Here is a 144,179-nt window from a genome sequence, read left to right on the forward strand (position 1 = left end):
CGGTTTCCTCTCTCCCCACCAGTCCCCAATTTTAGTCTAAATATAATATTTTCTTTTTTTCTATTATGAATCGCTCATATTCACAAGTATATAACCTTGGATTCAGAATTATAATTAAATGTGTAATAAATGTAATGTTTGTATACATCTGTTTGATTTATCTTATGTGTTTTCCTATAGTGCTTTGTTCCTCTGATTCACTGATCGGATTGAGATGTGTGTGGTCCTTTTCTGTCCGATCGGTGGCCTCTTTGGTTTCCCTTTGCCAGGTCTCTCCCAGTTCTCCTCCCCCGCCGGTGTCAGGGTGGCCTATTGCAACCATACGGACGCCCGGGGCACATCCTAGAGATGTGCCCACACTGCGCCGCGCTCCCTGGGAGATCAGATCCATCAGTGGGTCACCTCGGTGCCCCGCTTCCCATCCCTGCAGTCCTGGCAGGGCGGGGCGGCACACCAGGCTGTCGTGCGTAGCTACTGCGCATGTCGGCTCGGGTTGTGGTCGCTGTGCCCTGTGGGACTTGTAGTAAGATGGGAAACTTGGTTCCCCGGGCATGCGCAATGGCGCCTTTACATCCGCATTGAGCTGATGATGTCACACGCCAGCTCGATGGGGGACAGCACATAAGCCGGCTCCTCTGAAAGTCCTATCTGTCAGCGCCGGATGTTGGAGCTCATTTCTCAGCAGTGTGAGTGACTGGTAAGTTTACCACACACTGCTCCACAAACACCAATCTGCGTTTATCTCCTATTCATTATCTATCATCTCTGTGTCTCTCATATTTCTGTCATTGACCCATTTAAAGAGTGTATTTTCCTTCTCTAACATACTAATAATGAGACAATGTGTCCATTACCTTCTAGTTAGGTTTGACTGGATGATATATACTCAAATTTCGGCCATTAATCTCATCTTTACTATATTTCACTTGCTCACACTCCCTAGTCTTTCAAATTAACTCATTACTCCCAGCACAGTCCCTTCTCTTATGATTGTGTTTTTGCTTTTTTTTTTTCACAGAATCACTTCCTGTAACTACAACTTTACAGACACTGATGACTGCCTCCACCTCACAGGTGCTGCTCTGATCAATCATTTGAGTAAGTGTTAAAGAGTCCTTTTACCCTTAAGCTAAGTAACCCCTTCCCATCTCCCGTGACTATTGATCAAAAAAATTTGATCAAAAATCTCATTAGGCTAATAAATACTTCACTATATTGACAGTCTCAAAATTTAGTTATAGAACCACTCATCAACTAGTTCCCCTCGTGACACATTGAACTTTATAATCCGTATACAGCTCCACCTTTCTGTTCCCTGTGGTTGCACATTTTGGCCTCATCCCGGTCCTGGTCCAGGTTGGTGCACGCTGGTAGCGACAAAGGTTTCTGGGTCATTGAGGGGGTAAGCATTTTTTCAATGCTGTTTCAGAGACGACATTGCACTAGTTTATGGCTGATATGTGTGTTATTTTTATTTTCAATAAATTTTTATTGGTAGTATCAAGGAAAATTTGTTACATAACCTTTGAAAAGACATTTCATGGTACAAGGGTATGAGGATTCAGTAGGAGACATATAATACAGTGAAAGATCTCTCATTGCAAGACATAAAATGAAAGGTCTAATCAGCAGAAATCTTAGTTACAGTTGAACTTAAATTCAAATTATAAACTGAAATAGACAAAACTCTGGCGTAGGGACCAGGAAGGATGAGTAAGCTGTTAGAGCAAAAACCTAGATGCGTCAGGTGAACTCATTAACTGGAGTAAGTGAGGAGAGGTTAAATGTAATACGGAAGACTTTATTATATTATTTTCAAGGGATCTGAGATCAGGGGAGAAGTCCACCACCCGCCCCTATGGGAGCACACTGCGGGCTTAGGTCCAGCCCCTTCTCCCGGATTCCTTACCTCAGTCGAGTCTAATCTACATGAGGTAGCCCATTATCAGTGTCAAAATGTGGTTATTAGACCTGTCCTGTTCCATAGAAGTTTATCTACAGAAGATCAGATAAACCTAGGGCCATAGATGTCTTCATAGAGAAAGATAAGTAAACAAACAGAGTAGCCCTGGAACTTTGGGGCCAGAGTGTGTTAGGGTTTTATTGTGACCCATTGGAAGGGGTGAAAGAGAAGAAGGTATACTAAAAAAAATGAATTTAAATTAGTCTCAGGGTTGAATATTTTACATAAAGAATAATCAGAGAGTCTAAGGTACTAAGGGGTGAGGTTATTCGGGGAGTTTGGTGGAGTGGAAGGTATAAGGGGGAATTACCATCGCTTTTGATGAGGATTGGGATCGGAGTCTCTCAGAGAGCTTGTTGCCCTGGAGGGCTCATGCCAGGACGCAAGGAGATATGGCAGCAGTTGGCCCAGGGTTCCCAGATAAGCTCAAACTTACTAACTTTATCCTGGATAATGCTCACTATCTTTTCTTGCGCCATAATCCAGGATATTTTATGCTTCACCGCTGTGAATGGGACTCTGTGTTTTTTCCAGCAAGAGGCTATTGTTATTTTGGTGCCCAGTAAGACAAAAAAGATCAGTTGTTGGGTATATTTATCAACCCTTTCCACTTTCAGATTCAATAAGGCTATCTCCGGAGTTTGAGGGATCTGGGCGGAGGATATTTTGTGGATCACTGAAAATACTTTGTTCCATAATCCCCTTATCCGTGGACATGTCCACCATACATGGAGCAGAGTCCCAATGTGGTTACAACCACGAAAGCACAGCGGGGAAGCATCAGGGTAGATCTTAGCCAAAAGACAGGGTACCCTGTACCATCTCATGATCACCTTAATGCTGCCCTCCATGAGGGAAACATTAAGGATTCCCTTAAATGAGCGATGAAAGCAACAGAACCATTGATCACTTTCCCATGAGAAATCAAGGTCTTTTTCCCAGGATAAGGCGTACGAGGGCTTGGACACAGCAGAGGCAAGTGAGGCATATATGATGGAGATTCCCCCTCTCTGATCCACTGCACTCGCACACCATGATTCATAGTTAGTTATTGAAGGGGGCTCTGGTTTGTTTGGCCAGATAGAATGGAGGAAATGTTGGATCTGCATAAAACAAAAGCGTTCAGCGGGGGGCATTTCGAGCTTACTTGTACAGAGGGCTAAAGAGAGAGGGCCTGTGGAGGAGAAGTAGTTCCCTATTCTGAGTAGTCCTTTATTCAACCACCAACTAAATGCTAAAATGTTCATTCCCGGCGGGAAGTCAGGATTATGAAAGATATGTGTTAGTGGTTTAAGGGGAGAAATCAAGGAGGGATTTTTATAGAGTCGGTCGCATAAAGCAAAAGAGTGTGATAGTGTGGGGGCTAGAATAGGTGGTCTCAATTTAGGGGGAGACCAAAGTAAGAAGTCAACCGTGTGGTGGGGGACTGCATGGCGTTCCATTGATACCCAATCAGGTTTCTGGCCCTTTGAATAAACTATAGATATCTGGGCTAGCTGGGCAGCCTGATAGTACCACCAAATGTTGGGGAGAGCTAGACCCCCTTGTGATTTGGAGCGGAATAGAATGTGTTGTGCACAACGACTTCCCCTTGATCCCCATATGAATTTTATGATTTTGGATTGAAGTGGTTGAACTTGAGATTTTTGGATAGGGATGGGCAAGGATCTGAATAGGTAAAGAATACGGGGTAGAAGGGTCATTTTGACTGCATTGATACGGCCAAGCCAAGATAAGTTATGATTGTCCCATATGGATAAGTCCAGAATCAATTTACGAAAGGTGGTAGGGAAGTTAGATGGGTAGAGAGAGGCTATATTTGCTGTGAGGTTGACCCCTAGGTATGGCAGTGCGACCTCGTTCCAGGTAAACGGGAAGTGGTTTTGAAGGCTATTTAGAACATTAGGAGGGACCGAAATTTTCAGGGCGGAAGATTTGGCAACGTTAACTCGTAGGCCAGAAACCTCCCCAAATCTATCTAGTAAAGCAAAGATATTAGGAGTAGAGACTAGGGGGGAAGTTACAAAAAGTAACAAATCATCGGCAAAGAGGGCGCATTTGTGCTCGCCTTTACCACACATCACTCCTTTAATGTCAGGGTGAGTTCTGATCGCGATAGCCAGGGATTCCATGGCTATGGCGAACAAAAGGGGGGAGAGCGGGCAGCCCTGTCTGGTACCTCTTTCTATTGTAAAAGGATCAGAATAGTAGCCTTGCAATCTGACCTGTGCTGTAGGGCCGAAGTACAGGGCCCTAAGGATGTTCATGAAACGTTGACCAAAACCCCAGCGTTCTAATATATGGAATAAGTAGGGCCAGGTGACTGTGTCAAAAGCCTTTTGCAAATCGATGGATAGCAAATAGCCTTGTTGCGGGGGGCCTCCGTCCCATTGGGATTTAAGAAGAGAGATAATGTTAATTGCTCTTCTCCCCGGGATAAAGCCCACTTGGTCTTTGTTGATATAATCTGCTATGCAGGAAGCTAGCCGGTTGGAAAGAACTTTAGTTAATATTTTGAGATCATTGTTGATTAAGGAAATAGGACGATAATTGGAGACCATAGTTGTGTCTTTGCCAGGTTTTGGAATGACCGAGATGAAGGCCAGATTGAGGGCTTTATCCAGGGGAGAACCAGACCTGAGAGAATTAAAGAATTTGGCCAAATACGGAGCTAAGGTCGGACCGAATTTTTTGTAGTAGCCTGCGGAAAAGCCATCAGGTCCCGGGGCCGAGTTTAGTTTCAGATGTTTAATTACCCCAAGCACTTCTGCGTCCGATATGGGATCGTCCATAAGATCAGAGTGCTCAGGCGATAATTTGGGAAGGGATAAGCTAGTCAGGAAATCTGAGGTAACAGGGTCAGTTGTTGTTTGTTCCTGTTTATATAAAGATGTATAGAACTTGTGGAATGTTTGCATTATACTTTTGGGGTTTTGGGAAAGTTCACCGGAAAGGGTGCGAATTTTGGGTAAAGCCGCCGATCGGGGTTTTGGGGATAATTTAGTGGCTAATTTAGTTCCTATTTTGTCTGTCTGGTGGTAAAAGCGTGCGCCTGACCACCGGAGCTGTTTCTCAGCCTCAGAGGTGATTGGCTAGGTTCAAAGAAGTACGTGCATTTTCCAACGCCTCTAGAGAAACCTTAGTGGGATTCTTCTTATGGGCTCTAGACAGGGATTGGTATCTTAGTTTAAGGTTATTAGTGTCAGCCGTGCGTTCCTTTTTAAGGTTGGAGGATATCTGGATAATCTTCCCTCTGAGAACTGCCTTATGGGCCGCCCACAGCGTAGCCGGAGAGACTTCGCCCGTGTCGTTAAGACGAAAGTATTCTTGAATCTCTTTAGTTATAATTGAGCATTGTACTGGGTCGCTAAGGAGTCCTTCATTAAGTCGCCATATGAATTTATTTCCCGGGTTAGGTGATTGTTGCAGATATAGGAGAACCAGGGAGTGGTCCGAAATGGGGGAGTCTCTAATAACTGCTTTGTGAGCACTGGGGATGTTATGTGATTGTATGAAAATATGGTCTATTCTAGCATAGATGTGATGTGGGGCCGAGTAATGGGTAAAGTCTTTGGACCTAGGGTTCATTTCTCTCCATATGTCCACTAGGCCCAGAGAGTGTAGAGTGGATGCTATATTAGTACTTTGTTTTGGGGGTTTTCTGGGGCGGGAAGGCCCGACCCCGATTTGTCTAGAGAAGTATCGAAGAGGAGGTTTGTGTCTCCTCCCAATATTATTTTTCCTTCGAGTTTTGGGCCTAGAGTGGACAACATTGTGGAGAAAAAGGAAGCCTGGCCTTTATTTGGGGCGTAGTAAGAGATAAATGAATATATTATACCCTCAATCATCCCTTTTACCAATAGAAACCTGCCTGCCTGGTCTCTAACAACTTCGGAAGGGGAAAATTTCAGGTGTTTTGAAAAACAGATGGCAACCCCTTTAGACTTATTTTCGGCATTGGAAAGAAAAAACTGGGTGTAGTTACCATTTAAAAAAGAGGGGTTGTATGAGGCTGGGAAGTGAGTTTCTTGCAATAGGAGAACTGCGATTTTTTGTGATTTGTAGTGGTTAAATAGTTTGCGCCGTTTGACAGGGGAGTTCATGCCTTGTACATTATGCGTGGCTATACAAATTTGGGGAGGGGGAACGTGCGAGTCAGGTAGCATGGATCAGAGGAGGGGATGTGCTCATCACACTACTAGAGCCTACCTGAGACATCAAAATTTGTGCTCGTGTCCAAGTCCCCGCCGCCCGAAGGTCCTGGAGTCCGGAATGTAGCGACATGGAGAGGCCCCTGAGAGACTCCGATGGTAGATGAGGTGGGGAGGGGAGAACGTGAGGAAGGATCGACCCTGAGAGAGAAAAATAGGCCATGTCAAAAACAATGTAAAACCAATGATATAAACGATTTGTCATATTAAGTGTAACTAAATAAATATCTAAGACCCCTATCAGGGGGGAGGGCATACAGCCACCCTCTGAAAAGGTTTTCCCAAAAAACGGGTACCCCGTAACAGGGGTTGTGAAGGTGTTTCTGAGTGGGGGAAAATTCTACTCAGGAACTCGTGGAGGCGAAGTGCAGCCACTCCGGCCAATCCGCCATGTAAAAAACCTAAAGTAGAACCGAACCGTAAGAGCCAAAAATGAAGGAGACCTGAGATAAGTGAAGTAACAACAAATATTAAAAAAAAAAAAAAAAAAACAAGGAAAAATAAAGCAAACGTCTCAGTGTCCCAACAGGGTCTGGCTAAAACCCCGGCAAAAGAGAACGTGGGCTTGGGGAGTCAGCGTCCCATAGCCTAAAGGGTGCTCCAGGGAGATCTGGAGAGGAGAAGGCACTGTTGATAGCAGATTTTCCGTTAAGGAGGGCGTCCATCTTTGGATCTCTTGGCTTGTTGTTTATGCCATAAGGGTTGGATGGGGCTCGAGGGTGGTGGTCTCTTCGCAGACTGGGGTGTTCTGGAATCCATGGCAGCAGGTGATGTTGGTGAGTGAGATATTAGGCCCAGTTGCAGCAGCAGGCGTTCCCCATCTCCGAAATTTGTGAAGCTGTAAGACTTGTTTAGGTAGGCAAAGTTAAGGCGAAAGGGGAACGACCATCTGTAGGTGATTGATTTTTGCGAGAGGATGCTCAGTAGAGGCTTTAATGATCTCCGTCTCTGAATTGTGAAGGGGGAAAGGTCCGCGAAAATTTGAATCGAGTGACCCTGGAAGGAAAGATTTTCAGATTCTCTCGCTCTGTGCATGACTTCTTCTTTGACTCTGAAAAAATGGGGTTTAACCACAATATCTCTGGGTAGGCCATCTTGGCGTGGTGGTTGCAATGCCCTGTGTGCCCGGTCTAGTTCCGGCCTGTAGTCTGGTATATCCGGAATTAGATGTTTGATGAAAGAACGAACGATTTTCTCCGTGTCCTTAAAGGTTTCTGGAAGGCCTCTTAGTCTGAAGTTGTATCTTCGAGACCTGTTCTCGAGGTCATCGAGTTTAGAGTATGCCATATCCAGTTGGTCATGCAATTCTTGAATCCTATCAGTGTTCTGGTTGGCAACTGCAGCAATTTGGTCAGTCTTTGATTCGATTGCTTCAATGCGTGCACCCAGCTGTTGCAGATCCGCCTGTATAGTTGTGGTGATTTGTGAGGCATTGTGTGCCAAACCCCTTGTAAGCATATTGGAGAAAGTGTTCATTAGGGCAGCAAAGTCAGTGGGGATGGGGGCAGAGAGATCATCCTGGGGGCTGGGTGGGGGGCAGCTCTCCTCCATCTGGGATAGGGGGGGAGATTCCATAGGGTTACAGTCCAAGGAGATCATTTGAGATCCAGTAAATAGCCCATCCTGGGGATTACTCACAGTTTGCTGTTTCATCATGGAGCTGGGGGAGGGCAGGGGAGGAAAGTCTTCCATGGATGCCTCCAGATTCCCTGAGGGGCCTCGTGTGGTGCCGGTCGCCGCCATTTTTGTGGAGGCCGCAGTCAGCGGGCCGGAGTACAGAAATCGGGATAGGTCCCCTCTTGCCGAGCCCCTGGTCATGCGAGGGGGTCCCTCCGGACTTCAGGGAGTGATGAGGGGGTTCGATGGTCCGGTTCCGCCGCTATTTGTTGCTGTAGCAGGGCTAGTAGGCCGGAGTGGAGCGGAGCTCTCAGAACGAGCGACCGTTCATGGGGCTGCCGCGCATGCGCCTTTTATGTGTGTTATTTTGATTTTTTTTTCTGTAAATTATAATGTCAATCTTTGCAAACTTTATTTTTATTTTTTCTAGAACCAATAGGAGTGTTAAATGATGTCATCTTCAGTTTGCATATCCCTTGATAAAGCGACAATGCGAAACATGTCGGGCTAGTATGCAACTATAACATCTTCTATATTATTTGTACACTCTAACCCCCACTAGACCACTGTGCTTTTATTTAAACTGAAATTTCATAAATTTTGTACAAAACTGTATGTTTTTTAATGATTGATGTAATAAATTGTACTTTTTTAGGAAAAAAACTTTTCTATGTCTAGTTCACCTGCACCGTCAAAATCCCGTTATTCTCTTTATAATTTATAATGGTATTTGTATATTGAAATCATATCCCCTCTCAAGCGTCTCTTCTCCAGAGAGAATATGTTTAGTGCTCGCAACCTTCCCTCATAACTAATATCCTCCAGACCCTTTATTAGCTTTGTTGCCCTTAGTATTCGCTCCATTTCCAGTACATCCTTCCTGTGGACTGGTGCCCAGAACTGGACAGCATACTCTAGGTACGGTCCTGGACCAGAGCCTTGTAGAACGTGAGAATTATCATTTTATCTCAAGAATTAATCCTCTTTTTAATGCATGCCAATATTCTGTTTGCCTTGTTAGCAGCCACTTGGCATTGCATGCCACTGCTGAGCCTATCATCTACTAGGACCCCTAGGTCCTTTTCTATCCTAGATTCCCCCAGAGCTTCACCCCCCAGTGTAAAGATTGCATTTATATTTTTGCCACCCAAATGCATTATTTTACATTTTTCTACATTGAACCTCATTTGCCATGTAGTTGCCCACCCATTAATTTGTTCAGATCTTTTTGCAAGGTTTCCACATCCTGCGGAGAAGTTATTGCCCTGCTTAGCTTAGTATCGTCCGCAAATACAGAGATTGAACTGTTTACCCCATCCTCCAGGTCATTTATGAACAAATTAAACAGGATTGGTCCCAGCACAGAACCCTGCTAGAACCCAGCACAGAGTCCCCACTACCCACCCCTGACCATTCTGAGTACTCCCCATTTATCACCACCCTCTGAACTCGCCCTTGTAGCCAGTTTTCAATCCATGTACTCATCCTATGGTCCATGCCAATGAACCTTATTTTGTACAGTAAACGTTTATGGGGAACTGTGTCAAATGCTTTTGCAAAATCCAGATACACAACATCTACGGGCCTTCCTTTATCTAGATGGCAACTCACCTCCTCATAGAAGGTTAATAGATTGGTTTGGCAAGAATGATTCTTCATGAATCCATGCTGATTACTGCTAATGATACTGTTCTCATTACTAAAATCTTGTATATAGTCCCTTATCATCCCCTCCAAGAGTTTACATACTATTGATGTTAGGCTTACTGGTCTGTAATTTCCAGGGATGTACTTTGGGCCCTTTTTAAATATTGGTGCTACATCGGATTTTCTACAATCAGCTGACCATTCTAGTCAGTAGACTGTCAGTAAAAATTAGGAACAATGGTCTGGCAATTACTTGACTGAGTTCCCCAAGTACCCACGGGTGCAAGCCATCTGATCCCGGTAATTTAATAATGTTAAGTTTCCCAAGTCCAATTTTAATTCTGTCCTCTGTTAACCATTGAGGTGCTTCCTGTGATGTGTCATGAGGATAAACACTGCAATTTTGGTTACTGAAGCCCCCCGATTCCCTCGTGAAGACTGAGGAGAAGAATGAATTCAATAACTTCGCCATCTCCCCATCCTTTGTAACCAGATGTCCTTCCTCATTCTTTATGGGGCCAATATGGTCTTTTGTTTTTTTTTTGTTTTTCACAGAATCACTTCCTGTAACTACAACTTTACAGACACTGATGACTGCCTCCACCTCACAGGTGCTGCTCTGATCAATCATTTGAGTAAGTGTTAAAGAGTCCTTTTACCCTTAAGCTAAGTAACCCCTTCCCATCTCCCGTGACTATTGATCAAAAAAATTTGATCAAAAATCTCATTAGGCTAATAAATACTTCACTATATTGACAGTCTCAAAATTTAGTTATAGAACCACTCATCAACTAGTTCCCCTCGTGACACATTGAATTTTATAATCCGTATACAGCTCCACCTTTCTGTTCCCTGTGGTTGCACATTTTGGCCTCATCCCGGTCCTGGTCCAGGTTGGTGCACGCTGGTAGCGACAAAGGTTTCTGGGTCATTGAGGGGGTAAGCATTTTTTCAATGCTGTTTCAGAGACGACATTGCACTAGTTTATGGCTGATATGTGTGTTATTTTGATTTTTTTTTGTGTAAATTATAATGTCAATCTTTGCAATCTTTATTTTTATTTTTTCTAGAACCAATAGGAGTGTTAAATGATGTCATCTTCAGTTTGAATATCCCTTGATAAAGCGACAATGCGAAACATGTCGGGCTAGTATGCAACTATAACATCTTCTATATTATTTGTACACTCTAACCCCCACTAGACCACTGTGCTTTTATTTAAACTGAAATTTCATAAATTTTGTACAAAACTGTATGTTTTTTAATGATTGATGTAATAAATTGTACTTTTTTACAAAAAAACTTTTCTATGTCTAGTTCACCTGCACCGTCAAAATCTCGTTATTCTCTTTATAATTTATAATGGTATTTGTATATTGAAATCATATCCCCTCTCAAGCGTCTCTTCTCCAGAGAGAATATGTTTAGTGCTCGCAACCTTCCCTCATAACTAATATCCTCCAGACCAGGGCCGGTCCCAGGCGGGTGCACGGGGTGCAGTGCACCCAGGCGCCAGAGAGGTGGGGGCGCTGAAGCGCCAGAGTGCTCCCCTCCCTCCTCCTCCTCCCCTCCGTGTGCAGAAATAGCTCTGTCCGCAGCAGCTCACCGCCGCAGAGCGGCCGCGCCGGCGCCGCTGTGCTTTACATTGCTAGAGCGAGCCTGTCCCCCCTCCCTCCTCCTCCTGTCAGAGGAGAGCAGCCGCCGGAGATCGGAGCGGCTGGTCTCTGTGTTGAGAGAGACCAGCCGCGCAGTGACTTCGCTGGGGGGAGGGAGGGCGGCCCGTGCCTGCAGCCTGACACAGGTTCTCTCTCTCCTCCGCTGTCTCTCACTCCCGCTCGATCTGTTCTTCACCCGGGCGGCGCGGCTGCACACTGTCCTCTCTAGCTGCTGCCCGGGTGTTAATATGTTTGTCTGTACTGATAGAGGGAGGTTTGTCCCTGGGGCGGTCTGTACTAATGGGGGGGTTGTCCTGGGGGGGCGGTCTGTACTAATGGGGGGTTGTCCTGGGGGGTCTGTACTAATGGGGGGGTTGTCCTGGGGGGTCTGTACTAATGGGGGGGGTTGTCCTGGGGGGTCTGTACTAATGGGGGGGTTGTCCTGGGGGGTCTGTACTAATGGGGGGGTTGTCCTGGGGGTCTGTACTAATGGGGGGGTTGTCCTGGGGGGTCTGTACTAATGGGGGGGTTGTCCTGGGGGGTCTGTACTAATGGGGGGGTTGTCCTGGGGGTCTGTACTAATGGGGGGGATTTGTCTTGGGGGGGTCTGTACTAATGGAGGGGGGATTTGTCCTGAGGGGTCTGTACTAATGGAGGGATTTGTCCTGGGGGTCTGTACTAATGGAGGGGGATTGTTCTGGGGGTCTGTACTAATGGAGGGGGGTTGTTCTGGGGGGTCTGTACTAATGGAGGGGGGGTGTTTGTCCGGGGGGTCTGTACTAATGGAGGGGGGGTCCTGGGGGGGTCTGTACTAATGGAGGGGGGTTGGTCCTGGGGGGGTCTGTACTAATGGAGGGGGGTTTGTCCTGGTGGGGGGTCTGTACTAATGAAGGGGGGATTTGTCCTGTGGGGGTCTGTACTAGTGGAGGGGGGGTTCTCCTGGGGGGTCTGTAGTAATGGAGGGGGTTTGTCCTGGGGGGTCTGTACTAATGGAGGGGGGTTTGTCCTGGGGGGGTCTGTACTAATGGAGGGGGGGTTTGTCCTGGGGGTCTGTACTAATGATGGGGGGATTTGTCCTGTGGGGGTCTGTACTAGTGGAGGGGGGTTCTCCTAGGGGGTCTGTACTAATGGAGGGGGTTTGTCCTGGGGGTCTGTACTAATAGAGGGGGGTTTGTCCTGGGGGTCTGTACTAATGGAGGGGGGTTGTCCTGGGGGGGTCTGTACTAATGAAGGGGGGCTTTGTCCTGGGGGGGATCTGTACTAATGGAGGGGGGGTTGTCCTGGTGGGGGTCTACTAATGGAGGGGGGGTGGTTTGTCCTGGGGGGGTCTATACTGATGAAGGGGGGTCTGTACTGAGAGAGGGGTTTATACTTAGTGGGGGTCTATACTTAGTGGAGGGAGATCTGTACTGAGGGGCGACTAAAGTTGGTGGAAGGAGGGTGACACCATGTTATACCGCACCTGGTGACACCAACCCTAGTGATGTCACTGCAGCTGCAGGCTCTTCTTTCGCCCCTTCCCCTCCCTCTACCTCTCCTCCGCACGTGCACTGCTATACTAGTGAGCGGCGCTGGCCAGCACAGCCTCCCACTATGTTTCTTCCCCCGCCTTCATATCAGCCAGGGAAAAATAGAATAGAAAAAGGAGAAGAGGATTGTGGGACATGTAGTCCCGAGGACTGGCAGCCCCACTGTAACACGGAAACTGCAGTCCACACAGCATGCTCAGCTAAATGGGAGAGAGAGAGATACAGGAGCCTGGGAAAGCTTTCAGGGAAGTGCACCCAGGACTCCAGAGGGAGAGGGCAGTGCTCAGGGAACACCTTCAGAGAGGAAACCCCGCTGCCCTGCGCCACCAGAGGGAAAGCCACACAGCCTGGTGCCATCCCTGGCGGAGAAAGGAATGGAGTCATTGCCAGAATACAGATCTGGGTGCTACCCAGAGGAGTCACCACGGGCAATTCAGAGTGAGCTTACTCCTGATCAGAGGAACCATCGCTGGGTCAGGTGAGAGGGCCAATCGGCCATTATCTACTAATGTCCATAGGAACTGCAGTCTCTGATCATCTCCTGTATTATATCTGCAGTCTCTGACCTTCTCTTGTGTCATGTCTGCAGTCTCTGACCATCTCCTGTATCATGTCTGCAGTCTCTGATCATCTCCTGTACTATGTCTGCAGTCTCTGATCATCTCCTGTACTATGTCTGCAGTCTCTGATCATCTCCTGTACTATGTCTGCAGTCTCTGACCATCTCCTGTATTATATCTGCAGTCTCTGACCTTCTCTTGTACCATGTCTGCAGTCTCTGACCTTCTCTTGTATCATATCTGCAGTCTCTGATCATCTCCTGTACCATGTCTGCAGTCTCTGACTGTCTCTTGTATCATGTCTACAGTCTCTGACCATGTCCTCTACTATGTCTGCAGTCTCTGACCATGTCCTCTACTATGTCTGCAGTCTCTGATCATCTCCTGTACCATGTCTGCAGTCTCTGATCATCTCCTGTACTATGTCTACAGTCTCTGATCATCTCCTGTACCATGTCTGCAGTCTCTGATCATCTCCTGTACTATGTCTGCAGTCTCTGATCATCTCCTGTACTATGTCTGCAGTCTCTGACTGTCTCTTGTATCATGTCTACAGTCTCTGATCATCTCCTGTACTATGTCTGCAGTCTCTGACCATCTCCTGTACTATGTCTGCAGTCTCTGACCATCTCCTGTACTATGTCTGCAGTCTCTGATCATCTCCTGTACTATGTCTGCAGTCTCTGATCATCTCCTGTACCATGTCTGCAGTCTCTGATCATCTCCTGTACCATGTCTGCAGTCTCTGACTGTCTCTTGTATCATGTCTACAGTCTCTGACCATGTCCTCTACTATGTCTGCAGTCTCTGATCATCTCCTGTACCATGTCTGCAGTCTCTGATCATCTCCTGTACTATGTCTACAGTCTCTGATCATCTCCTGTACCATGTCTGTAGTCTCTGATCATCTCCTGTACTATGTCTGCAGTCTCTGATCATCTCCTGTACCATGTCTGCAGTCTCTGATCATCTCCTGTACCATGTCTGCAGTCTCTGATCATCTCCTGTACCATGTCTGCAGTCTCTGATCATCTCCTGTACTATGTCTACAGTCTCTGATCATCTCCTGTACCATGTCTGCAGTCTCTGACCATCTCCTGTACTATGTCTGCAGTCTCTGATCATCTCCTGTACCATGTCTGCAGTCTATGATCATCTCCTGTACTATGTCTGCAGTCTCTGACTGTCTCTTGTATCATGTCTACAGTCTCTGATCATCTCCTGTACTATGTTTGCAGTCTCTGACCATCTCCTGTACTATGTCTGCAGTCTCTGATCATCTCCTGTACTATGTCTGCAGTCTCTGATCATCTCCTGTACCATGTCTGCAGTCTCTGATCGTCTCCTGTACTATGTCTGCAGTCTCTGATCATCTCCTGTACCATGTCTGCAGTCTCTGATCGTCTCCTGTACTATGTCTACAGTCTCTGATCATCTCCCGTACCATGTCTGCAGTCTCTGATCATCTCCTTTATTATGTCTGAAGTCTCTGATCATCTCCTGTATTATGTCTGCAGTCTCTGATCATCTCCTGTACCATGTCTGCAGTCTCTGATCATCTCCTGTACCATGTCTGCAGTCTGATCATCTCCTGTACCATGTCTGCAGTCTCTGATCATCTCCTGTACCATGTCTGCAGTCTCTGATCATCTCCTGTACTATGTCTGCAGTCTCTGATCATCTCCTGTACTATGTCTGCAGTCTCTGATCATCTCCTGTACTATGTCTGCAGTCTCTGTCCAGCTCTTGTACCATGTCTGCAGTCTCTGTCCAGCTCTTGTACCATGTCTGCAGTCTTTGACCGTATCCTGTATTATGTCTGGGGACTCTTTCTAACAGAAGCCCTCTCTGTGTGCATCAGAGAGGTTCCCCTCCAGGTCTCATTAGTGTTCTCTCTTCCTGTATTTTCTTTATTGTTAAGAGATCATGGGAGGATTTCAGGGTAACAAAGACTTCTTAGGGGAGCAGCTCTGTATTTGAGTCGTTGCCATAGAATCATTTGTAAAGGGGTGGAGTTGGTAAGATGACCACGCCCATGTGGGGGCGCCAGAAATATTTCTGCACCCAGGCGCCGGTGACCCTAGGATCGGCCCTGCTCCAGACCCTTTATTAGCTTTGTTGCCCTTAGTATTCGCTCCATTTCCAGTACATCCTTCCTGAGGACTGGTGCCCAGAACTGGACAGCATACTCTAGGTACGGTCCCGGACCAGAGCCTTGTAGAACGTGAGAATTATCATTTTATCTCAAGAATTAATCCTCTTTTTAATGCATTTATTTGTACACTCTAACACCCACTAGACCACTGTGCTTTTATTTAAACTGAAATTTCATACATTTTGTACAAAACTGTATGTTTTTTAATGATTGATGTAATAAATTGTACTTTTTTACGAAAAAAACTTTTCTATGTTTAGTTCACCTGCACCGTCAAAATCCCATCATTCCCTTTATAATTTATAATCATGTTCAGGGATGTGGTGCCTATGCTTTAGGGTGTTTTACCCGTATTCGGAACCAAAACCCTAGTATACAAATACCATACTGGTGACCCCACAATATGACCTGCTTTTTAATTAAAGGGGTCACCATTCTCTGTTAGTAGAATACATATTAGGAGCACATTGGGTGTATTTTTATCAGTCGGTGAAGGAATATTCACTATTTTTTGGAAGAATTTGAACACCGAAGATCATTTGGATTTCTTTGTGATTCTGAGACTTTTCTTTTCCTTCTACAGCCTTTTTGGCCCATATATTGTATATACCACTTGTGTTCATCACCTGTGTTTATATAAGTATTTATGGCACATTGCACTTTATTTGTTTATCCAATGATAGTTGCTTGAGTTCTTTTAACCATTCAACTTTTGCCCAGTTAATTATTATTTGTTCTAGAGCACCCTCTACATTTTATTATATTAGTTCCATGAGTAGTATACCTACCTAATTAGGGGAGCAGCTTTTTTAATTATACACAATAATGTTTTTTTCACTATTTAAGCTAGTTTTAGTGCGGAGTACACTTTTCTTTTTCACATTGAACATGTAACAACATAATTTATCATCTTTAACAAATTTTGACAGATTTTTGAATTCTAATTTACTCTCACTAGATATCTCATCAATAAAATTCATTACTTACCAATTTAGGACAGACTTCCTTCATGTAACATGCATTCCCTCTCTTGGAGGGAAATTATGTCATCAAGAAACAGAGTTTTCTTGCACGTGCGCAAATGTCTCACCAATTTTGATGATTTGATGATTCCAGGTTCATTCGATGATGCCGATAGTTCATCCGCTGTTTTTTTCTCCTGGAAGCTTGACTGCATAATCAATGCTTGTCTTGCTTATCTTGCCTCTCTTTAAGCGGAAAAAAATGTTCGAAATTCAAACAAAATGAAACTGGCTACGGCTCACCACTGTTAAAATACTGTTATTTCAGTATTAATATCAATATTCTGGAAATTATATTGATGAGGAAAGTTCCAAGAAAATCCATTCAGTTCTCGTGTAAAAACTCAAAAATTGATTTAATTTAATAGCAAAATATTACAAGAACAATATCAAAATGTAAAATGTAAAAATAACATCAATAATGTACAAAAAACAAAAAAATGCAGAGCTGTATGATACTGAACCTTAGAAATGCATTGATAGTGCCATAAACAATGAAAATCAATATTGCTAAAAAATGTAAAAAATATAATATAACAAACATGCACATCAATAATAGGAACGAGTAAACTATAGTGGCTAAGTGGTTAGCACTTCTGCCTTACTGCTAGTTGGTCATGGGTTCAAGTCCCACCAATGACACTACGTGCATTATTTAGAAGGATTATTACATGGGGGTTATTGATGCGTTTAATTTAATTTATATTTGTTATTAGGGCACTTGAGATCAAGTGGTTAGCCCTTCCGCCTTGCAGCCAGTGGGTCATGGGTTGAAGTCCCACCCATGATGCTTCGTGCATCGTTTAGAGGGATTATTACATGGGGTTATTGATGCATTTAATTTATATTTGTTATTACAAGAATTATAAACGGGCTCTTATTGTAATTACTAGTTGTTGAATGGGGAATATATTATATGTATTGTATTAATTTATTTCTCCCCAAGTGGCCTCCTTATCATGTGTCCCCCCCATCCTGTATTTAGTGAAGTTCTCCATATTATTTGTAATTAGCTTTGTTACTGGCGGTTTTTATTTATATGGCCACGGATGTGTTTTATCTTTCAGGTAGATCCACAATAAAATGGTGCCTATGGTGGTGACTTGCGGCTTCATTAATATGGTGGTTATCATTGGAATACACCTACAACAAAATGGTGCATACCTTCTCGCCTCGACTATTGCAATTCCCTTTTCATTGGCTTACCTTTTCATAGGCTATCCCCCATTCAGTCCATTATGAATGCTGCTGCTAGGCTTATCCACCTTACCAACCACTCCATGTCTGCTACTCCTCTCTGTCATTCCCTTCACTGGCTTCCGCTCACCCAACAAATAAATTCAAAATACTAACAACAACTTAAAAAGCCATCCACAACTCAGCCCCAGCTACATCACTACCCTAGTCTCAAAATACCAACCTAAATGTCTCTTTGTTCCTCCCAAGACCTCCTGCTCTCTAGCTCCCTCGTCACTTATCCTGAGCCTCTCCCATCTTTTGGAACTCCCTACCCCAAGCTGTCTGATTATTTCCTAATCTGTTTTCTTTTAGACAATCCCTGAAAACCCTCCCTTTCAGAGAAACCTATTAAGCCCACACCTAACAACTGTACTTTTATACTTTTGTATTACTTGGCCCTCCCTACTTGATTGTAAGCTCTAACGAGCAGGGCCATCTGATTCCTCCTGTATTGAATTGTATTGTAACTGTACTGTCTGCCCTCATGTTGTAAAGTGATGTGCGAACTGTTGGCGCTATATAAATCCCATATAATAATAATAATACCACGTAGTGCTTTAACCACTAGCCTACCGCCCGCTGTCATATGACGGCGGGACGGTAAGGCTTTAGTTCTGGGTGGACGTCATATGACGTGAGCCCATTTAAACAGGGCATGCTCGCGATCATGTGTGCGCACAGCCCTGTACTGTCGGTGGCGACGTGTCACTGAGACACCGTTCGTCACTGACAGGGGTGAACAGCCACTGGGCATGGCTGTCTACCACGTGATCAGCCGTGATGAAGTCACAGCCGATCACGAATGGTAACTCCCCGCAGTGCACGCCGCATGCGCGTGATTGTGAACGTCGGTGGCGGCGTGTTCCCAGGAACACTGCTCGTCACCGACGATGGTAAACAGCCATCAGCCAGGGCTGTGTACCACATGATCGGCTGTGGTCCATTCACAGCCAATCACTAAATGTAAACATAGAGCTGTCACTAGCTGTTACCAGCTCTTCTCTCCTCACACACCGTTTCCAGTGTGAGGAGAGAAGAGCTAGGAGCAGTGAGTTACAGATCTATGTTTAGTAGTGTCTGCACCAACACCACACCTGTCCCATCGCCCCCCAATTTTCATCTGTCACCCAACAGTCACCTTATAAAAGTGCACCTGTCACATAAGGGACTGCCATCAGTGACCTTCAACGGTGCAACCGTCACCCATCAGTGACCGTGACCTGTCACCCGTCACTCATCAGTGACCGTGCCCTGTCACCCATCAGTGACCGTGCACTGTCACCCGTCACCCATCAGTGACCATCAGCGGTGCACCCGTCACCCATCAGTGACCTGCCCTGTCACCCATCACTCGTCACCCATCAGTGACTGTCACCTGTCAACCATCTGTGACCATCACCAGTCACCGTCCATGGCCTTTCCCCCATCAGTGACCATCGCCTGTCACCCATCAGTGACCGTGCCCTGTCACCCATCACCCATCAGTGACCATGCCCTGTCACCCGTCACCCATCAGTGACCATCAGTGGTGCACCCGTCACCCATCGGTGACTGTGCCCTGTCACCCATCACTAGGGATGAGCTTCGAGTTCCAGCCGAACAGCGAACAATTTGGGGTGTTCGCGGCAAATTCAAAAGCCGCGGAATGCCCTTTAAAAGTCTGTGGGAGAAATCAAAAGTGCTAATTTTAAAGGCTTATATGCATGGTATTGTCATAAAAAGTGTTTGGGGACCTGGGTCCTGCCCCAGGGGACATGATCAATGCAAAAAAAAGTTTTAAAAACGGCCGTTGTTTCGGGAACAGTGATTTTAATAATGCTTATAGTGAAACAATAAAAGTGTAATATTCCTTTAAATTTCGTACCTGGGGGGTGTCTATAGTATGACTGTAAAGGGGCGTATGTTTCCCGTGTTTAGAGCCGTCTGACAGCAAAATGACATTTCAAAGGAAAAAAAGTTATTTAAAACTACTTGCGGCTATTAATGAATTGCCGGTCCGACAATACACATAAAAGTTCATTGATAAAAACGGCATGGGAATTCCCCACAGGGGAACCCCAAACCAAAATTTAAAAAAAAAAATGGCATGGGGGTCCCACTAAATTCCATACCAGGACCCCCAGATCCCACCCCCCCTGTGTGAAATGGTAAGGGGGTACTACCATTTCACAAAAAAAGTGTCAAAAATGTTAAAAATGACAAGAGACAGTTTTTGACAATTCCTTTATTTAAATGCTTCTTCTTTCTTCTATCTTCTATCTTCCTTCAGTTTCTTCCTCCATCTTCTTCTTCTTCTGGTTCTTCTGGTTCTTCCTCTGGTGTTCTTCCTCCGCGGCGTCTTCTTCCCTTCTTCTTCTCGGGCCGCTCCGCATCCATGATAGGAGGCTCCTGCTGTGTGACGCTTCTCGTCTTCTGACGGTTCTTAAATAATAGAGGGCGGGGCCACCTGGTGACCACGCCCCCTCTGACGCATAGGGACTTGACGGGGACTTCCCTGTGGCATTCCCCGTGACGTCAGAGGGGGGAGGGGTCACCGGGTGGCCCCGCCTTCAATTATTTAAGAACCATCAGAGGACGAGAAGTGTCACACAGCAGGAGCCTCCCATCGTGGATGCGGAGCAGCCAGAGAAGGAGAAGGGAAGAAGACGCGGCGGAGGAAGATGCCGGACGAGAACACCAGAGGAAGAACCAGAAGAACCACAAGAAGAAGAAGATGGAGGAAGAAACCGAAGGAAGATAGAAGATAGAAGAAAGAAGAAGTATTTAAATAAAGGAATTGTCAAAAACTGTCTCTTGTCATTTTAACATTTTTGACACTTTCTTTGTGAAATGGTAGGGGTACTTTTGTACCCCCTTACCATTTCAGTCAGGCGGGGCGGGATCTGGGGGTACCCTTGTTAAAGGGGGCTTCCAGATTCCGATAAGCCCCCCGCCCGCAGACCCCCACAACCACCAGGCAAGGGTTGTGGGGATGAGGCCCTTGTCCCCATCAACATGGGGACAAGGTGCTTTGGGGGCTACCCCAAAGCACCCTCCCAATGTTGAGGGCATGTAGCCTGGTACGGTTTGGGGGGGATGCTGTCTCATCCCCCCCTGTTTTCCTGTGGCCTGCCAGGTTGCGTGCTCGGATAAGGGTCTGGTGTGGATTTTTGGGGGGGGACCCCCACGCCATTTTTTTTTAAAAATTTTGGCGCGGGGTTTCCCTTAAAATCTATACCAGACCTGAAGGGTCTGGCATAGATTTTGAGGGGGACCCCCACGCCATTTTTTTTTTAAATTTTGGCTGGGGTTCCCCTTAATATCCATACCAGACCTGAAGGGTCTGGTATGGAATTTAAGGGGTCCCCCACGCTTTTTTTTTTTTTTTTTTAAATTTTGGTTCGGGGTTCCCCTGTGGGGAATTCCCATGCCGTTTTTATCAATAAACTTAATGTCAGACCGGCAATTTATTAATAGCCGCGAGTAGTTATAAATGACTTTTTTTCCTTTGAAATGTCATTTTGCTGTCAGACTGTTCTAAACACTGGAAACATGCGCCCCTTTATAGGCATACTATAGACACCCCCCAGGTACGAAATTTAAAGGAATATTACACTTTTCTTGTTTCACTTTAAGCATTATTAAAATCACTGCTCCCGAAAAAACTTTAGTTTTTAAAACTTTTTTTGCATTGATCCATGTCCCCTGGGGCAGGACCCAGGTCCCCAAACACTTTTTATGACAATAACTTGCATATAAGCCTTTAAAATTAGCACTTTTGATTATTCATGTTTGTGTCCCATAGACTTTAACGGTGTTTGCGTGTTTGAACAAATTTTTTGCCTGTTTGCATGTTCTGGGGAGTGTTTGGCTCATCCCTACCCATCACCCGTCACCCATCAGTGACCATCAGCGGTGCACCCATCACCCATCAGTGACCGTGGCCTGTCACCCATCACCCATCAGTGACCGTCGCCTGTCAACCATCTGTGACCATCACCCGTCACCGTCCGTGGCCTGTCACCCATCAGTGACCAACGCCTGTCACCCATCAGTGACCATACCCTGTCACCCATCACCCATCAGTGACCTGCCCTGTCACTCGTCACCCCTCAGTGACCATCAGCGGTGCACCCATCACCCATCAGTGACCATGCCCTGTCACCCATCACCCGTCACCCATCAGTGATCGTCAGTGGTGCCCCCGTCACCCATCAGTGACTGTGGCCTTTCACCCATCACCCGTCACCCATCAGTAACCGTTGCCTGTCAACCATCTGTGTCCATCACCCGTCACTGTCCGTGGCCTGTTACCCATCAGTGACCATCACCTGTCACCCATCAGTGATCATCGCTTATCACACCATCATCACCTCTCAGTGAACGTCACCTGCCACCCATCGCACAGCCCATCAGTGACCGTCACCTGCCACCCATCTGTCACCCGTCGCACAGCTACCCGCCACACAGCCATGTCCAAAAGAGTATATACTAGTGAGGAGGAGTTCCAGATCCTCTCCATGACTGATGAGAGCACTGGGGAGTTCTCATCAGATTCCAATTCCAATTCTGATTCCGAATCAAATTCGGCATTTGAACCGATTGAGAGTAGTAATGATTCGGATGAAGAATGGGTCCCTCCTAAAAGGGCACAATACTCTGGAAACCAGGCAGCCGCCAGCAACCAGGATTATATTCCCAGGCCCAGTACCAGTGCTGACGCCAGCAATAGGCCCCAGGAACAAAGGACCAGTATCAGTGCTGCCGCCAGCAATAGGCCCCAGGAACAAAGGCCCAGTACCATTGCTGCCGCCAGCGATAGGCCCCACGAACAAATGCCCAGGCCCAGTAACAGTGCTGCCACATCACACCTGAGTACCAGCACAGGAAATTCAACTCCCCCAACTACTGGAGTGTCACGTCCCCCAAGAGCCAGGGCCGCTACATACATGCCAGATGGTCTTGCCAACCCAACATGGCTGCCTTCCAACTCGGGATCACCAATTATTCCCCCTTTTACAGTACAGCCAGGTGTGCAGGCCAACAACCAAAATTTCACAGAGATCGATTGCTTTCACCTGTTTTTGTCCGACACTTTGCTGCAATTCTTTGTGGACCAGACAAATTTGTATGCCCAGCAGTATATTGCCAACAACCTCCAATCATCTTATGCCCGTCCATTTGAGTGGAGAGATCTGAATTTTTGAGGAGTTCAAATTGTTTTTGGGCCTCACCCTAAACATGGGGCTTACAAAAAAAATGAAGGACATGCTTATTGGTCCACCAACCCCATCCACCATATGCCCATGTATTCTGCCACAATGCCCAGGTCCCGATATGAGATGATTATGAGATTCTTTCATTTTAACGACAACACCCAGTGCCCTCCCTGCAATCATCCAAATTCCGATAAGTTATATAAGATTCGCCCACTGATAAATTTATTTTCCCAATGATTTGCAGAACTCTATGTTCCCGAGAAGCATATATGTGTGGATGAGTCCCTGGTACCATTTTCAGGCTGGCTAGGAAAAAAACATTATATTCCTAGCAAAAAGGCCAAATACGGAGTCAAATTTTACAAGCTCTGTGAGAGAGCCACAGGATATCTGTATGCGTTCCGCATATATGAAGGAAGAGATTCCCAGCTCCAGCCCCCTGAGTGCCCGGCCTACATGGGCACAACTGGAAAAATCGTATGGGACCTGGCTTACCCACTTCTGAAAAAAGGATATCATATATACCTTGACAACTTTTATACCAGCCTGCCCCTTTTCAGACACCTATATATCGAAAAAACCCTGGCCTGCGGAACCTCAAGAAAAAATAGGAAGGGCCTCCCACAATCCATAGTAAACAAAAAGCTGCAAAGGGGGGAAAGAGCAACACTGAGATGCAATGAAGTGCTGGCTTTGAGGTGGAAGGATAACAGGAACGTGCACATGATGTTCACCATTCATGATGACACTACAGTTGTAGTTCAGCGAAGACGAGGTCCTATTCAAAAACTGACATGTGTCCAAGATTATAATCTCTACATGGGGGGGGTGGATTTCAATGATCAAATGGTTCAGCCCTATTTGTCAATAAGGAGGTCCCGATTCTGGTACAAGAAGGTAGCAATTTATCTCATCCATTTTTTCCATTCCTACATAGTCTACACAAAATCCACAGAAAGCCCCGCCTCCTTCCTAAAATTCATAGAAGTAGTAGTCATGTCCCTCATCTATCAACAAAGATCCCCCCAGAAGACCTTTGCTCTGATGCTGTTAGCCGGCTTCATGAACGCCACTTCCCGTACAACATTCCACCATCGGAAGCAGGCCGAAGACGGCAAAAAAGATGTCACGTGTGCAGCAGAAGAGGATTTCGAAAAGATACCAGCTTCCATTGTCCCCAGTGTCCCTCCCAACCTGGCCTTTGCATTGGTGAATGCTTCGAACTTTATCATACAACCCTAAAATATTAGCCCATATTTTCCCCATTTTCATCATCTGTGCTGACCATTTTCCATGCTTCCCCAAATAACCATGCCACTGCCATCTGACCCTGGCCTGCTTTTTGACTATGCCTCTGCCTACCGTTTGGACTGCTTCCACATGAACTGACCCTGGCCTGTTTTGTGACTATGCCTCTGCCCACCGTTTGGACTGCTTGCATGTGAACTGACCCTGGCCTGTTTTGTGACTATGCCTCTGCCTACTGTTTGAACTGCTTCCACATGAACTGACCCTGGCCTGTTTTTGTGATTATGCTTTTGCCTACCGCTTGGACTGATCTGTTGCCCTGCTACTGTGGTACACAGGGGTCTCACATATGTGAGGGGCTCCAGAATAATTTTTCCGGATGGAGAAAACTATTTTTTTTGTTTTCTCTGGGTTTTGTAATTTCCGGACTAGGGTCTGGAGTCCGGAGGCTTCATAGAGATTTGGGTGGGTCGAAGCCTCTACCCCTGTGCCACTGTGCACAGATCTTACCCGATTGCGACCCTCAGCCTGCTGCTGACTTACTGCCATCATGCTTTTGCCTGCCGCATGGACCACACCTTTGCCTGCTACCTGGACTATGCAAATAATTAGCTGTAGCAAGAGGCAGTATGTTTATGAAGGGCTGAAGAGCGGTACAATAATGAGTGTCTGCAGGTAACAGTGTACCAGGACCAATATTATGGCTATGCTGGCTGTCTCTGCCTGGACAATTTCTATGGACAAATGCTTTGGCTGTGCTGACAATATCCTTGTGCTGAATATAGACAATATTCCTGCCTGCTGCCTGGATACTTACTATTGCTGTCGCTAAGCACATCCCTGACTGCTGCCTGGACCAGTGATCTCTGGACACTACTAAAAGCACAGATAATACTTTTTTTTTACCCTTTCCACAATAGAATTTATTTTGGATTGTAATTCTTGGTATGTACATGCTATGTGTTAGAAATATGAAGGGCCTTCAAAAATGATAGGTTGCCAGGAAATGATCTATGTAATGTATGCTCCTAGAACGGCTGATGGTGCTACTTGGATGATGGGCCTCTGTATGTGGCCAAGCTGTGTAAAAGTCTCACACATGTGGTATCCCCATACTCAGGAGGAGTAGCAGAATGTATTTTGGGGTGTAATTTTTGCTATGTATTTGCTATGTGTTGGAAATATCTTATAAATGGACAACTTTGTGTAAAAAAAATGCATTTTCATTTTTTTTCCACATTTTCCAAAAACTTGTGGAAAAAAAATAACCATTCAAAAGACTCATTATGCCTCACAGATTATACGTTGAGGTGTTTGCTTTCCAAAATGTGGTCATTTTGTGGGCAATTCCATTGTCCTGGTGCTCCAGGGCCTTCAAAAATGTAATAGGTGGTTGAGAAATGAGATGTGCAATTTATGCTTGTAGATCGCCTGATGGTGCTACTTCAATGTTGGGCCTATCTATGTGGCCAGGCTGTGTAAAAGTCCCACACATGTGGTATCCCCGTACTCAGAAGGAGTAGCAGAATGTATTTTGGAGTGTAATTTGTGGTATGCATATAATCTGTGAGAGAAATAACCAGTTAATATGACAATTTTGTAAAAAAAAAAAATCTATGAATTGTGGGAAAAAATTACAACTTAAAAAAACTCACCATGCTACTTACTTAATACCTTGGAATGTCTACTTTCTAAAAAGGGGTCATTTGGGGGGTATTTGTACTTTTCTGACTTGTTAGTACCTCAAGAAATGAGATTCACCTGATGTACTGAAGGCCTGATCAGATGTTTTCAATTTTCAGTGATTGGCACCATAGTTTGTAGACTCTATAACTTTCACAAAGACCAAATAATATACACTAATTTGGGTTATTTTTACCAAAGATATATAGCAGTATAAATTTTGGCCAAAATTTATGAAGAAAAATTACTAATTTGCGAAATTGTATGACAAAAACAAAGAAAAAGGCAATTTTTCACAAAATTTACGGTCTTTTTTTATTTTAGCACAAAAAAAAAAAAAACCCATTAGTGATTAAATACCACCAAAAGAAAGCTCTATTTGTGTGAAAAAAAGGACACAAATTTCATTTGGGCACAGTGTTGCATGACTGAGTAATTGTCATTCAAAGTGTGAGAGCACCGAAAGCTGAAAATTGGTCTGGGCAGGAAGGGGGTTTAAGTGCCCTGTATTGAGGTAGTTAAAGAACCAGGTTTTTTGGAAAATGCCAGATGCACCTCTTTGGATAACTTCAGACCAGGCTCATAATGGTTAATATAACTTTACTGAACATGATGCAGCATACAGTTCAAAATAAACAATGTCCTGTCCCAATCCTGACTAAGATAATGTAGTGGCCCAGGCATACCTCAATAAGGTGGGAGTCTATTATGGCATCGTCCATGGCTTGGATGTCCTCCAAAATTCCTGGTTTCTTCAGCAGTGCCATGATGAGACTGCAATACTTGCACCCACTGGCACCCGCATTCCAGGCTATCAAAATTCACCTTAGGCAATTTTTAAAATAAACTTGTTGAATTGAATTTTGTCAGATTTACTCCTTACTATTTTTTAGTCTTGCAGGAGTGTGATCAATAGGTCTTCACATGAAATAGCACAAGTATTTCTACAAATGTTTACAAAAAAATGTTAACATTAACCATAATGTAGCCAAACAAAGGGAAAGGTATCTGTGAAGCTAAAATCCCTTTAAGAGTGCTTATGTAAAATGTTTTAAAATACTGTAAAGCAAGATACAGCAGTTTTTAATGCTTCAGCATATTTGAAGGTCAGAGAGATGGGAATAAAGAAGTAATACCATTTTCTTTCATAAATCCATATCATTTACATATTTAAAAAATCCACTTTATTTGTACATGGCTTTTAAGTACTTTTTTGACTAAAATGGATTGTGATTTAATGCTCCTAGTGCTTGGAATACAAAATCACTCCCTTGGACAAAACCAGACTGTACTTCATTTTATCAAGGGACCACGCTAAGGAAAGGTAATGATTGCAGGCAATCAATAATCTAATATATATATTTAATTATTGTTATTCTACCAAGGGATAGATGAGAGCACTAAAAAATGAGAAGCAGTAATTTTATGAAAGGCAGTTTCAAAGAAAGGTAGTTTAAACAGTTTTATATGCTGTAAGTTAACAGTGGCATAATAATGTAAAAAAAAATGCTCTATTTGAATCAAAGAACTATGTATTGTGTTTCCATTTTTGAGTGTTTTAAAATGTTTCTTTGTTTTACAATCTCCTCTGGATTAAAGCTTTTTGTTTGTATCCATTCTCATTGTCAGATGGCTTTCTGCCAGTAAGAAATATATAGTATATTTATAGTAAATTAATCAGTGTATATATAAAGTAGCTTTCACTAGAAAGTGAATAATAAAGTATAGTAGCTTATGACCTCTGCAGTTTTCCCAAAGAACATTTCATCTCTGCATGTCTGATTTATCCTGTATCTGTTTTTCTGTCAAAAGGGATATTTAAAACCACAGTACCTTGGTTCTAAATACAAACCTTCTTCTATATTAAATTGTTGTTCCATTGTCCAGGCGATACCTTTTTTAAAATTCTGATTAGCTTATTACAGGCTTAAAAGCAGAAGTAAAGTTTAACAGCTAGCAAGGTCTTCTGCAAAAAACTCTTTTACTTAATTGCTAGCAATTTTATACTGACTGCAGTTGTATAGCGTACAGTCCCAGCATCTTACAGATGTTGGGAAAAGAGCCAGGTGCTGGGACAATGTTACAATGTTTGAGGCTGACATAAAAAAGCAGATTTTAGCATGTGAGTAAATTTTTTTTTTAAGATGCACTGATAGACATGTGGTTAAAGCGTAACTCCACTTTTGTTGAGAAAAAAACATTCCCCTCTGGGTGATCTACAGTATGTTAATAGCAAGGACTATAACAACCTTTGTTGCAGATTCCCACCTTTTGTTATTCTAAAGAAATCACTGTTTGTTCCTCTGTGCATCTGTGCTGAGTGGGTCTAATGGGAGTGGTTTCATAATTAGCCATCAGCTGTTCAGCTACAGAGCACTAATGAGGAAAGCTGCTGGGCCTGCATCCCTTTATACGTGTTCCTAATGTGAGTATCTCACCAAAAATTACATTTTTGTTGCAGGGGATGCCTGAAATCTGACTTGTATCCTAGGCAGACTTCTGGGAAAATTAGTGAGCCAATCACACAAGCAGGACATTATGTTTCTGGGGGGTGGTCAGTACACATTCTGTGTACAGAACAACTCCAGGTAGCCATATTCCATTGCATTTTTAGAAAATTAGAGTGGCTGCAGATTGAAAAGGAAAGGTAATTTTTAATAACATTCAATTGCAATATGACTTGTGTCGCAATTGTATACGCTATATTATTTTTTCTTTATTTACTATTTTTTTTCCACAAAAGTGGAGTTACCCTTTAAGTAAATATTACATACTGTATAGTAATATTTTGCATTCTCAGATGGCATTGAACTCTGGCTATGGCTACACTGAATGGTACTCTTTCAATGGTACAATATCTTTGCTACTGAGAGGTGTATCTTCTAAACAATGTCTTCATTTGTAATATGTTAAAATCAATGTGCAGCTAATGAGGTGAGGAGCATGAGGTAGTTAAATCTTTCATTAGCAAAGCAATGCAATCACTGCTGTAGCCCTAACCCCTCCCTTTGTTTTCATGTAAAGCCTGTTGTTTACCAAACTAATTATCTTACACATGCAAGCGATTGCCTCTTCACAGTGACATATCTCTTATTGGATGGCAAAGACTAAGGCCCCTTTCACACAGGCAGACCGATTTGCTCCATCGGTCAGTTTTTTTAGGCAGACACGAATGGACCATCCATTGCCTTCTATGGAGAAGTGGGTGTCAACGGACATGTGACACCCACTGACATCTGATCTGATCTTATCCGCTAAAAACAGATGGATGGAGGATCCGTTCACTAATCCATCTGATGGATCATATCGGATGACAGTCAGATGTAAATGGACAGGCAGTCCGTTTCCTTCCGACTGCCTATAGAGGAAAGCGGGTTGTGTCCGTGCCCGCTCTGCATAAGTGCATAAGTTATCCGCCTACTCAGCAGGGATCAGTCTTTAATGTGTCTTTTGCTTTCCAGTGGTTAGTGCTTTCAATAAAGTACTTACATACTGCCACTCACATGCATTATAAACGTGTCTTATTAATTGGTCCATGTTCTCCTGTACTAATCAGTCTAATCAGACATTCCTGTCAGTGTTACAATGTTTGTTTGTAAAAGGGAAACAGGATTTACTGTTGTCTAGCGCAGCCTTTCTCAACCAGTGTGCCGCGGCACACTGGTGTGCCGTCAGAGGTTCTCAGGTGTGCCGTGGGATCAGGGGAGAGAAGGGCTGTCAGATGAGCCCGATCTCCCGATCCCCTGCCGAACTGTACATCGGCACTGTGAGAAGCTCTGTCAACCTCAGCAAAGTGAAAGTAAACAGCAGGGGAGTGTGCTCTGCTCTCTGCTTCCACCTACAGTGCAGTACCCGGCTGAATGAGGAAACTGAAAAGGTACTGTGCTAGAAGCTAGATTCGTTTTAAAAGGGCTTTATACATGTGTCTGTGTATGTGTGTGCATGTGTGTACATGTGTCTGTATGTGTGTTTATACATGTGTGTGTGTACATGTGTCTGTATGTGTGTTTGTACGTGTGTGTGTGTGTGCATTTGTATGTATGTGTGTCTGTATGTGTGTGTGCATGTGTCTGTATGTGCGTGAGCATGTGAGTGTCTGTATGTGTGTGTGTACGTCTGTATGTGTGTTTGTAGATGTGTGTGTGTGCATGTGTCTGTATGTGTGTGTGCATGTGAGTGTCTGTATGCGTGTACATCTGTATGTGTGTTTGTTCATGTGTGTGTGTGTGTGCGCATGTGTCTGTATGTGTGTGTGTGCATGTGAGTGTCTGTCTGTATGTGTGTCTGTATGTGTGTGTGTGCATGTGTCTGTCTGTATGTGTGTTTGTACATGTGTGTGTGTGTGCATATGTCTGTATGTGTGTCTGTATATGTGTGTGTGCGTATGTTACTTTTAATCCTGACACCCCCCCCATTCCTGTACCATCAGAACTGCTTTTGTAGGTCTTGTTTGTGATAGCAGCAAGGACTGCTTCTCCTCTGAAAAGCAACCTATGCACAGACCGCTTTTCAGAGGCATTTGACAGGCGGTAAAGAGGCATTATGTTGCCTCCTCACCACCTGTTTTAATGCAGCATCACTTCACCGCAACCATGCAATGTACACAGTTGCGGGGTAGTTGCAGTTCAGCCCCATTCACCCTGGGTATACCTCCAGCTGCAGCCACAACATGTGTACACCCCCAGCTGTTGTCTCTGCAGCTAAAGGGGAAGAATTTGGGGGTGGTAAAAACAGCTTAACCATGTGCTTTTACCACCCCTCCAACCCGACATGTGAACAAGCCCTTGGTTCACATCTGTGTTGCTGCGTGCTGCGTGTAGTGCAGCCCATTCATTTCAATGGGCTTCCCTAACCACAAAAATTCAGGGAAGGAAATCCCCGACCTTTTTTTTTTTTTTAAATTGCACTGCACCAAAAGCACCCCACATTTTCCAATGTGTAAGGTACCATTAAGATTTAATGGAACCCCTAAAGAGCAGAGCATTTGTCTGTGTCAGGAACGAGTGCGATTTTGCGCATGTTCCGCGACACGCAGTAACGTGAACTAAGCCTTGGACTGGGGTGCCTCAAGACTGAAAATACTTTTTAAGGGTGCCCCGACTGGAAAAAGGTTGAGAAACACTGGTCTAGCGCATTCAGTTTCAAAGCTAATCCCTGATGTCCCTAAACAGTGCACGCTTTTCAGATTTACATACAGAAATACAGCTTTGGTATTAAGTAATAGATTACAAGATGAACAGTAATCATCTCCCTGGTGCTTCTTTGCAGAGTGCTCAGATGACCTGTTGGTGTCCACCAAGGACTGGACTTGGGAAAAATTGATTTAACATCTTAGGACAGAAAAGCATTCAATGATGAAAAGCATGTGAAAAAACTGTCACTTTTTCTGAGTGGTGATATATGCATAACAAGTACCAAATAAAAATGATCTTGCAGTGGTGCCACTAGACTATGTTAAAAGAAAATGATACTGGATTATGGTTAATGACAAATTTATCTACATCTTTCATAGTAACACAACTAATTTTGACAAAACATTGGACCCTTGGATCCAGTATTTGTCAGTTCCCTAGAGAGCCCTTGGTTGACTCTCTTCTATCTATCTGCTTCTACTCTATCCCCCCCCCCTTTCTTTTTCATTCTTTAGTCTTATTTTTACCTCTTGATGCATTTGAATTTTTTTTATCTGACCGTTTCTGTGGTCGTACTCTCTGGTACCTAAACAATGTTTTTTCTATCGGTTATTCCCCTAAGCCCTATTCCCTTCCCCTCCTATCACCATTACTAATACATTATCATTTTCATAACATTTATGTGCGGGTATGTTAAAATATTCTCCTCATCTACTCTAGATAATGTAGATTAGATTAATATGTTTAGGATTAGTAATGAAGGATACTGTTTATTTCTTTATTAATGAGTCTCACCAGAGGGACCTCTGGTTGTTACGTTTGTGTATAACACTCATTTCTTTTTTGATCATCTTTCCATGCCTTATAAATGCTATTTATGTTAAATCTGACTGATAACCTGAGAAAAACCTGTTTCTTTCCATACAGTGTTTTTCATTATTGTACTTGTTTTTCTCTAATAAAATTATTGAAAAATAAAACTATCTTGTTACTCTCAAATAGAGATTGCTATCTTCTTTTGATCCTGGAGACACAGCAGTTAGTTATATAGACGTTAAGCCAAAACTTTAACAGGCAGTCAAGCAACATGCACAGCCAGAGTCAGATTGACACATACTGTAGGTGGCATTAGCATATCTAGGAGTATTGATGGGCAAACAGTTCGAGCCAAGCATAAGTTTGGCCCAAACTTCACCTGTTCATCCATTTGGCAAACATCCGAATTTGCGGGTAGGTCGGCAGGATGTTCGCCTGCCGAGAGCCCCACAATGCACTGCACACTTCACAGTGCATTCTAGGGCCCCAATGGGATGAGCCTTGCACCTGACCGCTGGTCAGATGTGCAAGGCTTTGCTAATTTGCACTTCAAGAGCCCTGGTTGGACAAAGTGATAATTACTTTCTCCAATCATGGCTCAGTACTTATAGTCCCATCTAGGGATGGGCCGAATGACCCCCTGTTCGGCTCGCACCAGAACTTTCAAACATCACAAAAGTTCAGAACTGAATAACAAACCCCATTGAATCTATGGGGCCTGAACATGAAAAATAAAAAGTGCCCATTTTGAATGCTTATATGCAATAATACACTGGGGGGGGGGGGGGGGGGGGTCCGGGTACTGCCCTGGGGGACATGTATCAATGAAAAAAATTTTGCAAAAAACGCCATTTTTAAATGAGCAGCGATTTATTGATGCTTAAAGTGAAACCATAAAAATAAAAAAAATCCTTTTAATATAGTGCCTGGGGGGTCCCCTTAGTCCACCTGTAAAATGGCACATCAGTACTTTGTATAGAAGCTGCTGCAGCAATAATTTTATTTATAATGCCCAAAAAATGACATTTTCTGTGCAAGCCTACTTTATTTTCGAAGCAACAGCTTGGGGAGACAGTCTGCATGATGAGGCCACAATGTAGTGCACTGGGAACATGATTAGAGATTTTTGGGATAAATTCTGGCGTCTCTACCAAAAACTTTGGATAGAAGTAACGAGTGCGGAAGAATTGGTCTTTGGTTGTTAGTGGTGCCTTCACACCGTAACCCTATAGAGTACCTACTCTTGATGAAAGCAAGAATTGGTCTTGCTGTCAAAAATTGCAATGATATACACCTGTCAAACAGGTGCGGAAAAAAATTGGTCTTTGGGTGTTAAGTGTGCCCATGAAACCTACTTCAAAAATTCTTTTAGATGAAATTAACACGTACAACACTAGGTAGCCTAGAAGTCCTGCAGAGATTCCACATCCCAAAAACACTTAATCGGCGACATCGACTTCAGGGGCTTCACAGCTGCTTGTAATCCAGTAGTGATTCATTTTGATAAAAGTCAGACTGTCCACCGAGTCTGTGGACAGACGCATTCTATGATCAGTAACAAAACCTCCAGCAGCACTGAATGCCATTCGGAAAGCACACTGGATGCTGGATGCAGGGCAGCCCAGCGGCTCAATAGCATACTGGGCAAGTTTTGGCCAGTGGTCTATTCTCATGACCCAGTAAGCCAGTGGATCATCAACTGGAAAGCTCTCTATTTCTGTTTTTGCCCTTAGATAATCATCCACCATGTGATGCAAATGCTGCTGATGGGAAGTGGAAGCTGACAGCCCTGAGTGGCAAGGACTAAAAAAATTGAGAAATGCATCACTTTGGCGGCCACCGCTCCTCTCTTGACCAACAGAAGCCTCAAAATTACGTTTTCCCTGACACTGTAACCTACCAAAGTGGGGAAAAGTGTTCGATAAACTCTTCTTTAAGGTGTCTTCAAGAGATTTCATCTTCTGCACTCTCTACAGGGATGGGATGAGTTCTGAGACTTCCCTCTTATTACGGTGGTCAAGAAGGGTTGCCAACCAATAGTGATCCATTTCCTTTACGCAACGTATTCTTGGGTCCTTTCGGCTCTTGGGTCCTTGGGCTTTGAAACATGAGGGAGCCCATGCACCGCAAATTTGCAGAGGCATGAGAAGCAGGCTCCTCTGGGTCACTGAGGATTAGAGTATCTGGAACTGCCTCCTCCCAGCCACATACTACTCCCAATGGTTCTGGGGGATGAAAAACCATCTCTTACTGTTTGATGTATGTCTTCCTCTGCTTTAATGCCTCCAAAACTGCCAGAATCCTCTTTCTCCTTCTGCTCCTCCTCTCTCTCCTCTTGTGTGTTCTGTGGCATAGGAACAATGGTGTCTGCATGAAGTGGGACTTGAAAGGAAGTCCTCCTCTTGCTCTGCCTCAAGTGCCCTGTCCATAATGCCATGCAGAATCTGCTCCAGCAGGAACCCAACAGGGATTGTGTCACTGATGCATGCATTGTCACGGCTCACTATCCTTGTGGCCTCCTCAAATGGTGACAGTACAGTGCATGCATCCTTTATGAGCAGCCATTGGCATGGAGAAAAAAAAGCAGAGCCCTTCTGGAAGGAAGTCTTCGTGATTGCATCTAAAATATTTAAAAAAATAATACAACCAGATCCATATTTAACTTTACTTAATCTAAAACCGGAATGGTTAACACTCTCTCAATTCAAACTTATGATCCAACTAATAACGGCTGCAAAACAAACAGTGGCCAAGGCATGGAAATCTCCTACATTGGTACTAGCAGAAACAATTCACAGAATGAATAATACAATGTCCCATGCTAAGATGGTAGCCATCGATCAAAATCAAATTCCAAAATTTGAAAAACTTTGGCATCCTTGGATAAAACAACAGTTCCTGTCAAACTTCAATGACTCTGTCCTGTTGCCATGGTAACAGATTAAATGACTTACAGAGACACCCATTCTAAGGCTTCAAAGAGAACTAAAAAGAATAATAAACTGACGAGCGGGACAACCTTGTGGACCATACCTCTACCTTTCAACCCTTTTTCTTCTTTCTCTTTCCTTTTCTCCACCTAACGATTAAAGCTCATTATCAGAATTTATTTCACCTATATACACTCTACTTGTAAACAATATGTATAGTAGGTTTAAATCATTTAAATACCTACAAAAGTAACTAAGGAAATGATATATATCTTTAATTTAGGTTTACGTGAACCCAATGTTTAATATTTGAAATTTCATGATATTTACCTATATAAACCCTACTGTAAAACAATGAGCTTACTTTATAGATCCTTGTAAACTTACTTTATGTATCTTTATAACATTGTATACTCAATAAACTTCTTTTGACAAGGAAAAAAGCAGAGCCGGCCTGAGTCTGTCGTTGTGCCATACTTGCACAGGTACTCATTGTTGGCTCTCTACTGCGTGTGCAGCTGATGCAGCATTGCCAAAGTCAAGTCCCACCTGGAGGGCATGTCACAAATCAGGACGTTTACAGGCAGGTGGAATTCCCGCTGAATTTCAGCCAATGGAGCACTGGCTGTGTATGATCACCTGCAATAGCTACAGACTCTTCTGGCCTGCTTTAGTAGATCTTCCAACACTGGGTACCTATTTGGGAAATGCTGCACCACCAAATTGAGGACATGTGCCAGGCATGGCACATGTGTCAAGATTTCTTGTCTAAGGGCGGACAGCAGGTTTGAGCCATTGTCACACACCACCATTCTGTCAGAAACCATGAATCACAGGAAGCAGGATCTGGAGCCAGAAGGAATGTCAGCCAAGCAAGTCTTTAACAGGAACACAGAAGAGTGTCTCTAGAGATGTGACCAAGGCGAAGGCAGAGATCATCTGGGCTGGACGGCTTAAGTAGGCAGGACTGACGAGCAGGATATCATCAACAGGTGAGTCACTGTGGAGAGATAGGAGCTGGCAATTAGCTGACAGCTGACTGGCCAGCTGACAGCTGACCGGCTAGCTCACAGAAGGAAGGGCTGAGCCCAGCCCTGACATATTCCTGGCTCCAGCTGGCATGGCGTGAACCACCTCTGTGCCTGTCCCTACAGAGCTGCAAGAATCTCTGCTCCAGTGTGGTTCCTGTCCCCTAGGCAAACCAGCTGAAGCACTGCATGGCATCTTTTAGCCTGACTCATTGAATAGCCCTTTGATCGCTTAGGGGTACCTGAGGTTTATAGGACAATTCAGCAGAGGGGGGCATGGAGGAGGTGGAGGACGAGGGGGTAGAGCTGATAAATTTGGCATCATCACCAGCTGTATGGAGATGTGGGGGCACAACAAGCTGCAGCACTGAGCCCCATCCTGCATCCTTCCAAGTTGCAAGCAGAGTTACCCAGTGTGCTGTGAACAAAATATATTGTCCTTGCCCATGCTTGCTGGACCACATGTCAGCAGTAACATGGATGTTGTGGCTGACTGCCTTGCCCAATGATGCCACAACATTGCCTTCCATGTGATGGTAGAGAGCCACACCGAAGCAGATATTCTTTCAGCTGTGCAGGAGCAGGCCCAGAGATGGTTCACGTCACGGAAGCTTGAGCCAAGAATGGTGGTGGGCAATAAAGGCACTAACCTTCTATCTGCCCCTTTTGATAGGGAGAGTTGACACATGTGCCATGCCAGGCACTTGTCCTCAATTTGTTGATGCAGCGTTTCTTAAACCCAGGTTTGCAAGATCTTCTAAAGCAGGCCAGAAGAGTCTGTAGCCATTTTAGGTGGTCATACACTGCCAGTGTTCGGTTGACTGAAATTCTCAGCGAAAATTCAACCTGCCCATAAACCGCCTGATATGTGACATGCCCATCAGGTGGAACTCAACTTTGGCAATACAACAGTGGCTGCACATGCAGCAGAGAGCCATCAATGAGTACCTGTGTGAGTATGGCACAAGGATACGTACAGGGCAGCTTGGCTTTTTTTCCCCATGCCAATGGTTGCTAATAAAGGATGCATGCATTGTACTGTTGCCATTTGAGGAGGCGACAAGGATGGTGAGCCGTGACAATGCATTCATCAGTGACACAATCCCTCTTGTGTTCCTGCTGGAGCATACTCCCTGTAACAGTATGGACAGGGCACTTGAGCCAGAACAGCAGGAGAAAGAGGAGGACTTATGCCGCGTACACACGGTCGGACTTTTCGTCTACAAAAGTCCGACAGCCTGTCCGACATACTTCCGACGTACCTTCGGCGGACTTGCGGCAGACTTTCTTACGAACGGACTTGCCTACACACGACCACACAAAAGTCCGACGGATTCGTACGTGATGACGTACACCGGACTAAAATAAGGAAGTTCATAGCCAGTAGCCAATAGCTGCCCTAGCATGGGTTTTTGTCCGTCGGACTAGCACACAGACGAGCGGATTTCGGGGTCCGTCGTACTTACGACGTAAAGATTTGAAGCATGTTTCAAATCTAAAGTCCGTCGGATTTGAGGCTAAAAAAGTCAGTTGAAAGTCCGGAGAAGCCCACACACGATCGGATTACCAGCCAGCTTTAGTCCGTCAGCGTCCGTTGGACTTTTGTAGACGAAAAGTCCGACCGTGTGTACGCGGCATTACTTTCCTCTCAAGGCCCACTTTATGCAGACACCATTCTTGCAATACCACGGAACACAGAATTCTGGCAGTTTTTCTAGGCATAGAAGCAGAGAAAGACATACATCAAACCTTAAGAGATGCTTTTCCATCCCCTGAACCCTTAGGAGTAGTACGTGGCTTGGAGGAGGCAGCTCCAGATACTGTAATCCTAAGTGACCTGGGAACTCTGCTTCTCATGATTCCACAAACTTGTGGTGCAAGGGCTCCCTAATTCTTCAAAGTCTGCAAAAGGACCCAAGAATTTGTGGCATAAAGAAGAAGGATCATTAATTATTTTTTTTAAAGCAAGGCCGATTCTTGCTTTCATTAAGAGTACCTCTAGAAAATTATAGGGTAAAGGCACCACCAACACCCAAAGTCCAATTTTTCTGCAACTGTATGACAGGGACGTCAAATTTAAATTTTTTACAAGCAAGGCTAATTCTTGCTTTCATCAATAGTACCTCTAGAAGGTTACAGGATAAGGGCACCAGTAACACCCAAAGAAAAAATTTTCCGCAACTGTGTGACAGGGGCGTTGTCAGAGATTGGTTCACAGAAGAACTGGCACATCCACTAATGCCCAATGGAATCGCATAATGTGGGCATCTAGGAATTTGCCAATGCAAATGCACGCACCGAGGCGCACGCAATGCGTGACAGATTCTGGCACCCAGTGGCCTATTTAAAGCCAGTGTGATCCACTAATTGTTGGATGATCTTCAGTTCTTCCGTGTGTTCCTGAGTTCCTGTTCTTGATGTTATTGGATTTCCTGTTACAGACCCAGCTTGCCTTTGACCTGTCTTGTCTCCATTCCTGGCTTTGTCCCTTGGCTTGCTCCATTGACTCCGCTTCTGCCTGCTGATCTATGTATGATCTTTGGACTCCGCTGCTGCCTGATTACCAGTGTATGACCCCAGCTTACTCTTGACACTGCTTGCTGCCTTACCCCGGCTGATATTCTGTGTATGACTACTGGCCTGGCTCCTGATCCTGACTCCAGCTCTCCATTCTGCCAAGTCTCATCTGGTAAATCTGAGGGTCTGCTGCCCAGCAGTGCATTCTACTCATCCACCTGCCATCCAGCAGACATCTCATCACTGTTGCAGCTGGCAACCTCTGCTTCTTCGGCATTGCGCTCCCTTTCACCACCTTCAGGTGTGCCCTGCACTCAGTCGCAAAGTAAGCCCTCTCAGCACTTTGGCCTCCGACCAGGTACCTGACAGGTGTCAAAATTAAATTTTTGACAGCAAGGCCAATTTTTGCTTTCATCAAGAGTACCTCTATAGGGTTTATGGGGTGAAGGCACCACCAACATCCAAAGCCCAATTTTTCCACAACTGTTTGACCGGGGCATAACATTTCAATTTCTTACAGTAAGGTCAATTTTACTTTCATTAAGAGTACCTCCAGAAGGTTACAGGGTCACGGCACCACCAACCTCCAAAGACCAAGTTTTCCGCAACTGTTTGACTGAGGCATATAATTATAATTTTTTACAGCAAGGTCAATTCTTGCTTTCATCAAGAGTACCTCTGTAGGGTTATGGTGTGAAGGCACCACCAACACCCAAATCCCAATTTTTCCACACCTGTTAGTTCTATCCGAAGTCTGCAAAAGAGACACCAGACTTTATCTAAAAAAACTGTTTATCCTGGCCTGAGTGTAATATAATTTGGTTCTTCACATAAAAAACTCACTGTGGTGCCTCTAATCCTGTTCTGAGTGCACTGAAATGTGACCTCATCATACAGACTGGCTCCAAGCTGTTATTTACTAAATAAAGTAAGCTTGCAGGGAAAATCAATTTAAATTAATTTTATTGTCTTTAAAAATGTCAGTTTTGCTGCAGCAGGTTATCTACACGGTACAGATGTGCCACTTTACAGGCAGACTAAGAGGCCCCCCAGGCACTATATTTAAAGGAATTTTTCATTGTTATTGTTTCACTTTAAGCATCATAAAAATCACTGCTCCTTTAAAAAACAATCTTTGTTTTTTTTAAATGTTTGCATTGGCACATGTCCCCCAGGAGCAGTATCCGGATCCCCATACCCTTTCTATGGCCAATAACTTTCATAAAAGTCTTCAAAATGGGCACTTTTGATTTTTCCAGTTCGGGTCCTATAGACTTTAACCACTTCCATACAGGGCATTTTCACCCCCTTCCTGCCCAGGCCAATTTTCAGCTTTTAGCGCTGTCGCACTTTGAATAACAATTGTGCGGTCATGCAACACTGTACCCAAATGACATTTTTATCCCACTAATAGAGCTTTCTTTTGGTGGTATTTGATCACCTCTGCGTTTTTTATTTCTTGCGCTGTAAACGAAAGAAGAGTGACAAGTTTGAAAAAAACACAATATTTTTTACTTTTTGCTATAATAAATATCCAATTTTTTTTTTAAACAAATTTTTTCCTCAGTTTAGGCTGATATGTATTCTTCTACATATTTTTCGTAAAAAATATAGCAATAAGCGTATATTTATTGGTTTGCGCAAAAGTTATAGCGTCTATAAAATAAGGGGATAGATTTATAGCATTTTTATTATTATTTTTTTTTTTACTAGTAATGGCGGCGATTTGCAATTTTTATCATGACTGCGATATTGCGGTGGACACATCGGACACTTTTGACACATATTTGGGACCATTCACATTTATACAGCGATCCATGCTATAAAAATGCATTGATTACTGTATAAATGTGACTGGCAATGAAGGGGTTAACCAGGAGGGGGCGCTGTAGGGGTTAATTATGTTCCTAGGGAGTGATTCTAACTGTAGGGGGAGGGGACTCACAAGGGGAGGAGACCAATCGGTGTTCCTCTGTACAAGGAACACACCATTGGTCTCCTCTCACCTGACAGGACGTGGATCTGTGTGTTTGCACACACAGATCCACGGTCCTGCTCAGTTACGGGCAATCGCGGGTGCTAGTCGGACATCGCGGCCGCTGGACACGCACACCGGGACCCCAGTGACGCAGCAGGTGCACATGCGCGCCCCCTGGGGGGCCTGGAAGGCCGTCACGTCATATGACGGCAGCCCAGGATAACAGCTGCACCACCCCGCTGTCATATGACGGTGGGTGGGCAGCAAGTAGTTAATAGGATTTGCGGTTCAGGTCCGAACTTTTGCGATGTTCGAGAGTTCCGGTACAAATTGAACAGGGTGGTGTTCAGCCCATCTCTAGTCTGCAATATCAGATTTTACTACAAGATGGAGCCGATCATAAATTTACAGTTTTGCAGAAACTAGAAACTGTTCACTTTTTACAAAAGTTCCCATCATTCTTTAGTCTAAGGAAAAGAAACAGGTGTATCTTGAAAACTCAGACTCCATTTTACAGACTGAAACAAGGAACCAGCTATTAGAACACATGTTGAACTAAAACTTGCATCCCATGAATGCAGCATCGCTGGTGAGAATTGCTTATCACTAGGGATGAGCTTTTGAGTTCGACTCGAACAGTGGCTGTTCGCCAGTTCGCCGAACAGCGAACAAATTGGGGTGTTTGTGGTAAATTCGAAAGCCGTGGAACACCCTTTAAAAGTCTATGGGAGAAATCAAAAGTGCTAATTTTAAAGGCTTATATGCATGGTATTGTCATAAAAAGTGTTTGGGGACCTGGGTCCTGCCCCAGGGGACATGTATCAATGCAAAAAAAAGTTTTAAAAATGGCCTTTTTTTTCGGGAGCAGTGAATTTAATAAAGTTTAAAGTGAAACAATAAAAGTGAAATATTCCTTTAAATTTCGTACCTGGGGGGTGTCTATAGTATGCCTGTAAAGTGGCGCTTTTTTCCGTGTTTAGAATAGTCTGACAGCAAAATGACATTTCTAAAGGGAAAAAAGTCATTTAAAACTACTCGCGGCTATAATGAATTGTCGGTCCGACAATACATAAAGAGTTAATTGATAAAAACGGCATGGGATTTCCCCACAGGGGAACCCCAATCCAAAAGTAAAAAAAAAAAACGGGGACTTTATGGGGACTTCCCTATGGCCATAGGGAAGTCCCCCCGAAGTCCCCGTGCGTCAGAGGAGGGCGGGGTCACCGGGTGGCCCAGCCCTCCGTTATATAAGAAGTGTCAGAAGAACCAAAGCGTCACACGGTGGAAGACTCTAGCGGTGTCGGCTAAAGTGAATTGTCTATGGGAGAAATCAAAAGTGCTAATTTTAAGGGTTAATATGCAAGTTATTGTCATAAAAAGTGTTTGGGGACCCGGGTCCTGCCCCAGGGGACATGTATCAGTGCAAAAAAAAAGTTTCGAAAATGGCCGTTTTTTCGGGAGCAAAATAACATTTCTAAAGGGAAAAAAGTCATGAAGTAATAGCGGTGTCGACTATAGTGAATTGTCTATGGGAGAAATCAAAAGTGCTAATTTTAAGGGTTAAAATGCCAGTTATTGTCATAAAAAGTGTTTGGAGACCCGGGTCCTGCCCCAGGGGACATGTATCAATGCAAAAAAAAGTTTTAAAAATGGCCGTTTTTTCGGGAGCAGTGATTTTAATAATGTTTAAAGTGAAACAATAAAAGTGTAATATTCCTTTAAATTTCGTACCTGGGGGGTGTCTATAATATGCCTGTAAAGGGGCGCATGTTTCCCGTATTTAGAACAGTCTGACAGCAAAATGACATATGTAAAGGAAAAAAAGTCATTTAAAACTACTCGCGGCTATAATGAATTGTCGGTCCGACAATACACATAAAAGTTAATTGATAAAAACGGCATGGGATTTCCCCACAGGTGAACCCCAATCCAAGATTAAAAAAAAAAATGGGGACTTTATGGGGACTTCCCTATGGCCATAGGGAAGTCCCCCCGAAGTCCCTGTGCGTCAGAGGAGGGCAGGGTCACCGGGTGGCCCAGCCCTCCGTTATATAAGAAGTGTCAGAAGAACCGAAGCGTCACACGGTGGAAGACTCCCACTGAGGCGGATGGTGCGGACCGAGCGGAGAAGAAGCAGGAGAAAGATGCGGGACGAGAAGAGCGGAGGAAGAAGAAGATGGAGAAGAAGAAGTTGGAGAAGAAGAAGATGGAGGAAGAAGAAGAACACCGAAGGAAGATCAGAAGAAAGAAGATGAAAGAAGAAGAAATTAATAAAGGACTTGTCAAAAACCGTCTCTTGTGTTTTTTAGCCTTTTTGACACTTTTTTGTGAAATGGTAGGGGTACATTTGTACCCCATTACCAATTCACATGGGTGGCCGGGATCTGGGGGTCCCCTTGTTAAAGGAGGCTTCCAGATTCCGATAAGCCCCCTCCTGCAGACCCCCACAACCACCGGCCAAGGGTTGTGGGGATGAGGCCCTTCTCCCCATCAACATGGGGACAAGGTGCTTTAGGGGGCACCCTCCCAATGTTGAGGCCATGTGGCCTGGTACGGTTCAGGGGGGGCACTCTCTTGTCCCCCCTCTTTTCCTGCAGCCTGCCTGGTTGCGTGCTTGGAAAAGGGGCTGGTATGGATTTTTGTGGGGACCCCACGCCATTTTTTTAAAAATTTTAGCACGGGGTTCGCATTAAAAGGGGGACCCCCACACCATTTTTTCATTTTAATTTTGTGGGGTTCCCCTTACAATTCATACCAGATCTGAAGGGCCTGGTATGGAATTTAGGGGGACCCCCACGCCATTTTTTTTTAAAGTTTGGCACGGGGTTCCCCTTAATATCCATACCAGACTGTGATGGGAGGGCCCGTGGAACTCAGAATCTCTTGTTAAGTGATGCCCTTGTTTCAGCTCCCCATACACCTCTTATGTCTAAGTCACCCTGTGCCATACTGGCAAAGGGTGAGGGAGAAAATATATCTTGGACTACTTAAAATGGGACAGTAATATTTGTCCACAATATCTCCCAGGATGTATGTAGAGACTATTCTTGGTTTGATTGATTCTGAACTCAACATGTTAATTGAGTGAGCTGATCACATTGTCCTCTATACAATGTAGGAGACTGGCCAACACCTATTGGAGCTTCTGCTATTGTGAGAAAATGTCCTGTGGTTGTACTTATGATAATTAACTCTGTTACTGTGTGAAGCTCGGTGCCCACAAGTCTGTGTCCTACAGGTCATGTCTCTGAGTCATCTGGTCTGGGTAAATGATTTAGTAAACTAGCTCATGTTAATTAGGTTAATTAGGTTACATTTGTATTGTTAGAGTAATATGAGCAGGAGGGGGAACCTCATCTTCTCCTGTATATAAGACTGTATTCTGGTTCATATAAATATAGTTCAGCTTAGCATCTAAGCAAGTGTCGCCTTGTTTTGTGCTCAGAGCAGTTGGAATATCTGATATCTGCATCCAGACTACAAGGAAGTGGTATACTGACGGAATCACTCAAGCGGAGTGTGGGACGTTCCATGACATTGGTGGCAAGCAGCGGGACGTTTCCTTCAGTCTGGGACATCCAAACTTCCACCTGGATCTAAGGTCCGGATAGCAGGAGAGGAGAGGACAGGTACAGATACCAGCCGCCATGGAGGAGGAATTCAGAAGGAGGTTGCGAGAGATGCAGATACAGCACAGAGGACCAGTATCAGAGCAGGTCCTGCTGGGACGGTGTGATTCTCTTCGCTGCAAACTCTGGAAAGAAGCGCTAGCCCGTGAGCAGTGACACCAGGGAAAAGTTCTCCCCTCCATCCAGGAAAGGTACTGGTCACAGTACGGATTGCTGGTGCGTTTTTTAGGAGAAAAAACGCACAAGGAGCAGACAGCTGAATTAAGCAGGCTGGTCTGGGCAGAGATGAAGCTGGATGAAAGCTACGGAGCCCTCCGGTGGCATGTATCCCAAGCATGTCCCTGGATAGTGGATGACAGCCCAATGGAAGGCTTAAGCTACGGCAGCTTGGGACTGTTGTATGTGAAGCTGACAGGGGACCCTAACTTTGGGAGTGATTTGGAATGGCGGTTGGACGAAATCATGGATTTCAGAGAAGGGCTACTGAACATTTCGGAAGTGCACTGGGCACAGGAAGATTTGGAGTTTCTGGCCGTTCAGGAATGGGAGCTGGAGATTGCCTACAAACTGCTGCTAGACGTTGCTCAGTGCCAGGGCTGGGCTCCCTTTGCCTGGGACTATTGGGAATTACCAGTTGACAACTCTGAAATCCTGGCTGAAGAGTTGGCAATGTGGCAGAGTAATAGTGTGCTTTGCCAACCTGCCCCAGCAGCTATGGAGGTGGAGGTCTTATGGCGGATGCAGCAAGTGCTGACTGACCTTGATGATCCTGTTTCTGCATGGGATGATCTTGGATGGATACCTGTCCAGCAGCATGCCAGAGAATCAGCAGTGGAAAATCTGGAGATTGCCATCCCCAAAGCTGAAGTGCTGACTACAGGGCAGAGCTCTGCTAACCTCTGCCCAGCACTGATAGCATCTTCTGGGCTCCATGGACAGGAGATGGTGAACCTCTATCCCCAGACACCAGTTATAGAGGTAGGGGATTTAATAGACTTTTCTGCTGAGGAAGAACAACCTGATGAGCCTCCAGCAGAACAGCTGGTATTGGGGCCAAGCTTCACTGTGCTCTGTCCAGCACCAACAGTAGGATCTGTGGAGTTATAAGGAACTTCCCCAGTTGAAGCACCGGCAACAACTACAGAGTTCCAGGGAGGCGGGGCAGTCGGCCTCCCTTCCCAACAGTTAGCTGGAGCAGATGGTGTGGGGTTTCCAGCAGAAGGGCTGGCAACAGGGCCGAGTACTGCTGGACTCTGCCCTCAACTAACAGAGGATGGATTTCCTGTGAAGGTGGATGGGGCTTCAGTCTCCACCTGTATACCCCAGGGATGCTGGGCAGTCAGCCCAGATCACCAACAGCATGACGGAGTGAGCTCCGTCACCCTGTCTTCTCTCCAGCGGCAGAAAGGACTCCAGGGAGAAGGGCCAGTCCAGGCCTCTCCCCAGTGGCAGATATGTTCTCTGAGAGAGGCAGAGGTTGGCTGGGTGAGTAATGCTTTGTTTGGAACAATTTGTTTGGGGTACTGTGTGGGTACAAGCATTAGAGGACTGGAACTACTGACTAACTTCGGAGTCAACCCGTCTGGGGTCTCCTCCTGTGTTAGTCTTCTGCCAAAAGGGGAGAGATGTGACGGGAGGGCCCGTGGAACTCAGAATCTCTTGTTAAGTAGGGGATGCCCTTGTTTCAGCTCCCCATGCACCTCTTATGTCTAAGTCACCCTGTGCCATACTGGCACAGGGTGAGGGAGAAAATATATCTTGGACTACTTAAAATGGGACAGTAATATTTGTCCACAATATCTCCCAGGATGTATGTAGAGACTATTCTTGGTTTGATTGATTCTGAACTCAACATGTTAATTGAGTGAGCTGATCACATTGTCCTCTATACAATGTAGGAGACTGGCCAACACCTATTGGAGCTTCTGCTATTGTGAGAAAATGTCCTGTGGTTGTACTTATGATAATTAACTCTGTTACTGTGTGAAGCTCGGTGCCCACAAGTCTGTGTCCTACAGGTCATGTCTCTGAGTCATCTGGTCTGGGTAAATGATTTAGTAAACTAGCTCATGTTAATTAGGTTAATTAGGTTACATTTGTATTGTTAAAGTAATATGAGCAGGAGGGGGGAACCTCATCTTCTCCTGTATATAAGACTGTATTCTAGTTCATATAAATATAGTCCATGTTAGCATCTAAGCAAGTGTCGCCTTGTTTTGTGCTCAGAGCAGTTGGAATATCTGATATCTGTATCCAGACTACAAGGAAGTGGCATACTGACGGAAGCACTCAAGCGGAGTGTGGGACGTTCCGTGACACAGACCTGAAGGGCCTGGTATGGAATTTAGGGGGACCCCCACGCATTTTTTTTTTTTATTTTGGTTCGGGGTTCCCCTGTGGAGAAATTCCATGTCGTTTTTATCAATGAACTTTTATGTGTATTGTCGGACCGACAATTCATTATAGCCGCGAGTAGTTTTAAATGACTTTTTTCCTTTAGAAAGTACATTTTGCTGTCAGACTGTTCTAAATACGGGAAACATGCGCCCCTTTACAGGCATACTATAGACACCCTCCAGGTACGAAATATAAAGGAATATTACACTTTTATTGTTTCACTTTAAGCATTATTAAAATCACTGCTCCCGAAAAAAGCACTTTTGATTTCTCCCATAGACAATTCACTATTACTCCATGACACCACTATTACTTCATGACTTTTTTTCCCTTTAGAAATGTCATTTTGCTCCCGAAAAAACGGCCATTTTTAAAACTTTTTTTTGCATTGATACATGTCCCCTGGGGCAGGACCCAGGTCCCCAAAAACTTTTTATGACAATAACTTGCATATTAACCCTTAAAATTAGCACTTTTGATTTCATCCATAGACAATTCACTATAGCCAACACCGCTATTACTTCATGACTTTTTTTTCCTTTTAGAAATGTCATTTTGCTGTCAGACATTTCTAAACATGGAAAAAAGCACCACTTTACAGGCATACTATAGACACACCCCAGGTACGAAATTCAAAGGAATATTTCACTTTTATTGTTTCACTTTAAGCTTTATTAAAATCACTGCTCCAGAAAAAAAGGCCGTTTTTAAAACTTTTTTTCGCACTGATACATGTCCCCTGGGGCAGGACCCGGGTCCCCAAACACTTTTTATGACAATAACTTGCATATAAACCTTTAAAATGAGCACTTTTGATTATTCATGTTTGTGTCCCATAGACTTTAACGGTGTTGGCGTGTTCAAACAAATTTTTTGCCTGTTCGCGTGTTCTGGATGTGAACCGAACCGGGGGGTGTTCAGCTCATCCCTACTTATCACCATCTACTGCCTAGCTTACTCATTGTTTTTGCATATAGTGATTATATTTGTTTCACCCATCCTGTTTTGTTAAAAAAGCTTCAATCAGTCTGGCTTATTGACGAGTAGGAGGGTTTGGCTGCATGTCAAGCTACACACAGGAAAACACAAGGTGTAGCAGGGACAGAATACTGGTCATCTTGAGGCTGGGTTCACACTGGTGACACTCCGACATTGGGAGCTCATATCTCATGACGTGTGAAATTCAATGTTTTCCTATGGGAGCCGTCCTAACTGGTCTGACACAGGTCGTTCCGGCTTTAGAAATGCTCCCTGTACTACTTCGGTCTGACTTTAATCCTACTTCAGCACATTGACTATCATTGAAGTTGGATCAAAGTCGGATCGCCGTCTCGCATGATCCAACTTCGGCATGCGACTTGTGCTCAGATGATCTTGAGGGGGAACTCCGCGCCAAATTTTAAATAAAAAACCGGCATGGGTTCCCCCTCCAAGAGCATACCAGGCCCTTGGTTCTGGTATGGACCTTAAGGGGAACCCCCAACACCGAAAAAAACGGCGTGGGGGTCCCCCCAATCCATACCAGACCCTTATCTGAGCACGCAGCCCAGCCTATCAGGAATGGGGGTGGGGACGAGTGAGCGCCCCCCCTCCTGAACAGTACCAGGCCGCATGCCCTCAACATGGGGGGGTGGGTGCTTTGGGGCAGGGGGCGCCCTGCGGCCCCCCCACCCAAAAGCACCTTGTCCCCATGTTGATAAGGACAAGGGCCTCTTCCCGACAACCCTGGCCGTTGGCTGTCGGGGTCTGCGGGCGGGGTCTTATCGGAATCCGGGAGCCCCCTTTAGTAAGGGGGCCCCCAGATCCTGGCCCCCCACCCTTTGTGAATTAGTATGGGGTACATCCTACCCCTACCCATTCACCTAGGGAAAAAAGTGTCAATGAAAAAACACAGTACACAGGTTTCTTCTGCGGCTCTTTTGCTATCGGTGGCCCGGACTTCTGCCTTCTCGTCCTCCTCTCTCTTTTCTTCTTCCGATGTTGACACAGCGCTCTCTCCAGCTGGAATGCTCTCTGAGCACTCCGCAATAGACTTATATAGGCGGTGACCCCGCCCCCTTATGAGGTCACAGTCCCGGGGCATGCTGGGACTGTGCCGTCATAAGGGAGCGTGGTCACCCTGGAGCTGCCTAATAAATTACTTTAAAAACCTGTGTACTGTGTTTTTTATTGACAATTCATTCCCTAGGTGAATGGGTAGGGGTACGATGTACCCCATACTCATTCACAAAGGGTGGGGGGCCAGGATCTCTTGGCCCCCTTATTAAAGGGGGCTCCCGGATTCCGATAAGCCCACGCCCGCAGACCCTGACAGCCAACGGCCAGGGTTGTCGGGAAGAGGCCCTTGTCCTCATCAACACGAGGACAAGGTGCTTTTGGGTGGGGGGGCCTCAGGGCGCCCCCTGCCCCAAAGCACCCACCGCCCATGTTGAGGGCATGCGGCCTGGTACGGCTAAGGAGGGGGGGTGCTCGCTTGTCCCCACCCCCATTCCTGACTGGCCAGGCTGCGTGCTCGGATAAGGGTCTGGTATGGATTTGGGGGACCCCGAGCCGTTTTTTCGGCGTAGGGGGGTTCCCCTTAAGGTCCATATCAGACCCAAGGGCCTGGTATGCTCTTGGAGGGGGGAACCCATGCCGGTTTTTTATTTAAAATTTGGCGCTGAGTTCCCCCTCAAGATTCATACCAAACACAGTGCCGGGCATTGGCGGGGATCCCCGTTCATTGAAAGTCAGACGCATGCAGACTTCATGTCGCAGGGCAAAGTTGGATCCAAAGTAGAACGGCTGTCATGTCGCACCAGTGTGAACCCAGCCTGAAAATGCTCCCTGTACTACTTTGGTCTGACTTTGTTCCTACTTCAGCCTATTGACTATCATTGAAGTAGGATCAAAGTCGGATCCTTGTCCTAACCATCCGACTTTGGCATCCAACATTGTGTTATTTCCTGCCACCTGCTGTAGCCCCTCCCATTGTGTGTTCATTTTGATTGGTCAAAGGACAAGTGTACTATCTGAAAAGTCGGATCAAAGTAGTAACCTTTTCATGAAAGTCGGATGGATGTAGGACCAATGTAGGATCAATGTAGAACCAATGTAGGACTGATGTCGTAGAGCAAAGTAGGATGAAAGTCGTACTACTGTCGTGTAGTATAGTGTGAACCCAGCCTAAAGAGCACACACAATGGAGAAATTGGATGTATTCATTGAGAGGTTTTTGTAAGTACACACTTCTAAAAAGATTAGCAGACATTCTAATCCTTACATCTAACAGAGTACTGCAGAGAGAATAAGTGTAGCACCTAGAAAATTAGTTCTGAAATAAGATATTATTATTATACTGATGTGTAAGGTAATGAGCATTTAACACTGGTGACATTATAATCCCACTAAAAAGATAAATGTGAATTTGTGCAATATATGAATATTTATTATAGCTAACCCAGCTTATTTGATATGATTTTAGTACTCTCTGGTGTAATAATACATCTTAAAACCTATGCAAATTTATGAATGAATGTTAAAATTGCTTCTTTCCTCATTACTGTATGTTAACACTGTATAATTCAACCTCTTTGAAAGCATGCAATCATGCATAATTAGGAAGTGTAAATCCTTATTTGTTTAACAACTGATCATACAAATCAATATTTTATTTCCTGCCTAGAAATACTGAGCAATTGATTTGTAAACAACAGTGAGGTAGCCACACAGGATCGCATGGTGCAGACACTTCTGGGGATTCAAAGCAAAAAAAGGTCATAGCAAAGTTAATGTATGCTTATGTTAGAAAAGGGAGAAGGCAATCATTTGGTTGGAAAGGTGGAGTTACACTCTGTGGGATATAGGCAAGCTGGATAGTAGAAAGTCTTGTCTTTAAATCAGTCAGGGCTTTGTCATCATAGAATACATTTTCTTTTTTTTCTTTGCATCCATTTGCTAATCTTTTCGAGTCACAGCATTGCTTTAAACCAGATGCTAATTTTTCTGTTGTTTCAACTGTCATAGGAGCTGGGAAAAGGCCTCAGGATCTTTGAAGGTGGTGCTTGTTGGTAACCTTTGGAAAATGATGGGTTGGTGGGTTCCAAAATATAGGTTATGTTGGTAACAGGGTAGTGGTTAACAAGCTGTATCTAGGCAGTTAATTGACCCCTAGGTGGAGCAATGGCAGCTAGGGCCCTGACATGGCCCTGATACAGCTTGTTTGATGAAAAAAAATGGCCTTCAAAGAACTTAAATTGTAGCTTTGGGGTGTTGGTAAATGTGTAGAGCCTGCAATACTTAGGTCATGTATGGTTGGGCCAAAGCTGCCTGCCTCCAGGTTATGGTAAAAAATGTAGGGAATTTCTGCATATATCTTTGTGGAAGCTTCTGATACCACAGTATAATGGTGATATAGACACATTTGTCACTTGGCTATGGCTATCACATGGCCATAATAATATAATTTAAGACTTCAGCCCAATATTTCATATACTATGTTGAGGTTTGTTTTGTAACTATTGACTGCAGGAGCTTTTGACTGCTCCATGTAGCCTGTGTACTACTTTAGTACCATGTGTCTTGACAACCAAATATATGTAGCGCTTACCCCTGAAAGGGCCACTTGGTTGTGTCCCAGGTTCCTTTCCTTTTCTGCAACGGCAGCCAGAAAACAACAACATTCACTCCTCTGGCTCAGTAAACGGTCTAGGGGTTGCCTTTTTAAAGTTTAAAGTGGATGTAAACCCAATTTTTTTTATCATACTGTAGAGTATAAGATTTCCTATCATTTGAGCTCAGTCTTGCCACACAGAGTTAATCCATCTTTGAGCAATCCTCTTTTATTGTTCAGTGAAAAAAATCTTGACAAACTGAGAAAAACTTTGTCAAATCCTCCCCCTTGCTGTGAGTGACGGCCTAAGACACAGGAATTATTTTTTAATTCCCTCCCCCACTCCTTTCTTCAGCAGCTCTGCAAGGATTGGCTGTTCCACACCTCAGCATGATTTGGCATGCTGAAGTCATGTGGTTACTTTCCTGTCTTTTCACTGGATGTTAGAGATCATAGCAGAAGTTCAGTGTTAGAAATAAACAGGAGAAAATGCATATTGACAAGGAGTGTAGAGGTGGGCGGGGAGTCTACTGACATCACGACTCCACCCACCGAGCTCCAGACAACAGACCCACCCACAGAATCTGCAGTTTTTCGGGTCTCATAACAGACAGAGGGGAGACATTTGACAGGTAAAGATACATGCAGGGGGCATGTATATCCTTATAGATAACCCCCATGGCAGTAGTTTAGAAAAGATGACATTGGGTTTACATCCACTTTAAGGCAGAGTAACTTGGACAGCACTTAAGGAAGCTGTGAGATACTCCAGAACACTGATTAGGAATGTAAGGACATTCTTCCCTTTGCAGCTACTTGTTAACACAGTCCTTTGAGGACATAAAGTGGACAGCCCTGGGATACCCTTAGCAATGTCCCAGGACAAGCAAACCTTAAACTTAGTGCACCAGGGTTTAACAGCAGCAAGAGTCACTAGGATCCCTCTCTCAGGTCTGTACTTACAGTGTCTCTGGGACTTGGATGTCTCCCTCCAGACTCCAGAAGACAGTTTCCTCAGCAGGACTGGACCCAGACCGGATTCTCAGTGAAAACCCTCCTCCAGCTCTGAAAGATTTAGCAGCCGAATAGGCCTCCAGCTATGCACAGCTGGGACCTTGATGAGACAGGGAGGAAGGCAATTGCCCTTCTGGCTGGGAACCTCTGCTCCTGGGGAAGAACCCTGCTTTCTAAGGCTCCAAATTATTTATATCCCCCCAATCACGATCTGGGCACACCTCCCCAGGGATTGGCTGAAGTTGCATAAATAGTCAGGCTGCTCATTTGAGTCTCCCACCCACTACATTCTGGAAACTTCCAGAAGTTGGGGGAAGCAATCAAACTCACAGCCTGCAGATTTCAAAGCAGCCCAAAGCAATCACAATGTGCTCTGCTGATTACAGGAGAGCAGCCTATCTGGGAGAGTGCTACACATACATAGGTCTAGTAGGCGCCCATTCAATATATCAGCCTTGTCTTCTTCTTCCACTCCTTCTGTATTTCTTTTCTTATGTCCCAGAGCAAGCTGCCAGCATATATGCTGCTATGGTAGCACTGACCACCACTGCTGCAGCCCTTGATTCCTCAAAGTCTATCTGTCTATAGTTAGGTCTGTATTTACCATTAGGTACCCATGGTGAATGCATAAGTAAGCAGGTTTTGAGGTGGCAGTATGAAGCTTTAATTAAAAAATTGTGATACACCTTTTCTTTATTAGTCTCCCTATTCTTTCTACTGCTGGATCTAAATGTTTTTTTTTTAAATATATTCTTCAACATTCACAAAGGACAAAAAAAATTCCCCTTTGTGTTCATCAAATTCTTCTGCAAGGGGGCGTGTCCTGGACGGGAAGCTGGGAGGACGTTTTGATCCTGAGCTCCTCACATACACCGCAGGATCGACTACCATCCACTGCCTCCCTCTGCCCTAGTCTGCCTCTAGACCGCTTGTCTTGACCCTCGAACCTCCCCTGCCCTTGTCTAGGGGGTTAACAAGACTTTTGGCCAGCTGGGCCTGAGCCTGTAAATCATCTTACAGTGCGCCGGCCCCCGCCATCTTGGGGCCTACAAGGCACACGGCGCCTTCTGCGTCCTACGGCCGCGTTCTGCTGAGAGAACGAGTGTTCTGACCGAGCCCACAAATCGGCCTGCCTCCAGAGGTTGCAGGGCTAACTTCCAGCCAAATGAAAGTACCAAAGTAAGTCTGCCATAGACTCCTGCTGCCCACGACCTGCCGCCGCATTGAGGCCTATAGACTCAGTTACGAATCACAACCCGGGACACAGTGAGTAGCCACACTCAATCTCCTGTGACTGCTACCTCCAAGTGTGTGATCCCTTGGGAGCCATCACCTATCCGCAGGAGGGGGAGTTTCTGGCCTTCCCGACGGGGCTTTTCGCCTGGTGGCCGCACCTTGGGAAAGGCCGTGGCTTCAGCCTACATCTGGAAGTCGGCAGCCATCTTGCTGCTCCAAAATACACCCTGACAGAACTCCCTCAGCTCTTTCTGGTAACTGGCCTCCCAAAAGGTTCCGAGGCTCATAAAGACTGTCATTCACCTCTTTTAAGTGCAATAAGAGTTTATGGGGCCGCTGACTGGTAGCCCTGCTAAGTTATCAGAGCCCACTATCACTATTTACAGGGAGGATGCTGTTTGAGTAAATTCAGGGCCATGATCTGCTCACTGAGACCCCTGAGATGCTATTTTAGCTACATATAGATAGGGAGGTAAGCCTGTTTGATCTCTAAACTCTCTGCACATCTCATGGGCAAAGTTGGCCAACAGCAACGTTACTATAAGCCACAGTTTGGGTCACGTGAAGGACTAAACATGGAGCGTTTTGTTACCAGGCCACAATCGAACTCCTCCGTGAATCCTTTCGCCATGTTGGATCCATCCCTAGACACGGAAGATGCAGCAAATCCCCCATTAACTAACTCTCAGAGTCAAGCTCTCAATTCATCACCTTCACATGAGACTCTTACCCCTGACATCCTAGACACTAAACTACAGCTTTTACTTCAGCAAATCACGTATAATGTCTCGGCAGAGGTGAGCAAATTGGCCGCCGAACTGAGAGGGGAAATAACCCAAATTGGGGAACGCACAGACACCCTTGAAAATAAATTTGATGAGATGATATATTACGTACAGGCCATTGAGGAAGAAAATCAAAACTTACGCCTCTCAGTTTCCCAACTACAAGAGGACTTGGAGAACAGGGAGAGAAGACAGAATTTGTGCTTCAGAGGAATCCCAGAGACGGTGGGAGACTCTGACCTACGTGCCTACCTTCTGGGTCTTTTTAACAATCTGGCCCCCTTAGTTGTGGACATAGACTGGCGCCTGGATAGGGCTCATCGATCTCTGGGCCCCAAGCCTCCTGCCGGAGCTAGACTCAAAGATGTTGTGGTGAGGTTCCACTACTTTGAAAGGAAAGAGACACTAACCCTGGCCACGCGTAACAAATCCCATATTATGTAAAAGGGTGCTAAATTGCAGATCTTTAGCGACCTTTCTCCTATCACCCTTGCTAAACGGATGAACCTACGCCCAATTGCTTCTCATTTACAACACCATAAGATCCCATACTACTGGGGTTTTCCTTTCCGCCTAGCTGTGTCCAGGGACGGAGCCCGGTATACTCTACGAGAACTGCAGGAGGCTGAGGCCTTCCTAAAAAATCTTGGTCTCACTCTTCTTCCAGAAGAAGATATGATCCCTCCTGCCACCCAGGTCCGTATACCTCCAAACACACCTAGCCGCATCTGGACCCCTGTTAAGGGCAAGTCCAAGAAACATCTCTCTACTCCTCAATGTCTGCGTTCCTCTAAGCAACCTCCTTGAACTCCACTCTGAACGTTCCTTCATGGATCCATACTTCACTACCCTTTGCATCTCCGTTTCTTCAAGTTTTAGATGAAACGATGCTGTTCTTTTTGGTTCATAAAGTTTTGTGTCTACCCTGTTCCCTGTCTGGGGTAGAATTCTTTCCCATCCCATGGGGTGTTTCCATTAGAGGTTTTATTACCTTAAGTGACAAATTTTCCTGTTTATTTGCTGATTTTTTTTTTTTACTATAGTGAACAGGTTTTTTCAATGTCAGATTTTTTCTTTTCTTTTTCTTGCTATCGACTCCACCCAGAGTCTCCAGATGGAAGTCTGTGCATGCCCCTAACAGGCCCTGGACTATGCCCAGGGCTGCCTGAGACACAGTTTTTTCTCAGGCTTTCAGAGATTTAAGTCTTTTTTTTCCTTTTTTCTTTTGATTTTCTTTTTTGGTTTTCTTTTTTCACTTTTCGGTCCATGTCTATGGATTTGTTTCACAGATTGAGATTGCATTGTCACTGTTCCCTCAATTCAAAACAGTCTCAACACAGAGTATGTTATTTAACATTCAGATGTTGAGAAGCGATTGTTATCAATAATATCCGCAAACTGCATTATGTATATTCTTAGGGTTACTAATATTTTAATGTCTTTCTCACCTACTACCCCTACGCGATCTAAATAGAACACAACCATGGCTCTGATAATTTTGTCATAATTTATTTTCATATAATGTGAAGGGCTTGGGTTCCATCAGTAAGCGCTGGATGGCCCTGAAAGATTTTAGAGCCTCGGGTGCAGATGTGATAATGATTCAGGAAACCCACTTCCTTCCTTGCCTCTGATTCCACGGGCAAAGTGGAAGTGGCAATACTGATCAGGAAGTCATGTCCTGTTAAGGTCAAGAAGTCTCACATAGATCCTCATGGGAGATTTCTCATCTTAGAATGTGAATATATGTCTGCCTCTTTTACCCTGGTTAATTTATACACCCCAAATACAGGCCAGATTGATTTTCTCAACAAACTTTTTGATGCTCCTCAATACCGCCCACAACCTTTTATGATCATTGGTGGGGATTTCAATCTGGTCATGTCACCCACTAGAGATAGACGAACCCTCTTTAGTACTGTACCATCTCAAAAGATTATGTCCCAAGCAAATACCCTTCTTAGATGTATCAGATCACATCGGCTTTTCTACTCATGAAGCATAAAACACCCCTCCGCTAAACAATTTACATTCTACTCACCAGCTCATAAAATGTACTCACACCTTGACCATTTTTTTATTTCGGCTCCACTCATCCCATATGTGGTTGAGTCGGATATATCCCCCATTACATGGTCAGACCATGCACCCATTACCTTAGATCTTATGCTTTCTCAGACCTATACCAAATGCTGTCACTGGCATGTTAATGATCACCTTCTACAGTCCGAAGTTTCCCACTCTATTCTAGCAACTAGTTTGAAAGATTTCTTTCTGCTCAACACAGGATCAGTGTCTCAGTTTTCTACACTGTGGGAAGCACACAAGGCTATATTTCGTGGTGCATGTATAGCTGAAAGCTCTCGGTTGAAGAGGGATAGAGATAGGCTTATACAGTCTTTGATGTCCGCCCTAATAATTGCAGAGCGGAGGCTTTTGAGTGCCCCCACGGTGCTGAAATTACACAGAGTTATCTCCCTCAGAGAAAAAATTAAATCACCAAAGCTTGACAGAACAGCCAGATCCATACTCTGGACGAAACAAATGTCCACGACCGTTTAACTCATTACCTGACTTTCTTCAGCAGACGGACGGATCTAGAACACATTGCCAACGTGAGATGTCTAAAATTTTTGGCAAATTCTACAGCAATCTCCATAATTGTTTGACTCCGGAAAATCACTTTAATTTCACCCGAGAAAAATTTGAGTCTTTTTTCTCTAATATAAGGCTCCCGAAATTATCTACAGCAGACTTAGAGAGTTTGAATGTATCAGTAGCTGAGGAACTCCTAGCTTCAATTAAAAGCCTCCCTTTGCATAAGTCACCTGGCCCTGATGGCTTGCCTTATTCTTACTATAAATCTTTTTTTGATATTTTGTTTCCACACATGTTAACCCTATATGATTCCCTTCTTACAGGCACTCCCCCACATCCACATTTGTCTCATTCATTTCAGTTATCCCAAAGCCTGGAAAGGACCCATCTATCCCAGATAACTACAGACCCATAGCCCTTCTAAATTAGGACTATAAAATATTTACCAAAATCCTTGCATCCAGATTATCCAAACGTATCCCCAAATTGATCCGCAGGGACCAGGTGGATTTTGTGCCTGGTAGGCATGCGGGGGACAACACTCAACGTACAATAGATCTGATAGACCTTCTAGATAGATCCTCTCGTTTGGTATTGATTTTGAGTTTAGATGCACAGAAGGCCTTTGACAGGCTGAGCTGGCCTTATATGTTTGCCACTTTAAAAATATATGGCTTTAGCGGTCCTTTTTTAAAAGCTTTAGAGGCCCTATATTCATCTGTCACAGCACAAGTGCGGATGTTGTCCTTCTTGTCTGCTGGCTTCCCCATGACAAATGGAACTCAGCAGTGGTGTCCCTTATCGCCACTGCTTTTTATCTTATGTTTGGAGCCCCTAGCCGAGTCCATCCGCACTCACCCAGATATATGTGGGGTGGTGATGAGACAGGGGGAATACAAACTGTCACTATTTGCAGATGACATTCTGCTTACTATTCCTAACCTGTTGATATCTCTTCCCTCGCTACATCAACTACTGACCTCCTTTAGTGCTATCTCTGGATACAAAGTTAACACTTCCAAAACTGAAGCCCTTCCTATACACATTCTGTCGCCCATATTATCTCAACTTAAGGAATCATACCCTTATAAATGGTGTAATTCCTCTCTCAAATACTTGGGTGTCCTAACTACCCCTTCCTACACCTCCCTTTATGCTACTAATTTCCCTCCTCTGATATTGGACATAAATAAATCTCTGTCGACCTGGAAAAAATATCACCTGTCCCTGTTAGGTAGGATTAATGTCTTAAAAATGTCTATCTTACCCAGACTGCTGTACCACTTTGAAAGACTGCCAGTGGTCTTGCCTACCCCACAACTAAAAGCACTCCAAAGGAACTTTTTAAAATTTATATGGAATGGCAAGACCCATCGCATATCAAGATCAGTGGTATTTTCTCTTAGATCCAGGGGGGAGTTTGGGAACCCCGGACATTACCAAATATTACTACGCTACATAGTTAAGGACTATTACTTCATGGTCCTCTTTACACACACGGAATCAATGGGCCTCCATTGAAAAGAGTGTGCTATATCAGGTTCACCCATGCTCCTTGGTTTGGGGAGCCTCCCCCTCCCTGGATCCCATCTATAAACATCAGTGCACTGGTCCAATGACATTTACTTTAACCATTTGGCGACAGTGTCTCAAACATTACTCCCTCGCCTCCTCCTGTTCTCCTCTTGTGAATGTGCTATTTAACCCACTCATACCAGATAGTATGTCTCTAGGTAGGGTCTTTTCATGGCTTAATGCACCTCTTTTTCAGCTCCGGAACCTGGTCCATCCCATCATGAGGAGAATACACACTTTCAATACTTTTTGCGAGAAATGTGATATACCATCTCACCTTTTCCATTTCTATCTGCAGGTTAGACACTTCTTCCACTCTAAATCCCCAACCCTGACCCTAGACAAGCCAACCACCTTTGAATACTTATGTGCTCAGGGCCCTCGTCAACTACATTTAATTTCATATATCTACCGTATCCTCCATGAGTCGACTCCTCTCACAGAGACCATGCATCACTATATGAGTAAATGGTCTCATTTGGTGGGCCAACCTGTCACAATACAGATGTGAGACAGAATTTGGTCCTCTATTTTTAAATCCTCCAGATGTGTAAGTTAGAGGGAGACTTCCATTAAGATTCTCATGTTTTGGTATAGAACCCCTGATGTAATCCATAAATATGAGCCCTCAGTCTCGCCGCGCTGTTGGCGGTGCAGGACTGACATAGGTTCTCTATTTCAAATCTTTTGGCAATGCTCTCTGATGCAACCCTTTTGGCATGATGTGCATCTACTTTTACAAAAGGTAGTTGGGGTGTTCCTTCCGATGGATCCTTTAAATTGTCTGTTGGGCCTTCCTTTTCCAGATGTATCCAAAAAGGCAAACCGGCTAATATCCTATATTTTGCTAGCCGCTAAGGGGCTTATCCCATTGTCCTGGTTATCCAGTATGCCTCCCTCATGGTCCAGATTTTTACACCTGGTGGCTGAAATTCGGAGGATGGAGTTTCTGACGGCCTCGGTGCATGACTCTGTTTCCCAATTTAATAAAATATGGGAGCCATGGGATCTATCGGATTACGGGACTTCTGTGCCACAGATCACGCCCTAAAATTGAATTAACTCTGCATCGGTGTTGTCCATATGACTCAATTTCTCTCTAATTTCTGTACACATCATTTGATGTCTTCTTAGATTTTCTATTGCTTAATCTACACCCTCCATAGAAATCCATGTCCGTTATATTGTTGTGACTGTTATTGAGGTTTTGATTATCTACCTATAAGTTGCTTATTTTGTGTATCGTGGGGAAGCACTACAATTCGCCCCTGTGTCCAGTATCTGTGGACATTATTCACCTGTACCTGTTATTTTCTATTCTGTTCCTTATCTGTTATTATATATTTTAATATTACACTTTCATTAATAGTGTATTGTACATTATGATACAATTTTGTACATGATATTTGATAACCCAATAAAAATACAATTACAAATTCTTCTGCAAACTCTGTTATTACTTTGTAAAAGTAGCAGTGACATCATCACTGGGCTGTACATTGCCTGTGCAGATAGCAGAGCTGTGGGAGGGACCCAGCAGGCCCACCCACAAGAAGCTGCCTACAGAAGACAACATGAGGGGGACACATACAAGGACATAGCCAGAGAATGTCACCAGCACACCATGGATCTCCACACCGGGTCCAAAACTTTATTCAGCGATCACATCGTTACAGCAGAAAGCAAAGTTTTGGAGCCTCACAGGACCCCTTCATCTGATTGCTGCATTAGTGATACAAAAAAAATCAACAGAGGAAGGAGAAGCATATTGTTTCTTTTCCTGTCTCTACTTCCATCAAGACCAATTTAAAAGATAGAAACAAGCAGCATGTATTGTTGGAATGAGGAAGCATGCAGTGTACCATATCTCCCTTTAAAAAAAAAGAAAACTCTGATAGGATAGTGTGAGGGTTCCAGCTTAAGGGTAGGGCTTTCAAGAACTTATTCCAGTTGTCAACGTCGTCCAGTGATCTCTCACATCATTTTAAACATCATAAATATCTTAAACCTCTTGGTAAGGGGTTTCCCTTGCAGTGGTCTCTCTCATAAAATAAAACAAACATAAATCTCTTCAGCCTCCTGGCTATGTGTGTCTGTGTCAGCACAGATACCATTGTTTCTCTTAGAAAACAGCCTGGTCAGAAAGCCTGTCTCTCAGGCCAGAACACAGACCCATTTTTGTGCACCTGTATATACCTGCTGCTCCCTTGCAGCATGATGGTCTCCAGGGGGTGAAGCCCTGATCCCTGAGCTGGCCATACATATAAATATTTATTTTGCTCAGCCTGTGGATTGAACAAAAGAAATCTAACAGATTCCTCCATCCCTGCAAACAGGACAGATGGAGAAATCCCCCAATGGGGCTATTGTATTCTGATAATAAACACCTCCATCTGTCAGAATTCCCATACAGTGCCTGCATTTGATTGGATGCAGATGCTGTTCAACCAAAAATGTTGATTGAACTATAGACTTTTGTCAAATACAGTGGTACCAGCAGGGTATGACCAGCTTTAGTTAGTCACATACAAAAAGACCTGAGCCTAGTTGACTAATACTGAGGTCTACAAAAAAATGGTCTCCACAGTATAATACGCCTCCCTATACCAAGTTCCCCACCACTGCGCCTTGGAATGAGTACCAACTTCACTGATTAACGTTGTTACACTTGTTTCCCTATAGCTGCCACGTTGTAAGTGTCTAATATAACATATATTTCTATTTTATATCGTGTCTAATGTGTAAGAGTCACACACAATAAATAAAATAAAAAGTGGCGCTTCCTAAAACAATAATAATGAAAAATAAAATAAAATATGCACCCTTTATAGTGACAACTCAATCTACTATTACACACCTATTTGAAGTGCATCACAATAAATGACATAATACATATACATGCGTGGTGAACACCAAGTGACCAAAATCACAAATAATGTCACAATATCAATACTGCTCCAACAAAATATATTCATGAATAATCAAAAATTATATATATAATTTAAAATAGTGAGGTGATTGTCCTTCAACCTTAGTGCAGATGCGATCCAGTGATAGAAAACAATTGTTCAATCAGATAAGTGCCAAAAAAGGGGGTCCTCAAAACACCGTGTGTAAATTCTTCTTTCCAAGACTTCCACCACACCCGGGTATTATAGTGGTCCCACTCCCAATGAAAATCTACTCACCAGCTCCAATTGCCCCCACTTGCGTGTAAGGCTAACAAGCTTAATGATGACAGATTATCAAGATTCAGCTACCAATATCTCCATTCAAAAACACGTTCCATATGTGAAGTAAAAGAAATGCTCCAAATAGCGTGATAACGTAAAACCAGTTTATTAACACACACATCAAACAAATCTCCAATGGTTAAACTCACAATGTAAACAATGTAAACTCGCACAGCAATCTCCACAGCACACTGTATAAGCAGTAAAACAACACAGCAACTTGTGAAACTTCCTGAGGGTGTACGGTCACGGCGGACCCGATATGAGCAGGCGTTTGATGTGATAATCTCACCCTCTCCTTACTTGCCCGACTGCTAAACCCGATCTCTTCCCAGGTGGGTACACCGCAACGCTCGTTCCTCTATGTGTCTCTCGTGTGCGGTGTCCACCATTGCTTGGCCACTCCCCAAGCAGTATTGATATTGTGACATTATTTGTGATTTTGGTCACTTGGTGTTCACCACGTATGTATATGTATTATGTCATTTGTTGTGATGCACTTTAAATAGGTGTGTAATAGTAGATTGAGTTGTCACTATAAAGGGTGCATATTTGATTTTATTTTTCATTATTATTGTTTTAGGAAGCGCCACTTTTTATTTTATTTATTGTGTGTGACTCTTACACATTAGACACGATATAAAATAGAAATATATGTTATAATACTGAGGTCTGACCTCCTGGTGAGATGTAGATCTGGGACTGGAGGCTTATTCCCAGCCAAAACTCTATAAAGCCTCTGGGCCTCAGGGCTCAGAACAGAACTTAATAAGATTTTAAGGAAACCAACCTGCTTGGAGGGAGGAGCCGGATGTGGGCGAGGTCGGGCTGTCGCTGCTGAGTCCGGGGAGCTCAGCGTCCCTCCAGCCGTGACGCCAGGAGTAGCTCACGGACCGCACGCTAACCCTCTGCCACCCCCCCCGGAGTGCCGCGCTCTGTACGCGGTCCCTGCAATCCGCTCATTCCACCTCCCAGCCCCGGGGATCGGTTGCGGTGGGTGAAGGCGGTGGGTGAAGGCGGTGGGAACGGCGCGCCCCAGCCGAAAGCGGTAAAGGGCCATCACGGTCCGGAGTTCGGTCGGGATCGCCGTGCCTTCGCCCAACATGCGCTGGTGCCTGCAAGTGAGGAGAGGAGAGGTGTCTAAGCATGTACTCGTATGCAGCGGTGTCGGCGGTGTTCGTCTGCTAGGAGCCGAAGACAGAGAGCTACAGCTGCTGTAAAGGGAGTCCCAAGTACAGGTGGAAGCCCCAGGAGCTTTAAAGGAGAAACGCAAGGGACGCATAGTGGGTAAGACTCTGGTCCATTATAATCTGGAAAGAAGGGTAAGTGACCCACTAGATATTTCTAAATGCTATATGGAATCCTCCTCCAACGGGACTGTTGCCTTTAGTTATATCCTGCACTTACCACCATAACGCATCAACGTAACAATCATCTAAAGCGGTGTATAAGTTAGGTATGATATGTAACACTAGGTACATGGTATGATACCGTGGGTGGATTGCTGGAAAGGAAGACGTATCAAAGGAAGGCACGATATAGTGGTGGGACACTCCTTACCAGAGGGCCTTGGGGGGAGCTTTTAGCGCCAGGGGAAACATTCAGATACAGTTCACTCAGCATCATACAATATCCCTGGGGCTGTGGGGTTTGTTCAAGCTGGTGGATAACTTATTGGTGGATGGGGCAGGGGGGCTGCTCCCTGGCGGTCGTTGAGTGACTCAGAAAAAGGCGTGAAGAGGCAATTTGCACCACGCTAATACCTGCCATCCTTTTCCTCTTTTTCTCTACTGTCCTGTCTTCTTAAGTGTTGAGAGGTAGGAAGAAATGAGAGGCAAATCAACAAAAGGAGCCACTGCTAACCCGCCTAGAATAAGTGCAAGCCCAGGTGCCATTAGGGAATACATGGTGAATGAGTGCAGTAAAGAAAGTCCGGGTAAATCAACAGGGGCCAAAAATAAAACACCAGATCGTCCAGGTAAAACTGGGACAAGAAGACAACTGGCTGACTCGGAAATAAGATCCCCAGGTAGCGAGGCAGAGGCAGAAATGCCAGTGGAGACCCAACAGGAAAAACATCTTCCCACCAAGGGAGAAATCGCAGAAATGTTCGCTAAGTTGGAGGCTTCAATCAAAGAGGAGATCAGCACTGTGCACGAGAATATGAGCCACATTTTAAAAAGAGTGGAGGAAGTGGAATCCATAGTGGATAAGCAAGAGGCAGAAATTAAAAATTTGAAATACCAGATGGAAATAATGCAGATCAAACAGAGAAATATAAGGTACAGATTGGAAGACCAAGAGAACCGTAGCAGAAGAAAAAACCTCCGGATAAGAGGTCTTCCGGAATCGCAAGGCGAAATAGAGAATTTACAGGACAAAATGGAAGTAGTTTTGAAAGGCCTGATGAACCCGAATGAAGCCTGCGGCAAATTAAAACTGGACAGAGTTCACAGGATTATCTGGATATCAGGGGGGATGCCCCATGTGATGTCGTTGAGCGATTCCACAATTATTTAGACAAAGAGCAGATAAATTCCAACTTAAGGAATAACCTGCAAGCGAAGTATGGAGAAACAAGTCTACACATCTTCCAGGACCTAGCAGCAGAGACCCTTAATAGGAGAAGAATTCTGAAAACACTACTTGCGATCCTAAAAACGCACGGGGTTCAATACTCCTGGGGCTTCCCTGCCTGTCTAATTGGACGTAAGGAGGGCCGAACGGCTGTGCTGAGATTTCCGGAGGAAACACAAAAATTCTGCCAACACCTAGGAATACCATTAACAGAGATTCCGGGTTAGTGGGAGAAAACTGCCAACCAGGAGCTTACAGGGGATCTTCCCACTTGGAAACCAGTATTAACTGTTAAAGAGCATAGGGGTGAAAATAGGTTGCGGACTTAATAAGGACTTAATATAGACATTTCTGTTACCTGCATTCTCTAACCTGGCTGGTGGGGGGGCGGGGGGGCAGCGGCGGGGGGTGTGCGGGAGGGACGACCAAGACAGGTAAACCCCCATATTCAGTGGGAAACCTGCGGTCTCGATCTGACCCCACCCCGAGTTCAACCTCTTGGGGACAGCCGGGTGGCCGGGCGGAGTTGGGGGGCCACGGTTATGTTTTGGGCCCACTGGAGGCCCACCTTACCCCCAAATGTTTGGGGAAAGGGGAGGAGGGAGGGGGGTAAGAGGTGATGGGTTTTGGGGGTGGGGAGGAGGGATGGGGGGAGCAGGAGGGAAGGGAGGGGGGCGGGGAAAGGGAGGGATTCATCATCACAATGGAGTCATGAGTTTGTACCACAGAAAGAAGAAAACAAATGAGAGTGAGCGATGATACCCAGTTTAAAAATCATCTCTTACAATGTTAGGGGCTTGAATTCCCACGTAAAACGTGCTAATATTTTATGTGAACTGAAGTTCTTGAAAGCCGAGGTTGCTATGTTTCAAGAGACACATCTAAGTGCTAGTAAGAACCAAAAAATGTTTTCTAGAGATTTCCCAGTATGGTATTACAGTGATTCACCAATTAAAGGGGCAAGAGGAGTGGCCATAGGGTTTGCCAGGGAGACTAGGTTTGAATTGGAGGAGGGAATAGCCGACCCGGAGGGTCGGTTCCTCTTCCTGAAAGGCAAAATCAACGGCTCGAAGTGCTCCCTGGCAAACATCTATGGGCCAAATAATAATACCCACAGAAAAGTAATAGGTATACTGGCAAAATTTGAAGAATTCAAGATGGGGAAGGCTATTATAGCGGGGGACTTTAATTTATGCTTAGACCTTGAAAAGGAATGTTCATCACATGTCCGGGGGAAGGGGGGAGTGTGGGCAGGAAAACTCAAAAAGAAGCTGCACCAGCTTCAGCTGGTAAATGTATGGAGGATCCAGTAGGGTGATACAAGGGACTACACTTTCTACTCCCCTGTGCATGTGACGTACTCGAGAATCGACTTTTTTTCTGGTAGAACATAGGTTGCTTGAAGAGGTCACGGGGGCATCTATTGGTAATATGACATTTTCTGATCATGCATCGGTGAGCTTACAAATAAAAATAGGTGAAACTCATATACAGGGCTCACGGTGGAGATTGAACGAAGATCTGTTACAAGATAAAGATACCTTAAAGAGAATCAAGGGAGAACTGGATTGGTTCTTTAAAATCAATGTGCCCGAGGAGGTAAACAAGGCTACAATCTGGGAGGCCCACAAAGCATACATCAGGGGTATACCTATGATGGTAGGTGCAGAAAAAAAAAGAGATTGAAAAAAGAAAGGCTAGCCCTGATTAAAGAAATCCAAGAACTAGAGCAGCAACATAAAACATCTGGAGGGAGGGAGGCTTGGATAAATCTACAAAAAAGAAGAGAAGAGCTGAGGGCTTGTACAGAACAGGAAACGCGTAAAACCTATAATCTGGTGAAGAAAGATAGATACATCCACGGTAACAAACCGGGCAAGCTCCTTGCCAGGGCCCTGAAAAAAAGAAAACGAGCAATTTTATAGAAAAAATTAAGACCAAATCAGGCAAAACTAAATATAAAACATGACATTGCGAAAGCATTTCAAGAATTTTACTGCGAGTTGTATGCAATAAACGCAAACAACTCTCACGAGTCAAATAGACGTAAGCGAGAGGACAGTAAAACTTTTTTAAAAGAGGCGAATTTAACAAAAATTACGGAAGACGATAAAGCTATGTTGGATGCCCCTATAACTGTACAGGAACTAAGGAAAGCCCTACAGGATACCCCAAATGGGAAAAGTCCAGGCCCAGACGGGCTGACTGTCCTTTATTATAAAAAACTACAGGAACCATTGATTCCCATATTGTGTTCATACATGAATGGGATTGGGGAAAACTGGGAGATGAGGAAGGAAGCACTAGAAGCAAGTATCGCCATCATTAGGAAAGAAGGGAGGGATAGCACGTTATGTTCTAGCTACAGGCCCATTTCCCTCTTGAACACGAAGCTCTTTGCAAAGATCTTAGCCGACAGACTGAAAAAGATAATAAACGAGATTGTCCACTCTGACCAAGTGGGCTTTGTACTGGGTAGGGAAGGGAGAGACAACGGCATTAAAACGTTAATGGTGTCCCAGACAATGAAGGATAGGGGAGCCCCGGGACTACTCCTGTCGATGGATGCTGAAAAAGCTTTCAACAGGGTAGACTGGGGCTTCATGTGGGTCACTCTGGAGGAGTTTGGCATAGGCAATAAAATGCTCAGTAGGATAAAAGCCCTGTACACTTGCCCCACTGCAAGAGTAAAGACAAATGGCACCCTTTCCGAACCTTTTATAATGTATAACGGTACTAGACAGGGGTGCCCACTTTCCCCGCTGCTTTTCGTGCTAAAACTGGAACCTTTACTGGATAAGATTAGACTCAGCCCGGACATCAGTGGGGTTAAAATTGGTGAACAAGAATATAAAATAGCTGCCTTTGCGGACGACATCTTATTGTACGTCACCCACCCGAGGATCACCCTTCCGAACTTGCTTGAGACCGTCAAGACCTATGGTAGATTATCTAATTTCCGGGTTAATTCAACCAAATCGGAAATATTGGAAATTGTGGAAGACAAAGATGGGGATAAGGCTTATCAAAAGAGCCTCCCATTTAAATGGGGGATAAAGGAGCTTAATTATCTAGGAGTCAAAATTTCTCCAGTAAAAGAGACACTGTTCCAAGCCAACTACATGTCACTCCTTAATGAGATCAGGTCTGAGTTGAATAGATTCCCGCGTAACCAACTCTCATGGGGAGGCAGAATAAATCTACTTAAAATGTCAGTTCTCCCTAAAATCACATATAAAATCCAAATGCTCCCAATTTCAATACCGCAGAGCTTTTTGAATAAATTGCACACCTTGTTTGTAAGATTCATATGGAGGGGGAAAAAAACACAAATTAAGTTTGCACAATTAGTGAATGATAAGAAGAAGGGGGGGTAGGGGGCACCTGATATCAAAAAATATTATGTAGCTATAGTTATTTCACGTATTTTAGATTGGGCGAATAACAATAAAGAAAAACAGTGGGTGAAAATAGAGAATATAACGAGTGGGGTGGACTTGGGCAAAAATGTGTGGATACCACCACACTATAGAAAACTGAGCACGAAAACACTGGACATCACTAAACACGCTTTAAATTTGTGGGACAAAATACATGAAAGGGAGAAATGGGGATACAATTCACCATTAATCCCACTTAAGGACACAGATTATTTTCTGCCTGGGAGGGAAGATCTGTTTGGGAGATGGATATTAAAGGAAGAGGCCCAACTAAAAGATATCACGAGTCAGGGCAAGGTGTGTACCTACCAGGAGCTAAAAGCTAAAGATAAATGGTTCACTATGGACAATTGGAAGTCCAGGCAGTTGAAACATTTTGTTGATTCACTCCCTCAGCCAATAAGGTCGATGAAGACCTTCGCCCCCTCGAAAAAGCGTGTCTGGAGAAAAATAGGAGGGGAGGAGTGTCTAGGATCTATAGAATTTTTATTAAAATGGGAGAAGTGGAGAGTCCGTTATTCCTTAGGAAATGGGAGGAGGAATTGGGAAATAAGATCAGTGAAATAGAGGTAGGGCTGGTCCTGAGTAGAGTGAACGCTACTTCAGTGAACTATAGGGTAGCTGAAATAAATTTTAGAATCATGGCGAGAATGTATATCACCCCGGACAGAGCACATAAAATACAGAAAGAAACATCGCAATCATGCTGGAGGGGTTGTAAGGACACAGGGACAATGGCACATATATGGTGGCTGTGCCCGGAAATGAAAAAATTCTGCGGGGAGATAAGGGGGATTATATCTGTGATCACCAATATGAGGGTCCCGGATGACCCCTGGGTCTGTTTACATCATGGGAGTAATATGCCCACAAAGAGGTACTTGAAATCATTGTTACCGCACCTCCTCAATGCCGCCAAAAGTCTCATTCCCAGACACTGGCTAGACAGAAGGAGACCTACAATGCGGGAGTGGTTCAACAAAATAGAGGAAATTCATTGCCTGGAATATCTGAGATATAGTGAAGGGCTTGAGATGGAAGAGTATGAAGAGACGTGGAGAGACTGGGTAAAATATAAGTCCTCACTTCAGGCTGCTGAGGTGTGGGAAACTGAGCTGGATAACTCACCTAATAGAAATTTAAACATAAGCACGAGCTAGAGGATACACACTTAAACAGACAAAAAGAGAAGGAGGAGGATAGTGATAGGTGCAAGTCATGATTCCTGTGGGATGAGCCGGGGGTAGGGTTGGGGGGGTTGGGTGGGTAACTGGGTCTAGGGAGGGGGGGGTGGGTTACAGGGGTATAAGTTCTTTTCATGGGGATATTTGCGTAGCATGTGGTGATTATTACTATTTTCCAAATGGATGGAAAAAAAAAAGAAGCCACAATGATGTGAAAGTATAAAGGGATGAGATTGACTTGAAAGTTGAAACAATATCCCCCAAATAATCACTTTGCTGAAGTGGCAAAAAAAAAGAAAAAAAAAAAAGATTTTAAGGAAAGAAGTTTGTTTTCTCCATACCAGTCATCAACCCTGGGGCATATTTCATCAAGGTAACATGTTCACAATCCTGCCAGTTAATATCTCACATCTGGTCAGGGACTCCTTAAATACTAAGCTATGCTCAAACTGCCTCTTCGCACAGTGACAGAGTGCTAGCACTAAAGATGCATGCTGTCATCTGTTGTACTTATTTGTTTAAGCATAGACCAGCATTCTCCATATTCAGTCAGTAGTTGTAATTCATTCATTTTGCCTTCCTGATGTTTTGAGAGCACGAAGAAAAAAGCAATGAATATGTTTTCGTACATACAAAATTGTAGAGTAGGATTCACAGTAATAAGGGCTCTAGAGATGGCATTCACATTGTCATGTGGCCAGAGTTGCATACTGTAATGCCAGATTTACAACACAGTTGTTTTTAACTCTATGGCAAGTTGTCTCAATGTGGCAACTCCCCTTATATTTGATATAAAATATGGCCTAACTGGTGCAGGAGTAGACATTACCAAAATGATAAAACAGCATGTTTAAATGTAATTAAAACAGCAGGAATAGGCCAAGATTCGAACCGTTAATGGGCAGGCTGAATGTACCAAGTTGATTGATCAACTTGGGTACAACCAGCCTGCCAGATTAACTTGCAATTATCGCAAGAGCCTGATATAGCCACTAGTGATAGATACTGTTTTCTCCCGTCGGGGATGGGACTTGGAACTTTTGGTTTGAGGGCAAACACAAGCAACTAGCCCTTCCGTGGCACAGACAAATTCCAGTGGGATAATGAAAATGTACCATGCAAATTGTGCTATGTTATATAGTTGGTAATGTTAAAAAAAGACACAAGTCCATCCAGTCCAAACTGTGTGTGCTATTATGTTAATAGAACATAGTATACCCCTGTATGTTGTAGTCGTTAAGTTACCCATTTAATAGTTTTTTGAAATTATCGATGCTCTCCGCTGATACCACTGCTTCGTAGAAGATAATTCCACATCCTTACCGCTCTGACAGTAAAGAACCCTCTATGCAGTTTTAGGTTAAGCTACTTCTCTTCCAATTTTAGTGAATGTTCACATGTCTTTTTAAATTCCCTTTCACTGAAACATTTTTTCCCTATGCTAGGGTCACCATTATGCTATTTATACAATGACATCATATCCCAAGCGTCTCCTCTCCAGACAGAATACATTTAATGCTTGTAGTCTTTCCCCATAGCTGAGATCCTCCAGTCCCCTAATTAATTTTTGTTGCCCTTCTCTGGACTCTCTACAGTTCCTGCACATCGCTCCTGAGGACTGGCACCCAGAACTGGACAGCATACTCCAGGTGTGGCTGGACCTGGGTCTTGTACAGTGGGAGAATTACCATCTTATCTCTGAAGTGAATCCTCTTTTTAATGCATGCAAATATTCTGTTGGCTTTGCTTGCAACAGCTTGGCATTGCATGCCATTGCTGAGCCTCTCATCTATCAGGACCCCCAGGTCCTTTTCCATCCTAGATTCCCCCATTCACATTTTTGGTACCTAAATGAATTACGTTACATTTTTCAACATTAAACCTCATTTGCCATGTAGTTGCCTACCCCATTAAATTGTTTAGGTCTTTTTGCAAGTTTTCCACATCCTGCATAGAAGTTATTGCCCTGCTTAGCTTTATATCATCTGCAAATACTGAGATTGAGCTGTTTATCCCATCCACTAGATTGTTTATGAATAAATTAAACAGGATTGGTCCCAGGACAGAAGCCTGGGGGACCCCACTTTCTACACCAGACCATTCTGAGTACTCCCCATTAATAACCACCCTTTGGACTTGCTCCTGTAGCCAGTTTTCAATCCAGGTACTTACCCTATAGTCCATGCTGACAGACCTGAGTTTGTATAGTAAACGTTTGTGGGGAACTATATTGAATGCCTTTGCAAAATCTAGATACACCACATCCACAGCCCTTCCTTTATCTAGATGGCAGCTCACTTCTTCATAGAATGTTAATAGATTGGTCTGGCAAGAACAATGAATCCATGCTGATTACTGCTAATGATACCATTTACATTACTAAAATCTTGTATATAGTCCTTTATCATTCCCTCCAATTGCTTACAGACTATTGATGTTAGGCTAACTGGCCTGTAGTTCCCAGGGATATGTCGGGATATGTCGGATCTTTTTTAAATATTGGTGCCCCGTTGGATTTTCTCCAGTCAGTTGGTACCATTCCTGTCAGTAAACTGTCCACAAAAATTAGGAACAATGGTCTGGCTATCAGTTGACTGAGTTCCTTAAGGACTCTTGGGTGTAAGCTATCTGGCCCGGTGATTTATTTATGTTAAGCTTTCAAGTCTGTTTCTAATTCTGTCCTCTGTTAACCATGAGGGTGCTTCCTGTGACATGCTATGAAAATTAACATTACCATCTAGGTTACTGTATCCCCCCGTTTCCCATGTGAAGACTGAGAAGAATATTCAAGACCTTTGCTATCTCTCCGTCTTTTGTAACCATATTCCTTTCATCATCCTTTATAGGGCCAATATATACTGGCCTTCCTTTCTTAATATTTATATACTTAAAGAATTTCTTGTGTTTTTTTTTTTTTTTTTTTTTTTTTTTTACTGTCCTCCTCTATGTGCCTTTTGTGTTCTATCTTAGCCGCCCTGATTTCACCCTTAGATTTCTTATTGCATTCTTTGTAAAGTACCATAGAGATTAGAGGGCATGATGAAAGGTGTTTTTTTAAAAGGATATGGTTTATTGTGACACACCTTTTCACAACTTTAAACATCAGCCTCCTTTGCACCTTTCAATATTTAGTCACATGACATCAACTATTGAATGAAGCTGTTGCTGAAGGCTTCCCTTTGTCAGAAATTGTGATAATAGGGAACAGTGAGTTATAGACTCCCTACCATGTGTCACTTTGGATGCTGCACTGATTGATGTCTGAATGGTTTAAATCCGGTAATCTTTTTGCAAGACTAAAGAGTCTCCACAAACTTCCAAAGTATCCATGGAATCACAAAACCTGGGGCTTTTTTATTATGGAAATAGGATAGGAGGTGAGAGGAGTTGACTTTCAAATTTGACCTCAAAGTCTGAAATGGGGCTTTGTAAAATATAGCGCCCTATGCTTGAGAGCTCATGCCAGATTTCTGCCATGTGCTAAGGCATAAAGCATGTGCATTAAACAACAAAAGAACTACAAGGGGAAGTGCACAGACTAGCGCACTTAATCTCTTTATTTGTAATATAATATACTCACGTGTTCCACATTGGTGTAGTGCCTGTAATAGCCTCGCAATGTAATCCACTGTTAGCCTGGCAAGCGCTGCAGCATGTCACACAAGAAACTACTTCTTTCACTGATATTCCTGTACTGGTAGATTGGATGACGGAGCTGCACCTGCTCCCAGAGTCTATCTGCTAAACTAGCAGAACTCATGGCTGTCAGTATGTGGCCATAGTAGCTCACAGGACACTTCTGGGTTGAGCGTGGCAGGTTAACAGTGCATGGTGGGGGAGTGTACCCCTATTCTCAAGTCTGTCGGCACCTCTCTGTGTCCTGTCTATATACAGTAAGATCATGCATTCTGAATTAGCCATTTCACTGGCCGATTGCTGTCCCCCTGGATGGAGAAGCAGCAAAAGGCCTTTCTGGAGCTATTGCTAAAAAAAATTATTATCGCTGTTCACTCTACACTAGTTAAATCCTAAGGTGCTGGGGAAGTAATGGGCAAAACCCATGATAGCATTTGGTATTTCTTATCTATATTGGATAAACTCAAATGCATATTTGATGCAGCTCTGTGTAATTCCTCACAATAATAATAAATAAATAACTGATTATCATTTACATAAAATTATATAAACCTAATCTCAATACCACAGGCTTGGTATATACGTAGAAAGGTTAAAACCTAATAAAAAATAAAAATATATACAGTTATATACTCGTAATATTTAAAAAATAATAAAATATATCTGGTGCAACTATAACATGTATTCTAGTTAATATCGATACCCCATCACCCTACTCTATGTGTGTCCCTGATAAACTCATATGTTGCATTACATAGGAGAGCCTCAAACCAGACCATCCTAATGAAAGAGGACAATCTTATCCTAAAAAAGCAGCAATAGATCCCACTGGCCGTAACATAAACCATTATCAGAAAATGTGATTTAATGCCTCTCTTCTTATTTTTTTTACACTTTTAATAATATATGTGAAAAAAAACAAAAAACACAAAACCTCACAAAACTGTATTAATCTCTTCAGAACTGCACTAATCTAAGCCAGTAGTGCAGTTGTGTCTAAGCCTCTGAAGCTGACTAGATGGGATATGCTTCCATTGCGGATGGCGACAAATTCTGCAGTGCAACTTTTCCATAGCTACAAAGAATCTGACATCAAAGAAGGGCACTGCATATACTGAAGAGATTGAATGATTCATTTGGACACCTAAGTGTGATTTGTGTAAGTTTTTGTCTGCTGATCAGGCATGTGCGTACATTTTCATCTTGCTGGTGATTTACCAGCTTTAAGCTGCATTATGAGCAAACAGAGCCATATGCCTCTTCTTCCTATGCATGCAAAACATTATTTTGTGAACGGCACAATGAGACATTCTACCCATTTCTTCCTCTGACATATTTTACCCTCTACATGTGCTTAGTAGAGTTTTCTTTATCCTTCCCTTATTTCCTTGAACTCTATGATTAAGCCCCAGTATGGGTGAAACATGTCAGAAGAAGAAACGTGTTATATGTCTGTGCCACTCGCACAATAAATTGTGTGTGGAATAAGAAGTAATGTTCTGCTATAGGTTTGTTGGCAGCCCAAAGATTAAATGACGGAGCCCCAAGCTGGCCCGGCATATTTGGTTGGAGGAGCCATAGAATGGGAAATGTATGAGTTCAAGCAGCATTAATTCACTTTAACTACAAAGTTGTACTTGTTAATTACCTGGGCTGTCTTTTGATCAGTTTAGCACATCTTTGTCAATGGGTTAGCATAATTTCAGTCCTTTTCGGTAAATATAAGTTCAAAAAGTCTGGCTTGCATATACTAGCTTTTAGAAATGACTTATAAATTCATTTGCAAAGAGTTAGCAGTCTGTTAACAGTTCTTTAACACTTTGTTATTTCCAATTGAAACAGTTTTCTCTCATTTAACTGTGCACTTTCAATTATCAGCCCATCCACCTCTGATTAGTTCCAAGCTGCTCTGCTGATTAATGACTTTAATAATGAAACCCAAATCCACTAATAGACCCAACTTAATAAGCTCTCTGTTTATAGGGACCTGAATGTAACCCTCCACATTAAAGACGTGTATAATAAATCACCTTTTGATACAATCATGCCAGAGTTGACTATCTCCTAATTGTAATGCACAGATCTCAAAAGGCATACAGTAAATGGCCATGATGATGCCCTTAGCTGTAGGGTTGTGTAGTCAAATGTTTTCAAATGAGGTTAGTGTTAGGAGGGAGGATGATGACTTTATTACTTGGGTAACAAAATTCTGATGTGAAGATACCTAAATATTTCTTGTGTTGCACATTATAGATTTTTTTATGGGTGAGAAATGAAGTACCCCCTGACAAGGACACTAAGTTATAGATTCTATACATGTTCTTAATGACCAGAGCATTTTTTGCGATACGGCACTGTGTTGGTTTAACCGACAATTGCATGGTCGTGCGATGCTGTACCCAAACAAAATTAACGTCCTTTTTTTTTCCACAAATAGAGCTTTTTTTGGTGGTATTTGATCACCTCTGTGGTTTTTATTTTTTGCGCTATAAACAAAAAAAGACCGACAATTTTTAAAAAAAGGAATATTTTTTACTTTTTGCTATAATAAATATCCCCAAAAAATATATAAAAAAAACTAATTTCTTCCTCACTTTAGGCCGATATGTATTCTTCTTCATATTTTTGTTAAAAAAAAATCACAATAAGCGAATATTGATTGGTTTGCGCAAAAGTTATAGCGTCTATAAAATAGGGGATAGATTTATGGCATTTTTATGATATATTTTTTTATTATTAGTAATGGCGGTGATTTGCGATTTTTATTGGGACTGCAACATTTCGGCGGACAGATCGGACACTTTTTTACACTATTTTGGGACCACTGACATCTATACAGCGATCAGAGCTAAAAATAGCCACCGATTACTGTATAAATGTCACTGGCAGGGAAGAGGTTAAACACTAGGGGGCGATCAAGGGGTTAAGTGTGTTTCCTCAGCGTGTTCTAACTGTACTGGGGATGAGCTACCACTTATATGACAGAGATCACTGTTCCTGATGACAGGGAACAAATGATCCCTGTCATGTCACTAGGCAGAACAGGGAAATGCCTTGTTTACATTTACATTTGCATTACATTTGCATTTCCTCATTCTACCTCTCCTTGTCGAGATTGCAAGCCGCCAGCGGACATCGACTATGCGGGAACTGCGGGCACACTCACGCGGTGGCGCGCACGTGCTTGCTATCCTGCTTTTGTGGACTGACTTACAGGTATGTCAGTTTGCGCAGGAGTGCCATTCTGCCGACGTATATCGACGTGAACTGGTCACCAAGTGATTAAATATATCTGCCTGAAACTCAGCTTTAAAAGTAATATGAAATTACAATTAGCATTTTAGCAAAATTTCCCATGTCTTTCCCAAGATCTAGAGTTTCTTAAAAATTCTGATTTCATGCCACATTTAGTCCACCCACAGTCAGACCATCAGTGCTGGTCAATGCATGCATCACTTTTGTCTTAGTCAGCTAATTGCGCAATTGTACCGGCTCTAGTAGACCATGTAGACTTTCATGTGACTTTACAAAAATTATTGCTATAAATTCATTTTCAAATTAAGTACACATATGCCAACTAATGGAAAACATGGTCTATTTCTGTATTGTAATCGTAATGTCCCCCCTTTATATTGTAAAGTGTAGCATAAATTGTTGGCGCTATATAAATCCTGTATAATAATAATAATATTTAATTATAGATTGTGGTAACTAAGGATATAGATAGCATTTATAGGCATGTGATTCCACAGTTTGCATAATGTATTTATTTTACTTTGCTTACTTTTTATGTCTATGACGTGTATTGCTATACAATTATTGTAGTTGAAAATGACCTCATTATAAAGGTGTGTTTGAATTCTAGATAATAAGATGTATCTTGTGATTTCAAAAATGCAAGAATCTCCCAAATAGGACTATGGAGACAGATTTAAATTTTCATAGGTGGATCAAAGAATTATGAGATTAAAACGCAATGTATTTCGTTATTTACAACAGCATTTTATAGTGCCGCAGAATCATTGTATTTTTGCTCACAAACAGCAACTGTTACTCCATACCTGCTGCAGTGCCTTAAAAATATTAATATTTGCCTTTTCAGAACCTAAAAAAAACTCCCAAAGAGGATTTATGATTGTTTAAGGCATTGAGAGCTTCTTAACCTTGTCGGCTATTAAATGTTAAGACGAAAAGCAGAACATTTTGGAAGCACCACTAAAAAATAAGATGACAGTCCCCCAACCTGATAGATTTAGGATATTTCTTGCTGTGGAATCTAATTCACGGCAGCTTAGGGGAGAGAACTGCACATTTCAGGTGCTTTAAACTATATGGGAAACATTAGCAAAGATTATTTTTAAACTGAGTATTACTGTCTGGCTTTAAAACAAATTGTTCATAGTCTACCAGTAGAACATTTCACAACCTCTCTTTTAATTTGGGTATATGTCTAAGATTGTAAACTGTTACAAACAGGGTGTTCAACTTTTTTTTTCTGATCTGTTCTGTATTGTTTTTGCATTGTTTTGCATTTGTAAATGTTAAAGCATACTATATCTAAACCCAAAAACAAAACAGTAATATATTGCAGTTTGTCAGTCCTTAGGTGAGGTATCTGCCTTAGTTTTCTATTGTTAATTATTTTTTCACCTGGTAATTCTGTGAATAACACACTTCTTGTCCCTGGATGGCTACATTTAATCCACTGTATCTATGGAGGAAGTTGATGTTGCCAACCAGGCTGGAATTCAAAGATTTCTACTTTTGTTCATTTTCATTTTATAGGGGATGGCGAGATTAATAGTTTACATTTTGTAAACATTAGCTATAACATACAGTATATGTCTGTTTCTAATGCTCTACAAATTTGGTTAAGAGGGGGTTCTTTGCAGTAATAGTAGTTAACCTGTCAAATTTCTTTGTTCTGTTTGCTTACTTTGCTATTACTTAAAAAAAAATGCTCATTGGTTCCTGGACCAGAATTGCAGACAAGGACTGCTATATGGAGCCAGTCTCAGGGAGGAGTAACCTTGGGTTCCTAATTTGCTGGCAGACATTGTCTTTGAAGTAAGATGTGCAATGCTTTACCATATGAGGTACTGTAATGCCGCGTACACACGGTCGGACTTTTCGTCTACAAAAGTCCGACAGCCTGTCCGACAGACTTCCGACGTACCTTCGGCGGACTTGCGGCAGACTTTCTTACGAACGGACTTGCCTACACACGACCACACAAAAGTCCGACGGATTCGTACGTGATGACGTACACCGGACTAAAATAAGGAAGTTCATAGCCAGTAGCCAATAGCTGCCCTAGCATGGGTTTTTGTCCGTCGGACTAGCACACAGACGAGCGGATTTCGGGGTCCGTCGTACTTACGACGTAAAGATTTGCAGCATGTTTCAAATCTAAAGTCCGTCGGATTTGAGGCTAAAAAAGTCCGTTGAAAGTCCGGAGAAGCCCACACACGATCGGATTACCAGCCAGCTTTAGTCCGTCAGCGTCCGTTGGACTTTTGTAGACGAAAAGTCCGACCGTGTGTACGCGGCATAACAGGATCAGCAATCAGCCAGATGATCAAACAGAGAGAAAATGTAACTTGCAGTTTACTTAACAGGTGCAAAGTTGAAAGCAATAATACAAAATGAGGTAAAGGAAGACAAAGATTATGCATGAACTGCAAAATAATACAAGACAGATTATGAAAGCTACACAAAATGAGTTTTTCACAGTGAAGTCTCAATCAAGGCAACATGTGGCTACATAGCATAGGCTCTATAAGATTCTCTAACAACAGAGATTTAAGCTGACAATCACTACTTTAGTAAAATAGTTCAGAACACGAACAGCTGTCCTACTGCCTGCACAATGGTTCTCACAGTAGAGGAACTCTCACCTGGCTCTGAGCTGCAGAGGGAGAGAAGCAGATAAACTTTTCTTCCCTGGGCTGTCCAGAAACCAAGAGAAGTGTAGGAAAAGGATTTAGGGGGCCCTGCATTTGAGCATGGTGAGTAAATGGGCATTCTGCTATCGTATTAATCAGAAAAAACACTGACAAAATGTCATATAGGACTGGTTGATTTTCTTGCAATTAATACTATTTCATTATTAAATACTGTATAAAAGAGATATAGGGTGTTTGGTCCAATGACTTGATCCAGCTGCACTGGGATGATCCTAGAGGGTTTCTTTCCACATTTGTGGCAAAACTGGCAACAATATTGTTTGGCCCTCTGGGTCAAAACTGTAGCTGAGAGGCTGAACTCAATGGACACAAATCTGTTTTTAAATATAATAACTTTTTTTCTAAATCCACAAATTTGACAAATAAAGTATAATGCTGAATATTCTTTTGTCCTTATCAGTTACAAGCAGTTTACCTATTATCAACCACGTTTCGGCTAGAGCACAAGGTTCTGTAGAGATCAGAAAAATTGTATCCTGTCAGGGGTGTCACTGGAAGAGAAATTCTATATTCTCAATCTGTAGGTGGTGGCAGCAAAACTACATTTGAGGTACTAGAAGTTCTACGGTGCAGATGCAGTTTACTAATACATTGGGCAAAGTGAATGTTTGCCCAATAGAGCAAGTCATGGATTCCACTTTGTTCAATAAATAGCAGAGTGGATTTTCTCTTACTAGCTCATCTACTTTTAGGCTTTCTTCATATACCAGTCTACCTAATTTATTTTATCTTTTTGTTGATCATAATCAATTCAACTGACAACTATCCACTAAAATATATTTTGCTGAAGTAGAAGAATTTGAATATATGAATTCCACAGAATAATGGCTGAAGAGAAACTATATTTCTGGACTCAAAGCAGATAACTCATGCTCCACTGATTGATAGGTGCTGGCTCCAAGCAGTTTGCTACCTGCTCCACAATCACAATCATCCCACAAAGAAATCCACAATGAAAGCCCAATGTGAAGATTTTATTTTATATTATCTGGTACAGAGACTGTTTCATTTGCTCCTCTGCCCTCTATTGCATTTTACGCTGTCAAAGAGTTTCATTGTTCAGTTGACAACTATCCACTAACAGATATTCTGCTGAAGTACAAGAATTTGAATATAGTAATGCTTACCACAAATGACTGTTAATGAGTCTCTACTTTTTAGGAGTAAACCAGTTCAGTGTCCTTTTTATATCCATGAAAAAGGGTCTGGTGATGTTGATGACCAATCAACATTTACTGTATACCTGGCCGACCCCTGTGGAAGATATGGAAGAAATCACAATAGCAGGCACCTTTTCTACAGTGATTGCTGTTGGCTTCTGGGTCCCATGTTGAATGGCTGTCCTGCTACTTAGTAAACACAGGATGTTGTTTGCTCAGCCTGGAAGCCAGTGGAAATCACTGTAGTAGTGGTGCCTACTATGGTGATTTACAGTTTCTATGGGGAATGGTCAGGTATGTAACAATCAAACTATATCAATGTAACTATGCAAAAATAGCCATACCTGGAATACAATTTTAACTTACCTGTCATTTACCTGGTAGCAGAGCCTGATATGATGAGGAAGGACTCTGTTACACCTCGGGGCCCCTGATAGTGTAAACAGAAGGCACGGGAGTGCAGAGTGGCACGAGTACCTGGAAGTCCTGCTAGCAGAGAAAGTGTCCACGCCAGGCAGGGTAAATGCCAGAGGTCTTTGGTGAAGCAGGCAAGCTGAGTGGCAGCTGGTGAGCAGCAAACTGAAGCAGGCTAGTACTGGTAGAAGACAGTGGGTAAGCTGAAACAGCTGGATGGCAGGTAGATCCTGGCAACAGCAGGAGTAATAGCAGAGTCAGGCAGGTTGGGTAATACACAGGCAAGACAGACCAGATACAGGGGCACAGGAAAAAAAAAGTGGTCAAGGTACAAGCCAGGTTAGGAGCTGATTGGTGGAGCAGTAGCAAATGAAGCAGGAAAAAGCAGTGGTTAGAAGGCAAGCTGAGGTCAGTACAGGCACAGTTCAGTCAAGACGAGCCGGGTCAGCAACTGGGGTCAGGATACTGGATCACAGTTTCTCAGGACACAGAAGGCTGAAGATAAAGCAACACTGGACCTGAGCACTGGCTCAGTTTGAATAGCCAATTTGGTGCCATTATTTGTCATCCGTGCACATGAGCATGCCAACTTGCCCATGTATGCCCATCCTGACATTACCCTTCTAAATACAATGTGAAGTATCTATAGGGGTGGATTAACTAAACATAGAGAATGCAAAATCTTGTGTAGCTGGGCTTGGTAGCCAATTAACTTCTAACTTCAGCTGGTTGAATTAAGATCTGACAAAAAACATGAAAGCTGATTCGTTTCTATGAAGAGCTGCACCAGATTTTACACTCTTAAGTTTTGGTTAATCAATTCAGTAGTGTTTTTACAAAAATATAATTTGTCTCTGCAAATTACTAAGCAAGGTTTTTTACAATTTTCTAAATAAATTAATCAAAATTTGAACAAAATTACTAAATTCTCATATAACTTTAAAAAAAAATGTGGACAGGCAGGATTTTTAACGCAGAGGGGCATACTAAGCATTAAAATTCCCCTGCCTGCTTGTCTACCCTGTACACTGAGCTGTGCACACACAGCTCAGTGTAGAATTTTGCCAATGCTGAGGTGACTAAACTATTGTGCGTGCACTGAAGTGATGGTACCTCTGGCTGGGCAGCTAAAACAGCCAGGGATTGATACCCGTAGGCCACCAGGCTGAAGATGTCAATGGTCAGCGGGGATCACAGTGCTAGGGAACAGGTGAGATTAGTTCCACTTTAACATGCTAATGTATTTTATAAAATTAACTTCCAAACATTTCTAATCTGCAGCTTTTATTAAAATAACCCTTGGTTATCCTGCCAGGAAGATCCTTGTTCAGGTACTTCCTATTACAAGGTGACCTACCCCTCTATCCAATTAGTGCCCTTGTTTTGCCACTACGTTTCACAGACTGAAAGTGGCCATTTCATAACACATTGTGCAGGCATGGTACACTGCTGTCACAATCAGTAAAAACACCCTAGGCAATGGAATACAGACATTGCTGGAGTATATCTAAGTAGTCAGGAAGTGGCTGTAAAAAAGTTACAGTTCTAAGATGCAACATAGGATGAAAAGATGTGGAAATAGAATCATTGTCATCCAATTAGGGTTTTGATTTTTGGAACACTGGAAATAAAACATAGAAGACTGTGCATGAGAAAGAGCAGACAGTCTTTCTGTCTCCAAATACTATAATTGTTTGGTGCTGACACTAGCAAACCAATCCTAGATAAATATAAAATATTTTTTTTTCCACACAAGGGTAAATAATGTGTGGGCATTTAATATTTCAGTAAACAGTTAGGTTTTTGCAGAGTATGTCTTTATGTTACTATCCTACAAGGTTCCTCATAAATACAATTTTTAATATTTTTTGACAACCAAGTTAAATTTTCCAGTAAAGTAGCAAGAAGAAGGATCCATTGTACTATAGCTGTTCTTCAGACATTTTATTTTTAAAGGTGAAACCATCCAAAGCCTCTTGCTCATTTTATGCCAACAGGAGCTTAATCACGGAGCTCTTTGATTAAGAGCTTGGTGACATGCAACACATAAGAGACTGGTCTCTTCCTAGCCTTTGGATGATTTAAACCTGTAAAAATAAAGCTTCAGAAGAGTAACCTTGGTGCAGTGGATTCTTCATCTTATTAAATCCGAAAAGTGTCTTTATGTCTACCAGTGCAAAAGCATTGACTTGTCATCTCTCTGTAGTAGATTTTAATTTTCTTAAAAACTATTTTTTGCCACATATTCTAACTTTTGATGTGACGTCTCTCTGTGACAACATACATCACTGTAGAGATTTAAATATCTACAATAACTTGGTTTGCAAATCTTTACCTGTATAGTAATAAAGTTATTTACTTAAAGGTATTAAAATCCTGCAGAATACTTTACACTTATCATTTTAGGCCAAACCAGCTATGGGAGTCAAGCTTATAAAAGAAACAAAAGAAATAAAAGAAACTCTGTTTTGCAGAGTTGCTGGACACACTCTGAGGATGGCTACCTCTTTTTAAAATCAACCCCTTTACCGTGGTTCAACTTTGTTTTTACCTAAAGACTGACTAATCAAATGTACATTATTATAAACTAAGGGAATTGCCTCCTGGAATGCCAGATACCCAATTTACCTCCATGAGAGTCAAGCTTAGCTCTAATTTAAATAATTTATTCAATAATTAGAAGATGCCATACTGTATATTCCGTCCTATATCTCCTACATGCTAAATTTGGTTTTATATAGCAGATACTGTAGATAGATAGATAGATAGATAGATAGATAGATAGATAGATAGATAGATAGATAGATAGATATAGTAAAGACTTCCCCCTATCTACTGTATTTAATGTGATACACATTGGGTTTTATTTACTAAAGGAAAATCCACTTGGAAGTGCAGTCAAAGTGCAAGGAAAATAAAAAAAAAACAGCATTTTTGCTTGTACATGATTGGATGATAAAATCAGCAGAGCTTCCCCTCATTTCAGATCTTCCCCTCAGATCTAAAGCGACTGCACTTCCAAGTGCACTTGTAGTACAAAGTGGATTTGCCTTTAGTAAATCAACCCCATTATGTCATAACTCATAAGCAAAACAAAAAAAAAAAAAAAGTTTAGAAAAGTTAAATATTTTCCATAGTCTTTATTCTTGCTAGGTTGCTTGCTTCCTTTGGGATAGACCAAGAAACCACAACTATGAATTCTATTACTCGGATAACACTTTAGTGTTGCACTGGATGCTTCCCTATCACAGCTTTGCATTCAAGTAGCCTTTTCTGAAACTTCCCCCAAGACAACAAACCACAAGATGACTAATTATTTATGCATTTTGTTCTCAGAGTGTTTAATTTCCATTACACATTAAAATGCACTGGGTAGTTTTGTTATAATGCAGCATAATGCATACAGTAGTCTTTAATTCTTCTGTCAGCATATCTAAGTAATTAGTAAAAAGGGAAAAAAAAGGGAAAAGAAGACAGTTAGAAATTCTATATTGGCCCTAAACAGAGAATCCAGTAAGCTTTTTTTTTAATATCAAAACTATCTCCTTAACAATATCCAATCATTTAACAATATATGATTTTATGATACATTCTTTGTAGAGAGATAGCAGAAAAAATAAATATGTAATTGATTTTATTGGAAATTGTGTAAGATTAGACATATAAAGACATATAACATTACAATTGCATTGGTAATCTCAAAACCTAGTAGTATAAGGATTTGTATTAAATGTTATTGTTGTTACTAAGTATACCGTTGCTATAAATTCTGCAACTTTTTAATAGAAAACATTAAACCATTTACAACAGTCCTGCTCCTGGGGAAATACCAATATCTCTATGGACCAAAATATGGATGTTTTGCCATCCCTTTGGTCACATTGGAATATGCTTTTGAAGCAATCCTCCTAAAGCAATCCCCTTCTTCTAAGTATACATTAATTACATATTCAATGCCAAGGAACATCCATTTTTCTGCATGTTTAACAGTGCTTTTGACCACACAGATTTTAGAAATAATCTACAGGGAAAAGGCATATATAAGGAGGAGGAATATGTAAGGATAAATAATGTTCAAACAAAGCAACAGTAATGCACAGTACCTAATTGGCATGCAAGTTACAGATGGCAAAATGTAAAGTTTCCCCAAGCAAACTCTTTTCAGTATTTTTATTATTGCTGATTTGCATATAATAAACCTTGCAGTGAACATTTATGCTTAATATAGACCCTCAGAAACCCACATTATATGTGCTTTCTGTGCTGGTTTGTATACAATATAAAGTTCACAACATGATTATTAAACTTTAACAATTAACCACTTGCTTACTGAGCACTTATAGTCCCTTCCTGACCCAGACCAATTTTCAGCTTTCAGCGCTGTCACACTTTGAATGACAATTGTGCGGTCATGCAACACTGTACCCATATGACATTTATCATTTTTTTCACACATTTTTACACACAAATAGAGCTTTATTTTGGTGGAATTTTAGTACCACTGTTTTTTTTGCAAAACAAACAAAAGAAGATCGCAAATCATTAGCAAATCATTAGCAAATAATTAGTAACACCCCATCTGGAATATGCAGTTCAGTTCTGGGCACCAGTTCTCAAAAAGGATATCAGGGAACTGGAGAAAGTGCAGAGAAGGGTGACCAAACTGATGAGAGGCATGGAGGAGCTCAGCTATCAGGAAAGATTAGAGGAACTGAAATGATTCATTCTTGAGAAGAGGAGAATAAGGGGGGATATGATCAACATGTTCAAATATATAAGGGATCCATATAGTGAACTTGGTGTTGAGTTATTCTCTTTATGGTTAACACAGAGGACACGGGGGCACTCTTTATGTTTAGAGGAAAAGAGATTTCATCTCCAAATATGGAAAGGTTTCTTCACAGTAAGAGTTGTGAAAATGTGGAATAGACTCCCGCTAGAGGTGGTTCTGACCAGCTCAGTAGATTGCTTTAAGAAAGGCCTGGATACTTTCCTAAATGTATATAATATAACTGGGTACTAACATTTATAGGTAAAGTTGATCCAGGGAAAATCCGATTGCCTCTTGGGGGATCAGGAAGGAATTTTTTCCCCTCCTGTAACAAATTGGAGCATGCTCTGCTGGGGTTTTTTGCCTCCTCTGGATCAACTGTCGGTATAGAATTGGGTATATTGGATTGTACGATATTTTTTATTTTATTTATTTATTTTTTTAATGGTTGAACTGGATGGTCTTGTGTCTTTTTTCAACCTGACTAACTATGTAACTATGTAAACATTTTGAAAAACAAAAATGTTTTTCATATTTTGTTTTAAAATTTTGCAAACAGGTAATTTTTCTCCTTCACTAATGGGCACTTATGAGGTGACACTGATGGGCACTGATAGGCTGCACTGATGGGCATTGATGAGGCGGCACTGATAGGTGGCACTGATGGGCACTAATGAGGCAGCACTGGAGGGCACTAATCATGAGGTACTGATGAGGCTGCACTGTTGGGCACTGATAGGTGGCATTGAGGGATACTGATAGGCGTCATGGAGAGGTGGCACTGATGGGCACTGAGAGGTGGCACTCATATGCACTGATAGGCACTGGTAGGCGGCACTGATAGGCAGCACAGTGACACTGATAATGAGGCAGTGATGGACACTGATTGCCAGCCCCGATGGGCACTGATAGGTGGCACTGGTGGGCACTGATTAGCAGTACTGATGGGCACTGATAGGTGGCACTGGTGGACACTGATTAGCAGCACTGGAGGGCACTAAGGGGAACAATGTGCCTCTAACAGAAGCCGGTTAATGGCTTTCTTATTTTCTTCATGCTGACAGCATGAAGAAAAAAAAAGCTGATAACCAGCTTCTGTTTACTTCTGCGATCAGTTGTCATTGGCTGACAGCTAATCATGTGGTTAAGGGCCCCCTTTGAATGGCTCCTTACCTCAATCAGTGAATAGCCCAAGGCCTCAGTGATCACAGGGCATGCTGGCCACACACCCTAGGGGACATGCCAGCAACATGAGAACAGAAGGACGTACATAGACGCTCTCTCTGCATTTTAAACTCATGCTGTAGCCATCTTTTGGCTATAGCACGGGCACCAAGTGATTAATAAATATATGCCGGTCTTAATTAATAGGGTTTTTCTAAATCCGGTAATCCATATCAACTAATCAGAAATAATTAATAGGGTTTTTCTAAATCCGGTAATCCATATCAACTAATTAGAAATTATCTTGTACAAGAATAGTTTAAACAAATTAAATCCCAAATGGTTGCTGTAGATTATTGCACTGACAGTGTATGTGAATTTAACAATAATCTTCTCCTATTTGCTACCTTTTGGTCTGTTAAATATACCATTGGAAGCATTTTATTATATCTATTCAATAAGTACAGAAAAAACAGTTGAACCTGCCAGAAATTCAGAGCTGTCCTATAACCTAGGCTCACGCCCTGTGTTACCTTAAGGAGTCTAATTAGCCCTTCTGATCTTGGACTACAGAACACTTAGACACAATGGGGTGGATTTACTAAAACTGGTGCACTCAGAATCTGGTGCAGCTGTTCATGGTAGCCAATCAGCTTCTAACTTCAGCTCGTTTGAATAAGCTTTAACAATAAAACCTGGAAGCTGATTGGTTTTTGCAGAGCTGCAGCAGATTTTCACCCTCCTGTTTTAATAATTCAACCCCTATGAGTCTAGAGAAAGATGAGCGATGAGGACAGAAGCAGGGACTTAGTAGTTCAGCAAAAAAGGACTGAGCAGGATTGATTTCACTGAGCCCAAAAAAGGCTGTGTGGAGTTGAGTGAGTTTCTGGCATTGCAACAGGTATTTTTCTAATTAGATAATCAGACAGAAATCTGAGGATCAAGACACCACATCCCAAAATACAGAAAACTTGTAAAGACAAAGAAAGGGTTTTTTAAGGTGCCGACAATTAAGTATACCAGGGATTTATTTATAAAATCACAGCATTTTATTATAGATATTGAAAGTTAAAAATAGTCATTGGGGGTTATTTACGAAAGGCAAATCCACTTTTCACTGCAAGTGCACTTGAAAGGGAACTAAAAGTGCTCTTGGAAGTGCAGTCGCTCTAAATCTAAAGGGTAGATCTGAAATGAGGCGAAGCTCTGCTGATTTTATGATCCAATCATATGCAAGCTAAAATGCTGTTTTTTATTTTCCTTGCATGTCCCCCTCGGATCTATGGTGACTTTACTTCCAAGTGCACTTTCAGTGCAAAGTTGATTTGCCTTTAGTAGATTGTCCATTGTCTTAAAACCATCACAGAAAATTGATGCGGTCATGGTGTATATACAGTGACTTCAGCTCAACATGTTTCACCATTCAATGGCTTCCTCAGGAGATTTGTAAAGCACTGTACACAATGCCACTACCGATAAATAGAAAAAATAGCACATGTAAATCAAACATTCAAATTACATGAATATATTTATACACAAATTAATATAATCAGTTCATATAATCAACATCATATTCAGTAGGTCATCTGAAAGGTGTCTTTACCCTGGATGCTCAACAGAAGTTTTTAGAAGATCAGTAAGCAAACAAATGTTCAAACCAATAGAATTACAGTTAGAGATATAAGTGTCAAACAAATAAAATAAAATAAATATTGCTGCGCCTCCCTCTTTAAATGTGCATCTATTTAAATCCGCCAGTGATATAAATAAATACCAATCTTCTTACATAAAGTGCCTCAAATAAACATTCAATCCTTCTTTGTGTCTCTTTCCAATATATATATATATATATATATATATATATATATATATATATATATATATGATTTTAATAATAACTTCAATGCAAACACATAAAAACACAGTCTTTAAATATCCTTCTTCCATTCAATCAGTAAATCAGTAATGCAGTTCATATATTAGTGTGATCCACACTTTATACCAATCCTTAAAGGTGATATCAGTGACTCCCACCACCATTCAAAGTTGTGCTCACCTCCACATTTGACCTGTCAATTCCAGGTCAAATCACGCTTTCTCCATCCTGGGGTACCAAAAACAGGCTCCTTTGCACTCCTTCTTCTGCTCTGTTATAATCCTAGATGTCACAGGCTACTCCACGAGTTAAGGTGTATGACCCTTTAAATCCATGGTAAAATTAAATAATAAAGCAAACAAAAAATATAGAAATCTTCTCATAGATAAACCTTATGGCCAAATAAGCAGTAAGGAGAGAATTAAATTGCCTTATAGGAAGGGTTTAAAGTGATAATAAAATCTTGTTTATTTTTGTTTAAAAATAACAAACATGTCATACTTACCTGCTCTGTGCAGTGGTTTTGCATGGAGCAGCCCAGATCCTCCTCTTCTTGGGCAAGATATATATACAGCTAAATTTTATTATTTTGGGCCAGTCTTCCTTTGAATAAAAGAAAATCGGAAATATCAGTTATCATTTACCACTAAATGAAAGCCCAATTTGTCCTGAAAAAAGAAAAAAGGAAACAAGGTATTCACCTGGATATACTAAGTAGTTAGGATGATATGTACAGTTTTACTGACACATGCCAGAGCTGCAAAACTGGTTTCAGGCATTAAAATTTGTTTTACCTTTGTTATGAAGAGATTAATAATCCAGCTACAACCCCCCCCCCCCCCCACCAAGATATATCTATTTATAATAAAACAATGTAGCAGCGTTAATAAATGTGAAAACAAATTATTGAGTGAGTCCAAAACAATTTGATGTGTCGGAAATGAACAATTGAATGTGACTAGGATGAATGTTGAAGACACAATCCAAAAGGGCACATATGTGAGTGCTGACCAAAACACCTCTTGACGATAGTGCACCACCACCACATAGATATGCGCTTACCAGAGGCAAGCTATAAGAGAGCCTGCACTCCAAATGGTTCAAAGATCGAACGTCAGCCACCAGGGGTTAATAAAGATATTGCCCAAAAAATAAAGGAGAGAACTCCATAGTGCAGACTGTACCACAATATGATTTAATGTACTAAAAGTAGTACACTTACATTGTAAAGGATAAAAACAAACATATAAAAACGGCCAACCAGCAAGCGAACACCTGTCACTGAGAAGCCAGATGACGTCAGTACGTCCACCTCCCTACGCGCGTTTCATCATCAAAAGACGTCGGCTCGGGGATCAGGTGACGCACTGAGTCATCGCACTAAATAGTATTAAACTGGGACCAAGCCTCGATATGAATCCTGGGAAGCATGAACCCGGAAATCTAAAACGGAACCAAGCCTCGATGAGAATCTTAGGAGGTGGAAACCCGGGAACCTAAAGCCATCGAGATTTAGACCTAAAAAACTTTATTAGGACATTTAAAAAGTACATGCAATGTAAAGGACAGAGAGCAATATACTTGTAACAAATTGTTGAGTAGCGCAGATTAGAAAAAACATTTTTTAATTGATATATAAAATATCAAACGCACCCTAACGATTGATATAAGGGAGCCAAATATTAAAAATAAAAATAAGTATAAATAAAAAACGGACCATACACACCACATAAATGGTGTGAATAAATACGCCCAAATAGTGACAAATGGAGGCGACCAACACACTAGATATGACCAAGTTAATAAATTATAGAAAAAATGGTCCCTAAAAAAAAAAGAAAAAAAAAAAAGGATATGAAATACAGATACAAAAAACTGCACACATAAACTAATGAATTAAATAGTTGTCAAGAAGCTCAAACGAATGGCTCATAACATAGAAAAAAAAAAAAAAATCTGCACTATGGAGTTCTCTCCTTTATTTTTTGGCCAATATCTTTATTAACCCCCGGTGGCTGACGTTCGATCTTTGAGCCATTTGGAGTGTGGTCCAGGTTTCCCTCTGCTGGTGGTGTGACATCAACTTCCTTGTGGAAAAGGCCCTGGCTGGGTATTAGCCACAGGCTCTCTTATAGCTTGCCTCTGGTAAGCACATATCTATGTGGTGGTGGTGCACTGTCGTCAAGAGGTGTTTTGGTCAGCATTCACATATGTGCCCTTTTGGATTGTGTCTTCAAAATTCATCCTAGTCACATTCAATTGTTCATTTCAGACACATCAAATTGTTTTGGACTCACTCAATATTTTTTTTTCACATTTATTAGCACTGCTACCTTGTTTTATTGTATTAGTTCTATGTGTATCTCATAGTTTTAGCAGCTGCTCTTCTATTTATTATTCATCTATGCACTTTAGCGCAGTATTTTTTCCTTTTTTCATATATCTATTTATATATAAATTAGTGTATTCATCTCTTTCTTCCTGCCTGTCCATGCATACATTAATCCATCCATCCAAGCATCTGTATAGAAAAAAAAAAGAAAATACAAATCTTGACCTGCTGAGTTAACAAATATTCATACTTACTCAGCAGTGAAAGGCTTAACACTCCTAGCTAATTCAAAGGTTATGACCTATGACACTTTTTTTGAGCAACCTCTCCATCTTTGGAGCATCTTAAGGGATCTGGGTGTCAACCAATTCCTGACACTGCAAAAGGATTTATACACCAGCAAAAATTCAGATGAAGCAAACATTGTGGGTTTAGATTATCGAGAAGAAAAAATAATACATACACTTCTATTTTTGCTTATTGCTTTATGTTATTATAATTGTTCGATGCTTTCTGTATATTGCAATTGTGAAAATAATGTGTTTTTTGGTCTGTAGATATACTGTTCCTTGAATGCCCTATTATTATTTAGGCTTACCTTTAGTAAAATCAATTTTACCAAATAACAACAGCTGTATACAACAAAATAGGCTTCTTGGCATGCCTGTACATCCTTGTAAAATCTACACTGGGTGTGCTAAAGAAACAGCACCGGTATTGTTATGCACATCCTAAGCTTCTAGAAATTTACATTTCTGTTTCTATCTGCTTTAGTATACCTAAAACCTAAGCCATCTAGAGCTCACTGAAAATACAGGGAAATTATTTATGTTAAGCAGTCTTTACCTGCGCACAAATGCCAAATTTGATATGTAACTATAGTTTTCTTTTTATTTCAGAATGGAGCTGGCTGTGACTTTCAAAAGACAGGATAGTTGGACCTATAGCTTCAGTTTTAAAGCCTGACAGATGTACTTTGCAAATATAGGGTTTTAAAAGTACACTCATATATATAAAGAACAGTGACAGTGTATAATGCAGCAGTAATGGACCACAGGTTACCTTTATAGTAAACCCTATTTATAAGGACATACAGAATCTATTTTTAAACTGAAAACCCATTTCTGCTAACATAAAAAGTCTGTTCCATAAGATTAAATCAAGGATCTCATCTGGAATAATGGAATTGTGAAAAGCTTAAAAATATGCAAAGTCAAAGATTTCTGCTACTACATTCTTCTGAAAATACCTTTGAAATTACACCATATAGAGTACCGAGGTGTTACGAAAATAAAAGGTAATACACTGTTTCATTGCTGAAATGGCAAACAAAGAGTGTAACATCAATGCCTATTCATTGCTAAAGTTATAGAAATGAGCACATAAGGTCAGATTTCTCAAAGGAAAAACACAAGAAAAGGGAGAAATATCTATGATTATGCGATGATAATTGGCTTATCTCCTGCAAAATTATATTCAGTGAATTTGTTGCAGTCCCTGTTTACAGTGTACATTGAACAACAAAAGAATGCATTTTTGTTGTGCTGTATAATCAGATATGGACAATTAACTGCTTCAGCCCCAGACCATTTGGCTGGCCAAAGACCAGAGCACTTTTTTTCGATTCGGCACTGTGTTGCTTTAACTGACAATTGCGCGGTCGTGCAACATGGCTCCCAAACAAAATCAAAGTCCTTTTTTCCCCACAAATAGAGCTTTCTTTTGGTGGTATTTGATCACCTCTGCGGTTTTTATTTTTTGCGCTATAAACAAAAAAAGAGCGACAATTTTGAAAAAAATGCATTATTTTTTACTTTTTGCTATAATAAATATCCCCAAAAAATATATTAAAAAAACATTTTTTTTCTCAGTTTAGGCTGATACGTATTCTTCGACATATTTTTGGTAAAAAAAAAAATTTGCAATAAGCGTATATTGATTTACTTGTGCAAAAGTTAGCGTCTACAAAATAGGGGATAATTTTATGGCATTTTTATTAATAATTTATTTTTAATAGTAATGGCGGCAATCAGCGATTTTTATCATGACTGTGACATTATGGCAGACACGTCGGACAATTTTGACACATTTTTGGGACCATTGACATTAATACAGTGATCAGTGCGATTAAAAATGCATTGATTACTGTAAAAATGTCACTGGCAGTGAAGGGGTTAACACTAGGGTGGCAGTTAAGGGGTTAATGTGTGTCCTAGGGAGTGTTCTAACTGAAGGGGGATGTGGACTGTGCAGGAAAACTAACAGATTGTCTGTTCATACTCTGTATGAACAGACGATTTGTCATTTCTCCCCTCAGAGAAGCAGAAACTGTGTGTTTACACTCACAGATCCCGGTTCTCCATGTGCCCTGAGCAATCGCAGGAGCCCGGTGGTGATCGAGACCGCCGGGCACTTGCATCCGCGCGGGGGGTGCACGTGGGGGCCACAGGATGAAGTGACGTTACATAACATGGTTTCACCCAGCCGTGCCATTCTGCCACAGTACAACTGAGGCGGCTGGGTGGCATGTGGTTAAAGTGGATGTAAACCGGATTTTTTTTTTTTAAATTAAGGCTTGTACCTTGTATAATATAGGATTTCATGTCATCTGTGCCCAGTCTTGCCACAAAGAGTTAATCCAGCTCTTAATCCAGCTCTGAGTAGTCCTCTTATCGTTTTTCAGTGAGATAAAAATGGTCAGGCAGAGAAATAGATGTCAGTTCCTCCCCCTTGTTGTGAGTAGGGATGAGCCGAACACCCCCCTGTTCGGTTCGCACCAGAACTTGCGAACAGGCAAAAAATTTGTTCGAACACGCAAACTCCATTAAAGTCTATGGGACTCGAACATGAATAATCAAAAGTGCTAATTTTAAAGGCTTATATGCAAGTTATTGTCATAAAAAGTGTTTGGGGACCCGGGTCCTGCCCCAGGGGACATGTATCAATGCAAAAAAAGTTTTAAAAACGGACGTTTATTTTGGGAGCAGTGATTTTAATAATGCTTAAAGTGAAACAATAAAAGTGTAATATTCCTTTAAATTTCGTACCTGGGGGGTGTCTATAGTATGCCTGTAAAGGGGCTCATGTTTCCCATGTTTAGAACAGTCTGACAGTAAAATGACATTTCAAAGAAAAAAAGGTCATTTAAAACTAATTGCGGCTATTAATAAATTGTCGGTCCGACAATACACATAAAAGTTCATTGATAAAAACGGCATGGGATTTCCCCACAGGGGAACCCTGAACCAAAATTAAAAAAAAAAAAGGCGTGGGGGTCCCCCTAAATTCCATACCAGGCCCTTCAGGTCTGGTATGGATATTAAGGGGAAACCTGTGCCATAATTTAAAAAAAAAATGGCGTGGGGGTCTCCCTCAAAATCCATACCAGACCCTTCAGGTCTGGTATGGATTTTAAGGGGAACCCCACGCCAAAATTTAAAAAAGAAATGGCGTGGGGTCCCCCCAAAAATCCATACCAGACCCTTATCTGAGCATGCAACCTGGCAGGCCGCAGGAAAAGAGGGGGGACAAGAGAGCACCCCCCTTCTGAACCGTACCAGGCCACATGCTCTCAACATTGGGAGGGTGCTTTGGGGTAGCGGCCCCCCAAAGCACCTTGTCCCCATGTTGATGAGGACAAGGGCCTCATCCCAACAACCCTTGGCCGGTGGTTGTGGGGGTCTGCGGGCAGGGGGCTTATTGGAATCTGGAAGCCCCCTTTAACAAGGGGACCCCCAGATCCCACCCCCCCTGTGTGAAATGGTAATGGAGTACAAAAGTACCCCTACCATTTCAGAAAAAAAGTGTCAAAAATGTTAAAAATGACAAGAGACAGTTTTTGACAATTCCTTTATTTAAAGTCTTCTTCTTTCCATCTTCTTTGGGTCTTTTTCCTTCTTCCTCCCTTCTTCCTTCGGTTTCTTCCTCCATCTTCTTCTTCCTCTGGTTCTTCGTCCGATCCTCTGCTTCTTGCTCCGGTGTTCTCGTCCGGCATCTTCCTCCGTGGCGTCTTCTTCCCTGCTTCATTCTTGGGCCGCTCCGCATCCATGGGAGGCTCCCGCTGTGTGACGCTTCTCTTCTTCTGACACTTCTTAATTAACAGAGGGCAGGGCCACCCGGTGACCCCGCCCCCCTCTGAAGCATGGGGACTTGACGAGGACTTCTCTATGGCTTTCCCCGTGACATCAGAGGGGGCGGGGTCACCCGTTACGTGCTTTGGGGGGACCCCATGGCATTTTTTTTGCGCGGGGTTCCCCTTAAAATTCATACCAGACCGGAAGGGCTGTTTTTATCAATAAACTTTTATGTGTTTTTTCGGACCGATAATTCATTAATAGCCGCGAGTAGTTTTAAATGACTTTTTTTCCTTTGAAATGTCATATTGCTGTCAGACTGTTCTAAACACGGGAAACATGTGCCCCTTTACAGGCATACTATAGACACCCACCAGGTAGGAAATTTAAAGGGATATTACACTTTTATTGTTTCACTTTAAGCATGATTAAAATCACTGCTCCCGAAAAAACGGCCATTTTTAAAACTTTTTTTGCATTGATACAGGTCCCCTGGGGCAGGACCCGGGTCCTCAAACACTTTTTATGACAATACCATGCATATAAGCCTTTAAAATTAGCACTTTTGATTTCTCCCATAGACTTTTAAAGGGTGTTCCGCGGCTTTCAATTTGCCGCGAACACCCCAAATTGTTCTCTGTTCGACGAACTGGCAAACAGCCGATGTTCGAGTCGAACATGAGTTCGACTCAAACTCAAAGCTCATCCCTAGCTGTGAGTGACAGGTGATTTATATATCTCATGCACAAAGGTGACAGAGGCATTCTGTGTACTTCCCATCCCCCTTCTTTCTTCTGGATGTGAGTGATCATGAGGCATAATCCACAAAACCAGCAGAAGAAATACACAGGAGAAAATGCATGTTGACAAGGGGAGTGTAGAGGTGGGTGGGGAGTCTACTGACGTCACGACTCCACCCACCGAGCTCCAGACAACAGACCTGCCGATAGATTCTGCAGTTTTTCAGGTCTCATAGCAGATAGAGGGGGGACATTTGGCAGGTAAGGATACATGCAGGAGGCATGCATATCCTTATAGATAACCAATATGGCAGTAGTTTAGAAAGGATGAGAGTGGGTTTACATCCACTTTAACGAAATGTGTACAGCCGTGGCCAAAAGTTTTTAGCATAAGACAAACATTCATTTTCACAAAGCCACGGCAACCAGAGGTTGCGGTTCACCACTACAGATGGGCTTCCTGTTTCCCCTTGTTTCCGGTGCGGCCCTGACATCATCCAGTGCGCCCGGCTCCAGTGAGTTTGTTCGGCTCTCCCGGTTCCATCTCCCAGCGGTGGACGTTATACCACACTGTCTGTGACTCAGCGTGGCTCACTCCCGCGACCAGCTTCAGCATCTTACAGCTTCCTGCAATGTCCTTCGCCATTGCAGTCTCCATCCTGGACACCAGCAGAGCTTGACCACCAGCTTGAGGCAGAGGGTTGTCACACAACCCCCCCTTCCACTGGGCTTCCATCGTTATCTCACATGGTTTATTACATCTCTTTCCATGCTTAACCAACAAGCCGACTGGATGATGTTAACCCTTTCCTACACGGATGTCATTGTGGTACCATTTATTTAACATTTTTTTACTAGTATCTATACTGGCTATATGCTCCTATGACTGTTTTTTGCAACCTCCGCAAGTTTTTATAATTGACAGTTGTTGTTCACCTTTCTCAAGTGCAATAAACTAACTTTTTACTTAGCCAATGGTCTATAAGTATCTATGCTTTTACCCATAAGAGCGCTGCTTCTTTGTTTTTTGTCCCTCATTATCCATTTTCACAAAGTCTGCTGCTTCATTTTTTTAGATCTTTTTGTCAGATGTTACTATGGCAAACTGAAATATAATTACAAGCCTTTCATAAGTGTCAAGAGCTTTCATTGAAACTGCATTAAGTTTATGCACACAGTCAAAATTTGCACCTAGACCCATCTATTCATCCAAACCAAGTTAAATTCATTCTAGATGCCACATTCTTCTGCCTGACTCATAATTATTTCATGTTTGAAGACCACTACTACCTTCAAACCCATGGCACTGCCATGGGCACCATCCCAAAAAGTCAATTCTGCCGTCTCAGACATAATTGCACCATGTAGTCAGACTATCAGACACAAAGCATAAATCTCAAACAAAAATTTATTGAAAAAGGCTACCCTCCATCACTCATCAAACAAGCCTACACCACATATGTCAATCCTGATACTCATACCCATAAAATGAATTCGGTTCACGACTCAATTTCATAACTAATACAAAAATATGGAACACATAGTTCATAAACATTGGCCAATACTACTGCAGGATCCCCATCTCAAAGACAGTATACCAAATAAACTTAAATTTTCATATAGGAAAGCACCTAACATTAAGGGAAAGCTTGCCCCAAGCAAACTCAAAAAGAAAACAAATACATCATCTTCACTCCAACTCTTTTTTATGATTGGGATGTATCAATGCCGCAACCCCCTTTGCCTTACATGCAGTTTTGTACAACATGGTCAAAAAACATTCACGATTAAAAATAAAACATACAAAATTTCAGAATTCTACACCTGTTCTACAGACCATGTAGTATACTGCCTGACCTGCCTCTGCGGCCTCCACTATGTAGGTCAAACTATACACCCCCTATGTGAGCATTTTGGAGAGCACTGCCGATTCATCGAGGCCGGTAAAGACCACCATAGCGTCCCACGACATTTCACCCAACATCATTCTAAATCCACTGTAGGCCTAAAAATATGGATCATCGAATCCATACCAGCCACTCTCCCTGTGGCAGAGAGTTTTAAACGTCTCTGCCAATGGGAGACTAATGCCCTGTACACACGGTCGGACATTTATCGGACATTCCGACAACAAAATCCATGGATTTTTTCCTCCGACGGATGTTGGCTCAAACTTGTCTTGCATACATACGGTCGGACAAAGTTGTCGGAAAATCTGATAGTTCTGAACGTGGTGACGTAAACCACATACGTTGGGACTATAAATGGGTCAGTAGCCAATAGCTTTCATCTCTTCATTTATTCTGAGCATGCATGGCACTTTGTGCGTCAGATTTGTGTACACACGGTCGGAATTTCCGCCAACGGATTTTGTTGTCCAAAAATTTTATAGCAAGCTCTCAAACTTTGTGTGTCGGAAATTCCTATGGAAAATGTGTGATGGAGCCTACACACGGTCGGAATTTCCGACAACAAGGTCCTATCACACATTTTCCATCGGAAAATCCTATCGTGTGTACAGGGCATTATTCGATATAGGCTCTTGACGTACTTTCGCCTGGAGGTATTAATGAAGAATTTGGAAATTAGCACCTTACTCTAGATCAGTGTTTCTCAACTCCAGTCCTCAAGGCGCCCCAACAGGTCATGTTTTCAGGATTTCCTTCAGATGAAATGGCTGTTGTAATTACTAAGGCGGTGAAGCTGATCAAATCACCTGTGCAAAATAATGGAAAGCCTGAAAACATGACCTGTTGGGGCGCCTTGAGGACTGGAGTTGAGAAACACTGCTCTAGATGATACTACATTTAACATACAGACTGTGATATTATGGTGTCTATTTGTTATCCACTACTAGTATACTATCCACCTTTAACCTCCTAACTTTATCTTGTGTAAGTTATATGATCTACTACAGTAAGTTATATGATCTAATACATCCCTCCTTATTATCATATCCATACATCATGGTGTTTGCCTGTTATACATGTACATATCTGCCATCTGTCACAATCAAATACTTTTTGTAGAGAATCCATTACATTTTATTTATTTATTTATTTCAGGTAGTTATATAGCGCCGTCAATTTACGCAGCGCTTTACATATACATTGTACATTCACATCAGTCCCTACCCTCAAGGAGCTTACAATCTAAGGTCCCTAACTCACATTCATACATACTAGGGACAATTTAGACAGGATCCAATTAACCTACCAGCATGTTTTTGGAGTGTGGGAGGAAACCGGAGTACCCAGAGGAAACCCACGCAGGCACAGGGAGAACATGCAAACTCCAGGCAGGTAGTGTCGTGGTTGGGATTTGAACCAGCGACCCTTCTTTCTGCTAGGCGAGAGTGCTACCCACTACACCACTACACCACTGTGCCACCCCTTTCTTATTACCTATTCCTATAAGTTAATTCCTTATAGTAGATTTGTGACCTTATTTGCGGGTGTGTAAATGCCGGCCTCCCCTGTAACACACTCGCATACTTATTTACAGTCTATTATCATCTATTATTATCTATTATCGTCAGAGTACTGCTACAGGCATAATCTGCACTATTTGCATAAGTATCCACCACCTCCTATTACCCTTCTGTAGTTTATAGACGCCCAGCCGCCCCTGTAACACTTCTATATACTAGTACACAGTTGAGTAATACCTCTCACCGTGAGATTATTGCTACAGGCATAATCTGCACAATTTGTACAACTTGTATAAGCATCCACTATTTTCCTCTATCTGTCTTTAGTGTATAGACGCCTGGCCACCCTTGTAACACACCTATACACTTATTCATAGTAAAGTAATATTCAGCATTGTTTTATCATTGTTACAGATATAATCAGTACAATTCACACAACATCCACTATACACTATCGCTTATTCCTTTTTTTTATCCCCTTACAACAGATTTATCACTTAATTTGCATGTGTACAGACGCCTGGCCGCCCCTGTAACACAGGTGTATAGCTCCCCAGCCACCCTTGTAACATGGCTACATATTTATTCATTGTTAATTCAACATTAGACTTACGACCTTATTTTGCATGTGTACAAATGCCCGGCTGCCTTTGTAACACGTGCACATAGCTGCCTGGCCACCCCTGTAACACATGTGTATAAATGCCTGGCCACCCTTGTAACATATAAAACAAAAAGAATCTGCGCTGGCAACTCCCCAAGTGTATAATTGTGAAAAAGTGATATTTTGAATTTTATATCAAAAAGCATATATACCATATGATGTTGCACAAAACCACATTTAGTGGGTATTATATGGAGATGTACCAAGAACTGTGCATAAAACTACCAAACTATGTGAATAAAAATAAATCAATAAACATAAATATTGTGATCTAAGTCAATTCGTCCAAAAAACTCACTCTTGGACGCTATACGACTAGAAAGTCACTAGACTGTTATAAAGATAATCCCATACATTTGTGAGTGACAATAAATTAATCTCTGGAGAGTAAAAAATATGTGAATCAAAAGTCATAAATCATAACATAAAGTCTGTTAAATTAAACCGTTCCTTCACAGGATGACAATCTGCAGATTTCAAGCTTGATTCATTCAAATGATAGATTCCAAATAGCAGATAAGGCTGATGCCGGTAATGCTTGAGAGGAGGCTTTAGAAATCACAACCCTCGCATTCCACCAGAAAAAGGAGAAGAGAAGACACATAGCATAAAACCTATGACACCGTGAGATCACCTGCGCATAAAAGCGCTACTCACGGAACCGATGTGCAGAGCAGGCATTCAGATAGTTTAGTCGGTGTTCGCTGCTGTGCGGCGTGCGTTCCACCAACTCCAGGAAGTGATGTCACTGGTTCTCGGTTTACAAGCGTGGGCAGGATGTTACGTCGACGCGTTTCGCCCCTCCCCCAGGGCGTTATCAAAGACTTTTGGAGGTGATCTCACGGTGTCATAGGTTTTATGCTAGGTTTTATGCTATGTGTCTTCTCTTCTCCTTTTTCTGGTGGAATGCGAGGGTTGTGATTTCTAAAGCCTCCTCTCAAGCATTACCGGCATCAGCCTTATCTGCTATTTGGAATCTATCATTTGAATGAATCAAGCTTGAAATCTGCAGATTGTCATCATGTGAAGGAACGGTTTAATTTAACAGACTTTATGTTATGATTTATGACTTTTGATTCACATATTTTTTACTCTCCAGAGATTAATTTATTGTAACTCACAAATGTATGGGATTATCTTTATAACAGTCTAGTGACTTTCTAGTCGCATAGCGTCCAAGAGTGAGTTTTTTGGACGAATTGACTTAGATCACAATATTTATTGATTTATTTTTATTCCAATAGTTTGGTAGTTTTATGCACAGTTCTTGGTACATCTCCATATAATACCCACTAAATGTGGTTTTGTGCAACATCATATGGTATATATGCTTTTTGATATAAAATTCAAAATATCACTTTTTCACAATTATACACTTGGGGAGTTGCCAGCGCAGATTCTTTTTGTTTTATATATTTTTAAAGTGTTAGCACTTTTTTCATCTAGCAGCTGCAACACATGAATTAGTTTTCAATATAATCTATTTATTTGCGAGCGCTGTGTTTTTTATCTATTTATGTTTCACCCTTGTAACATGGCTGTAAATTTATTCATTGTGAACTCAACATTAGACTTACGGCCGCCTTTGTAACACATGCATATAGACACCCGGCCGACCATGTAACACACCTGTATATTGATTCAATGTCAACCTTACGTTTGTATATTTATTTATTATTGTTAATTTAACCACTGCCATCTGTGCCCTGTACCCCTGTGTCATAATTCCTTCAGGACTTTATTATATCTAGCAGTGACGTTAATGATCCATTTTGCGAGTGCACGGTCGTCTTGGCTGTCCTCGTAATACATCTGTCACTTCCCTTATCATTGTGCATTCAACATCTGCCCACACTCCTCTCCTTGCTCCTCCCACTCACCATTCATAAGCCAGCTTGAGGAGTACAGGCGTAGGTCTGACGAAGGAGCTGCACATGCTCCCTTAATTTTCAAGACCTCTGCAATTCGCCCTGGTATGCTGTCAATCAACTTATGGGCCATATCCTGACTGATGGCAGTCCATTCTTGCATGGAATTCATCAGAATTTGTTGGGTTTTTGTTAACCGCCTCAATGGGATTAAGGTCTGGGGAGTTTCCTAGCCATGGACTCAAAATTTCTAGTTTTGTTCCCCAAGCCACTTAGTTATCACTTTTGCCTTATGGAAAGATGCTCCATCATGCTGGAAAAGGCATGTTCATCATCAAACTGTTCTTGGATGGTTGGAAGAGGTTGCTCTTGGAGGATGTTTATGTGCCATTCTTTATTCATGGCTGTGTTCTTATGCCCCGTACACACGGTCGGATTTTCCGATGGAAAATGTCCGATCGGAGCGTGTTGTTGGAAATTCCGACCGTGTGTGGGCTCCATCGGACATTTTCCATCGGATTTTCCGACACACAAAGTTGGAGAGCAGGAGATAAAATTTTCCGACAACAAACTCCGATAGCATCAATTCCGACCGTGTGTGGCCTGTTCTGACGCACAAAGTGCCACGCATGCTCAGAAGAAATTCCGGCACGGAACAGCTCGTTCTGGTAAACTTAGCGTTCGCAATGGATACAGCACTTTCGTCACGCTGCAATGTCAAAAATGGTTTAATACAGCGCACTCTCTTCTTCTTTATAATGTGACAAGAATTAAGTAATTTTGCTGCTCATATTCACACACACTTCTCACAAAGTTTTATTTTTGTTTTTTTATTGGGATTCCCTGAATATATTGTTATTAGTTGTCACATCTGACAGAATGTTTTTTTTTTTATTTAATTTTTTTTGGGATTTTAAGCCTTTTTTTTTTTAGATTTAATGTTTGTATTTTTTCCAAGGCTGATCTTTGTTCAGTTATTTTTATTTTTACTCCAGAATATTTTTGTGTGTGTTTTGTGTGTCAAGTTACCCCAACACCATTGATATCTTTTATTATTTAATCTCAAGGAGATTGTTTGTTGTTGGTGTCCCTTGTTAATTTCACATTGTATATTTGAAATGTACCTGAATCCTCACAAAAAAACTGTCCTTTTTGAAGTAAAACACATAGGAGAGTATAATTCAAAACAAAAATCCTTTATTAAGGGATCAGAACCAAACAAAGAGGAAGGCAACACTGGATCAACAGGAGAAATTAGCCCCCACGGCAGACATCAATTCTTGAACATCAAAATTGGTGGCCTGAGGAGTCCATATGTAAGGGAGGGCAGTCTGGTCCAGAATTCGCAGAGATCCGGAAAGCAGCAGATGACATCTGTGTCCCCAGGCTGTGGTACCACAAGAGGCTGCATTTTTTGGCCGACCAGACTGGATCCAGGGTCCTCACTTTCTGGTCTTCCTTCCACGCTTCCTTCCGGGCTGTGGCTGTGCTGTTGGAGATGTGGCAGGAGGAGGAGTAGGACCTGGAGGAGGAGGAGGACTGGGAGGACCTGGAGGAGAAGGAGGAGAAGGAGGAGGAGGAGGAGGACCTGCAGGAGGAGGAGGAGGACCATTGCAAAGGTGTGTCTGAGCTGTAATTTGGCCCCTCATACCTTTGTTAAGAGCCTCCAATATGAGCGACTCACACATGGCTTGTTGGCCCTCCTCCATCCTCTGCATTTTATAGGCAATGGTGGCAGCAATGTCCTCCTCCACGGTGTGTGGTGCTCCCAGGACCTCTGTAGCCCTCCAAAAGAGTCCTCTGGCAGCCTCCTCTAGGGCACTCCTCCTCCTGCCACTTTCTCTTTCCAGGGGGGGTGGAGGTACCTGCAGATCAGCCAGCCGGCTTGGCCCGGCCACCTCCTGGCTGAGACTTCCCTGTGTATGAAAAAGGGACATGGTTTTAGTTGTTGCATCATCAATCACAATCATAAATTAGTACTCCCAACTAACATCTAGTTAACATCATTGATTGGACAACCAGCAATATTTAGAGGAATGCTAGACCTGGCTCAATCTGGGCTCCTCCACATGTTGCCTGGAAGGCCCAGGTTGGGCGTCAGAAGCCTCAGCTGGGGGGGAAGGAAGCGTGGAAGGAAGACTGGAGAGTGATGACATGGGTTCAGTCTGGCCTGCCAGAAAATGCAGCCTGTCATAGTACCACTTCCTGGGGACATAGATGTCATCTGCTGCTCCTGATCTCTGTGAATCCTGGACTTTCTTGCGCTCCCTTACAAATGTGCTCCTCAGGCCACCACTTAAGATCTTCAAAAATGTGATGTCTGCCGTGGGGATCACTTGCTTCACAATTACACACAATTGCTCCAGTGCTGCCTTCCTCTTTGCTTGGTTCTTGTAATGGGGGTGTTTAATCTCCCACAGACATGGCAGCTCCCTTAACATATCTATGAATACTGACATGAAGTCATTGTCTTTCACTAGCATGTCCATGTTCACTGCAAGACACAACACAAGACAAAGCCTAATGTCAGACAAAACTCTCCTAATCTTGTTACAATATAGGCCTCAATGTAGAAGCAGTATAGGCACAAGTTTGTCTCTTACCTTTGTTCTTACGATCGGCGCGTCCAATACTCCTTCCTCCGCTCACAGATCGTATGTAATACGCACGTGTGTTACGCTTTATATACACTGCGCATACGTGTAACTCCGCCCGCCCCAGACGTTCTTTCTATTCTATTCCCCGCCCCTTTTCGTTCGGCGCAGTGGGGGAAGAGCACATGGCAGAGTCACAGCAGGTGCGTGATAATTACAGGAACGAGGAGGAGGAGGAGGAAAGCCCGGATCCGGACACGTCCCGATCTAGAAAGAGACGTTTTAAGGCCACAAATATGTCCTTTGGGGAGATGTTGGAGATGGTGGACAACCTGAAGAAGGCCGACTATGACGGAAAGTATGGGCCTTACCCCAACCCCAATATCAGAAAGGCCAAGATCATGGCGAAAGTGGTCAAAAGTCTTCACAGGAATTTCGGGGTACGACGATCGAAAGATCAGCTCAGGAAGCGGTGGTCGGACCTAAAATTAAGAGAGCCCGAGCAGTACAGAAAGATCCGGAGAGTGCTGCAAAAAAGTAAGTAGTTGTGCTGTGTTCCTATTCTTTCTGTCTTTATTGCGTTCGTGCTGCTCCATATGCTTTTCTTAATTGTACAGTTTTTAAAAGGGCAACTTTAATGTTCATGGGCCCATTATTCGTTCGTATCAAAAATTTTTCTTTCGGCCTCTAAAACACCATTGTTTAGGCCATATGCATTTTCCCACATTTTTTAGGCCCTACTTGGATGCCAAATATTTGTTTGTGTAGATGGGTTTGTTACTAGAATGAAATGCAAACTAGTTTCTGTGTAAGGAGAGGACACTGAGCAGCTGTTTTCACATCTGGACGTTGGAGCACTAGTGTGGGACACAAGAACACCCTTTTTATTAGGGGGGGCCACACAGGTGCTCCAGTGTATACTATAGGGGGGTCTCCATCTGTGAAGCTTGTACTAAACAGGTAAAGTATTGCAGCTTGACAAAGGGCAATAAAAAAACTACATCTTGGAACTCGGCTAAAATTGACAATTGCACCCCACTTCCAAGCAATGTTTCCTATTTATAGTTCTGCCATCAAATATCTGTGTGCTAATTATACCATTTTTGTTTTACATAGGGGAGAAAAGACTCGGAGGACACCCCTCATCCGAGGAGACCACAGACCCCCCACCTATGGAAGAAGGTGAAATACTCCCAACCCAAGAAGAGCAGGAGAGGAAGAAGATGTGGTGGAAATTGGCACCACAACAGGTGAGTGTCTGCGACCACAGGCTCAGGTAAGAGATGGATGCTGGCAGATTTTTGATACCTGTTTTTGTTTGGTTTCTCTCGTTTTAGGTGATCGTGATGTGAGGGATCGAGATCCTTTCACATCTGAAAGTGCCCAGATCCTGATCGGGGAGATCATGGGGTGTAATGTCGAATTGCAAAACATCCAGAAAAAAATAAATGATGTGATTCAAAAAAATAATAACATCATTGATGTTTTGGGGCGAATTTAAAATCCCTCAAAATCACTTTTTTGATTGTGGTCCAATGTTTTAAATGTTTTTGCAATGTTTTGAAAAGCCAAATTTGGAGGATGCACACAGTGTGCCAACATCTGCCATCGCGGGAGATCAATGGACGCGTTTTGGGGGTGCAACCCCTTCCTCAATTATAAAGTAGCGGTGAGGAAGGGCTTGCTCCCCCAAAACACGTCCCTTGATCGCCCGTGATGGCAGCTAGCACATGTTGACATTCGTAAATTGGTGTGCATCTTCCAAATTTGGCTTTTCCAGGGGTGATTTCCCCCCATCTGAACGCAATATCAAACACAGTTCCTAAATACTCATGTCTGATATTGCCTTCAGGTTTTACCATATGTGAACTTTGTAAGTTCAAGTTTTTTGTCTTTCTTGTTGGTTTTACACAGGCCTGTTGTATCGTAAATGGACATTTCTATTTTTGATAATGCCACCCCAAAAATTGTTATACAACAAACATGTTGGTTTGTTTTAAAAACCTTTGGTAAATGCACATGTGATTGTGCGGGTATAAAAAAGTTGGTTAATCAAGAATGTGTGGATTATTGTCTCAACACTACAACACTTTTGGGGTGATGTAATTGCTGTTTTCAGCGAAAATGGGGGTTATTTCCTAAGGGCAAATCCACTTTGCACTACAAGTGCAGGTTCAGTGCAGTTGCAAGTGCACTTGTAGTGAAATGTGTTTTTGCATTTAGTAAATAACAGCCAACAGTGCTTTGTATAAGGTTACACAATCACGCCATTTTCTGCACTCAAAACATTTCTGTCAGGGTCAGCTAAAACAAACACAAGCAGTAAATGTCCACAAAGAATTTCTTTTTGTTTTTTATTATAAAAAAGCTTCACATATTTGCTGGCATATTGATGGCCCCCCTACCCGCAAAGAACTCCAGGTAGCGTAACCGGACATCACGGGCACTCAGGGAGGGCAAGCCAGGACGGCCGCTTTCAAGCGCCGTCAGTGTGGTTTGATGTATCATTCCGGCCTCAGGCCCAACTGAGCCAGCATAGTTGGCCGAATGTTTCCTTAAAAAGTTATGGAGAACACAGCACGCAAGTATAATATGGTTCAGTTTATACTCCGCCATATGGATGGGTGTCAGAAATAGGCGGAACCGGCTGGCCAGGATTCCAAATGTGTTCTCCACCACTCTTCGGGCTCTGGCCAGCCAGTAATTAAAAACCCTCTGTTCCGGGGTGAGGGTCCTCATTGGGAATGGCCGCATCAGGTGGTCCCCCAGCACAAACGCTTCATCAGCAACGAACACGAATGGGAGTCCTTCCACATTGTCCTCTGGAGCTGGCAAGTCCAAGCTGCCATTCTGGAGACACCTGTTAAACTCCGTCTGGGCGATGACTCCACCATCGGACATCCGGCCATTCTTCCCCACGTCCACATACAGGAAGTCGTAATTAGCCGACACCACCGCCAACATCACTATACTATTGAAGCCCTTATAGTTGAAATAGTACGACCCCGAGTTGGGTGGTGGGACAATGTGAACGTGTTTCCCACCAATTGCCCCTCCGCAGTTAGGAAAGTCCCACCGCTCGGCAAAGTGGTAGGCCACAGTCTGCCATTCCTGTGGCGTGGAAGGAAACTGTTGAGGAAAAAACAATAAACATTACTATTTTTGATCAGAAACATGGCAAGCAGATTAGACACAAACATTATGGGTCAACCACCAGATAGCATTTATTAAGGGGAATTTAACAACGCCAAAGTATAAGGTACACCTATCATATTCCCCCCCCCCTCTCATGGACCATTTCTAACATTATGGGGTGTGTGGAAATCTTGGACAGGTAACCCTCTTCACTCCATTGAGAGATGAATGCCTAAATAATGGGTATTATTTGGAACAGCCCCTCCTAAGTTACACTATTGGCAGCCCACTGGACAGGTAAGAAGTGTCATAATACAAAGATAGAAATACACACTGTGCACCTTTGAGGACATTTGGACATTCTGCTATTACGTATCAAGATAATAATAGGATCCAAAAACCTTAAACAGTACCATTTGAAAGTATACAGGCAGGCCCTTGCACTACATGCTTTGGGGAATTCATCCATAAATCAGAGCACAAAAGAGATGAGTATAGTGTGTATGGGTTTGGCAAAGTCAGCAGATAGATGATTGAGGATAGAGAATTGGGATCAGCTGACTTAGCAGTTGGGGGAGGGAGAGTTACTAAAAATTATTTGGGGACACCACCAAAAAAAAGCCTCTGGCACTCTGCCTGAATTTAAAGCAAAAATAACATTTCAAAACATGAGCCTGGGGGGAGATGCCTGTCGAGAACTTCAAGTCCTGCAGGCTTCTCCCTGTCGCCAAATACCGCAGGTTAGCGACCAACCTCTGCTCCGGAGTGATGGCTTGCCTCATGCAGGTATCCTGCCTGCTAATATAAGGGGTCAGCGAAGCCAACAGACGGTGAAACATGGGGTCCATCATCCTGAGAAAGTTCCTGAAATCATCAGGATTATTCTCACGGATCTCACGGAGCAAAAGCATATGAGAGAACTGGTCACGCTGAAGCAACCAATTGTTGGTCCATGAACTCCTCCCCACACTGTTCATGGACTGGACTTGTGTCAAGGTCAGGACCCCAACACCAAGCCCCCGCACAGCACGAACTCTACGAGGAGTACGCATACGAAACATGGCTAGAAAACGGTCGGCTGCTCAGAACGAAGTAACAGAACGCACTGAAGAACAGCAAGGCCTGTGAAGAGCGACCTGAAAAACAGTAACGAACTAACAAGAATACAATGACTAATTAAAGTCACGCGGAACTTGCTGCACGCACTGAAGAGCAGATACAAACCCACAAGCACAAGCTGAACGGCAGAAAACGATCTGAAAGCCACGAGTCTGAAAAAGCGTGAATCGTCTCTCACCAAACTTTTACTAACACGAGATTAGCAAAAGGAGCCCAAAGGGTGCCGCGCTTGGTTCTGAACCGGCCTTTTCTAGTCTCATCGTACGTGGTGTACGTGACCGCGTGGTTGGCGATCGGAAATTCTGACAACTTTGTGCGACCGCGTGTACGCAAAACAAGTTTGAGCCAACATCCGTCTGAAAAAATCCTAGGATTTTGTTGTCGGAATGTCCGAACAAAGTCCGACCGTGTGTACGGGGCATTAGGCAACATAGTGAATAAGCCCACTCCCTTGGCTAAAAAGCAACCACACACATGAATAGTCTCAGGATGCTTTACTGTTGGCATGACACAGGACTGATGGTAGCGCTTACCTTTTCTTTTCCGGACAAGGTTTTTCCAGATGCCCAAAACAATCGGAAAGGGGATCCATCAAAGAAAATTACTGTACCTTTTGCAGAATATCAGTCTGTCCCTGATGTTTTTTTCCTGGAGAGAAGTGGCCTCTTTGCTGCCCTTCTTGACACCAGGTCATCCTTCAAAAGTCTTCACCTCACTGTGCATAAAAATGCACTCACACCTGCCTGCGGCCATTCCTGAGCAAGTTCTGCATCGGTGGTGCCCTAATCCCACAGCTGAATCAACTGTAGGAGTGGTCCTGGTGCTTCCTAGACGTTCTTGGGCGCTCTGAAGCCTTCTTCACAAATGCAGTGGAAATGTTTTTTATGGGATTAAGTTAATTTTCATGGCAAAGAGGGACTTTGCAATTAGTTGCAATTCATCTGATCATTCTTCTTAACATTTTGGAGTATATGCAAATTGCCATCATAAAAACTAAGGCAGCAGACTTTGCAAAAATTAATATTTGTGTCATTCTCAAAACTTTTGCTCACAGCTGTAGGTTAAAGCATATACATAATAAATCTAATTCAAAAACTTGCACTGAAGTGTTAAATCAAAAATAAATACAAATGAAAATGAATAAACATGGAAAATGATGGGACTGCAGCTGCTGCACAAAGGTGCTAGAATCTTAAAGAATATAAAGTATGAAACAGCGCTGGCAGCCTATATTAAACAATATACATCCTAATAAATGGTGCCTTATACATCAATGTAATTGTGACATAAAATACAAATATACACAAAATCTGAAAAGTGCTTAGTGCTTTTGTAAAAAGTGAAAGGTGCTCCAAAACTTTGAACGAGTGAAGTGACTTCCCCTTTGGTGACCCCACTCACCAGAAATATTAGATCCTCAGCTGGGATCAAAAAAGCAGTTATCTAATGATCTGGGAATATGCAGGATGGTTCCTCAGCACACTCTTCCATGAAGATACTTTATGACAGGAAGGATATACCACACTCCATAGATGGGAAAACAGAGAAAGAACTCATAGTGAAATACTGTTTAACATGAGTTATCAAGCGCATTAAATGGCAAAGACAGGCATCAGTAAAAAAACATCCGAGTTCGCCACTGTGTTGCGTGCATTCCACGGAGGCGGAAATTGCATCACTGGTTAGCACGAACCAGAAGTAGGTCTACACGTTTCGCCCCTCCTCCAGGGCATCATCAAAGGACCTTCCAGTCCGTGCTCATCAATGACGCAATGTAAATTTTTTCTGCCGGTGGCAATTTCTTTTGTGAAAGCTATCCTAGCAGCTAATTAGCCACTGGATTGCCAGTGCCCCTCCGGGCTCTCCATCCCACTGTAGAAACCAGACATAAAGCCGGGGCTTCCGCCAGATTACCATAGAGCTTTTCAGGGTTCAGAAGGTCCCCAATCAAGTGTATGGTATAGAAAGCCGGAAGCGACCTGTACTTTGTCATTTCCGATTTTCCTGAATGTAAACAGTGGCATTTTTAAAATAGGAAAGCATCTGATCACACCGATCTTGGTGTGATCAAATGCTTTTAAGGGCAGAGGTGACATCTTGGGTCTAATAGCCCTGTAATAGTACATGTCACATGCCTATTGCTGTCACAAGGGATGTTTGCATCCCTTGTGACAGCAATAAAAGTGATAAAAAAATGAACAAACAGTAAAAAAAAAAAAAAAAAAAAACTTTTTTTTTTAATGTACCCTGTCCTCTTGCGCTAAGGTGAATGCATCCGTTGAACCCACAGCCATATGTAAACGCAAGCGTACCACACTTGTGAGGTACAGTATTGCTGCATACATCAGAGTAAAAGTTATATTTCTATCACCAGACCTCCTTTGTAACTTTCCACTGGTAACCTGTAAAGGCTTTTAAAGCGTGGTCTATGGAGATTTTTAAATACTGTAGTTTGGTGCCATTAAACAAGCGTGCACAATTTTAACTGCTTGCCGACCGGCCGCTGTCTATTGACGGTGGTAGAATGTGCCCACGGCACAAAACGCCATAGCTGTACGGCGGGCGCTTTAAGGCGTATAGGGCGCATGTGACGTAGGAGCTCATGCACGTGGCCAGCGGCCCCGATCTGTCAATGTAAACAGATAGATCTCCATTCTGTCAGGAATGAGGAGAGTGATCTGTTGTTCCTAATGCTTTGGAACAACGATCCGTATCCTCACCCAGGCAGTCCCATCCCCCCACAGTTAGAATCACTCCCTAGGTAACACATCTAACCGCTTGATCGCCCCGTAGTGTTATCCCCTTACATTTGTACATTAATCAGTGGCTATTTTTAGCTTTGATGTATAAATGTCAATGGTCCCAAAATAGTGTTAAACGTGTCTGATCTGTCCACTGCAATGTCGCAGCCCTAATAAAAATTGCAAATCACTGCTAGTCATTACTAGTAAAAATAATAAGAATAATAATAAAAATGGCATAAATCTATCCCCTATTTTGTAGACGCTATAACTTTTGCGCAAACCAATCAATATACGCTTATTGCAATTTTTTTTACCAAAAATATGTAGAAGAATACATATCAGCCGAAACTGAGGAAGAAATTTTTTTTTTTATATATATTTTTGGGGGATAATTATTATAGTAAAAAGTAAAAAAAAAAAAAAAAAAAAAAAAAATAAATATATATATATATATATATATATATATATATATATATATATATTTTTTTTAAATAGTTTGTTTTCTTTTCTTTATAGTGCAAAAAATTAAAACTGCAGAGGTGATAAAATACCACCAAAGAAAGCTCTATTTGTGGGAAAAAAAGGACATCACTTTTGTTTGTGTACAGCGTCGCACGACCGCGTAATTGTCAGTTAAAACGGTGCAGCGCTGTATCGCAAAAAATGGCCCGGTCAGGAAGGGGGTAAATTCTTCCGGGGCTGAAGTGATTAAAGCATGACATGTTAGATATCTATTTACTCAGCATAACACCATCCTTTATATTTAACAAAAAAAAGGTATTATATTGTGCTTGTGTGCATTAAAAATCATTTAAGTGTATTTTTTCCCAAACATTTGCATTAGAAAAACAGCTGCGCAAATACCGCGTGACATGACAAAATTGCAAAACCCACCATTTTATTCTCTAGGTCCTCTGCTAAAATATATATATATATATATATATATATATATATATAATGTTTGGGGGTTCTAAATAATTTTCAAGCAAAAAAAGCTGATTTTTACATGTAAACAAAAAGTGTCAGCATAATTCTACTCACACCTCAGGAATACATCATGCTTATATGAAAAAGTGGGAGGCTGTTCTTCAGCATCCTATTTCCCCTGTATATTTGGGTAAAATATGGGCAGCTAAATCATTGACATGTATGCTACATAAGGAAACTAATTATAAGGTATTAATGTTTTGGTATAGGACCCCTGGGGTCTTATATGCCCTTGATCATTCTATCCCTCAATGGCGATGGTGCTGTGGACAAGCCACGGGGACACTAATTCACCTATTCTATTCACCTATACAGCCATACTGGCAACAGGTATTTCAAGTACTTCAACGAGTGTTTGATGTATCTTTAACCTTAGACGTTATACATTGTATATTTGGCCTACCTTATCCTGGAATGCCTAAATATGCATAGATAACACATATTCTGATGGTGGCTAGGTGACATATTTCATTCCACTGAAGATCACCAGTTCCTCTGACTCTGTCTCACTTTCTCAGTGGTATAGCGGAACCGTGCTACTTAAAACATCTTACTGCTAAATTGAGAGATCAGTTAGATCTTTTTACTGCATTTGGTCCTATTGAGGTAATTTACCATATGGTCTTTCAGAAACTCCCCCTACTATATCTGATGATTCACCTGGTTCACATTGGTTGGATCTCCCATAGCGATTATCTCAAGCAGATATGTCATTTTTTGTTTATTTATTCCTGCTGGACATAATCCATTTTTCTTTTATATATTTTTATATTTATTTATATATATATATATATATATATATATATATATATATATATATATATATATATATATATATATATATATATATATATATATAGTGGGGACGGAAAGTATTCAGATCCCCTTAAATTTTTCACTCTTTGTTATATTGCAGCCATTTGCTAAAATCATTTAAGTTCATTTTTTATTTTTTTCCTCATTAATGTACACACAGCACCCCATATTGACAGAAAAACACAGAATTGTTGACATTTTTGCAGATTTATTAAAAAAGAAAAACTGAAATATCACATGGTCCTAAGTATTCAGACCCTTTGCTGTGACACTCAGGTGCTGTCCATTTCTTCTGATCATCCTTGAGATGGTTCTACACCTTTATTTGAGTCCAGCTGTGTTTGATTATACTGATTGGACTTGATTAGGAAAGCCACACACCTGTCTATATAAGACCTTACAGCTCACAGTGCATGTCAGAGCAAATGAGAATGATGAGGTCAAAGGAACTGCCTGAAGAGCTCACAGACAGAATTGTGGCAAGGCACAGATCTGGCCAAGGTTACAAAAAAATTCTGCTGCTCTTAAGGTTCCTATGAGCACAGTGGCCTCCATAATCCTTAAATGGAAGACATTTGGGACGACCAGAACCCTTCCTAGAGCTGGCCGTCCGGCCAAACTGAGCTATCGGGGGAGAAGAGCCTTGGTGAGAGAGGTAAAGAAGAACCCAAAGATCACTGTGGCTGAGCTCCAGAGATGCAGTCGGGAGATGGGAGAAAGTTGTGGAAAGTCAACCATCACTGCAGCCCTCCACTAGTCGGGGCTTTATGACAGAGTGACCCGACAGAAGCCTCTCCTCAGTGCAAGACACATGAAAGCCCACATGGAGTTTGCTAAAAAACACCTGAAGGACTCCAATATGGTGAGAAATAAGATTCTCTGGTCTGATGAGACCAAGATAGAATGTTTTGGCCTTAATTCTAAGCGGTATGTGTGGAGAAAACCAGGCGCTGCTCATCACCTGTCCAATACAGTCCCAACAGTGAAGCATGGTGGTGGCAGCATCATGCTGTGGGGGTGTTTTTCAGCTGCAGGGACAAGACGACTGGTTGCAATTGAGGGAAAGATGAATGCGGCCAAGTACATGGATATCCTGGACCAAAACCTTCTCCAGAGTGCTCAGTACCTCAGACTGGGCCGAAAGGTTTACCTTCCAACAAGACAATGACCCTAAGCACACAGCTAAAATAACGAACTCCGTGACTGTTCTTGAATGGCCCAGCCAGAGCCCTGACTTAAACCCATCTCTGGAGAGACCTAAAAATGGCTGTCCACCAATGTTTACCATCCAACCTGAGTGAACTGGAGAGGATCTGCAAGGAGGAATGGCAGAGGATCCCCAAATCCAGGTGTGAAAAACTTGTTGCATCTTTCCCAAAAAGACTCATGGCTGTATTAAATCAAAAGGGTGCTTCTACTAAATACTGAGCAAAGGGCCTGAATACTTAGGACCATGTGATATTTCAGTTTTTCTTTTTGAATAAATCTGCAAAAATGTCAACAATTCTGTGTTTTTCTGTCAATATGGGGTGCTGTGTGTACATTAATGAAGAAAAAAAATGAACTTAAATGATTTTAGCAAATGGCTGCAATATAACAAAGAGTGAAAAATTTAAGGGGGTCTGAATACTTTCCGTCCCCACTGTACATCTGCCACTCAATAGAGGTGAACAGAGGGTCCGATTGGGTCTGCCTAAAAAAGAGACAGGTGGACCTGATTAGACTGATTGTGTAAAAGGGGCCTAAGGCTGCTTTCACACTGATGCACTGTGGTTTACCTGCACCACAGGTGCAGAGAAGTGTACCTGTGGCTTTCCTGCGGGTTAGTTGCACTTTTCCATAGAATTCTATTATATCTTACAGGTGTGGTGCACTTTTCTGAAAGCGCACCAAACCCACAAGTAATAACAGAAGTCTATGAATTGCAGGTAACCTGCAGGTGCACTGCACTGCACCTGCTGATCAGTTTGAAAGCAGCCCAGTGTACCAGTGTAGAGAACAGATATGCCCATTGCCGTTTGCTTATTTAAAAACTGACCTCAATCTTCACTTCTTCCTCAGGATTCCTGCAGGTATCCTGCTGCTGCTGTTCCCCAGGTGGGTATGATTGGCTGCTGCTGTTCCCCAGGGAAGTATAGCTGGCGGCTGCTGCTGTCTCCCAGGTGTGTATGGCTGGCGGCTGCTGCTGTCTCCCGGGGGGGGGTATGCCTGGTGGTTTCTGCTGTCACTTAGGCATACGAGTATGGCTGGCAGCTTCTGCTGTTGCCCAGAGTGGATATGGCTGGAGGCTGCTGCTGTCCAATCGGGGGTGGGATGGCTGGTGGCTGCTGCTGACCCCCGGGCAGATATGGCTGGCAGCTGCTGCTATCCCTCAGGCAGATATGGCTGGTGGCTGCTGCTGTCTCCCAGGTGGGAATGGCTGGTAGCTGCTGCTGTCCCCTAGGTGGGTATGGCAGCAGCTACTGCTTTCCCCCAGGGTGGGTATGGCTGGCATCTGCTGCTGTCCTCCAGGTGGGTATGGCTGGCGGCTTCTGTCCCCCAGGGAGGATATGGCTATCGGCTACTGTTGTCCCCCATGGTGGGTATGGCTGGCAGCTGCTGCTATCCCTCAGGCGGGTATGGCTAGTGGCTGTTGCTGTCTCCCAGGTGGGAATGGCTGGTAGCTGCTGCTGTCCCCCAGGTGAGCATGGCAGCGGCTACTGCTGCCCCAAGGGTGGGTATGACTGGCAACTGCTGCTGTCCCCCAGGCGGGTATGGCTGGTGGCTGCTGCTGACTGTCCCCCCGGGCGGCTATGGTTGGCGGCTACTACTGGCTGTCCCCCAGGGCAGGTATGGCTGGCAACTGTTGCTGGCTGTCTTCCAGGGTGAGTATGGCAGGCAGCTGCTCCTGGCTGTCCCCCAGGGTGAGTAGGGCTGGTGGCTGCTACTGGCTGTCACCCAGGCGAGTATGGCTGGTGGCTGTTGCTGGCTGTCACCCAGGCGAGTATGGCTGGTGGCTGCTGCTGTCTGTCCCCCAGGGTGGGTATGGCTAGCAGGTACTGCTGGTTGTCCCCCAGGGTGGGTACAGCTGGCAGGTACTGCTGGCTGTCCCCCCAAGGTGGGTAAAGCTGGCAGGGACAGGAAGCATTGGCTCTGCTCTCTACTGCAGCCACATGCTTCCTATACTGCTGGCTCCATTCTTCACATTAATGCTCTGGGATGGTGGGTATGGAACCCGGGATCTGGGCTTGCCAACCCACCACCCCAGAGCAGGAGGTGGGGACCACATCAGAGGGCTAGTGGTTGGGCACCCCTGTAATAAGTATAAGTACTCCACGCTGCCTGAATTAATAATAGATGCTAACACAACAAACAGAAATTTTTGTTATAATCATAAAAGTGTATAGGTGTAGCTCTAAAGTGCTAGGGTTAATTGACACAACCCTACCATAAATGTGGAAAGGTATATAAAAATATCTTAATAAATCAAATAAGCAATCTAAATGGATAAACCAATATACATGACTTGTAAAAATACCACATGTGATATACAACATATATGTGACTAAAATTGAAAAGTATAAATCAGTGCAAAGTATATAGTTAAGTCTGTGAAAATCTCAAAAATCCACAATGTGTAGTAAGTAATTGCAGTCCAAAATAAAATTGAAGAAAAGTCAATTTTATTTTGGACTGCAATTACTACACATTGTGAATTTCTGAGATTTTTACAGACTTAACTATATACTTTGCACTGATTTTTACTTTTCAATTTTAGTCACATATATGTTATATATCACATGTGGTATTTTTACAAGTCATGTATATTGGTTTATCCATTTAGATTGCGTATTTGATTTATTAAGATATTTTTATATACCTTTCCACATTTATGGTAGGGTTGTGTCAATTAACCCTAGCACTTTAGCGCTACACCTATACACTTTTATCACTCCTGTAATAAGGCATCACAACACAGTGCAAATGTGTAAATCTAACCAATTTTTTTCCTAAACCTCTAATGTGCTCGGGTATAAGTAATGTGTAGAGTAATAGTCATCTAAAGGCTTGTTCACACGAGGCCAATTAGGCTGCATTGGGCAGCTATGCCCAACACAGTCTCAACACAATCACCAGGCAAAATGACTTGTTTTGTGTAGGAATAGTCACAAATACAACTTCTTCTGCGCTTGAGAGTGGGTTCACTCAGGAAGGATGTGCTATATCTCCATCTTGCTGCCCTCTAAAGTCTGGAGAAGTCTGATACTCTGGAGCCACAAGAAAAAGAAAGAAAGGGCGCACCGACCTAGTGCATTATCCTTAAAGCAGATTTTACTATTAAAAAATGGTATGTATTATACTCACAAATTTACAATTGAATAAAAGCTCATCACAAAGTACAGCATCAAGATTTGTCACATGGTACCCTATCATTCAGTCCATAGTCCAACAAATTACAGGACAGGAGGTGAAGTTCCCAAAGGCTAACATGTTTCAAGTGACTAGAGCTTTGGAATGGTCTGGTTCAGAACAAAATGGCGCCCCCTGCTAGTTTATGGTGACAGTGCACTTTATGTGAGAGCTTGTTCTATCAGCTAGTATGGATTTTAACAGGAAACCCCACACATATCCTTGTCAATCACACTAAGTAAAGCTTGCTGACTCACTGAAAGAAAAAAACTGCCAACCAGCTCCTTTAGTTTCTAAAGGGCTCCCAGATTCTGTTAAGACTACGTCCCACAGACTCCTACAACTAGTGGGCCAGGGTTGTGTCAAACAGGACCTTGTTTTTATCAAGGTGCTTTCATAGAGGTCCTCCTTGGAAAGGTGTCATCCCTTTGTTGAGGGTATGTGGCCTGGTATGTTCAGGAAGGAGAGTGCATGCTCATTTTCGCCTATCTTTGCTAGCTAAATGGCATGCTCAGATACAACGGCATCACGCTCTGTCAGTCAGCTCCAGGGCATACGAGGGAGGAGAACGCTGTGTAGCGGCTGGTGGATACATACCCCCACCTCGCTGTTTATGCCTATTTGGAGGGACTTTTTAAATGTACATTGTTCAGGTCTACTGCTGTCCTATTCCATCTGGACAGAGAGATATATATTAGTGCCTGGATCCTTCCGTTTTTACTTTTTATTTACTTTTTTTTTTTTTAAACATTTTATTTTATTGAAAAGTAAAAAATATTTGCTTACAAAGTAACAGCAGAGAACAATTGCTTGTCAGATATGTTACAATAGTAGGTAGACATTTTAAGCACAAGATGGAATTACATTAATTTTTGTGCAATTATCATCAGTATGCCATTACTTATGAAATATAGTCTAAGGAACCAAATTGAAAGTTAACTGAGTTTCCTCAATCTGTATGTTAGTTATGGTGTAAACATTTGAACCCATATCATATCCCAAGAAGGGGTAATTACCTCCTCTTAGTAACTAAACAACATACATTGCAGTAATCTACAGAGTACAATTGGTTTATCATCTTATGTAAACATCACCTTCTTCTTAATATTAACTGTTATAAAAATAGAGAGGGGAGGAGAAAAGAAAAAAAAAAAAAAAAAAAAAATATATAAAGGGGGGGGGGGGGGGAGTGTGGATGGGAGGTGAAAGAGGAGTCAGACCAGACTTTGTGCCAGGATTGTAGTGAAATCTTGCGAGTACTTAAAGGTGAACCAAGGTTGCCAGGTTCTATGAAATCGTTCAATGTGGCCCCTGTCCTGCGCTAGCATGTCCTCCATCTCGCAAATATCGCCAACTTTATTCAGCCATTCTGCTGTGGAAGGAACTTTCACTGAATTCCAATATAGCGGGATCAAAGATTTAGCCGCGTTTAGAAGGTGCTTAGTCAGAGAGTGCTTGTACCGCTTGAATGAAAAGTTCGTTACGTGTAAAAGGCAGCAAGCAGCCGTGAGATTTATTCTTGTTTCGGTGATTTTTTTAATCAAATTTTTTATTGTAGACCAGAAATTTGCGATAGGAGGACAGTGCCACCATATATGTGCCAATGTGCCCAACTCTCCCCTACACCTCCAACATAATTCTGACCTCTGAGAGTTCCATTTATGCAATTTGTCTGGTGTGTTGTACCAATGCATTAGTAGTTTATAGCTCGTCTCTTGTGATTTAGTGTTTATAAAACCTTTGTGAGCGAAAATACATGCATACCTCCATTGTTCATCCGAGATGTCCTCTCCAAGCTCCTCTGACCACCTCCTCCTGTGACCGCCATCATCAAAGCTCTTGGGGTGTTGCAGCCAAGCATATGCAAATGAAATGGCTCTGTTTAGAGGAGTCTTACTATGGCAGACCGACTCCAGATCCGTGAGAGGTCTAAGGAATTCCCCTTTTTGACTATGGTTGGTTAGGTAGCTTCTTAATTGAAAATAAGACCATTGCCTTAGATGTGGTAGGTTATTTTCCACCTTCAATACCGTCCAATCTTTAAATCTGTCATATGTAAAACAGTCACCCGTCAGTAATGGAGATGCGTCCTGAGTTATGGGTTTGAACAATTTGTTTCCGAGTCCAGGGACAAAATCTGGGTTATCTGTTAGTGGAGTCAGTGGGCTTACGTCAGAAGTGATACAATGGCGATTGGCGAGTGAGTGTATAATCTCTAGCGTGACGCCAGTTATAGGGTGTTTGCGGACATTCAGCGGGTATCTAACCCAGGGGATCCATGGGTAGTATTGTAACGTAAGGGCGTTCAACTCTCCCTCCAGGGGTACCCAGTCCTTCATGTGGCCATGGCAATGCCAATCTATCACTCTGGCTAAATGTGAAGCGTAATAGTAATGTTTAAAGTTAGGGAGGTTAATCCCCCCTAAATCTTTGGGTCTTGTCAACCAGGGTAACCTAATCCTAGGTTTTTTTTGGTTCCACAGGAATCTCAGAATTATAGAGTTTAATGCACGAAAAAAGGTATGAGGGATTCTAACTGGTATGGTGCGCATTAGGTATAGAAACCTGGGTAGAATAATCATTTTTATAATAGCAGCCCGCCCAAACCAAGATAGAAAATCTAAGTGCCAGTCTTTAAGATTTTTTTCACAGCTCTTCAGGAGTGGTGGAAAATTCTTTTCAAACGTGTTCTGGAGTCGAGGAGTAAGCCAGACTCCTAAATATTTAAGTGTATTGGGGACCCACCTAAACTGTGAATTGGCGGTGGTTAGGCGGAGCAGATTATCTGGTAGCGTAATGTTGAGGGCTTCAGATTTAGAGTAATTTATTTTTAAATTTGAAATATAACTGTATGTACTAAATTCTTTAAGTAAGTTAGGTATGGAGACAGTGGGGTTCGTGAGAAAAAATAAAAGGTCATCCGCATAAGCTGCCACCTTGAACTCCCTGTCCCCAATCCGGAATCCTGCTATTGCGGTATTTTGTTTAATCGTTCTTATGAATGGTTCCAGGGTTAGTATGAATAGCAGGGGTGACAGCGGGCACCCCTGTCTAGTCCCATTCGTAATGTGTACAGGTTTAGAGAGGGTACCATTAATCTTTAATTGTGCTTTAGGGTTTTGGTATAAAGCTGATATCCAGGAGAGCATGTGCGTACCCAGTCCCACATGTTGGCACACTGCCTTCATGAAGTCCCACGCTACTCTATCGAAGGCCTTCTCCGCATCCGTGGACAGGAGAAGGCCCTCGATATCCCTCGCTTTTGCTGCATGTATAAGAAGGAGCGCTTTAGTGACATTATCTTTTGCGTCTCTTCCAGGGACGAAACCCACCTGATCCAAATCAATCAGCTCTGGCAATAGTGGGCTCAGTCTCGTTGCGAGTATTTTGGCGAATAGCTTAACATCCAGGTTTAGCAGGGAAATGGGTCTATAACTTGGGCATTCTAATTGGTCTTTTCCTGGTTTCGGTATCACTGTAATGTGGGCCGAGAGAAAATCTGGGGTCACCTCTCTAGGCGAGGACAGAGAGTTCAAAGCAGCCGCCAGGGGATTCTTAAGGATGCTCAAGAAGGTTTTATAATAAATGGCTGAATAACCGTCCGGTCCTGGGCTCTTGCTATTTTTTAAATGTTTAATGGCCTGGGTAATTTCTAGTGGTGTGATTGGGTCCTCTAGTAGGACGGCGTCTGACTCCTGAAGAGCTGGGAGACCGCTCCTGAGTATGTAGTCTTTTATGATTTGGATTCTATCGTCAGTCATGTTTTGTTCCCTGTGTTGTGGTGGAAGATTATAAAGTTTTGTGTAATATTTCTGAAAATGATCGGCAATCGCTTCTGTTGTTATGTCAATTTTACCTTGTGTCCCTCTGATGCCGGGAATGTTATTAGAGGTTGTGTGTTCCCTTATCGCTCTTGCTAAAAGTTTTCCTGTTTTATTTCCTGCCTCGTAATATAGTTTCTTTCTAAAGAATAGAGTTCTTTTAGCTCTAGAATCCAATATTTGTTGAAGAGTCTTTCTAGCTTCTAGTAGTTGTGTGGCAGTGGTTGTAGATAGAGACTGTTTATGCAAGGTCTCTAGGGTGTTGATTTGTGTGATCAATTTTTTAATAGTAAGTTCTTTTTCTCTTTTACGTTTGGATCCCATTCTTATCAACTCACCCCTAATCGTACATTTGTGGGCCTCCCAAATCATAAGAGGGTCTGCGTCTGGGGTGTTGTTTAAGTTGAAAAACTCAGTCAGTGTGGAAGTTAGAGTGGGAAGAAACGACGGGTCCGTCAGGAGTGATGCATTTAATCTCCATGTCGGTTGTTTCTGTGGAGGATTTAATAAATCCAGCGACAGAGAAATAGGTGCATGGTCAGAAATCGTTTGGTTTCCTATGTGTGCACCCTCCACCAACTGAAGATCTCTCTGTGAAATAAATAGGTAGTCTAGTCTCGCATATCTAGCATGTGGGATAGAAAAAAAGGTAAAATCTCTATCCTCAGGATGGAGAAAGCGCCATGTATCAACCAACTGTAGGGATTGGAGCATTGCCTTTAGTTTTTTGAGTATTCTGTAGGTGATACATGTTTTCCCGTTGGACGTGTCTGCTAGAGGGTTAAGTGGGACATTAAAATCCCCTCCGAGGATCAGGCAGCCGGAGGCAAATCCCTGCAGCTCCTTTACCATTCGTTGGCAAAATGTGACATGGGCCTTATTCGGGAAATATACGTTCGCCAGAGTTACTGGGGTGCCTCCTAGAGATCCCTTTAAAAAAATAAACCTACCTTCGGGGTCAGAGAGTTGTTCAGTTAGTTCAAAAGGTGTGTTTTTGCTTAATAAAATTGATACTCCCTTGGATCTGGAATCGTTATTTGTAGCATGGAATGCCCTTGTAAAGTGGGAATTCGTAAGTTTAGGGACACGATGCGTCCTAAAATGAGTTTCCTGCAAGTAAACAATTTGCGGCTTACCTTTTTGGAGCTCCCTTAGAAGGGAAGTACGTTTCTCAGGGACATTCAGTCCTCTTACGTTGTGTGAGATGATCAGAGGATTTTTCCCTAGCGATGAGTAGGCCATGGCGGCAGGTCAGGAGGAGGTGGCTTCGAGGACAATCTGCAAGGAGACAGCTACAAAAGCCTGGTTTAAACACTTTGTTATTATCACAGACTCTCAATCTCAGTCCCAGTTGGTATGGGTCTGAGTAAGATAGAACAAAAGGTTGAGCACCAGAACAAAAAAAAAAAAAAAAAAAAAAAAAAAAAGGGGAAAAGAGAGAGAAAGATAAACGATAAGTAAATAAGGAAAGGGAAGAGAAGATTGAAGGAGCAAATAAAGTACTGGGGGGTCCCTCACCAGAGCGCGCTTTTGTCGCCCCAGAGGGGGAGCCCACTGGATATGATAGTGACCCCCGAGACCTGCAGACAGGTCACTGGATCACTTTGTGGGGGAAGAGGGAGTCGTCAACGACCAAGCGGGGGCACACCAACTAAATTAGTAAATGTGTAAAATTAGATTTGAGAGAGAACTCTATTGAGTCACACACAGCCTTAAGAAAATTAGCTGAAAAAAAGAAATAAAACTGAACCATCGTACACCCAACCCAGGTATCAGTCAAAAATTCGGGGTGAGGTGGTGGGATATCTTATAAGGCTAGGGCTGAGACCTAACATAAAATTCAAAACTAAAGCTAAAGTTCTTTAAGGACTTGTAGAAAGAGACCAAATGGTGCACTAATGGTATCATCGTCCTCTTTGTAAGAACTATGTTTCCGCCCTGTGAGAACAGCTGAACTTCAATTGTGACTTAAGATGAACATGCGGAATAAGAGCAGCTGTGAAACTGTGGGGCCTCACATTCGTGCCAAGGGTCTTGAGGTTCAAGGGTAGGTGAACAAATTGGGTCTGCTCAAAGCAGATGTAAACGAGAGTTATCAAGAAGTATCTGTAAAGCACCCGTGAACAACATAACTGTGCAAACTTTAGTAAACACTGACAACAGATTGGGATATAGGCGTCACTTCATTCATCCTCCTGGAATCTGGCTTCCTCTGCGGATCTTCTCGGGGTTCCCATTTTGGAGTTTCCAGATCTGCTGTATTTGGATTTCTTGGACAGTCTCTTGTCGGGTGTAGAGAGAGGTGAGCTCGGTGGGCTTCTTTCAATAGGTGTCCGGAGGAAATCAGCGTACCACTCTGGTAGGTCGATCTGATCCAAATCTAGAGCGCGGCAGAACTCTGGGAGGTCAGCGGGGGTGCGTAGGGTGTGTTGGTGGCCATTGTAGGAGACCAAAAGGGCAAAAGGGAATCGCCAAGAGTATCTGAGATCTTTTTCCCTTATTTTCTCCAGCAGAGGGCGCAAAGCGCGTCTGTTTTGTAAAGTGATCTGGGACAAATCTTGAAATAGCATGATCGTTGCTCCATTGAAGACAATTCTCTCATTTCTCCTTGCTTTCCTCATTATTTCGTCTTTTAACACAAAACTTTGTAGGCAGCATATTATATCCCTTGGAGGGGCTGTGTCTGGACCTTTCGGTCTGAGGGCTCTATGAGCTCTGACAAAGTCAATCTCTGTGTCCTCAGGTCTCTCTAATAAACTGTTAAACACCCTTTGCAGTGCTGGGGCTATTTGGGCCTGTTCCACTGATTCAGGTATCCCTCTCACCCTGACATTGCACCTTCTGCCTCGGTTGTCGAGGTCTTCGATATGTCTGTTCATGTTTATTAGGTGCTGGGATTGTGTCAGTGAGGCCTTTTCAAGTCTGCCTATGGCCTTATCCCTGTGTCTTCCCGCGGCCTCTGCCGCCGCCATCTTCTCATTAATAACCAGCATGCTGGTCTTAAGGTCCGTGATGGCAGCAGAGAAAGTGGCTTTGATGTCAGCCGCTATCAGGGACATATCAGCGAACGTTAAGGGGTGATCCGGTCTGTGCTTACCCCTGCCTGAATCCTCCTGAGCCGACTGGGAGTCCTCGCTGTACTCCTCCTCGTTGTGCGCCGGCGCCATCTTGGATCTCGTTTTGCTGTCGGTGAGCTGTTTAGCTTTAAAGATGTCCGGAATCGTAGAAGCCGAGTGAGGCACCGATCCACGTCTCGGGCGGGATTTAGGTGTGTAGTGTAGCTTCTTACCCGGCATCTGGTGGCTCTGGGTCGGGTATTTAGGTTGCGGATGGCTGTGTGTGCTGCGGAGCTCAGTTAGTGTGCGACCATCCTCGCCGCGCGCCAAGCCACGCCCCTTTTATTTACTTTTTAATTTTTTTTGTTTTGCAAATCACTTTCTGTGGTCTAGCCTTGTTTGTTTTAATTTATTATTTTTAGCCCAGTATCCTTGTTTTGTGGGCATATATATTTTTAAATAAAGTGGTCATACTTTATTACGCCATGGAAGCTCTTTCTTTTTGAATATATGAGGGGAAGCAACGCATCTATGGATTGAAAAATATAGGAGTCACCCAGCACAATATACAACAGCTAGACGGCCCATTTTCCAACATAGGAGCATTTCCCTGGCGTGGGGTCTGGGGAGTCGATTACAGCAATATCTACCAGATGAAGCAGCAAGTAAAATGACCCAGCATACTACACCACAGGCGTTATACCCCTGGTGGGGTTCTGGAAGCTGGTGAGTAGGCAACCAATAGGGGGAGCAAGAGAGTCACCTGACAAACTGATTCAACACCAAAGTCACCATTGGGAATCTGAATATTATCATAGTAACATCAGTATATGGACTGTCATAATATATATTGGAGATCTATCTGCTGGATGTTCTGTGTTTTTACTAGCTGTTTTGTTTGTATGCAATTTCAAGTTATGTCTAAAACGCATATGGTATCAATTTAGTATATTACCTATATGCACATCACCGCATTGGTATATGTTTTTTAGAAAATGCACATAATGGAATATAGCCTCTGGCCTTTATTCTAGACACTGTAGGACCCTCTATGTTGTGCGACACTTGATGTGTGTTACAATTTACCTAATTTATGATTAGTAGGCATATAATTGTTTGCTGGGGTATTATTTACACTATAAGGAGAATTTAGATAACCTACTCACCTTATGGATTTATCACTATAAGTAAGGGGGGACATACTTATAGGCTATCCCAGTTTTTAATGCGTATAGGTAGCGCCAACATACCCTAACTCTTTACCTTTATACACTGTGCAAAGAACCTTATAGGGACTTTGTGGAAAGGGAGGCAGCAACCTGTGGTTTCTGACCCTATAGCCAGGCCCTAAAGCGCAGTTTTTTCTTCACTTATTTTATGCTCAGATAAAAGGTCTAGTTTAGATTTTTTTGGGGGGGGGCTCCCTTTTTTTCCCCCATAGGGTTCTCCTTTGGGTCTGGTAATATATTTGGAGTGGGGGGTGGGGGCTTGCATTTTTTTTTACACCATACCTGTCCCTTTGTTTATATTCAACTATCAGCAGGAATTCCTACTTAACATCTGAATGGATTGGGGAGATATGTCACTGGGCAGCAGGACACCAGAGGCTTCCAGATCCTCTGATTTGCTGAGTTGGAGATTCTGACATCTTCAACCCATCTCTCAGCCAATCAAAGGAGGCTTTGTATTCATTCACAGAATTCAAAGCTGCCGATGAATGGCTGAGTGCTGCTCAGACCAATTCTATTTTGATCTAGGTGTGAGACGAGAAGTCTCTGTCCTCTTTCTTCCTAATTAAATCCTAGTAAATATATTATAAAATATGATATGTATCAAAATCTGCATACTATCTGTACCCCCTCCCAAAAAAAAAAATCTATGTTAGAGTAAAGTAAAAAAGCGAATGTCATAAGAATCAGAACACAAATTCTGAGGTGAAAGGGAGAAAAGGACCCTGGGATGGAAGCGGTAAACTGGAATTGAACTTTCAAAGCTCCCCAGGAACTTTTGCCACAAAGTGAAAACTATGTACAGTATATTTGTACATTATGGCATTCTTACCGTACAAAATGCCCCTTCAGCAAAGTGTCATACATGCTCCCCCCATTCTCCTAATATCTTCTCCTTCCTGGTTTAGGAGTCTTTGGCTGCATTGACTGCTTTAAATGGCATGACATACCTATAACTCCTGTGAATAGGAGTTGCATTTTCTGGTCTCTTACAAATGCTAGAATTATGCACTGAGCTGCACATGCATGGCTGTCGTTGTATATTTACTAAAAAACTGCTAGCAGAGAGAAGATATTTTATGGCAGAAGAGAATTTTTGCTTTAAACTTCAGGCCCAGTGTGAAGACTTTCTCTTGTCTTTCTTTATCTCCCTGTAAAATCATATTCATTGTATATTTTTGACATTTCATATCAAACAAATTCAGTTCTTTGTTAACATGTCTGTTTTTGGGGATTTATATTAGGAGATTGAACAGTTGAGTTCCATGAAAAACATTAGCAGCTAATCTGGGTAATGAGTACATAAATAGGACCTGGCAGACAAGCCTTACAAATAGTTTCATAATCATATATATATATATATATATATATATATATATATATATATATATTCGAAAAATTATTTTTAAGATTTTATTGATCTCATATATGGAAAAAAAAATTGTCTTCAACAATTGTCTTAACTTCCCAGGGCTCCAGAGACTGATATATGAGCTTCTTCAACACCTAACAATGACAGCTTCATTAGCAATGTGTTGGGTCCATTGACCTGGTAGTTACATGGCAAATGTCCTGATGGTCTCTTTGTTATTTTTAATAAAATAACCATGTGCATACAAAGAAATCTGATGGCATAACACACAGCAGTATCTAATATATTCTAATGACATCTGCCTTCTTAGCACTGAGAAGCTTCTACGTTAACTTACAGTAGTCCAGATTTGCTGATCACACAGAGAATCATTAAGACATTTCCCTTTCTGAATTAGAAACATGTTCCCTTCTGCTGCCTCGCACAAATCAACTTTCCCCAGGTGGCTCTCTTTAACAGACAAATTTGATACCCTGCTTCATTTGCATATCTGAATTATTAAAAAAGTGTCTTATCAATAATTAAAACCAGGCATGTTTTGCTGGCGCTTTTCTTGTTTTTCCTGCTCTTTAATGACACCAGAGAGATGAGACTTATTAACTCTTTACAACACCAGACACTGTAAATTAATTTAAAGAATTGTTTTTATTAAAGATACGTTTGTTTTTACAATGCAATTCCTTACATTAAAGAGGAGCTTCAGTCGTTTGTGTTTATTAAAAGTCAGCAGCTACAAAAAGTGTAGCTAATGAACACACACTCACCTGTCCCAGGATCCAGCGATGTGCTCACCCGAGCGGTCACTCCTCTCCCTCTCCTTTCCCCGGTGCCAGCATTTCAACTGTGGGCACCCAGCTGTGACAGCTTGCGGCTTCACTGCCGGGTGTGCACTGTGAATGCAGAAGTCACGCTGTGTGTCCTGAATCATCCAGCAGTCTTCTGGAACCTGTGAGGTGTCCCAGAAGACTGCAGGGAGGGAGGGGGAGGATAAATTCCACTCAAATCGCCTAGTCAAAGCTAGGTAGCCGCCCCCCCTCCCAAAAAAAAACACATGCCAAATGTAGCAGGGGAGGGGGGAGGAGTGCTTAACCTCTTCCTGCCCTCGATATAGTCGAAAGATGGCCTAAATTTCCGAGAGAAATTTCCGAAATTTCCATGTACATCCTCCTGTGCAAGAGCTACCTGTGCGCCCCCTGCGGGGCATCCACGGCTCACTCTGTGATCAGCGAATCCATGAGACTTGGCTGATCATAGATTGGAGTAAGATCACGTAATGTAAACAGAGCCGTAATCGACTATTTTTTTCCTCATGCTGACAGTGTGAGGAGAAAAAAAAGTTGATCACCGGCTTCTGTCAGAGGGACATTGGTCCCGAACACGGAGAGCCACTGTCGCCTTATCTGTGCCCACCAATGCCACCTACCAGTGCCCACCAGTGTCACCTACCAGTGCAAATCAGTGCTGCCTATCAGTGCTCACCAGTGGCACCTACCAGTGCCCACCAGTGACACCTATCAATGCCCACCAGTGCAACCTATCAGTGCTGTCAATCAGTGCCCATCAGTGCCTCATCATCAGTGCTGCCTATCAGTGTCACCTAACAGTACCTATCAGTGCCCATCAGTGCCACCTATCAGTGCCATCTATTAGTTTCCTTCAGTGTCACCTCTCAGTGCCCTTCAGTGCCACCCATCAGTGCCACCTATCAATGCCACATATCAATGCCCACCAGTGCTGCCTTATTAGTGCCTATCCGTGCCCATCAGTGCAGCCTCATCAACACACATCAATGAAGGAGAAAAATTATCTGTTTGCAAAATTTTATAACAAACTTTTCTGTCTTTTTTTGTTAATTTAGCAACAAATAAAAACCCCAGTAGTGATTAAATACCACCAAAAGAAAGCTCTATTTATGTGAAAAAAAATGGCATCCCAGTCCTAATTCATAGGGTTCAATGTTGAGTTGGCCCACCCATTGCAGCTACAACAGCTTTAGCTGTTCTGGGAAGGCTGTCCACAAGGTTCAGGAGTGTGTCTATGGGAATGTTTGACCATTCTTCCAGAAGTGCATTTGTGGGGTCAGGCACTGAGGTTGGATGAGAAGGCCTGGCTCTCAGTCTCCGCTCTAATTCATCCCAAAGGTGTTCTATCAGGTTGAGGTCAGGACTCTGTGCAGGCCAGGCAAGTTCCTCCACCCAAAACTCGCTCATCTATGTCTTTATGGACCTTGCTTTGTGCACTGGTGCACAGTCATATTGGAACAAGAAGGGATAATCCACAAATTGTTCCCACAAAGTTGGGAGCATGAAATTGTCCAAAATGTCATTGTATGCCGACACTTTAAAAGTTCCCTTTACTGGAACTAAGAGGCCAAGCCCAACCCCTGAAAAACAACCCCACACAATAATCCCATCTCCACCAAATAATTTAAACCAGTGCAAAAAGCAAGGTCCATAAAGACATGGATGAGTGAGTTTGGGGTGGAGGAACTTGGCTGGCCTGACTTTAACCTGATAGAACACCTTTCGGATGAATTAGATCAGAGACTGTGAGCCAGGCCTTTACGTCCACATCAGTGCCTGAACTTCTAGATGCGCTTCTGGAAGATTGGTCAAACATTCACATAGACGCACTTCTAAAACCTTGTGTACAGCTTTCCCAGAAGAGTTGAAGCTGTTATAGTTGCAAAGGATGGGCCAACTCAATATTGAACCCTACGGACTAAGACTGGGATGCCATTAAAGTTCACGTGTGTGTAAAGGTACATTTGGTAATATAGTGTATTTTTTAGTTTAAGTAAATACCATTTTAAGCCTATGTTGTTTTCACTCCTATTATTTTTTTAGTTATATTATAGTTATATTATAGTTATACTTTAATAGGTTGCAAGCTTGTTGTTTTTCTTGAATAGTGTCTCATTTCTAAAATACTTTACATTTAGGATTCACTAACCTTTTTTAACTATTGTATTTTCACAGTCCAACCAATATACCCGTATCAAAATACCTGGTGCTATAGGAACAAAGGTTGAAGAGTGGCAAGCATGACAAGTTCCATGTTCTTAGGGGACCTGCACACTGCCTGTCATCTAAGTCTTTTAGACTGTAGCACAGTTTAGTATAGCCAAATGGAGGTTCTAAGCCTGCAATATTGTCTCCCCAGCCAGATTATAGTACAAGTGTATGCATTACTTTTCAACAAAACTTTTTTTGTTTTCCAGTGAAATGTTATTTTCACATGAATAAAAAGAAGCAAATAAGGAAATGCAGGCAGCAGCTGCCCTCTTTTTTTAGGGGAAATAAAATGCTTTTGTTATGAGCTGTATTATATCTTTTGATCTCCAGAGTAAGATAAATGAAAATAAACAAAATAAAAATCAAACTAAAGCTATATGTATCAGTCCCTACAGAACCTAGTGTAAGTAGAAGTGTTTTGATTGCTAAGCTAACAGCATATTTTTGGTTAGTATTTTTCCTTTACTAGATCCAAATTCATTTTCCTATAGAGCTGAAATTGCAAATAATATGTCTCTAGACACAATACAAAATTGTACCACAAAACTAAAGAAGAGCTGCAGCAAAATTCAAGATTCAGTGCTATATTAGCTCTAAGTGTAGCTCCTAACTGCATTTTTCTTTTTAAATGAGTTCTTTGGCAGAAAAACGAATGATTCCCACTGTATTTTGGTCTTCTGTAATTTAAATGGCCTGCTGTGTATCTTCTGTTATGCATTAAGCATTGCATACTAAGGCCCTGATTCACAAAACAGCACCGGCTAAAAGTCTGCATGTGTTTTAAAAAGATTGCTTGAATTCACATGCTCATTTGTTGCAATTTCCTCTGTCAATAAAATTTTCAGCCCAACATTTCTCAATGTAGAGTGAGCTGTGTTCATGTGTTAAAATACCAGAAAGACAAATGACAACAGGGAGGAGAAGGTGGGGGGGGGGACATGTTTCATTACAAGGAGGGGGGCATGTCATGTGTAATTACCAAGAGAAGGACACCTATCATTACCTGGAGGTAGGGGATATCTGTCATTACTTGGAGGGGCAGGGCATGTGTCTTACCAGGAGGGGGTGAACCTCTGTTAATATCTTGGTGGGGGAGGAATTTGACTTTTTATAACTATGGGGGGGGAGACATGCGTCATTACCAGGAGGGGGGATACAGGATTGCCAACCACCCACACATTTACGGACAGTTTGCAAAAATCGGCCAATTTGTATCCTGTCCATAAATGTCTGGGAAAGACAACCACCGCCTGTGAAAAAAAAAAATATATATGGCCATGGTTCAGCTTCACAACTGCGCACGCAGTTCTGAAGGCATCCGAATGGTGCTTGGGTTCAGGGTGGGCTTGAGGCAGACTGGGGTGAGCATGGTGATGTCATGGTGCTTGGCGACTATTCTAAAATGCAAGTCTGAATGCAAGGAGTGGAGCAGGTGGAGGGGGGGAGACCCCAGGATTCAGAATTGGAAAAGAAGCAGAGGCAAAGCCTACCCCCAGTGCCCTGCATCCGCAATTATGGAGGTTAGTGTAAATGACATGACAGCTCCAGCCAAGAGGTCACACTGTGGGGGGGGTTGGGTCTCAGGTTTCTGATTTAGAAACCTGAGTCACTGATATAAAGGTATAAAAAGGTATTCATTTTGCAGAAGGTGGTCTGTTTTCACCAGAGTCCCCCCAAAACACACACACATTAGCATGCCCAGCTTTCCCCCTTAAATCAGTGTCCTCAGATTTCCCCTTTACATCAGAGTTTGCAGGATTCCCCTTTACAGTACAAGGGAGAACTATGTCAAAATTGACAGTTTCTACAAAATCTTTTGAATCCCTCTCAATATGTAAATAAATATCTGAAATACCGTATTTATCGACGTATAACACGCACTTTTTTCCCCTTAAAATCAGGGGAAAATTGTGGGTGCGCGTTATACGCCGATCCCCGCCGATCTCCGCTGATTTTTTGCGATCACACCGACATGCACATCCGAGTGTACAGATTTAAATATGGCGCCGGCAGACTCGGTGGAGCAGATCGAGCGCCGCTGAGATCGAAGGGACTGGGTGGAGTTGAGATACACATAGCCGAGAGTACTCGGCTCTTCTCGGCTCCGCTCACAGTCACACCCAGGCCCGCCCTATGATGGACATAACACAGGTCCAATGGCAGGACTGGGCGTGACTGTGAGCGGAGCCGAGAGGAGCCGAATACTCTCGGCTATGTGTATCTCGGCCAGTCCCTTTGATCTCGGCGGCTCTCGCTCTGCTCCCCCGAGTCCACCGGCGCCATATTTAAATCTGTACACTCGGATGTGTATGTCGGCGCGATCGCAAACAATCGACGGGGATTGCAAGGTTGCACTAGGGCAAGGCTGCACTAACAAGACTGCACAGGGGCAAGGCTGCACTAACAAGGCTGCACAGGGACAAGGCTGCAATGAACACTGGGCAACACTGACATGGCTGCACTGACGTGGCTGCACTGACAAGGCTGCACTGACATGGCTGCACTGGGGCAAGGCTGCACTGACAAGGCTGCAGTGACATGGCTGCACTGACATGGCTGCACTGGGGCAAGGCTGCACTGACATGGCTGCACTGGGGCAAGGCTGCATTGACAAGGCTGCACTGAGAAGGCTTCAATGACACTGAGAAGGCTGCAATGATGGGCATTTAAATGTAAGTTTTTTTCCCTTAAACTTACCTCCTAAAAGTTTTTTTCCTTAAAATTCCCTCCTAAACTTGGGGTGCGTGTTATACGCCGGCGCGTGTTATACACCGGCGCGTGTTATACGCCGATAAATACGGTAACTCTTTAACTTCTTGGAATATATTGGCGCGGAATGGGAATATCTTGGTGCATGGTGGAAGCAGCAGGTGGTATTGGGGGGGGGCCAGGGTGACTTTTGCATCAGGGGCCACAAGCTTCAAGCTACCGTTCTGGGTGTCTGATCGGACCTACTGAATGAAGAAAAATAATATAACATTGATTAAAAGTTTTAAGTTACACAAATGGCTGAAAACATTTTAAAGTACAATGGACATACTCATCAGCACACCATGGATCAAATCAAATTTACATCAAACGTAGTCAAAGCTTTTATTGCAGATCGTTCTGGCTGGCGAGTATGTGCATTGATCAGTGATGTATCCAGTATCCAGCTGGTAGTCGCTATAGCACCCATTACTGATGAGCCTTGTGATCCAGGAAAGTGTGCGATGGGAATATAGAAAAGAACATTTTAAATAAGTCTAAATTATTTATTTATTTATTACATCTTTAAAACATGTTTAAAGCTCAACTACAGCTTTCATGTGAGCACCCTTGCCCTCTCCTCCCTTCCCGAATCCCTCCCCAACTACTTTTTTTATAAGCAATTCATTTATACATAAATTTTTGCTGCAGTCTTCAGGCCAGTCCTGCGGTAGTGTGCAATCCTTACTCTTGGCAGAGCAATGCTAAGTAATGACCTGCAAATTCAGAGTGTAAGGGGGACTATGATTGGGCAGGTGTTGGTGCAAAATTGTACAAGTCCCTGCCCCCTTCTTCTCGGATAGGACAACTACCCAGCTGCCGAGAAAATCTTTACCATCTTGTGTCATACTCCTAGCCTGAGGTGACATCCCTGGCCAGAGGCCCTAATATTCAAGAATAAGGGAATGTCCAACCATAGATGCATTTTTCTCACTTTACTGTAAACCTTCTGTGAATATCACATTCAAATACTAGCTGAGTCTTCAGCCAGCTTCCCTCTACACCTTCATTCCTCCCCTTGGGAGTACCACAGAGTTGGTACCACTTCTCTACATATAAGTCCACAGCATTAAGCTTCCATTACCAAGTCCCCGGGCCCACAGCTGAGGGTGAGGGGGGATTAAGGTGCTTTCTTTATTATAACATTCACTTACCAATGTCCCTTCCATAGCTCTAGTCAGGCATGCTCCCAGATGGCAAACTCATTCCCAGGTTTCCACTATTAATTACATCAGAGGACTCTGTTCAGAACTTCAAAGCCTTATGCAGAGGAGACAGGGCGACTACAGCTAATCTTCCTATGCTCTGTACCACCTCGCCTGAGACTTCAGGACCCTGCAAGGGCCCTTTAGGTCAGCTGTGCAGTAGACTATATCTTAACAGATTTGTAGTGTCCCCCCTCCAATGCCCTGTCTACCTTGGGTCCCACGCATACTGGCATTTGTATGGGAACTAACACCTGTACACCAATGGCATCAATAAGGAGGGACTTTTCTAGAAGGGGAGCTAACACCTGATTACAGCTTTTCCCATAGTATGCTATAATGGCAACAGAACACCCAGTGCCAGGCAAGCTAACTGCACACATGCCAACGGGAGTACTGACACTGGCCAACATTCAGGCTAGAGATTTGCTTGCCTCTTGAGTGCCACATAAGCAAGAGCATACATGCATGACAGAGGTGCTGTTTCAGAGGGTACTGTCCTATCATAGTATTATTATATAATGTATTCATATCATAATATTATGATATTACAAAAAAATTTTATCCAGTGATTTTTTTTTGCCACAGAATAGGTGTCACACTTGTTTTCACCCCTAACCACCTCCTAGCAGCCTATAGACACCAATGCCAGGCTGAAATCCGCAGTAGCAATATACTTTTTTAGGCACATACTAGTGGTACTTGCATACAGTGACAGATGTATACAGGGATGTATGCCCCAAAAGCAGACTGTTCAGTGCATATGTGCCTGTACTCATACATTTCTGGATGTGCTGTGTATTTCAGCTTGCTTTTGATTCCTACAGGGAGTTGTCAGCTGGCTGTACGCAAGGCCTGTGATGCACAGGTTCTGAAATACACCCAGCTTTTACACCCTACAGCTTACCCCTGTACATGAACATTTAGATTGTGTTACTGCAGCAACAGCAACATTAAACCTCACTGTCCTCAGCAAAAATAGACCCCAGCATCAATAATAGATCCCATGTGGCAATAGGTCAACCAGCAGAAATAATAGATCCCCAACAGAAACAATAGCTTTCTCTAGTAGCAACAATAGTGTCTTCCAGTAGCAACAATAGATCTCTCATTCAAATGAGTAGGGGCATAGTAGCAAAAAATAAAAATACATTGTAAATGACCACAAAACAGTGCACAGTTAGCCAGGAGAGGAGTCTCCGGTAGCTGGACTATTTTGTACTTAGACGTGGTCCATTCCGCAAAGTTAGCAGGTTTCCAGGGGGGTAATATGTGGCTTCCCTCCACCTCTCCCTGTCATAATACAATATCACTACAGGGAGAGGCACAGGGTGGCAGAATATCACCCCACAAATACTGGTACCTGCTTACTCTGTGGGGTGGACAGAGTACAAAATAGTCCCTGCAGTGTTGTTTTGTTCAATGGCAAGGGTGCAGGTGTCCTGATCCTATCATAGTACTATGCTATTCTATCACAGTATAAGATATAATATTATATGAATAAGCACACTTACAAAAAAATATTGGCGTCTGCTTATTCATTATTATATTCTTCATCCCAGAAGATGAGCAGTGCTGAATCGCAGAGTTTGAATGGGACAGTATTGGAGAGGAGGAAAGTATTTCAGCCCTATTGAAAAGCTTTCAGGAATATGCATTTTCAGCTTTTAATTGTTTATGATTACCTAACATTTTGACTGATGTTGATTTTTAAAATGTTTAAGGATTTTATAAAACATCTTTGAATTATGCACTGATTAGAGAAGACCAAAATATGAGGTACATCTTATAATAATCACATAGGAGGTGGTTTATTAAATCAGTACATTTTATGCAAGCAAGATAAATCTGCAATGTCTTCAAACATCTGTCAACATAGAGCAATTTAAATATATTATACATTATTTTAAATAAACACACATTTATTGGGATTGCTTTTTTTTTCCAATATGAATTAAAACAATGTGTTACACAAAGTCAAGCGCTTCTCCTGCTTTTTTGGTGATGTTTCCTCCTAAAATCTGGTCTCAGTAGCTCTAGATAGACTTATCCTCTTATATAAGCACACAATTTGCTTGTACATGCGTGATGAATGCACCAGAATACGCATCTATCCTTTAGTGTCTGAAGTATCAATGGAAGAGGATCATTAATATAGCTGGGTTTTTAGCATTGGCAGAATTGCAGCCCATGTGTTTTTCCTAGTAAGGCGTTTCCTTATTCTTTGCAGATTCAAATATACGGATGAAACCTGCTCATAATGTAAACAGGCCATAAAAAATGGTTTGTGGCAGTTTAGGACTTCATTATATTTTTCAGTCAAAATGAATGATATATATGTAAGGAAATTCAGGGTCCTTTTTTTTCCCTTGTAATTTATTTAGCGGCTAAAGTAGCAGGTCCTCACTGATTGGATATGAGCATTTGTTATCAGTAACAGCTCAGCATATGCTCAGGCTGCACTAAGTCCCTCCCAGGGGTTCTGTAATTGTGTCTCTGTAGCCCAGCTCCTGAGTCGCTTCTGGCTTTATTCAGCTGTCTTGAGCATAACATGCTTTCTTTTCTTTCCCTATCTTGGTCGCATGTTTGACGGAATCTGAGTTTCAAAACCAGTAGGTATCAGCTAGAGTATGTTTGCTGCTAATGAGGCCTCCCAGGATCTCAATGCTTCACCTTCCCTTCCATCCTCTTATTTGTACACAGGAGGTTTCTGAATACTCCAATGCATTTGCTTATCGACAGAAGCTTCTGTTACTGTACAATGAAAAAGTTTCCGTAACTTGTAAGCATTAACTCCCTCCTTTCCTGGAAAGCAGTACATCATGCCATGCTGAGTTGATATCTAGCTGTGATACAGGTTAAACTAGTTCTATTGAAATCCCAGCGCTTGAGCCAGGATGGATGGGAATGAAAAGTAACTAGCTTCTGAGTGCCAACCTCGTACTGCATTAAACAGACATTTGGCACATATTTGTTGATCGACAATAGAGCAGGTGTTCATACTTACATCACTGCTGGTAAATATTTTTGCAGAAGGAGACATCGGGGGAGTTGTCATCTGCCATCATCATAACATTTTATCACCTATTAGTAATGCTAATATCTTGTGAAAGGAATAGCATTAAATCTAAAGAGCTGCATTAACAACAAACAGCCCACAGTGTCATTTAAAGCTTAATTCTATCAATTACAATTCCCATAGCAACAGTGTCAATCTTGGCACTACTAGCCCCAATCCGTACCCTACAGCTCAGGCCCCCAAAGTCTTCTTTGGCAGAACAAATGCGCAGGTGGAGGCTATTACCTCCATGTACTTTACCTGGGCATAAGTTGTCATGCTTTCTCCTCTTTGAACACAGCTAATCATTAGGATCCCTTTCACACTGGGGCTGCGTTAGCGCTAAAGCGCTGCTAGTTTTAGCAGTGCTTTAGCGCGGTTTAAGTGGTGTTTTTCAGCCGCTAGCGGGGTGCTTTTAACCCCAAAGAAGGGGTTAAAAACTCCCATGTTGCAGCATTTCCGAAGACCTTTTTCAGGCGCTTTGGAAGTGCTGCCCATTCATTGCAATGGTCAGGGGTGTTTTGGGAGCACAGCGCTCCCAAACTGCCCCAAAGATGCTGCTTGCAGGACTTTTCCGAACGTCCCACAAGCGCACCGCCCGGGTGTGAAAGCACCCATTGTAATGAATGGGGGGCAGTTTTCAGGCGCTATTTCTAGCACTAAAATGCTTGAAACTGCGTCAGTGTGAAAGGTCTAAGGTTTTCTAGGATGTATTCTGTTATTCCAACATGTTATTTCATCTTAAAGTGATTGTTAAGTAGAGCTGCACGATTCTGGATAAAATGAGAATCACTTTTTTTTTTGCTTAGAATAAAGATCACAATTCCCTCATGATTCTTTGTGTGACATCATCTTTCACATTATAAAACTAAACTTTACTGTTCGAGTCAAACGTAAGTTCTATTCGAACATCGGGTGTTTGCCCGTTCGCCGAATTTAGAACATTATGGGGCGTTCGCAGCAAATTCGAGCACTGCGGAATGCCCCATAATACACTGCAAGATCGCATTGGCGTCTTATGATTGGCCAATGCATGCACCTGACCTTCTCTCACTCTCGTGAGAGTTTGCCAGGAAGGGAGGGGGGGTGAGTCAAAAGAGGGCCAATGAGAGCTGTAGGGCTGCAGAGCTGGAGGTGTGCCTCTGAGTGTGTCTGTGTAAATACAGGAAGTGAACAGGAAGCAGCTTCAATAGAATCACAGTATATATAAAATTATATCCAAAGTGGTTGGAGGAAAGCTTCAGAATGGCAAAAATGTTTTTATTACAAATTATGTGAGCAGACTGCAGTTCCTCTTTAAGTGGTTAAACTGACCTAATTTAGAGACAGAAGTTCATGCCTTTGATCTAAAACAAGGGTCTCAAACTTGCGACCCTCCAGCTGTTGCAAAACGACAAGTCCCATCATGCCTCTGCCAGTTGGACTCATGCTTGTAACTGTCAGCCTTGCAATGCCTCGTAGAACTTGCAGTTTCGTAACAGCTGGAGGGCCGCCAGTTTGAGACCCCCGATCTAAAAGAACCGAGAGATACATTGTTTCTCTTTATGGCTGTTCATAAACATTTGCCCAGCTGAGTTTTTTTTTTTCTTTTGACAGCACTGAGCAGATAATGGCTCTGCACTTGTTTAACATAAATTGAAGAATAGCTTTATTAAGATCGTAAGGGGAGTTGAATCGCTATAATGACTTTTTAATGCTTAATTGTGCAGCTCTATTGCAGAATCTAAATTTCTAAGTTTCTCTTAAAATGACAATCATGTTATATTTACCTGCTTTTTGCAGTTGGTTTTGCACAGAGCAGTCTGGATCCTCCTCTTCTCGGGTCCCTGGCTGACTCTCCTGGCCCCTCCCTTCTGTTGAGTGCCCCTGCAGCAAGCAGCTTGCTATGGGGCACCTGAGCCGAGCTGCAGCTCTGTGTGTCCATTCAGACATGGAGCTGCATTTTGTCCATACCCCTTCTCTAACCTGATTGGCTAACTGAGTTTAATTTATAGTAGTGTGAGACAATGGTGCCACTGCTGTGTCTCAGCCAATCAGGAGGAAGAGTCCTGGACGGTCGAGGCACTCATCCACATCGCTGGAGAGGGGTCTCAGGTAAGTATTAGGGGGGCTGAGGGGGGCTGCTTCACACAGAAGGCTTTTTATCTTAGTGCATAGAATGCATTAAAAGAAAACAACCTTCTGCCTTTACAATCATTTTAAGAATGGTTCTGAGGGCATATTACCTACTTTTTTTTTTATTTAGATTTTTTTTTGTCAAGTATGCAAAGCTCTGGCAATAATACTTGTAAATTAGACTCTCATAATATTTGAAAGTGTCACTAGACCCAAATCATAAAAAAAACTATGAATAAATGGTGTATTACATGCTGTTCATACTCACTCAGTCACTATGGGATTCATTTTATGTATTCTGCAAAAACCTGGTTGATCCTGCTACACCCTGTCTCCCCCTTCTGTCCATGTCTCCAATTCAGCTAGGAATTTTGTAGCTGTGGTGGTAACTCTGCACACATTTAGTTTGCAGAGGGTTTCTATGCTGAGCATTTCTTCCCTATCACATCTGAGCAGCCAATGTGGCTATAGAGTAACACATGTGGATATATACACAATGGTAAATGACAGCCCTCTCCCCTCCCTCCTCCTCTATGCCCACTAACTAATGAATCACAATGGGATGGGCTATTACATGTAGATTAATGGTGGCTTCACCTCCTTCTTATCCTAAGACACAGCCTGTGACTGGCAGAAATTCACCCACACCATGTTATTTTCACAAAAAATAAAAAAATTGATTTCAAATATCTATTTGCATGCCAATTTAAAACAATTTTGTCAGAACTTTTGGGGTTAAAAAGAAATAATATCTAAGGCTATGTACATCTATGTACATATATATATATATATATATATATATATATATATATATATATATATATATATATATATATACACATACATACACACACACACACACACACAATATCTCACAAAAGTGAGTACACTCCTCAAATTTTTGTAAATATTTTATTATATCTTTTCATGTGATAACATTGAAGAAATTATACTTTGCTACAATGTAAAGTAGTGAGTGGACAGCTTGTATAACAGTGTAAATTTGCTGTCCCCACAAAATTACTCAACACACAGCCACTAAACCGCTGGCAACTAAAGTGAGCACACCCCTAAGTGAAAATGTTCAAATTGGGCCCAAAGTGTCAATATTTTGTGTGGCCACCATTATTTTCCAGCACTGCCTTAACCCTCTTGGGCATGGAGTTCTCCAGAGCTTCACAGGTTGCCACTGGAGTCCTCTTCCACTCCTCCATGACAACATCATGGAGCTGGTGGATGTTAGAGACCTTGCGCTCCTCCATTTTCCATTTGAGGATGCCCCACAGATGCTCAATAGAGTTTAAGTCTGGAGACATGCTTGGCCAGTCCATCACCTTTACCCTCAGCTTCTTTAGCAAGGCAGTGGTTGTCTTGGAAAAGTGTTTGGCATCGTTATCATGTTGGAATACTGCCCTGCGGCCCAGTCTCCGAAGGTGGGGGATCATGCTCTGCATGTCACAGTACATGTTGACATTCATGGTTCCCTCAATGGACTGTAGCTCCCCAGTGCCGGCAGCACTCATGCAGCCCCAGACCATGACACTCCCACCACCATGCTTGACTGGCAAGACACACTTGTCTTTGTACTCCTCACTTGGTTGACGCCACACATGCTTGCCACCATCTGAACCAAATAAGTTTATCTTGGTCTCATCAGACCACAGGACATGGTTCCAGTAATCCAAATCCTTAGTCTGCTTGTCTTCAGCAAACTGTTTGTGGGCTTTCTTGTGCATCATCTTTAGAAGAGGGTTCCTTCAGGGACAACAGCCATGCAGATCAATTTGATGCAGTGTGCGGCGTATGGTCTAAGCACTGAAAGGCTGACACCCCATCCGTTCAACCTCTGTGCGACCTCTGCACAGTGTTCAGCTAAAGCTACAAGTTAGTGTAGTGCGATCTCTGCACAGTGTTCAGCTAAAGCTACAAGTTAGTGTAGTGCGACCTCTGCACAGTGTTCAGCTAAAGCTACAAGTTAGTGTATTGCGACCTCTGCACAGTGTTCAGCTAAAGCTACCTGTAGAAGATTGGTGGTGTTCTCATACTAATAATACTACAGGCAGGCAGTTGATTTTGCTAGCTGCAGTATCAGTATATATATATCCCAGCTTAGTGCAGCTATATCTCACTGCAGGCCATTAGTATGTCTGGAAGGCCAACAAGGAGAGGCAGACAGTCACAAGCAAATAAAAGAGGGCAAGCTGGCTCTGTGTCTAGAGGCAACAGTGCTGGTCGTGGACACGGTGCATCCTCATCAGCACGTGGCCGTGGGACACACTTGGCCTTTTTTTCGGCAGCTGGCCGTGTTGAGCCGCAACATGCGGAAGACTTGGTCGAGTGGATGACCAAGCCGTCCTCATCCTCCTCATCCTCATCCTCTCTCACCCATGCTCAGGGTACTTTGTCTGACAAAGCAGCTGCCAACCCGGCCTCTTCCCTCAGCTCAATGGAATCAGTCACTCCTTCCCTAGCCCCACCATGTCCTCCTGAGGAGTCCCCAAAACTGTTTGAACACAATGTTGGGTACATGCTCCAGGAGGATGCCCAGCGTTATGAAGGCTCTGATGATGGTACTCAGCTAGAGGAAGGTAACTTGAGCCCAGACAGGGGGGGTGCCCAAGAAGGAGAGCAATCTGGCAGTCATGTTGCCCCTGCTGCAGCATACTGATAGGTTTGCTCCAGTGATGAGGAGGGAGGGGATGATGAGGTCACTGACTCCACGTGGGTGCCCGATAGGAGAGAGGAGGAGGAGGCACATCACCAACGAGACAGGATGCCCTCCAGGGGCCAGCTTAAGGGCAGCACACTGACTGCATCACACCTCAAAGCTCCGCATGTGCAGGGCGCTGCTGTCTCTGTGCGTTATCAGCTGAGATCTCCAACCCCACTATACCTTCAGTCCTCTCTGAGAGGAATGAAGGTGTAGAATTAGGTGTGTCACAGCCAAGTACTTGTGGGCAATCTGCTATCGGTACACCGACGTCAGATTGTACCAGGCAAATTTCCCTGCCCCAGCTGCTGCACCGCAAAAAGAAGTTCGCTCCCAGCCATCCACATGCCCAGCGGTTGAATGCTAGCTTGGCAAAATTGCTAGCACTTCAACTGCTACCTTTTCAGTTGGTAGACTCTGCCCTTTTCTGTGAGTTTGTGGAATGTGCGGTTCCTCAGTGACAGGTACCCAAACGCCACTTTTTCTCACGGAAGGCGATCCCGACTCTCTACTGTCATGTGGAAGGCAATGTCCATGCCTCGCTGGACAGGGCAGTCAACGGTAAGGTACATATTACCGCTAACTCATGGTCCAGCAGGCATGGACAGGGACGTTACCTAAGTTTCACAGCGCATTGGGTGACGCTGCTGCCAGCTGGGAAGGATGCAGGACAAGGTGCAGTAGTGTTGGAGGTTGTTCTGCCACCACGCCTCCAAAACGCTACTACTGGTAATTCTGACACACCTCTCTCCTCCACACCCTACTCTTCTTCTTCCTCCATGGCCTCTTCCTGTGCTTTGTCCTCGGAACCAGCGGTGCTCCATAGGCGTTCAAGGGGCTACGCAAGTACGCAGGCCAAAAGATGCCATGCGGTGCTTGAGCTGGTGTGCTTGGGGGACAGGAGCCACACTGGGGCAGAGGTTCTGTCAGCTCTGCAGGGGCAGGTTCAGAGGTGGTTGACGCCACGCCAACTTAAGGCAGGAATGGTGGTTTGCACCAACCTCCTCTCCACCCTCCGACAGGGACAAATGACCCATGTGACCTGTTTGGTTCACGTCCTTAACTTGGTGGTGCAGCAGTTCTTGGGCAGGTACCTGGGCTTACAGGATGTCCTGAGGCAGGCCAGGAAAGTCTGTGTGCATTTCCGCCGGTCATATAATGCCAGTGCTCGGCTGGCTGACCTCCAAAAGGAATTTAACCTGCCCAAGAACTGCCTAATCTGTGACATGCCCGCCAGGTGGAACTCAACGTTGGCCATGTTGCAGCGGCTGCACACGCAGCAGAGGGCCATCAATGAGTACCTGTGCGACTATGGCACCAGGACAGGGTCAGGAGAGCTTGGGTTTTTCCCCACGCCAGTGGGCCATGATCAGGGATGCATGCACTGTCCGGTCACCATTTGAGGAGGCCACGAGGATGGTGAGCAGTGACAGTGCATGCATCAGTAACACTGTCCCCCTTGTCCACCTGTTGGAGCACACGCTGCGTGGAATAATGGACAGGGCACTTGAGGCAGAACAGAGGCAGGAAGAGGAAGGCTTCCTTAGCTCTCAAGGCCCCCTTTATCCAAACAGCATTCCTGTGTGCTAGCTGATCACACAGGAAGAGGACGAGGAGGAGGAGAAAGAGGAGGATTGTGTCAGTATGGAGGTGGAGCCTGGCACTCAGCATCAGCAGCAGTCTTTAAGGGATCATTTACAGTCCCAAGAAACCCATGTACTTGTACGTGGCTGGGAGGAGGTGGCTGCGGATCATGTCGTCCTTAGTGACCCAGAGGACTCCGGACCGAATGCCTCAGCAAACCTACGCTGCATGGCCTCCCTGATCCTACAAAGCCTGCTGAAGGATCCTCGTATTCGTGGTATCAAGGAGCGGGATCAATACTGGCTGGCAACCCTCCTTGATCCATGTTATGAGAGTAAGGTTGCGGACCTTATCTTGCCGTCACAGAGAGAGCAGAGGATAAAACATCTTCAGGAGGCCTTGCAGAAAGGTCTGTGCAACGCGTTCCCAGAGACTGGGAGGTTACAAACTCCTGTTCCTGGACAACGTGTTGCTGAGGCTTCGGTCAGTCAAAGAAGGAGCGATGGAGAAGGTGGCCATCTGACCGATGCGTTCAGACAGTTTTTTAGTCCACAGCTCCAAGGTATGATCGGTTCCAGCAACCATCGCCAGTGTCTGTTTTATATGGTGCAGGAATACCTAGGGGCAGGATCTGACTTGGACACCTTTCCCACCGAAAAAATCCTCTGGGTTACTGGGTCTTGAGGATGGATGGCTGGCCAGAGCTTGCACATTATGCAATTGAGCTACTGGCCTGTCCTGCATCCAGCGTTCTTTCGGAACGCACATTCAGTGCTGCTGCAGGTTTTGTAACCGATCACAGGGTGCGCCTGTCCACCGACTCGGTCGATTGACTGACCTTTATAAAAATGAATCAGTCTTGGTTCACCACAAGCTACCAAGCACCTGATGCTGATGTAACCGAATAATTTTTTGTGAAATGTCAGATCCCTTCAAGACTGCCTATGCTGATGCTGAGTGACTATCCTGTTATGCTGAGTGACTATCCTCTTCCTCCTCAATGATCATGCTGATAGCTTGTAAGAATATTTTTGGTTCTGGGCGCCGCCACCAGTGGCTAAGGCCCAATTTTTCAGCCCCTGTTTAACAGGGGCGTGTAATTATAATTTTTGATGCAATATTTTGCAAGGAGGGTTCGTTGCTGCACTCAACTAGAGTATTTGTGAGGCCCAATTTTTCAGCCCCTGTTTAGCAGGGGCGTGTAATTACAATTTTTGATGCAATATTTTACAGGAGGGCTCATTCCTGCACTCCAACTAGAGTATCTGTGAGGGGTTGCAGTGTTGTGGCACCAGTGCCTAAGGCCCGATTTTTCTGCCCCTGTTCAACAGGGACATGTCATTACAATTCTTGATCTAATATTTCACAGCAGGGCCCCTTTCTGCGCCCACCAAGAGTAACTGTGAGGACTTACAGTGTTGTGGCACCAGCACCACCACCACCACCAAAGGCCCAATTTTTCTCACCCTGTTCAACAGGGGCATGTACTTACAATTCTTGATCTAATATTTCACAGCAGAGCCCGTTCCTGCACCCACCAAGAGTAACTGTGAGGGCTTACAGTGTTGTGGCAACACCAACACCTAAGACCCCAATTTCTGCAGAGTATATAGGGCAGGCCCCTACTTTCAAACATCCAACTTACAAACGACCCCTACTTGCAAACGGAAGGAGACAACAGGAAGTGAGATGAAATCTAACCCTTAGGAAGGGAAATTCTCTCCTGTAAGAGTTAATATGGGAAAAACATGTCTCCTTTCCACTGATGCATTATCACCAATCCTTGTTTCACTAAAAACCCCAAATTGTCAAAAAACATTTGTCATTGGGACAGAAAGTGAGGTAAAATCTTCTGAAGAGGTGCACAGACAGCAAAACAAATGTCACAGGGGTGATAACTCCTCCCTATATTTTCCAAGCAGCTTAAAAATAGATTTTTTGGCTGGAGCTACACTTTAAAAATGTAGCAGTTCACAATTACAGATTCTACTTAACAACAAAC

This window comes from Aquarana catesbeiana, linkage group LG02 (assembly GCF_042186555.1).
Source record: "Aquarana catesbeiana isolate 2022-GZ linkage group LG02, ASM4218655v1, whole genome shotgun sequence".
In the NCBI taxonomy this organism is placed as follows: domain Eukaryota; kingdom Metazoa; phylum Chordata; class Amphibia; order Anura; family Ranidae; genus Aquarana; species Aquarana catesbeiana.